General features: G+C 34.8%; 5 protein-coding genes and 1 pseudogene across 7 annotated transcripts; 2 read left to right on the forward strand and 4 right to left on the reverse strand.

Annotated features, from left to right (window-relative positions):
- Positions 1 to 17474: 17474 nt before the first annotated feature.
- Positions 17475 to 21699, forward strand: LOC109003472 (beta-amyrin 11-oxidase-like). Its single transcript, XM_035686030.1, has 8 exons — positions 17475 to 17718; positions 17932 to 18415; positions 18751 to 19026; positions 19766 to 19855; positions 20638 to 20716; positions 20836 to 20942; positions 21179 to 21300; positions 21400 to 21699. The coding sequence occupies exons 1-8, from the start codon at positions 17489 to 17491 to the stop codon at positions 21491 to 21493; spliced, it is 1482 nt and encodes a 493-aa protein (XP_035541923.1). The 5' UTR covers positions 17475 to 17488; the 3' UTR covers positions 21494 to 21699.
- Positions 21700 to 28845: 7146 nt separating this feature from the next.
- LOC109003474 (glutathione transferase GST 23-like) lies at positions 28846 to 30531 on the forward strand. The gene is made up of 2 exons (XM_018981616.2): positions 28846 to 29293; positions 29963 to 30531. Exons 1-2 carry the CDS (start codon positions 28979 to 28981, stop codon positions 30329 to 30331), a joined length of 684 nt encoding a protein of 227 aa, XP_018837161.1. The 5' UTR covers positions 28846 to 28978; the 3' UTR covers positions 30332 to 30531.
- Positions 30532 to 30636: 105 nt separating this feature from the next.
- LOC108997738 (loganic acid O-methyltransferase-like) lies at positions 30637 to 36625 on the reverse strand. Its single transcript, XM_018974117.2, has 3 exons — positions 36533 to 36625; positions 32117 to 32773; positions 30637 to 31648 (listed from the first exon to the last, which is right to left on the reverse strand). Exons 1-3 carry the CDS (start codon positions 36623 to 36625, stop codon positions 31307 to 31309), a joined length of 1092 nt encoding a protein of 363 aa, XP_018829662.1. The 3' UTR covers positions 30637 to 31306.
- Positions 36626 to 39883: 3258 nt separating this feature from the next.
- Positions 39884 to 41765, reverse strand: LOC108997740 (loganic acid O-methyltransferase-like). The gene is made up of 3 exons (XM_018974118.2): positions 41669 to 41765; positions 40441 to 41097; positions 39884 to 40353 (listed from the first exon to the last, which is right to left on the reverse strand). Exons 1-3 carry the CDS (start codon positions 41759 to 41761, stop codon positions 40012 to 40014), a joined length of 1092 nt encoding a protein of 363 aa, XP_018829663.1. The 5' UTR covers positions 41762 to 41765; the 3' UTR covers positions 39884 to 40011.
- Positions 41766 to 42255: 490 nt separating this feature from the next.
- Positions 42256 to 45469, reverse strand: LOC108997741 (annotated as a pseudogene).
- A 1493-nt stretch (positions 45470 to 46962) lies between these two features.
- Positions 46963 to 72228, reverse strand: LOC108997765 (eukaryotic peptide chain release factor GTP-binding subunit ERF3A). 3 transcript variants are annotated; one of them, XM_018974146.2, is made up of 19 exons: positions 72059 to 72228; positions 71569 to 71634; positions 71392 to 71466; positions 63277 to 63324; positions 63041 to 63142; positions 61966 to 62077; positions 57664 to 57709; positions 56931 to 57002; positions 54679 to 54741; positions 54385 to 54539; positions 54226 to 54290; positions 51489 to 51639; positions 50010 to 50115; positions 49760 to 49895; positions 49107 to 49171; positions 48799 to 48963; positions 47888 to 47960; positions 47736 to 47806; positions 46963 to 47384 (listed from the first exon to the last, which is right to left on the reverse strand). In XM_018974146.2, exons 1-18 carry the CDS (start codon positions 72060 to 72062, stop codon positions 47754 to 47756), a joined length of 1557 nt encoding a protein of 518 aa, XP_018829691.1. In that variant the 5' UTR covers positions 72063 to 72228; the 3' UTR covers positions 46963 to 47384; positions 47736 to 47753. The 3 variants fall into 3 exon arrangements, with proteins under 3 accessions (XP_018829691.1, XP_018829692.1, XP_018829690.1); XM_018974147.2 differs by having other exon boundaries at positions 71392 to 71436; positions 72059 to 72193; XM_018974145.2 differs by having other exon boundaries at positions 71392 to 71469; positions 72059 to 72193.
- Positions 72229 to 116326: the final 44098 nt, after the last annotated feature.

Below are 116326 nucleotides of genomic sequence, written 5' to 3' on the forward strand. Positions count from 1 at the left end.
CATCTACATCTCCTTTGACACCTTATGGAGCTGTCTAACTTCTAGTGTTGGTAGTACTAAATGTTTTGAGAATTGAGTGGCTGCCCAGCCACATGTGGGCTAGATAAATATGTGGCTGGGTAGCAACTAAATGCTTGGATTGTTACCAAATCTGTATATATATTATTTTGTTGAGAATATCTTTTATTAAACTAGATTGTGTGTCTTCATTATTTTGTTGGGCTGTGGACTGTGGATTGTGTTGGACTGTGGAATGTGTTTGTATTTATTTGTGGATTGTCTTGCTTAATACAAATATTCATTTTATATATGTTGGACTGTGGACTGTGTTGAGGACACTAATGTTGAACTGTGGACTCAGTTTTGGCTTGTTGCTTGTAAATAAATTTCTGTTATAGTGTCATTCTTAGTATTTTTAGTAGGTTTGAATTTTAGTAGGTTTGCATTTGTATTTTTTATTCCTTTTCATGAATGAGGATAGAGTTTTGTCTCAATTCCTTTTGTCTTTTGATTTCCTTTTGATTACACTTGCAATTTTAGGCACATTGCATAAGAAATAGGTTGTGGAAACAATAATTTTAAGTAAAATATAAATTATTAATTAATATATGAAGTGTATTTGCAAAATATATAAAAAAAAATTGTATAATAATATTAAAATATATAATATTATATTATTATTTTCACTTTAAGATAGCTAGTCCAATGTGGACTCAACTAGTCAAAAGTTAATATTATAGCCAAAAGTTAATATTCTAGTCAAATTTTAGACTTGGCAATGGCTAGGCCATTGCCAATGCTCATATACGACTGACATTTGCTCGAATCCTTTGTTTTGAGTAATATATTTTTGTAAGGTGTGATGATACATGATATGTTGACTGAAAAAATAAAATAATTAATTGCGCCTCATGTGTTAAGATGTAAAATAAATAATAAAAATCTACATCTTCCTGTCAGCTTAAACGTTTGGGAGAAGTGGTGATTTCACATGGTATCATAGCAGAGAGCCTGAGTTCAAATCTTGACTGTACACTCACCCATTGAGGGAGAGTTTTGGCCCACACGTAAGAAGGAGTGTTAAGATATAAAATAAATAATAAAAATCTACCTCTTCCTATTAGTTTAAGCTTTTGAGATAAGTGGTGATTTCCCATCGTGGCACATGTGATCATTGGCATACCTACTACCGAAAAATAGAAATAATTTTTATTTTATAAATTTATTTTCATAAAATTTTTCTTTAAATGTAAAATATAGATTCTTGTGATCATTTATGATCAGTGATCAATGTGTGAACTAGGGGCGTCAAATCGTGTTAACAGATTGTGTTTGTGTTGTGTCAAAACATGTATATTATACTATATGGGTCAACCCTAACCCAACCCGTTAAGTTTACCATGTCAAAATTTCAAACCCTAACACAATCCATTAAATAATCGATCGCGTCATGCCAACTCATTTTGACCCGTTTATGTAAATGCTTTGAACAAACCCGAAATTAATCCGTTTAACCTAATTAAGTTTAGCATTATTTTATATAAATATTACAATCACAATATCTATAAAAAATAAAAAACTAACTACAAGTCCAAAATTACAATCCAAACAATAAAAATATCGAAATTAAAATCTCAATAATTTTATTTTTAGGTATAAGGGTATAATTGTAACTTTAACTTTCTTAACGGTCATAACGAGTTGACATGTTATCAGCCCATTAAGCAATCGTGTCTTAACAGGTCAATCCGTTTTGACTCAAACCCATTAAGGCTAAATCTTAACCCGTTTTTATAGTATCGTGTTCGTATTGGATTAACGGATCGTGTCACATATTGTCACCTCTAATATGAACACACTGTTTATGTTGGGATCATATTGATTATAAAATATTCAAATACCACTTCCGCTGAAACTTGATCATCTACATAATAGATCTGGATTTGCATAGTAACAGCCATGGAATAATATTCTTGACTAACTAGAATTCTCCGTTAATGCAAATTATTGCACGTATTTCGGTTAACGTGCCTAATTTTTCAATATAATCTAGCGTCATCAACCTAAAATGTGGCATTTCTTTATTATCATTAGACGACCCGAATCCCCTAGCTAGTAGCTAGCTAGCATCAAATAATTATAACAACAGTTTTTCAATTTTGTTTCTCTGATTAGCAATAATCAATAAAGATAATATTTATAATATACATGGCAATAATCTTGACTAACTCCTACGACCAACTATTTGAACGTGTCTATCCTCTAACAATCATTGTACCGGTTGAGTCTGATCATTTTACATGACCCGAGACATTTATATCCTCTGGAACAATTTCAAGAAGCACACACTGGACATGAGACATTTATACCTTCTGAGTCGGATCATTTTACATGATCCAAGACATTTATATCCTCTCGTACCATTTCAAGAAGCGCACACTAGACCCAAGACATTTATACATTCTGAGTGTGATCATTTTACATGGCCCGAGATATTTATATCCTTTAGATCGATTTCAATAAGCACACGTGAGAATTGAGACATTCATACCCAGCCCTCTCAGTCCAATAAATTTACATGGACTGAGACATTTATACCACTTGGAACAATTTCAAGAATGACACACTAGATTCGAGACATTTATACCCCCTAGAACCATTTCAGGAAGCGCACACTAGACCGAAGACATTTGTACCATCTAAGTCCAATCAATTATATTTTTCGAGACATTTATACCCTCTGGAACCATTTCAAGAAACACACACTTGACCCGAGACATTTATACCCTCTGAGTTCAATCATTTTACGTCACCCAAGACATTTATACCCTTTGGAACCATTCCAAGGATCACAAACTAGACCTGAGACATTTATACCCTCTAAGTCCGATCATTTTATATGACCCGAGACATTTATACCCTCTAGAACCATTTCAATATCACACGCTGGACTTGAGACATTTTTCCCCTTGGAGTCCGATGGTTTTACGTTGGTCCGAGGCATTTATACCCTTAGGAACCAATTGTGTTGGTATGTTCGTAGTCAGTTATGCCAATTTACCAACATAGGCTCAGTGCAATAATAGGAAATTCTAGCAAACAAGTATAAAACAAATAACAACCCACAATAGTAATTCAACAGATAATTACATGATAACAAACAATGCACAAGGGGAAAATTCTAACAAGCACTCACAAGCTGTAACTCGGCTCAAGGGAGAGAATTTCCAGCACACTTTCACAAGCTGTAAACCAGTGCAAAAGTGAAAAAGTTCCAATTCCCCCTTACAACTGAACAACACTGTGAATGAGGGAAAAATTCCCTTAATGAGACTTGACATCCACAATAGTTAATATGAGAACATTTTAAACAACAACAAAATGAATAAATAGAGAAAATTACCCCAACACTTTAAGCCGCACACAACCACATCATAAACCACACAATTTATCCCAGCACTTCGCACAACAAAAGGCCACATCACAAACAACACAGATTTTTCCTACACTTCACAGTCCCACGGCCACCACACAAATCACAACAAAAAGCAACAAGTCAATCCCAACACTTCACGTGGCCCTTGGCCACTACTCAGATCACATCCACAACGCTACAAGTCACAATTTCACAAATCCAACAATATATATTTCAAGATTTGTCCTAGTGCTACTTAACTCATTACGATGGTTGACGACAGAAAGGGGTTAATTTATAGTCTGGTGAGATGAACTCGGGGTTAAGCTTCACAGTGCTTGGTTGTTCCTCTCGGTGGCTCATTGTTTGCACGTGGGTTAGGGTTGCTCCATTACTGCTATATGTTGCTTCCTTCTTAAATGCGGCTAGTGGCGGTCGGTGTGCTTGTGGTGTGATCGTGGCTGAGAAAAAGGTGAGATAGAGGGGAAAAGAGAGAGAGATGGGGAGGTTCTGTGAGGGCAGTTGTGGAAGAGGAGCACTGAGCAAGAGGGGGTCAAAAGGGGTCAAGTGGAGGCTAGACTTGGCAGGGCTATTCCTATGATGATGTGGAACGACAGAATGACAACGATGGCAAAACCCAAAGGGCAAAATAGAGATCGAGAGAGATCAATGGGAGGTGGGATGAAGAGATGAAAGGGAGGTAGGGGTGTGGACGAAGGGTCTACGGGTGGGTGAGAGAGTCGGTGCAAGGGAGATGAAGGTTAAGAGGTAGTGAGACAGAGAGAGAGAGAGAGAGAGAACTAGGAAAGGGAGAGAGATCTATGGTAGGTACCGACAGACCTAGCGATGGCGACGACAACAAGGACCTAGTGAAGTTGGCCTCTGTTACTCGTCAGCGCAGTAAGTCAAAAAGAGAATAGAGAGAGGAGAGAAGGAGATGAAGAGATGAGGAGAGAGAGAGAGAGAGAGAGAGAGACACACACACACACACACACACACACAGAGACAGAGACAAAGGGGTGTGGGACGGAAGAGGAAGAGAGGATGGCGTAGTGGGAGAGAGAAGGAGAAAGAGAGAGGATAGGAGAGGGAGAAGTGATTGCAGGGTTTGTGAGTTTGGGGTCAGAACGACGCCATTTAAGGGGATGGGTTGGGTTCTTCCTAAGGTTTTTGGCCTAACTGTGGGTTGGGCTTGGGTTTTTAAGACTGGGCTTCACATCCTCCCTTCATTACAAAAGTTTCGTTTTCAAAATTTGGTCCGCATAACTATAACTAATCCCCAAGGACTTAAAAAGTCAATATTGTCTACCTCTATTTCCTTAGAGTTCCCCTCCATTATGACCAAAACCAGTTCTCCCGTTAACACCTCGTGTCTAAAATCCCAAGGAAGGCAATGCTATCCAAAATCTCTAGATTCACAAAGGCATATCCTATAACATCCATGGATCCTGGTAATGCCTCTATTGCACTCACTTGATCACCTGCCATTTCCTTATAAACTCAATCATTAATAACCAAAACATTGCATTGCAACATGATCAACCCACCATAAACTATATAGTCTCAAATTTAAATTCCTATGTGATCTCAAGTCACAACTAATTCCTCAAAGACCATCACGAAAATTAACTCCCATTACTAAGTATCATGCTTCCGATGTGTCACTTTGATAACTTCACCAAAAAGCCTAGAATTAAGACCTCTTAAAAATATCACCCTCAAGTCTAAGCCAACTCAATAACTACTGAGAAAACTCTTACCACACTTGGATAGGATGATAGACTCATCTCCCAAAACCATGAATTACTCGTCTTTCTAGATTGTCTCTTGAATCCTTATTCAAAATCAGTACTCCTTCAATACCAATGGGAATGAAAATTTTGAAAGTAAGAAATATAGGGAAAGATAATAATTGATATTTCACAATTAACCAAAATTAAGCTTAATCAAATAATAAGTCAATTTCACCCATAAAGTTGCCACGTAACAAAATTCGAGTATTCTTTAGAAATTCTCACGCAAGTTATTATGAACCTAAAAATTCAGATTTTCAAAACTTTCATTGTGTTAGTGTGTACACCATTTTCTTTCCAAAATGGATCATCTATACCCCTGGCTCCATTCGCCACACCACTAATAACGATGCTTGACTTCGCAACTTGCACGTCCTTGACCACAACATACTCTAGCCTTTGCCAGGGCTTCAACTCGAGAGCTTTATCGTCTCACTTAAGCTCGTTGTCGCTCAATGAGAACTCAAAGAATGTTACTCATGAGTATTATGCACTCTCAAGTGATCAATGGAGCTATATCGAGATAATGCCCAATGTTGACTTGTGGTTCATGTGATACGCGCATACAATTGAAAAATATACTTAATTAAACCTACTTGCACTACAAGGCATTTGCCTTCTACCGGCATTTTTTCTAGCACCGCATTTGAAATCGACAGAACTATTAAGCAATTACGACGACATTGGTTGTCACCGCACAGAATTAACGGGTCGTTATTGAAAATGGGCGCTAGTGAACAGAACTCAGTTCTATTGCAGGGGATAGTAATTTTTCCAGGCGAATTTGTGTGTTGCAAAAGGATCCCATCTTTGCGTCGGTACTATAACATCGGTAAAAAATTTTATTGAGGCAATTTTAAATAAACCGACGTAAAAGAACATGTAATTCCTTTCGTGCCTCACGTTGTCCCCCTTTGTGATTCATACACTTTCAAACTCACATTGGATTCTCATTGATGTTCCTGTCTCCATTTCCCATTCCCAAAAGGAAAAATGCATCGTCGATAGCATCTTCATGTTCTTCTTTGGGCATCTCCAGCCCTGCCACTCCCTCCCAAGGCCACCACCATCATCTCTCTCGCTGAAACCACGACAAATTTTGAGGTAATTTCCAACCTTTAATTTCGCCTATTAGGGTTTTTGCATTTAGAGTTCCTAATATGTTGAGGATTTATTTTTGCTACCCTACATCTAGAACCTGGAGCCATTTAACGTCAACTATGTGATTCGGGACAGGCTTTTTGTTTGGGGATCTGTATGAACCAGCGTGAGTGTATCCACGGAATCGCACCATCGATTTCCATCACAATCTTCACAACCAGCAATTGGGTTTGTAAATCTTAAAGGTATTGCACTTCTCTTACTTAAACTAGTGAAGCAATCAGTTTGCCATTTTCCGTGCATATAGTTTCGTGATGTATTTTCTACCTGTATTCGTATATTTTGGAATTGAGTTTCAAAGGTCAGAATCGGGCCAAGTAAGGAAAGAAATTAAACCTTAGCCCAGTATACAATTTACGTCAGGCTCATTTCTTGCATGGAAATGATGGATGATCTAATATATCCCCTTTTTGTGTGTTGGCTTACTCTGTCTTCACTCCTTTCATAGAGATTTCGAAACCGCATACAGATTCAAAAGGGCATTTGTTCTCTCTTTACAGTTAGACTATTGTGTTAACTTACATTCGTATTCAACTATATTTTATTTGTTGCACATGACCGAATTCATTTCCAAATTTGTATCTTCATGGTTTTGGGTAAATTATTTCCCAAACGTAACCCCAATCTTATTCCCCACCAAGACTTCCTACTAGGCCATATAGTTGCTCTTGTTATTACATAAAAGAGTTTAAGTTAAGTCATGCTTATATATTATTTCTTCCCAACTGTCAAATCCCATGAATAGGCAACCAGTGGATGCCTATAGGCCTCTAATTATTGTCAACTCTTGTTGTAATTATGTTTTGTACTAGGGAAGGGGAACAAATTTATATGCACTATCATGAAAAGATTACATGGGATTTCTATACACTTTCATTTTAAAGGCCTTTGATCAGGAATGAATTGCTCTTGTTGGCCACCGTATATGCCTCAGTTTAGGTAGGTGAAACAGCAACTTTCAGAATAGTAGCTTTAGCTATTTCTTTATCTTAGCCTCCTACATATTTTGAGAGGACTCAACTGGCTGGAGAGTGTGATCTCTTTTTCTTTTTTCACGTTATTCATCGATTCTCAATATTCAGAAGATTCGATTCCCAATATTCAGAAATCTTCTCTGTTCAGGCTAGTGGCCCTTTTCCAATTCCCAATATATCCATTTACAAAGCTCATACGAATTATTAGAATTACAAAGCACATACTACTTGCAGTACTTCAATTGGAGAAACTAGTTAGACAGTAAGTTCTGCACCTTAAATATTATTTCCCACCAGATTCCATTAATATATTTGGTCCTTGGGAAGGAGAATGAGTCAACTAATTCACTATGCTACTCTGTATTCTTTTTCCCTAAACAAATGCCCTTAAACCATAGTGAAGAGGATAAAAGAAATATTCATACTTCGAATATAGGACTTGCTTATCGATGGGTTCATCATATGCCAAACATTATTATTCAGGGTCCTTGTATCGCAATTGGGAAATTTATGAATGCATTATTGGTAAGTAGTTGAAGGAGTGATTGATATATGCTGAAGGGAGAAGATCATGATGGCTTATATTTTATATATATATATATATATATATATATATATTATGGCTGGCAGAGAGTGAATAATTATGTTAAAGGGTACATGAATCTTAATTAGTTGCAAAACCTCGATTATTAGATATAGCAGCCCATCTTTCTATGATTGGTGCGAGTGTGAATGGATAGAATCAGAGATTTGCCGTTTTAGCAACTAGTTTTCTTGTAAAGCCAGCAAAAAACATAGAGAGATCTGCATCTGAAATGTGTCACATTGGAGATCATCATCAACCTTAAAACTTCATTTCCTTGCTAGCTAGCTAGGAGATTCATATTAATTCTTATTTCCAGGTAGATAATCATGTGTATTATTATATTCTTTCCTACTCCAATAATTATAAGCCTTGTGACTGATCAGGTAGTATTACTACTGCTTTATATACTTTCCAGCACTTTGATTGCCTCGAAAACCGAGAAAGGATAAAGATTATTTCAACTTTTCTAAAAATAATCTATATATCATGACGTTATTTAGTTTGGGATTAAACAATTTCCTAAAATCAAAATTTTAGGAACCACTGCAATGTTCACCTTTATCATTTTCTGATCAATGTGAATTACTAGCTAGTTTGTTAGCACAGGCCTAATCAATTGGCAGTTCGCAGGAAATAGCTAGACACAATTAAGTAATTTTCTTGTAGTGCCTCCAAGTGTCTTTGTGATCCATGCCATCTGAATTTTCTATTGGCCGTATCATATGATCAGCAGGTTCATGACTTCATTTTGGGCATATTCTAGAGTGTGTTCCTCAACTACTTAACATCTTAGATAGAAAGATGACAGTCTCTTGCACCACCAGTAGCCTATTTCAATGGCACTAATTATGCCTACTAAAAACCATCCCATCTTCCAAACAAGCCCTTAAAGTAAGACCCAATGATTTAGTCAATTCTAGTTTCAACGGAAACCGGGGAAAAATTTTCTGAACATAGAATTGTGAGGAACTTTCTTAGATCCTTTCCTGAGTATTTCAAAAATAAAGATGATATATACAGACAAAGAAAAGCATAGACCTTGAGTACTGGTAGTGATCAATTAGCTAGAGTCAAATGACTCTAATGATCATTCCAACTGATTTGATGAGAATGTAAATTTCATGGCCTTTACTTTCTCTATAGTGAATAAATGTGAGGCTAATTATGATGATATGGCTTAAATAAAAAAAATGTGCCACAAGATAATTATTTAAGAATCCAAATATGATTTGCAATTTGCTTGTCATGACAAGCTTTATTATTAATATTCAAGAATGTGAATATTCTGAGTGTAAAACCTTGACATGATCATAAAATTATGTTGATGTTCTTGAGAATAGCACAAGCCCTAGAAAGTGAAATAATGGAGAAGAGTTCACAACTGAGGTTTTTTTTCCCCCTAGTGGATTTGAAGATTTTGATCATATGTAAGTTTAGGGAAATAAACTACCTAGCAATAATAGAGGACTTGGGTGTACTAACTTTGTTAGTCCTACTTGTCACAACATTTTAGCCTCACCCAACAACCATTTGTTTTCAATATCATATTTAATGTACAGTTCAATGGGGACGTGTCTAGACTAATAGTTTTCGGATTGCCCATATAGTAGTGTCATATTTGTCCATATATTGGTATAAATGTGGGATTGATTGTTTTTATCACCACTAATAAAGAGCTTTCATCCCTACCTTAATTGTTTTTGCTGTGTCAAAATCACTATTTACCTCTTTCATGGGTCGTGCTTATAACCCCATTTCATAGACGAGTTTAACCTTTAATGCCCTTGTCATGAAGTTTAACAGTATTTTGGATCTGTTTTGTGACTAGATGGACAGAAGTTGGATGCACCTGATAGATAGAGTTACGTCAAAGGAGTACGCTGAAGGGGTCAAATAGTTCCTCACTGTAGCTCGAGCGCACACAACAGGAACTGACCGCATCCGTTGTCCTTGTCGTTCATGCTATAATAATATCTTCCTCCCTATATCAGAGGTGGAAACACACTTGTACCTAAATGGGATTAACCAAATTACAACCCCTGGATATTACATGGGGAAGACGAGATTCTGGATGTTAGTGATGACAATCAGCCAGCGTCACCTAGTGATGATGATGAATATATTGATGACATGGAGCAGATTTAGATGACATTCGGGATGGCACGTTCATGGGTGAGGTGGACGATGTTGCTGAACCAAGAGGTCACCCACCTATAGGTGAGGCAACCCCTTCCTCCTCATTTGACAAACTATTAGATGATGCATGGCGTCCACTTTACCAGGGGTGTAAACAGTATTCAAAGCTCTCATTCATTGTGAAGTTACTTCACATTAAAGCCATTGGGGGTTGGTAGATTAAGTCATTCGATCTTCTCCTGAAGTTGTTGAGGTCTGCATTTCCGGATGCTCATTTCTCGCATTCTTACGAAGCGGCACGATCACTGGAGTGGTGTTTAGGCTTCAAATACCACAAAATATATGCTTGTCCTAATGATTGCGTGTTATTTTGGAAGGACAATCGAGATATGAATGAGTGTACAAAATGCAATGCCCCTCGGTGGCTGCCAAATACACATAGAAACCGTTTAATCCCTCAGAAGGTGTTACGTCATTTTCCTTTGAAGCCGAGGTTGCAACAACTATATATGTTAGCTAAGATGTCAGCTAATATGAGATGGCATAAAGAGCATAGAAACAGTGATGGTGGTACTATGAGGCATCCAGCCGTTTCACAAGTTTGGACTACTTTCGACAATGATCATAGTTGGTTTGCAAGATATGCTCACAATATCAGGCTTGATTTAGCGAGTGATGGTTTCAATCCTTTCAACAACCTTGCAAAACCATATAGTATCTGGCCCATTATCCTTGTGCCGTATAACTTGCCTCAGTGGTTATGCATGAAAGGCCAATTGTTCATCACGTCTCTCATTATTCCTGGTCCAAAATCACCTAGAAATGAAATTGATGTATACTTGCAGCCCTTGGTAGATGAATTGAATGACCTTTAAGAGAATGGGGTGCATACATATGATGCGTACAATAAGGAAACTTTCAGATTGCATGTGGCTTTAATGTGGACAATAAACGACTTTCCCGCATATGGGAACCTCTCGGGTTGGTCAACTAAAGGGAAATTGGCTTGTCCTTCATGAAATGCTGATACAGATGCTATGTGGTTGACCTTTGGTCATAAGCATTGCTACATGGGACATCGTCGATTTTTACCCTCAAACCAAGTATGGCAGAAGAAAAAATCTTGTTTCAACGGAAAGGATGATCACCGCATGCCGCCAATCCGCTTATCCGGACTGGATATTGTCCGTCAACTCAGTCTTCCTAGGGACGTGGAAAACTTCATTTGATGCAACAAGGTGACCAGTGTGCAAAGCCACATGCATGTTTTACACTAAATGGCGATGAGAGGAAAATGTTTTGTGAGTGGTTGCCGGATGTGAAGTTCCCAGATGGGTTCGCTGAAAATATTTCAAGATGTGTTTCTGTTCGTGATTGCAAAATTTTTGGGATGAAAAGTCATGACTGTCATGTTTTCTTGTTGAGACTACTCCCTATTGCAGTCGGGGGGTGTTTGGGGAACGATGTTGCTTTGCCTTTGATATAGCTTAGTCAGTTCTTCAAAGATATTTGTGCATGAACTCTAAGTGTGGACAGTTTGGCAAAGCTCGAAAGTGATATCGTCCTGATTTTATGCAAGTTGGAGATGATATTTCCCCCTTCATTCTTCAATGTGATGGTCCACCTAGCTCTCCATTTTTCCCGTGAGGCGTTGCTTGCTGGACCAGTTCAATATAGATGAATGTACCCATTTGAACGGTTTCTTGGAAGATTCAAGCGATATGTTAAGAATAAGGCTCGCCCAGAGGGATCAATAGTGAACGCATACATTCATGTCGAATGCTTGACATTTTGCTCAATGTATCTCAACGATATTATGACGAGATCCAATTGACCGGACCGCAACATTGATGGTTTGGAGGATGATAGGATAGATGGATTTAGCATTTTCACACAGAAGGTCTGTCCCCTAGGTGTGGCATCACCTATACAATATTATCCAAGACTATTTACCGAAGCTTGTTGGTATGTGCTTAACAACTGCACCAAGATTGCTGCCTACATAGAGTACAGATCTTTTATATGCTCTCAGTATTTTATGCTATACAACTGGTTCCTGAACTTAACATGCCTTTAAGCTTGTTGCACACCTTTTATGGTTATTGTTGTGCAAGCATTTTAAGACCAAATGATAATACCATATTTCTTGTAGTGAGCACTATCGACTATGTTAGGAAAAGAACCCAATGCTAGCCGACGGAACGCAACGAGTAGCGTTTCCTGCATGGTTCAAGAAACGTGTATGTCACCCCACTTACACTTGTCCTCGTCAATTTGAACTAAGTTTTAAGTAACTAATAGTACTACAGTCCACGCATAATTACATGTTTATTAATGGACTTGGTTGTAATTTTTCAGGTTCAAACTATGCTTGAATATACCCCTACTGAAGTCGCAGATGATCTGTATGCCTTAGCATGCGGCCCTGAAGCGCAGATTAGATTGTATGCAGTGTGCATCGTTAATGGAAAAAGGTTCCACACAAAGCATCGAGAGCAAAGTCGCCGCATTCAAAATTCTGGTGTTTTAGTCACTAGTGATGAGGAAGCAAACAATTTGGACTTCTATGGTGTTCTAAATGATGTTGCACAGTTCTATTATATGGGATGGCGTCGAGTCTACTTGTTCAGCTATGACTGGTTTGACGTTGGCGATCGAATACGAGGTGTCCAAGTAGATTCACATATGACTAGTGTCAATCTTGCTAGGACATGGTACAAAGATGAACCCTTTGTTTTAGCGTGCCAAGCTGAACAATGTTTCTATGTCAAAGATAAAAGGATGAAAGGTAGTTGGTATGTCATACAAAAGTTCAAGAATAGGAATGTATACGACATCCCACAAGTGCATTTAAACGAGGATCATGAGACGTCATCAAGTGACGATGAGGCATATCAAGATGAGGAAGTAGACTGTTTCCCAAGAAATGTTGACGACGCCAGTGATGGTGTGGCAAGTCCACTCCATAGGCCTGATATACAACCATTTGAGTTTGATGCATCAACATTGGTCCAATCATCTGGACAACAACAACTCGTAAGAGATTTTATTGACGACAGAGAGGTTGAGTCAGGTTTAGACAGTGGCATTGGAGAGCATTCTTGTTCTAATATGGAGGAGACGGATTCTGATGATGATATTCTGTCTGACGAGGAGTAGTCATTATAAACCACATAGGCAAGAAGCTTACTTTCCTTTTGATTAAACTGGCACCAGTACAGTTCCAGTCTAATGTAATTTTTTCACATCGTTTACTGCACTAACACATGCCTCTATCTTAGCATATAGGCAGCTACTTTCAACAACTTATTTGAAGTATATCTAAAGACACCTCATGTTAAGCTTGTGGAGTGTGGAGTCACATTTGGTTATGACTACTAGTCAACACTTAGGCCAGTTAGGAGATTGGCAAAGGCAGTTCTTGATATGTATTAACATACACTATTTGTACTCTTAATTTGACTATGATTTTGCTCTTGCTTCTTGCATGTTATGTAAAACTATTTTGGAGCCAATTCCTGCACATTTATTAGATTTATATTAGGACTTTCCTTCGTTTGTGGCAAGTGAATGTCCTTGAAGGCGCTTGATGGTCATGTATCGTTTGGTGGGTATGTGGCACAAATCGGCCGGCATTGCAACCATATCCATTTGGAAGAAAAATATATCCTTTTACACTCTTTAGATATTTAACCTCCAGAAGCTAATATTGAAACCTATTTCTCTTGTTTCTCCTTCTCTCTAACTCTCTCTCTCTCACTTGCACACACACTCATATATAGGTTGTCTTCTATGACTACTAGTATCGTAATTGGTGTATTACCCATGTATATATATATATATATATATATTTGTTGTGTCTAACATATATTATATATATATAGAGTACGCATATATGTAAACTTGGAATAATGTATATATATATGTGTGTGTGTGTGTGTGTGTGTGTGTGTGTGTATACATTTAAATTACCCAATTGGATTCTCACTCAAGAGCATGTCTGGACATAAATAATAATTGTTGTACGCCTTATTTACCATGAGCACAAGTTGGGAAATGTCAGATGCACTTTGTTGATTAATGAGGAATTCATTTGTGAGATGTGCGTGTTATTGATATGGGATGGCACCTCTCACTAAAGCAAATGGGTACTGTCAAACCAAAAGAGATGGACAATAAATATATATGTTAAGAATTGAATGAAATGCAACAAATCAATGGCACCTTACGTAATTAGTCCAATAAAAAATATTATTAAATTTCGGCTCATTTGGCTTTTACATGTTCTGATAAAGGTCTAAAGTAAAGGTTGCATCTAAAAGTACCAATTTGTGATACTGGCTTTCAATTGGTGACTATTACCCCAAACGATTTGAGCAAATTGCTTAATGATGCTTTAGTATTCAATTTTAAGGCATGACAAGGAATGGTGTTGTAGTCATATATATGACTGGGTGAGGGGTACGTAAGTATTTTATGCAGTTCAGTATATTAAAAATAACCTGAACTGGCTAGCCCAACTAGAAATAATGTAAAAAAACATATAGAGCAAATGATAGCTTAGATGGTTCTGAAAATGTACAAGGAAGCACATGGTTATATAGTTTAATGCAACAAGTCAACTTAACTCTCGGTTTCACAAGTGACTTGTCAGATTATTTTGGCCCGAGGATTAGAGACCATAAATGGGCGGGATACTAAATGGCGCCTGGGAGGGAAAAGTTGGGACTTTGGGGTAAATTTATTTCCCTTCCAATGCTTCAGAAAGATTAAAATTGGAAGTATTCACATCAAGATATTTGATGTGACAGCTGGATTGGATGTTATCTGATGGGTTGGTGAAGTCGTGAGGGTTATTTGGTTGCTCATATGGCCATAACTAGCTATCAGAGAGCATTACTGAGGAATTGCTCTTCACAACCAGCGTACTCACATGAAAGATTGCTGATCATTTCCCAGGGTTTGTTATGTTTCTAGAGCTTGGCTTCCTCGCATAAATGAGTTGGAACTATATGTGACCACATGCATAACATTTAAGCTGACATTGTTATAGGATTTTAGTGCAACCAAGGTACTGCTCTCGCTTGGTTGACTGGATTTCCAGTGGAGGAGCATTTTCCAGGTATGAGACTTTTCACAAAACCATAGAAACAAATCACTCCATAAAGGAATCATTATTCATTTCCCTTATGTATGGCTATAATTTCTTTTTTTGTAATAATATAGTTGGAGTGCTTTGTGGTTCAGATGTGTCACTCAGAGTGTTGCATTGTTTTGTGGTTCAAATGTGTCGCCCAAAGTGTTGCGTTAGTCATATGCATGCATCTGTTTAGTATATAAATGCTCATATATATATAAATATAAATATATGCTTTCATATATAAATGTTATTGTTCTTAGACTTTGACAATGAGGAAGTAGACTATGTGAATCAGTATAATAAAAGAGCATACAAATCTTTTGTCATTCTGACTTTGACACAATGCTATGGTGACACTACTGATATTATTAAGCTTATTTAATTAGTCAGTATTTGGTTGTTTTTTTACCTTCCCAAGCCAATACACTGCTTCTTGTTGTACAACCAGCTATGCATTTTTTATTGTGGATAGTTTAAGTGTTTAGTTGGAGCTGGATTGAGGTGTAAAATATGTCGTCCATCTGAAAATATGCACATATTTATATATATATATATATATGCATATATATATATATGCACTAACTGCACATCTCTGTGTTGGAACCCACATATGTAGCTTTTGTTGATTTAATGTACAACAATTTCAATATATGTACATGATAGTGACTGGTGACACATATAGACATTCTGACAAATATGCATACTTTACCTGGTTGATGATCATGTGTCCAGCTTTGTGCTCATTTCCTGAATATTATTTGCGCCACTAGTATGATTAACAGTATAAGATTTCCAGTTGGAATTAACTAAAGATATATGTTTGGTTGTAGGATAACATCAATGGCACCAACTGGACGAGCAAGAGGGTGCAGGTGAGGTGGAGGGTTCAGACGAGTTGTGCCTTGTCAATTCATAGGACGGCCACGCCCTCCAATACTTTCATCATGGACCCCAAATAATGATGGCGATGCCGGTAGTTCTGACGACTCAACGCAGCCTCCAAGTCCAATTAGGCCGCCTAAAATTCCAATTATAAATCCAATTTTGAGCAGGCCTAGGCGTGGAGGCAACAATGAAAATCTAAATGGTATGCAGCCTTGGTTTAGCCCCTACTATGAAATTAATTATGACAAGAAATATTACGCATCCAAGCATAATATTTCTTGTTCAAGCATAACTCATGCCGCTGTGTTTACATGTTCCTAATTATGGGTGCATTTCATGTGGTATCTAGAACCTGTAACAGACGATGTGGCATCACCTGCAACGGAAACCATCAAACCACCAAGACGTGGTCGTGGGCCAGCAAAATGTATTGAGTTTGATAAGCTTCAGAAGCACGGGAAAATACCTTTGAAAATTAATGATGGGCAAACAGCACCTTGCTGTGAAAATGCAGCAATGTTTACAACACGGGTCACATGGATCTTAAAGCATCATGGGGACATGAGTTACCCACGATGGACTGATGTACCCATGGTTGAGAAGGAAGAGCAAATGGACCGTGTCCGGGTAAGTCAAGAATTGGACTTGCACATTAGAAAGAAATAGTTCATGGTATTAGATTATGATGTTGATACTAATAACTTGTCACTTTTAGGCCAACTTCATATTGGACTGGGAATTGGACAATCATCGCAATACGGTGTGGAAACAATTACGAAAGCGATTCAATGCTTTCCATCATGAGCTTCACAAGAAATATTTGTCATATGATAGCCATGAAGAAGCATTGGCTAGTGCACCTGATATGGTTGGGCAGTGTGTTTGAGCGGCAACGTATAAAATGCTAAGAAAACATTATTCCCGACGATTTAGACTCTTTTTGCGGCGAAATTGCACCGCCGATAAAGGCCATATTCTTTGTAGTGTTGATTCTAACTGCGTGGTTGGCCGTAATCAATAAAGATTCTTTAGATCTAAAATAAAGATTCTTGTGATCGCTTATGAACAGTAATCAATGTGTGAACACACTGTTTACCTTGGAATCACGTCGATTATAAAATATTCATACCGTATTTCTCTCAGATATCTAGCTTCATCAATCAACCTAGAATGTGGCATTTCTTTATTATCATTAGACGACCCAAATCCCCTCCACTAGCTAGTAGCTAGCATCAAATAATTATAATAACAGTTTTTCAATTTTGTTTCTCTCACCAATAGTCAATAAAGATAATATTTATAATATAGAATGTCAATCACGAGTAGGATAAAAAGACGGGCCGCCTAGGTAACAAGGGTGGATGCATATGTGCAATAAGGAAGATCAGGAATCCAAAAATGGAGTTTATCATCTGGTCGATTCTTGCAGTTCTTCTAGGTGTTTATGTCTTTGTATTCCAATTTCTGAAGGGATTCAATGAGTGGTATTATGTTGGTAGGCTTGGGAAAACACAATACCCTCTCCCACCTGGAGATATGGGATGGCCTTTCATTGGCTCTCTCCGAGCCTTCCTCAAAGCTTTTAGATCCGGTGACCCTGAATCCTTCATGCACAACCTTTTTTCCAAGTCTCTCTCTCTCTCTCTCTCTCTCTCAAAGCTTAGTTCTAACAAGAGCTAGAACTAATTAGCCAAAGCCAACTCGTAACTTATTGGCATGCGAGCACACTAAAAAATACATCATTAATTTTTTGAACAAAATACAGGCACAAACTAAAAAAGTGATAGTTTGGCTACAAAATTAATATATTTTTTTCCTAATATATTTCGTTTTGATTACAGATATGAAAAGACTGGTATCTATAAGACCTACTTGTTTGGAAGTCCCTGTGTTATTGTTACCATCCCAGAAACATGCCGAAGAGTTCTGACAGATGACGAGACATTCAAACTTGGCTATCCTAAGGCCGTAAGGATCCTTACGGGCCGTACATCATTCCACAATCTTTCAGGGTCTGAGCACAAGCGCCTGCGGCGATTAACCACATCCCCTATCAATGGCCATGAGGAGCTGGCCGGACATATTGACATGATCGAGGGCATTGTGGCAACTGCAATTGAAGAGTGCGCTAGCATGAAGAAGCCAATTGAGCTCTTAACTGAGTGCAGGCGGATTGGTTTTCAGGTCATCACGAATATTTTCATCAGCAGCTATTGCAAAACTATTAATATATCCTCAGTAGAGAGCTTATATAATGACCTAAATATTGGAATGAAGTCTCAGGCTATTAATCTCCCTGGATTTGCATTCCATAGAGGTTTGAAGGTAAGACCATTACTTACATCAAAATCGATTTTTTATGACATGCATGACATCGTATAATATATAGGTGCATACCACGTGTATGCATATTCCCATAACAGATAATTACTTGTTTTAATAAGCAAAGTGATCTCTTTCTCTTTAATTCACCATCTTGCATCATAATGAGCTATTCTATCAAAGAAGGAAGTAATTTGAATATGCGCTACATGCAATAGCTCTATATCCTATATATATATTAGCTAGGAATTGTGTGAAGATCATTATATCCATACGAGCATGCAGATCAAATGTATTTATGAAACAAATGGGAATTCATAATGGTTTTCTCAATTCAGGCACGAAAGAAATTGATCAAGATCTTTCAGTCCATACTAGAACAAAAGAAGGCCGAAATGAAGGCCAACATGAATTCGAATCAAACAGAGGCAAAAAAAGATCTGATGGATTTACTTTTGGGAGTCAGAGATGAAGATGGTAGAGGATTGGAGGAGGAGGATATCATAGATTTAATTATCGTGTTCATGTTAGCTGGTCATGAAAGCTCTGCACATATTTCAATGTGGGCAGTCATCTATCTGTCCCAACACCCTGAGGTCTTTAGAAAAGCCAAAGTGAGTAATCACGTGTTACTATGTACTCTTTGAAATAACTTACATTTTCTTGATATCTGACTGAAGCTTTCATTTGGTTGTTTAATACGGTACACAACAATCCATTTTTTGATAGGTAATATATATATATATATATATAGAGAGAGAGAGAGAGAGAGAGAGAGAGAGATGGAATTACACATGATAAGAAATAATTAAAGTTGTCATACAATACAAGTCTTGCCTTTAAAATCGAGATTATTTTAATGAAGAGGCACAATCACATTGGTGATCAGTTTAAAAATAAGTTGTAACGTAAATATAAAAGAGTTGTAGGTATATCCTTACTCGAAGATAAGGTCATGTCAAGCATAGATTACAACACTATTCTTTAAAGCCAAAAATATGTTGCATGAAAAGCGTCTGTTAATTATATTTTACATGATGTACATGCAAGTCCACATGAGATGTTGATTAACTTAGAAGTGTGACTAGGTAGCTCGCTATAAGAAAAATAAACATTTATAATAAATTATTTACGATGAAAATGATTATTTGTGACGATAAAAAACTCATTTTAGCAGGATATATTTATTTCCGTATCAAATCATTATTAATAATAAATAAGGAATTTTAATTTCTTATAGTGAGTCTAGCTGTAGTTGATGAAGAGATAGCAAATTGCTTGGTGTTTTAGAGGATGGATCAGATCGACCATCTTAATTAATTAAACTGAATTGAGATTAATGCTTTTTTTCAGGAAGAGCAAGTGGAGATCGTGAAGAGAAGACCTTCCACACAGAAAGGCCTGAGCCTTGCGGAAATAAGACAAATGGATTATCTTTCCAAGGTAATATATATGATGGACTTAATTAGTAATTAATTATTATTATTATTATTATTATTAATAGGAGCGTGCGAGATTTTTTTAATGGACAATGTTAGGATCCACACGTACCAAATGTCCATCTCAAATATGCACACCAGTATAAATGGATTTTTTTTTCTTTTTATTTTAAGTATTTTTTAAACATTCTTAGCCATTAAAAAAATATAAATACAAATTCATTAATACTCACTTTTTTAACTATTAAAAAAAATTAAAAAAATATATACAAGTCAACACATTTAGTGTGTATATTTAATAGTCATACTATCATTTTCCTTTTATAATTAGAGCTGAAAAGATGCTTAATTGTTTAATTAAATATCAATTAAATAATTAGATTCAGCCAGCTTTCATTATTAATTGTTTGAGTGTGATTTTAATAAGACGCATGTGATATATATACACATTATTCATATCATATTCAATTACGAAATATGTATTTAATATGGCCATCATGAACATGCACATGCATGCAGTAAGCTAAATAATAATAATAATTCATTATATATTATTATTATTATTATTTCAAACATGCATGAACCTTCTGTCCAACCTATATATATATATATATATATATATAATATATCATCTAACAAGCTAGCTTAAAAAATGAACATCTATGAAGAATTATTTGTAGTGATAATTATAAATTTATTTTAAATAAAAAAAAATAGTCATTTTCCTTAGAAATAATTGACAATAAATAAATTATTTTTAATAGTTTACACTGATTCTTTGCTTAGGTAATTAATGAGACCTTGCGCAGAGCTAGCATCACAGTTTCAATTTTTAGAGAAGCGAAAGTGGATGTTAACCTCAACGGTCAGTTATTCATTATTGATTAATATTTTGAAACTCTACCATATATATGCCTGTATCTCCTCTTCAATATTGTAATTTTCCTAAGGTTTTTTTTTTTTTTTTTTCCTTTTGGTGTGAAGGTTATCTCATTCCTAAAGGATGGAAAGCTTTAGTCTGGAACAGAAGTGTTCATATGGATCCCGAACTCTATGAAAACCCAAAACAGTTTGATCCTTCAAGATGGGATGTAAGTTATATATATATATATATATATATATATATATATATATATAAGTGTGGCATGTGGTGTGTGATTTTCATGTCTTGGCAAAAATTCTACAAAAGTGATTTTACACATTGAAGAATTTCCTTTTTAGATGAATTTTTTAGTTAACTTTTTGTTGAATCAAGACTTGCCACGTAAGCGTGTAATATATGTTTTATGCATATACTAAATTTGTTATTTGCTTGACTTGTGGGCAGAATTATAAACCCAAACTAGGGAGTTTCATTCCATTCGGAGCAGGAGTTAGGGTTTGCCCTGGAAGTGCTCTGGCCAGACTTGAGATCAGCGCTTTCCTTCATTATCTTCTTCTCAACTACACGTGAGTTTTCTTGTTTTCTTTTCTCATTGCAATCTTTAACAATTTAGGAAATTAACGTGCAATTTATGCTTAATTAATTAACCATATATATTGGTGCAGGGTGGAGCTAGTTAATCCAGATTGCCCTGTGACATATGTACCAACGGCAAGGCCTACAGATCTGGGTCTTGCGAGAATCATAAAAGTCACATAATCATTTGCATTTAGCAATGATTATTGAATAAGAGCATATATCTATTTGTGATGTATTTCACCAGTTTCCATTGGATACAATCCCCTAAGTAATGTATTTGTGTATTTGTGAAGCTTATATTTATGTATTGAATAAGAGCATACTGACGCTATATGCAGTATGTTCAGCTTTTGGATGGATCTGGACTACCCATGAAAATGACTATTTACAAGGAGAATGTACTGACGCATGATATTTGAATATCTAGCTAGTATCCAATAAGTTTATTAGCAAATTGATTATAAATAATCACAGGAAAACAGAAAGATTGGAGGGAGCTCATCGTTTTCCACTTGCCGCTCACTTTGTCGTTTCCTCATGTACGTCACGCGTTTCTCACAAAGAGGAATCTTTGATCTAGCCATGCATGATGCATGGCAAAGATCAAAGCTTCTAGCGAGTGAGTAACTAAATAAAACAGATACATCTTGCAAACGACTCTGCCCTCCTTCAAAATCTAAACCAAAATAGCTAGCTATAAAGCTAATCTAACTAAAAAGGATGTTTAGGTCTCTTGGCTATAAGCCCACGACTAGAGAACAGGCTCAGCCCACAAGACTGGGAGACCCACAACCCAAAAGCCCATGGAGCCTATGCACTAACTATGTCATGTGATAATGCTGATTAGTTAGAGTGATTATCTCGTCCCTTATTAAGGAATAATTAGTAGTTATCTACGTCCTCAGTACCTCTATAAATAACACCTAAAAGTAACATATAGTTGTGATTATTACTTATATACTTATCTTGAGATCATATCTCTCTAACTTAGGCGTCGGTGCTCCTCTGGACATCCAATGCCACCCTCTCATCTGTTGTAGGTCATCCCAATAGTTGGTGGTGTGAAACACGTCATTTACACTAACGTATCATATTCTATGTTAATTTTTATTTTTACTTTTGTGAAATCTCTTTATAATTATACCAGTTCTCAAACCAAAAAGGCCATTCTCACTAGGGGTGTAACCAGTCCGGTCCGGTCCAGTTTTGGACAAAATCTAAGACCGAACCGGTATGTACCGATTTTGTATTTTTCAAAACCAATTACGCACCGGTTACCCTCCTAAACCGGTATTTCCGGTTCGGTCCGGTTTTCCGATTTTTTTAGAATGTAAATTTCACAATTTGTCATTAAAAATTTGTTTATAAAAAAAAAAAAACTTTTAGTATTAATTATGAGTATTAATATTAGTTATAATCTTTTAGTAAAAACTTTTAGTATTAATTATAAGTATAACTATAATCTATAGTCTATATTAGACTATTAGTATTATTTATAAGCTTATATATTAGTATTAACATTTAATGTAATAATTTATAAATTATAATATGAAATTATTTCACATATATGTGTGTATATATATATATATATGAAATTATAAATTAACATTTAATGTATAAATTTATAATTATACATTATATATAAAACTTATTTATATTAATATTTAATATATATTTAAAATATTTTGTATAAAACTTATATATAAAAATATTATTTTTTATTTTTTTAATCAACCGGTCCGGTCCGGATCGGTCCGGTCCAAAAAATTCCAAAACCAGAACCGGCCGGTTTTTATATTTTAAAAACCGGTTCTGGACCGGACCGGTTCAAAACCGGTAAAACCGGTCAGGTCTGGACCGATTTTCTAGTTTTTCGGTTTGAGTTTACACCCCTAACTCTCACCAAAGAGCTATAAGGGGGGAGGCCGATTCTTCCTAATATGTCTCCCCTTATCTTTTAAATCCCTCTTTTGATCTCTCTCTCATTTTCTCGTTCCGTCTCTTGTTAATGATTTTAACAATTTTTCTTTTTCATTTTTTATTTTTCTCCGCAATTGAAAAAGTTTAAGGGCGTGTTGTTTGGACAGGCAAAGAATTCCTATAATTTTCAAATTCTCAAAATTTCTCATAGATTCATTCCCAAAAATCACTCCAACATAAAACGCTTTTCAAATTTAAATTTACAACTTTTTCATCTAATTAATATCCAAACACAAAAGCCAATATAATTTTTATAAACTTCAAAACAAAACACAAAACTCGATACAACTTTTAAAAAGTCCAAAACAAAAATAATATTCAAAAAATTTTAAACTTTATAATATTTTTATTCAACTTTTATTCATTTGTGGCGCTCCAGCCCCCGCTTGTGTTTTGGCAGAAGTTGTGACACCGGTATGTTGGCCACTAGGGTCATATACCCATAACGCGTTGCGATACAAAGTGTGTGTGCACATACAATAAAATGGTATACAATTAATTTGCAGTAGAAAAATAAAAAGGGCAATTATAAAAATCTAATAGCACCAGAAAAATTAAAACAGCCCCATTCCAATAATCCATAAGCTCCAAATCTTCAACGAAAGATGAGAAGATTATTACTTTCATCGTGTGATAATAAAAGGCTGAAAATAGACTTAATAACAAATGGGGAAAAATACCACAATCTGCAATCCTCAGGCGGAGCCAAACTTCCATACCAGTAACCATCATCTGCATCAAAATCTACGGAGTGGAACTGTAGGTGATGACATCACAGTGAGATTTCTAAAAATCTCAATAAGTAGAACTAAGTCTACCATTCAAACTATATGCAGGTGAAAAAGAAAAATTATGCATACATTTCATCCAAGCAAAGGAATGATAAGTAATGCAATACAATTTATCAAATTAAACATAAACCAAAAGACCTCGTTGCTAACTCCTGCGACCAACTATCCGAACGTGTCTATCCTCTACCAATCATTGTACCAGCTGAGTCTAATCATTTTACATGACCCGAGACTTTTATTCCCTCTAGAACCATTTCAAGAATCACACACTAGACTCGAGACATTTATACTCTCTGAGTCCAATCATTTTACATGATTCAAGACATTTATATCCTCTCGTACCATTTCAAGAAGCACACACGACATCAGAGACATTTATATCCTTTGGAACCATTTCAAGAATCACACACTGGATCTAAGACATTTATACCCTTTGGAATCATTTCAAGAAGAACACATGAGATCCGAGACATTTATATCCTTTGAAACCATTTCAAGAAGCACACACTAGACCCAAGATATTTGCACCCTCTAAGTCCAATCAATTACATTTTTCGAGACATTTATACCCTCTGGAATCATTTCAAGAAACACACACTTCACCCAAGACATTTATGCCCTCTGGGTTCGATCGTTTTACATGGCCCAAGACATTTATACCCTTTGGAACAATTTCAAGGATCACACGCTAGACCCAAGACATTTATACCCCCTGAGTCCAATTATTTTATATGGTCTGAGACATTTATACCCTCTGGAACAATTTCAATGATCACACACTGGACCTGAGACATTTTTCCCCTTGGAGTCTGATGGTTTTACGTTGGTCCGAGGCATTTATACCCTCAAGAACCAATTGTGCTAGTTTGTTCATAGTCAGTTAAAGGAAATTTACCAACATTGGCTCATAGTGCAATAATAGGAGATTCCAGCAAACAAGTATAAAACAAATAACATGCCCACAATACTTATTCAACAGATAATTACATGATAACGAACAATGCACAAGGGGAAAATTCCATCAAGTATTCACAAGCTGTAACTTAGGTAAGGGAGGGAACTTCCAACACACTTTCACAAGCTGTAAACCAGTGTAAAAGTGGAAAAGTTCCAACTCCGCCTTACGACTGAACAACGATGTGAATGAGGGAAAAATTCCCTTAATGTGACTTGACATCCACAATAGTTAATATGTGAACACTTTAAACAACAGCAAAATGAATTAATAGGCAAAATTACCAAACACTTTAAACTGCACACAGCCATATCATAAACCACACAATTTATCCTAACACTTCGCACAACACAAGGCCACATCACAAACAACATAGATTTTTCCTACATTTCACGATCCCTCGGCCATTACACAGATCACAACAACAAGCAACAAGTCAATCCCAACACTTCACATGGCCATTGGCCACCACACAGATCACAACCACAATGCTACAAGTCACAATTTCACAAATCCAGCAATATATATTTCAAGATTAGTCCTAGTGCTACTTAGCTCATTGCGATGGTTGACAACGGAAAGGGGTTGATTTACATCCTGGTGAGATGAACTTGAGGTTAAGTTTCACAATGCTCTGTTGTTCCTCTCGGTGGCTGATTGTTTGCACATGGGTTGGGGGTTGCTCCACTACTGCTATATGTTGCTTCCTTCTTAACTATGGTTGGTGGCAGTCAGTGTACTTGTGGCTGAGAAAAATGTGAGATAAAGGGGCAAAGAGAAAGATGGGAAGGTTCTGTGAGTACCGTTGTGGCTAAGGAGCTGTGAGCTAGAGGGGGTAAAAAGGGAGGTAGTCGGACAGTGAGGGGAGGCTGGACTTGGCGTGGCTATTCCTAGGATGATGAGATACTGTGGAAAGACAACGGCGGCAGAACCCTAAGTGCAATATAGAGACCGAGAGAGATCTAAGGGAGGTGGAACCAAGAGATGAGAGGGAGGTGGCGATGTGGCGATGTGGACGAAGGGTCTACGGGTGGGTGAGAGTGTCGGTGCAAGGGACATGAAGGTTGAAGGGTAATGAGAGAGAGAGAGAGAGAGAGAGAGAGAGAGAGAGAGAGAGATCTAGGAGATGGAGAGCGAGATTTAGGATCAAGAGGGTTTACCGACGGACCTGGCGATGGCGGCGATGACAAGGACCTAGCAAAGGTGGCTGCTATGAAGCGTCAATGCAGAGAGAGAGAGAGAGAGAGAGAGAGGTGTGGGACGGGAAGAGGAAGAGGGGACGGCATAGAGGGAGAGAGAAGGAGAAAGAAAGAAAGAGAAAAAGAGAGGACTAGAGAGGGAGAAGTGATTGCAGGGTTTGTGAGTTTGGGGCCAGAACGACGCCGTTTTAGGGGACGGGTTGAGCTCTTCTTAAGGTTTTGGGCCGAGCTATGGGCTGGGCTTGGGTTCTTAGAACTGGGCTTCACATCCTCCCTTCTTTACAAAACTTTCGTCCTAAAATATTTGGTATGCATAACTATAACTAATCCCCAAGGACTTAAAGAGTCAATATTGTCTACCTCTATTTCCTTAGAGTCCCCCTCCATTATGACCAAAACTAGTTCTTCCATTAGCACCTCGTGTCTAAAATCCCAAGGAAGGCCATGTTATCCAAAATCTCTGGATTCACAAAGGCATATCCTATAACATCCATTGATCCTGGTGATGTCTCTAATGCACTCACTTGGTCACCTGCCATTTCCTTCTAAACCCAATCATTAATAACCAAAAATTTGCATTGCAACATGATCATCCTACCATAAACTATATGGTCTCAAATTTACATTCCTATGTGATCTCAAGTCACAACTAATTCATCAAAGATCATCACGAAAATTGACTCTCATTACTATGTATCATGCTTCCAATGCGTCACTCTGATAACTTCACCAAAATGCCTAGAGTGAAGACCTCTTAAGAATATCACCCTCAAGTCTAAACCAACTCAATACTTACTGAGAAAACTCTTACCACACTTGGATAGGATGATAGACTTGTCTCCCAAAACCATGAATTACTCGTCTTTCTAGATTGTCTCTTGAATCCTTAGTCAAAATCAATACTCCTTGAAAAACTATATATGTGATCGATGACAATATACTAGCTAGTGCCAATCAACATAAACACATCACACTACATACAACAAATATCCTCATATCAATTGGTATGCCTTTTACACTAAAAGGAGTGTCTAAAAGAGTCTACCTAAGACATCTTTTCCATCATTTTTTTCTTCGAATGATCTTAGAAACTCATACATATTCAATCATAGGAACTTTAAAATATAGATAAATAAGGCTTTGGTTTGAATGTTTAGATCAAATACTTGTCAAATCCGAGTTCAAACGTACATGATCATCTACATTGGTTTTGTTTGAACATTTCGTCCGATGTTAAAAGATAAAAGCTTGTAAGGTCGGTGTTTCTAATAAAGTAAGTTTGTTATAAAAATAATAATAATAAAATTTGAACAGAATATATATACAAACTATGCTTGAGCCGTTAGGCTATGTTCTTTTACATCTCTAATTTTCTTTTTTCTTTTTTATTTTGATACATCTCTCATCTCAGTACGTTTTTTCAAGCAACGAAACGACGTCACTAAAATAATCAATTACAAAGGGAACCCAGTTTGCAATTGCTACCTAATTGTTTTAGGTGACCAGGCTCTATTCTAGCCTTCTTTCTCACTCATTTATTAATTAATTGACTATGCCTTCTTTTTTACCTGAAAATTATAAATTTTGAAAGAATTAATCAAACACAAATTAATTGAAAATGACTATATATGCTTTTTCTTCAACTACCCTACCCTGGCTGCGCCTTCCCCTGGCCCCTCATCCCCATCTACGTTTCAAAGAAAAGCTGCTCAGGAAAAATAAAATAAAATAAAATAAAATATTAAGACAAAATAAAAAATAAAAGATTAAGGAAAATTAAAGTTTTGTCGCAATTTAAAAGATATAATACAGGGCTTTGGGAATTGCAAGACTAGTCAGCATTGTGGTCGATTCTTTAATGCTGCTACACATCATTTGGACAGACATGCATGGACTAATTCACATATGCAGTTATGGTGGCATTTTGTTCCCACTTTTATTGAACATATCATTGATTTGAGGTTTTTAATACCTCTTTGTAATGAAGTTCAAACTTTCTGTCAAAAAATATATATATATATATATAAATTCTATTAAAAATTATTTCAAGAAACTTTAAGGGAATATGTATGGGATCACAAGTTAATGAATTATTTTATTTTTAAGTCGGTATACAAATTGTAATATTTGATTTATAAGATTTAAATTTTAAATCTATCTTCCAAATCAAATCATATCACATAAGTAATATCACATCGTTTAGTTGTGTTTGGGTAGTAGAGTATTCTCAAGTATTTTATGAATAATAATGAAAAAATATAATAAAATATTAAATAGTAATAAAAAGTATGTAAAAAATATAATAAAATAATAAATAATAACGAAATATTATGAGAATACCAATACTAAATACCTTAAAATAAGAGTAATCTAGCTAAGCCAAATCCCTCCCTCGCCCGTCCTCTTCTTTCTCTCTTCCCTTTTCTTATTTTAGTGATCTTCTTCTTTCTTTTATACTTAATAAAAAATATAAAGATAGGGACAATTCCCATATCGTCGATTTCTAATTACTTTCTTTGAACAATACAAAGTCAAAGTTCGTATCCGTGTTTTGAACGAGAATTACCTGTCAAAGGTGTTTGCAGGGGCCCCTCCACCCAGAAGAAAACTCCAATTATATGAAGCCGGCAGCACCTGCACTACACAATATAAAACAACATAATTCGTGTATCTGAATAGAAATTAAGCTTATAGTTTCAATATTCTGTATGTTTTTTGCTAAGTTCTGCCATTAGAATTAATGGGGGATAAGGTGAAGCTGATTGCCACTCCTGAAAGCCTTCCCTGCTGCAGGGTTGAATGGGCTTTGAAGCTTAAAGGAGTGGATTATGAGTACATAGAAGAAGATTTGAGAAACAAGAGTCCCTTGCTACTCGACTCCAACCCAATTCATAAGAAGGTCCCGGTGCTGTTGCACGCCGGCAAGCCGATCGTCGAGTCACTCGTCATCCTCGAATATATTGAGGAGACATGGAAGGACAAGTACCCATTGCTTAGTGAGGATCCACATGAGAGGGCCATGGCTAGGTTTTGGGCTAAATTTGGCGATGAGAAGGTACGTGAAAAGGGTGTCTCAACCAATTAATTATCATTATTGATATTCTATTTTGTTTACCATATTTTAGTTTTTTGGGTCTCGAGTCCTTGATCACAATTAAGGTAAGATTAATAGTCTCACGTTGATTAGATAGGCTTATATAATTGCTTTGGGCTTTATAAACAAGTCTAGATCTCCTTATAAAGTTCCAAACTTGCAAGTGGAATTCAATATATTTTGTTATTATTTTTACATGGGATGGCAGCCAAATTCGATCTTGGGATAGACGAGCTAAGGGGGGCAATTAGATTAATTTGCTTGTTGCAGTAGTCTCATCATCTCAGTTAAAATTATAATAATATCCTTATCAGAATGGTATTTTTTTTTATTTAATGAAGGGTTTGCACATATAATTTTTAAATGAAGACTGCAAATAGAATTTCTCATCAAATAATCTGTGAATAATAATAATAATAAAGTAGTGAATAATTTATAAATAGTAATAAAGTAGTCTCCACTTACCAAACATAACCATGTGTGTAGAAACATGCAAGTGGTGGCCGTTTCTAGAGGTAAACCACGTAGAAATATTAAAGAAAAGTTGAAATTTTTGGCCCAGTATATTACGTGTAAGCAGACAATTAGCTCCTGATCATGACCATTCTCTTTCGCTTTCCTTGAACCCAGTGTGTTGTTGGAGCATTTGGGGCAGCTTGGCTGACTGAAGGAGAGGAAAAGAACAAGGCCATAGAGTCTGCACAAGAATCACTGGCGTTTCTTGAGAAGCAGATTCAGGGGAAGAAGTACTTTGAGGGAGAACAGATAGGATTTCTGGATCTAGCAGTGGGTTGGATTCCTCATTGGCTTAAGGCTCTGGAAGAAGTGGGAGAAATGAAGATACTCGATGCTGGAAGGTTTCCATTACTCCATGAATGGGGTCAGAACTTCTTGGAAATTCCACTGATCAAAGAATCCATTCCTCCCAGAGAAAAGGTTGTCGACTATTTTAATGTTGGTATAAGCTACATGCGTTCCTTAGCAGCCAATACACCATGAAATTCATGTTGATATTGGCCATGGTTTGATGGCAATGTTAGATGGTCATGTTGCAGCTTATTTGTATTGTTCCCAAGTATTAAAAAAGCGAAAAAAAACAGAGATTTGATAGCTTTTTAATTGAAGGTCACTTTGTTGAGTAATGGATATAAGAACCTGTTATGAATTAAACATATGCGAATCTGCGATTACTTGTTTCATTGTGCAAGGACTCGATATACCATTAACCCAAAAGCTTGATCAAGTAGTAATTGTGTTTCTTTTTTTCTGGCAGTATGCTGTCGACCCACTTGCTTGTCGAATAGTGTGTCCAAAAGTTTGTAAGGTTTATCAATTACTTTTAGCCCAGATTCTATCAAATAAGTTAATGATTGTCCTCAAAACCTAGTGGCACCAAATAAGAATGCAACGCACCGTGATATAGTGATAGATCAGATCATGGAGGCGGAGATCTTTTTCTTCCTCACAAATGGTGGTAGAGATCATGGAGGCAGAGACATTTTCAAAACAAGTCATTTTCATCACCATCGACACGGCGGATTTTGCAAGTTTCGGAGGGGGAGTTGAAGATCGAGATCGGACTCCAACTTAATCGAAGTCGAGTCGAAAAAGTTGAATCCGACTCCAACTAAGTACAGAGGCTAGTGTCAAGGGTGATCATGAACATGGCAAATTCACAATGGAGAAGCTCATGTGATTGAAGCGAGTTGGTGAAGATGTCACCGTGGATGACCGTAGAGATTGAAATATTCAACAAATTCAGAGAATGTAAAATTCCCAACAAACAGTACATGCCACGAGATACTTGCTCATCTCTATTGCAACAAACTGGTGTGAATGAAGAATGAATTCAGGGTGAAGATTAGCACTACTCAATAGAGAGAGAGATTCTAATCAGTGCACCAGACATACGTTATACGGTATTATTGGCTTTCAATGTTCATACTGGAGTCCTTTTTCATAAACCTTCAAGTTCTAGTGTTTTGCTTTGCGTTTCAAAAGAGCAAAGAAATTAATGGATCTCCCTGACTTGGTGAGGGGGAACTCTTGTTCAAGTTTCTTTCTAAATGATTCAAATAGCTCGTCTAAGATCACATCCCCAAAATGCTCCTTGATCAGTCCATCCAATGCAGCTCGAAAGTGAGATGCCAATATTTGGCTTTTAGGGAGGTTGCTAGTTTCTGTAACACGAGCCAACATATCAATTCTCTCTACACTAAATTCCCCATTTCGATTCACAGCTACAACCAGCTCTTGAGGAGACATGGAATAAGTTGGTACATTGAAGGAGTCCACTTTTTCCTCACTAATTATCCCCTGAACCAAATAAAATAGCAAATGCAGAGATGTAAGAACAAACCATGTTTTGTGCAATCCAAATGCATAACAACAACCATTCATCTTTATATAATTCAAATTTTTTTTTTTTAAAGAGACGAGGTCACATGTTCAAGAGTGACCCCGGCCCACATTTATTCGAAATATAATTCGATGTTATGCTATTATTATTGTCAACTCAAAATGGTAATAAAAAAATTAGCACTTTCCTTAAACTGAGGAGAAAGGATGTAGTGGGATGATTCCTAATAGATATCTTTAGGTCTCTAGTTGGAATCCGAATAGGTCGGATTGAAAGAGGGTATCCATATAATTCTATCAATCAAGAGGATTATCATTCCTTCCTCTGAGGGGATTAATTAATTAAGATAAGGAAACAGAAGAATTCGATCATAATCAAAAGAGGCATGAATGATAAGAACTAAAGGCAAGCTTTTCATTTCCTACCTTTCTTGCCATGTCCATGAGGCAAGACCCCAAGAGATCATATAGGATATTCACATGAGTTTGAGAATGTAGGGCATCATTAGGGCGGCCACGAACGATAAGGGCAATCAACCCTCCACACACAACCTCTTGAGCCCTTGCATGCAGAAAGCAATCCATATCTTCAGCATATTGAGCTTCATAGGCCTTCACAACTTCATCTTCTGTATTAGAGATGTGGATTCTCCCTTTATTCCAAGCTGGGGAGCTTTTGTCAACGATCAATTTCGGGACTCTTGAAAGCCAATGGATGGCATAAGAGGAATGAACAAAGTGCAGAGAGTCATTGGGAAACAAGCGACAGTAAAAAGACCCTGCCACACCCGCAGCATAATATTGCCTGTCTGGTGGGGCAGATGTGAAGAGTGTATTGAAATCATTGGAGGCGTGATCATTGAAGAAAACTTGAAATTCAAGCAGTTGAGGATCGAATCCTTCACACTGAGGCTTACACTTCACTGCCTCAATTATGTTTTGAACTGCAAAAAATGTATTAGGCCCAACAGAGCAACCTAAGTCTGCAATCCGAAACGTGTTTGATAGAACTATGTTCTTGAGATCAAGTTTGTCTGCAATTTCATCAGTGATTAGCTTTTTCGCAGTATCAATGACTCCTCTCTGAAATATAGAAAATCTTTTCCAATGTTATCATTTGAATAATCTTTTTTCTTGTCAACATCACACTACAAAACTACACAAACCAAATAGCATAACCATTGCTACTAATGGAAATTAGTATTCTATCTTTTTAATGAAACATGTGAGGATATGCCAGCTGATCATCTAAAGTACAACTTGAAGAATTAAACGTGTTGGGAGGAAAGTATATACAAAAGAATCTCCTAGAATTAGGGGTCAGTTATGTCACATATGGCAACCATAGATTGAGGCAAAATATCCTCAACACCCCCCCACCCTCCGCCCTGAGGAAGCTGGGCATCGGATTGGAATGGACCTGAAACTTGGATCGAAAAAATTCAAAAAGAGATCGAGGAACACTTTTTGTGAGGATGTCAATAACCTGTAGGTGAGAGGGCACACTGCGTGTGAAGTTTGCCAGTGACAACAAGTTCCCAAAAAAATGATAGTCTAATTCAACAAGTTGGCCCGCTTGTGAGAAACTAGGTTGGAGCTCAAAAAACTTTCACTTTGTTGTTGCATAAGAGAAGAGGCCGTTGTGGAATGGGAACCTGGAGGTCACGAAGGAGATGCGTAAGCCAAAGAAGTTTGGCTACATTGTGCGCAAGAGTACGATACTCAAATTCACAGCTGGAACGAGATACAATAGGTTGTTTCTTAGTACTCCAAGAAACCAAATTGTTGCCACGATAAATATAGTAGACAGAGGTAGAACGACGAGTGTCGGGACAGCCTGCCCAGTCAGCATCAAAGTAAGCAACAAGAGCACCATGAGTAGTAGATGGGCAAAATGGAATTCCAAATGGAGGGTACCCTTGACATAGTGAAGAATATGCTTAACAGCAAGAAAATAATCTTCAGTTGGAGCATGCAGAAATTGGTTGACAGAATTGATAGTCTGAATAATGTCGGAGCACGTGATGGTCAAGTATTGGAGTGTGCCAACGAGAGACCTGTAAAGAGTGGGATCTAAAAATAGAGGTCCATCAGCAGACAAGTGCTGGGAAACAACCATGGGAGTATGGACAGGTTAGCAATCAAGTAACTGAGCTCGAGTAAGAATATCACGTGCATATTTCAAATATCCCGTGCATATTTCAACTGACTGATAAAAAGACCATCTGCAATTGGTGAAGCTTCAAGGACAAGAAAGTAACTGAGAGGACCCAATCCTTAGTGACGAACTCAGAATTGAGCTTACAAGTAAAGTTGTTAAGAAGAGATACGTTGTTGCTAGTAACAATAATGTCATCAACATAAATAAGCAAATAGATAATGCCAGACTGCTTATGAAAGACAAATAGAGAAGTGTCAGCACGGCTGCAAGAGAAACCAAGCTGAATGAGAAAAGAACTGAAGCGTTGAAACCAGGGACGAGAAGCTTGCTTGAGACCATAGAGATTTTTCTTCAACTGACAAACATGATTAGGGAAGTGAGGATCAACTGAGCATAGGATGATGGTGTGCAGGGGAATGGTGAGTGGAAAAAAAGGGCCAAGACGATCTCAGTCACATGGCGGTGTTTTCATTTAGCGCAACCATTTTGGGTAGGTGTATATGGATAGAAAAGTTGATGGTGAATGTAGGAGGTACGAAGATGAGCTTTGAAGCAATTGCTAGTAAATTCAGCCCTACCATCACTTTGAAAAATATTGATACGAGTAGAATATTGATTTTCCACGAATTTTTGAAATTGAGTGAAAACATCATAAAAGTCAAATTTAAATTTCAAATGATAAAACTAAGTGAACTGTGAATAATCATTAATGAAGAGAACATAATAGGTGAGTCCCAAATTTGATTTGATGGGAGAAGGGCCCCATATGTCGCAATGAATAAGATCTAACACATGAGATAACCTATGTTCGTTACGTGAATAAGGCAAACGATGATTTTTGGAAGTTGACATGTACTACACAATGCTGAAAAGGGCAATAAAAATGTAAGATAAAAATGTCTTTTTTTATTCAAATAAGAAATAACATAATGATTCATATGTCCAAGACGAGTATGCCATAAATCATATGAAGCATGTAGAGATTTATTCTTAAGGATAGAAATAAAAGCGGAGTTGCCACGCTCTAGCACATATAAGCCTCTATCTCTCTTATCAGTTGCCACCACCCTTCCTGTTTGACGATTCTGAATAGTGAGAATGTTATTAGTAAATGTAACGGATAAAGGAAAATCATACGTTAATTTACTAATTGAAAGAAGATTTTTGATGAGGTGATGAACAATCAAGACATCTAATAAATTAATATTTGGGGTAAGAGAGAGGATACCAATATGTGTAATGGGTAGGGAGGCACCATTCCCCACAATTATTGAGTCCTTACACATATATTGACTATACTGGTCCAAAATGGATGGGTCAGTGGACATATGGGCCGAAGCCCCAGTATCCAAAAACCAATCATAGGCCTCAGGTTCACTTAGAGAGCATGAACCAGTGAAGGCCTCAGCAAGATGAGCACTGGACTCACTGTGTGCATACTGCTGGTTGCACCGATTGGCAAAGTGACCATCTATTTGACAGATTTGGCAGCGATGAGGGCGGTGCCCTTGACCAGAGTGGGAGCGGCCTCTGTTTGAAAATGTGCAGCCATGGCCATTGGTTCAGCCATGCGAGTCGCAAGAGAAGTTCCTCTGGTTCGATCGCTCGGGATCGCGATTTGTGGTGGTGAACACTGCAACAAGAGAAGCAGAAGTCTCAATGGACTTCTGAAAAATCTCAAAGCTCTCAGCTTTGGAGACCAAATCAGAAAAATAGGGGAGAGGCGTAAGGGCCATTTGCTAGGTGGAAAAGCTCGAGAAATTGGAGCCGAGGCCGCAGAGGAACCAATGCACCTTATCAATGTCGTCAACAGGCCGACCAATCGCATGGAGTTGGTCACAAAGGGCCTTGAAGACTCGGGCATAGGCAACAACAGAACGGGTGTCATGCTTCATCAACTGGAGATCATCTTTGAGGCAGAGTTCGTGGGCCTTCGAACAGTGGTTGAAGGTGTTCTCCAAGGCAAGCTAGACCTCACGTGCGGTGGAGAGGCCAACAACCTCAGCCATGGCCTCCTCAGTGAGAGAGGAAAGCAGTAGGCTGAGGAGGCGTTGGTCAGCAGCTTTCCAAGCCAAATGTTTTTCGTTTGGCGTGTGAGAGTCAGCAGGTTCAAACTGAGGTGGTGGCACAATGGTTCCATCAACATAGTCCAATAATTCTTTGCTCTCAAGAAGGGGAAGGAGTTGGTTCTTCCATAGGAGATAGTTGTTGGAAGAAAGCTTGATGGTGAACATGTGAATCAAGGTGTTGAAATGGAGAAGGGTGGGGGAGGATTCGATAGCCATCAGGAGGGAGGATGAAGGGATCGAACAAGGGATGCTAATCCAGTTCGGCTCGTGATATCATGAGAGAGTTTGATGAAAACCACCACACTTGTAAAGTGGTGAGTATTTTCCGTTTATATTGAATTACAAATTGCATGAAATAATTATATATCAATTGGAGGACAAATAAATGGAAAGTATATATAAAAGAATCTTCTAAAATTAGGGGTCAGTTATTTTTCATATGGCAAGCCTTAGATTAAGGCAAAGTATCCTCAATAGGTTTATGTGCTTGGTATTGAATATGAATATGAATATTTTCAGAGCAACAATAGTTTCAGTAGTTCTATGTCTACCATGCACGAAGAGGACCATAATCAGATGTCGATCCGTACGTGATCATGTTGAAAAGATTACCTGGTAGTAGGAGTTGTTGGCATAGCTATGAACACCATCTCCACCTTTCATTGGGTATGCTTCAGAAGTTTTGCTTATATGCTCTGCTGCCATAATCTCTCTCTCTCTCTCTCTCTCTCTCTCTCTCTCATTGTAGTGTAGGCATGCATACATGTAGATTCAAAAGACGTTATTTTTTAAGTTATATAAATAATGAGATCAACAACAAAGAAATAAATATATAATGAGGGTGATACATTTATTTAAATCGGCAAATGGGGCCCTTTCATTGAAATGGAAAGGTCCTTTTCATTGCTACCAAGATATACGCGACATAGTGAGACTTTTTGGCAAGAGTGCTGCTAGGGTGCCGGCCACCTATGCAAAATTTATTTTTTTAATTTTTTTTATTTATATTTTTTAAATATTTTTAAAAAAATAAAAAAAAATTAATATACTAATAATCACTTACTTAATAAGTAAGTAAAAAAAATTAAAAAAAAATACATAAACGATCAAAATGAGATGGCAAAATGGAGGGATATAGTAACATTATTGTTTTGGCAAACGATGACTCTCTCTTGAATTTTTTTTTCTTTCTGTTCAAGTAACCGTTGTAAATTTTTTTAGGGAAAATGCTACTTATAAGTCCCGTCAATGTTACAACTCAAAGTTACTGTTCGAGAATTTTAATCTTTTTTTTACTTAGTGCTTAAGGAATTGACTACTAATGAAATTGTATATTTTTTTAATAGTTAAGGATATTAAAAAATATTTAAAAATTAATAATTGAAAAAGAACAACAAATTTGTACTAACAAAAACTGGGCAGCTCGCTAGCACCATCCTTATTTTAGAAAGTGGCCTGGTGAAGTTACTATTTTCAAATAAATTATTGTGGAATTACTCTCTCAAGAGCCTTATGGTTTTTGTAAGAGCATGGTTGTTTCCATTTAGAATGGAGGATTTCGAAATTTCAAATGTAGAAAAAATGTTAGTTTTGAGCCACTAGTGCCCAAGAAATCTTGGGCTTTATTCATTATTTTTTGAAGGTGATTTCACTACAGGTTGTACATGCTGGCATTATCAAAGGATCAAGATGATTGCAGAATTGGCAGTATCCTCTCAAATTTTCACAATTTACTGGCTGGTTCTTGCTGGAGACTTCAACATGTTAAAAGGGAGCTTAATGGTGTAGGATATAAACTTGCTAGAGAAGCTCTGCTTCTTAATTCTAAAGTTATAGATGTGGATCATGTTACTCATGCATTTCTTCTCTTATTATGGTCGAGGGCCAACTTTGTATTTAATATCGTGAAGTCATTTCAGTTTCAAAAAAAAAAATTCATAGGCCGAGGTGGGGTTTGGGAAGGGCCAACCCACTTTTAATTGTTTGTCCAACCACAAGACCCAACCCGCCTATACAACTAAGAATAAGTTAATTTCCAAACAATTATCTGTGATTTAAAAAGTCTTAACCAATCCATTAGATTAAGGTTGCGTTGGGTAGTGAGGTACTCTCAGGTATTCTATAAATATCAATGAAAAATAATGAAAAATTAATGATAGAATAATAAAAAGTATATAAAAAGTAATAATAAAATAATGAATCTCGGTACCCAAACTAGACATAAGTGTCTATTTCAAAAGAGATTCTATTTATAAGTTCACTTTACATAATATTTATATGGCATGATATAATTTATAAGATCAATTTAAAAATTTGAGTTTAACAAATCAAATCTTATAAGATCAAGTGCATGGAAAACATCAATTTTGAACAAAACTATGATACAGTGACTCGACGACTGTTAAGGCCAAAGACTCATATTCAGGAATTTGGAAATGCCTAATAAAGCAAAAGGATTTCATCTTGTCAAGTGTCATCATTCAAATTAATAATGGCACTGCTACTTATGTGTGGTCTGACCCTTGGCTCCCTCAGCTACATCCTTCACTCCCTACACCACAAAGTCAAGGTACACATCAACATCCAAATCTCAGAGTTGCTGAGTTAACACTTGAAAATCCTAGAAGATGGAACACGCTCCTTTTGAACACTCTGTTTTCACCTGCAACAATTGTAGCAATACAAAACATTCACCTTTCTCAATATCAATTCCATAATATCATGGATTTGTCTAAATGGAAACATCACTCTTCAGGTAATTATAGTGTAAAGTCTGATTATGCAGCTTTAGTTCTCAACACAAATACAAGCACACATGATGTCCTATGGAAGAAATTGTGGGTTGTTAAATTGCATGATCAGTTGAAACTTTTCCTATGGAAAGTTTACAATGAAATCTTTCCCACTAAACTATCTCTCAGTCACTGTCTTCCACTAACAAAAGATCAGGTTTTTTGTCCTCTTTGTCGTATGGAAAATGAAAATTTGGATCACATTTTCCTCAATTGTACTTTCTCTAGAATTTTGTGGAGAAATGCTCCATTACCACTTGATATAACTTGTTTCAAGCAAGCTGGAATCAGGAATTGGGTCAATATTATCCTAAAACCATCAGACAAATTAAAGATCCCTACTTCTGAAGCTCATAACTTTCAGCTTTTCTCTACATTAGCTATGGATAACTTATGGTTTATAAGGAATCAGATCACACACTACATTGCAAACCATACAATCCACTACTTCATAACATAAACGCATGATCTATATAGAGAACATGACAAGGCCCGGGAGCTGAAGTGCATAGAATCACATTATAGTTGGAGTCCTCCTGAATCTGAGGATACCTTTGCCATCACCTTTAATGTGGCAGTTAGAAACGATAGAAGCACTTCATTAGCAATATGCAGAAATGGTCAGGGCACATTACAATTTGTTGTAGCACGTTACAATTGGAGTGCTGATCCAAACATCGGGGAAGCAATGGCTGCCTTCATAGGTGTCCAAGAAGCATATACAAGGAAGATTACTAAAGTTGTTCTTCAATGAGACTCTCAAAATACAATCCAGTCTATCAATAATCCTCAAAAGGCCATCAATTGGGAAATAGAGGGAGTAGCTCGAGACACTCGATTTCTGCTTCAAGACTTTCAAGCATGGCAAGCAGAAAAAATACATCGATCTCATAATCGATGCACGCATTCCATTGCCAATGGGCTCATTCCAACCTAGAGTTTGGAAATATCTCACTCATCAAAATACCCACCTATTTGCTGGAATTTCCAAGTGGAAAAGACCCACCGATTGTAACATATTAGCTTTCAGTCTCTGTGCTTTATGTTTCTGTGTTGTAATAATCTGGTTTGCTTTTGTGCTGTAAGAACAATTTTAGTTTTTGGAGTGAATCAACAACTTGCTGAGAAAAAAAAATATAAATTATAACCCAGAAGAAGTAGTGAGCGAAGAAGAAGCTGCAGCAGCAGCAGCAGCAGAAGAAGAAGAAGAAGCGAACGAGGAAGTAGCATCAATAGCACACGAAGAGCAGCAAAATGAAAACCCACCAAAAAAAAAAAAATTAACAATAATAATAGTTCTTAGTCCTTTGCTTTGCGTTGGAGAAGAGCAAAGAAATTAGTGCTTCTCAATGACTTGACAAGGGGTAGTTCCTCTTCAACTTTCATTCTGAATAACTCAAAGAGCTCGTCTAACATAATATTCCCAAAATGCGCCTTGATCAATCCCTCTGACACAGCTCGAATGTTAGCTGCAATTAATTCGCTTATAGGAAGGTCTCTAACATTAGTGACGCCTGGCAATTTCTCCACTCTCTCTAATCTAAATTCTCCATTTCGATTCACAGCAGCTTCAAGCTCTTGAGGAGACATCCAATACATTGGTATATTAAAGGAGTCCACTTTTTCCTCACTAACTATACCCTGAACCAAAAAGAAAGTAAGAGATTTAAATGGCAAGGATCTTTTTATTAGGATAATAAAATCCGGACGAGGTTGATCATTTCCTACCTTTCTGGCCATGTCCAAGAGGCAAGATCCCAGAAGATTAAAAAAGAAAGTAAGTGGAGCTTGAGAATGGGGGGTTCCGTTAGGACGGCCAGCAAAGATAAGGGCAATCAACCCTCCACGTACAACCTCTTGAGCCCTTGCATGCAGAAAGCAATCCATATCTTCAGCATATTGAGCTTCATAGGCCTTCACAACTTCATCTTCTAAATCAGAGATGTGGATTCTCCCTTTATTCCAAGCTGGGGAGCTTTTGTCAACAATCGATCTCGGGACTCTTGAAAGCCAATGGGTGGCAAAAGATGAATGAACAAAGTGCAGAGAGTCGTTGGGAAACAAGCGACAGTAAAAAGAACCTGCCACACCCGCAGCATAATATTGCCTGTCTGGTGGGGCAGATGTGAAGAGTGTATTGAAATCATTGGAGGCGTGATCATTGAAGAAAACTTGAAATTCAAGCAGTTGAGGATCGAATCCTTCGCACTGAGGCTTACACTTCACTGCCTCGATTATGTTTTGTACTGCAAAAAATGTGTTAGGCCCAACAGAGCAACCTAAGTCTGCAATCCGAAACGTGTTTGATAGAACTATGTTCTTGAGATCAAGTTTGTCTGCAATTTCATCAGTTATTAGCTTTTTCGCAGTATCAATGACTCCTCTCTGAAATATAGAGAATCTTGTCCAGTGTTATCATTTGAATAATCTTTGTTCTTGTCAACATCACACTACAAAACTACACAAACCAAATAGCATAACCATTGCTACTAATGGAAATTAGTATTCTATCTTTTTAATGAAACATGTGAGGATATGCCAGCTGATCATCTAAAGTACAACTTGAAGAATTAAACGTGTTGGGAGGAAAGTGATCATCTAGAACATTTCATATTTTATAAACGAAAAAGGTGTAAATCATGAAAAAAAAGTGATTATAATTAAAGGGAAATTGTACCAAGAGAAGATAAAAACAGCTAGCTTGGTGGAGCCAAAGTCATTTTCGAGACCAAGTTTATGCCCCAACAGACCCTCCTCCCCCTCCTTCCCCTTACTCCAACTCCTACTACCAAAACATATCGATTTTTTTTTTAAATTGTGGGTTTCTGTACTTGGTATTGAATATGAATATGAATATTTTCAGAGCAACTATAGTTTCAGGAGTTCTATGTCTACCATAAACGAAGAGGACCATAATCAGATGTCGATCCGTACGTGATCATGTTGAAAAGATTACCTGGTAGTAGGAGTTGTTGGCATAGCTATGAACACCATCTCCACCTTTCATTGGGTATGCTTCCGAAGTTTTGCTTATATGCTCTGCTGCCATAATCTCTCTCTCTCTCTCTCTCTCTCTCTCTCTCATTGACAGCATTGTAGCGTAGGCATTCAGTCATATAAATAATGAGATCAACAACAAAGAAATAAATATATAATGAGGGCGATACATTTATTTGAATCTGTTCTTTCGTTGTGCTGCACGGCATAGTGAGACTTTTTGGCAAACGATGACTCTGTTTGAAGTATCTTTTCTTTCGGTTCAAGTAACCGTTGTAGATTGGCCCAGTGATAAAAACTGGGCGGCCCACTAGCATCATCCTTGGTTTAGAAAGTGGCCTGGTGTAGTTACTATTTTTAAATAAATTATTGTGGAATTACTTTCTCAAGAGCCTTATGGTTTTTCGTAAGAGCATGGTTGTTTGCATCAGAATGGAGGATTTTGAAATTTCAAATGTAGAAAAGATGTTAGTTTTGAGCCATTCAATCATAGGGGTGTCCTATAAATCTTGGGCTGCATTCATTATTTTTTTAAGGTGATTCGCTTCACGTTGTACATGCTGCATTATCAAAGAATCAAGATGATTTCAGAATTTGATGTATCCTCTCAAGTTTTCACAATTTACTGGCAGGTTCTTGATGGAGAATTCAAAAGAGACTATTTATAAGTTCACTTTACACAATTTTTATATGGCATGATATAATATATAAGATCAATTTAAAATTTTGAGTTTAGCAAATCAAATCTTGTCACGTTAATTATTATATAAATTAAAACCAAGAAGAAGTAGTGAGCGAAGAAGAAGAAGCTGCAGCAGCAGCAGCAGAAGAAGAAGAAGAAGAAGCGAACGAGGAAGTAGCATCAATAGCACAAGAAGAGCAGCAAAATGGAAACCCACAAAAAAAATAATAAAATAGTAGTTCTTAGTCCTTTGCTTTGCGTTGCGTTGGAGAAGAGCAAAGAAATCAGTGCTTCTCAATGACTTGACAAGGGGTAGTTCTTCTTCAACTTTCATTCTGTATAACTCAAAGAGCTCGTCTAAGATCATATCTCCAAAATGCGCCTTGATCAATCCCTCTGACAGAGCTCGAATGTTAGTTGCAATTAATTCGCTTTTAGCAAGGTCTCTAACATTAGTGACGCCTGGCGATTTCTCCATTCTCTCTAATCTAAATTCTCCATTTCGATTCACAGCAGCTTCAAGCTCTTGAGAAGACATCCAATACGTTGGAATATTAATGGAGTCCACTTTTTCCTCACTAACTATACCCTGAACCAAAAAAAAAGTAAGAGATTTAAATGGTAAGGATCTTTTTATTAGGATAATAAAATCTGGACGAGGTTGATCATTTCCTACCTTTCTGGCCATGTCCATGAGGCAAGATCCCAAAGATTAAAAATGAAAGTATGTGGAGTTTGAGAATGGGGGGCTCCCTTAGGACGGCCAGCAATCAACCCACCACACACAACCTCTTGAGCCCTGGCATGCAGAAAACACTCCATATCTTCAGCATATTGAGCTTCATAGGCCTTGACAACATCATCTTCTGAATCTAAAATGTAGATTCTTCCTTTATTCCAAGCAGGGGAGGTTTTGTTGACTACCGATTTCAGGACCCTCGAAAGCCAATGGATGGCATAAGAGGAATGAACAAAGTGCTGAGATGAAGTGGGAAACAAGTGAGAATAGAAAGAACCTGCCACACCAGCAGCATAATACTGCCCATCTGGTGGGGGAGATGAGAGGAGAGTATTGAAATCATTTGAAGAAAACTTGAAATTCAAGCAGCTGAGGATCTAGTCCCTGGCATTTACCCTTGCACTGCACTGCCTCAATTATGCTTTGTACTGCAAAAAACGTGTTAGGCCCAAGAGAGCAACCTAAATCTGCAATTCGAAACGTGTTTGACAGAACAATGTTGTTGAAATCAAGCTTTTCTATGATTGCATCAGTGATTAGCTCTTTTGCAGTACCAATGACATCTCACTGAAAATACCAAAAAAATTTCACCATGTTTGATCATTCTAACTACAAAACTACAGAAACCAAATAAGATTATCATTGCTGCTACCATAAATTAGTATTCCATTATTTTAATGAAACATAAGTGACTGCTTGCCAACTGAAAACTCCCACATTAGATTTGGAGAGAGATGGAAAGAAAGCAAATTATAAAACATTCGAATTGACAACATGCGAGTTGCCCACAAACTCACTCCCTTGGACTGAGCTACCTCAATACCCAAAAAGTATCTGAGATGACCGAAGTCCTTAATTTGATTGAAAGTCTTTGTTCAAATGAGTGTTCTATTCAACAGTTCTTTCATTATCACTCCCTGTAACAATACACATCCTGCTACTTGGATACGAAGGAAAGACAGATAAAACATCAAGACTTTACTCGACCTCTTGACCTATTCATAGGACTATATATTTGTCTTTTGTTTGTTACACTACTCTGAATGTACAATTCATTTGTTCTTCTGCCATCATTTCGGTTTCCCGACCGATTGTGGCACTAGTTAAATGGGGTGAATCACCCAGATCTTGAATCAACTAGTAGATCATCTAAAGTACAGCTTGAGGAATTAAACATGTTGGGAGGAAGTGATCTTGCAAATTTTTTTTCTTTTTCAAGTACTTAGACCTTATACTTTCAAGCCAGTATGGCACATATACTTAATTTCACACTACTTGACATGCCAATCTTTGGTGTAAAGGTGGGTCCTCCATGCCGACTTGAAAGTATAATTTTTCTTATAAAATATTAATTTACAAATTGATATTATTTGATATGGTGCATCAAATTGTAAAACTCTTATAAAAAAACATCTTTTTATTGTAATGTAGATGTGATAGTACATCAAACTAATATTATTTGATGTGATGCATCAAATTACTTTGTCAAGTCACCTAAGTTCATAAAGTTTCTATTTATAACTTTCATGGGGATCAGAGTGTGTTGTAATTGAGCTTGATTCGGAAACGACATTCTCTTTGTAAAGTAGGCATTTTAATAACTAATTAGAATTGACATGAAATAGATCATGGAAGGAAGACGTATATGATGAATGAATGATTGAATGAATCCCCTCCCACCCACACGGGGTCTTCTAAGGAAGAAGTTCCCCTTCTTCTATGTGAGGTGGGGTGTACGTAAGAGCGGAACCTAGATAGAACGTGGAGCGCCGGCCCCGGCCGCCTATACAACTTACTAAGCCTCGGCAATTTCTTTTCATCATTAGAGGTGAAGTATACCCAAAGAGAACAAAAACAGCTTTAGTAGTGTGGACCCTATTAGATATTCTTGTGTTGTGGGTTTCTATTTTCTGTGCAGCTATAACAAAATTAGTTGCAGGAAGATGAGGACTACAATCAGATTAAGATTGATGGTTACCTGGTAGGAGTTGTTTGTGTAGCTGTACACACCCTTTCCACCTTTCATTGAGTATTCTTCCCTAGTATTTTTGCCTATATCCTCTGCTGACATCTCTCTCTCTCTCTCTCTCTCTCTCTCTCTCTCTCTCTAATTGTGGTGTAGATATACACATGCATATATGTATATATTAGATCGATAAGAGACATTAATGTTATTAATTAAATCATCTAAATACTGAGAACAACCCAAAAACAAATAATGATGGTGATGATTCATTTCCATTCATTGAAATAATTGGAACCAAGGCATGCGGCATGCCGTACTTATATTAACAATACTTGTTGGGTTTTCACTCACCGTACCTAGTCCTTGTCGCCATATTTAAGTCCCTGCTTCTTTCCTAATATTTAGTTGTTAATTGTTCATTAGAGCACTCGCATTGGCCTTGTAGTGCCTAGTCAAATTTTGGCTAACTTTTACTAAAGTGGTCAGCATTAGAGTAGTCAAAACTCCAATGATCCACTTTTGAGCTACATTAAAGTCAAATAATTCTCCAAGTTTGGGCAACTATTGTTCATCTCTAAAATAATATTTTACTCTAAAAATATTCTCCAAGTTGGCAATATGTTTGTTGGATAATTAGGCTGAGGAAAAAAATAGTTGAAAAATAATAATTTTAAGTAAAATTTAAATTATTAATTAATATATGGAATGTATTTGAAAAATATTAAAAAAATTAAATTATTATTAAAATATCTAATATTATATTATTATTTTGACTTTGTAACAGATAGTCTAATGCAAATTAATATTTTCAATGATTTTAATTTTAACCAAAACTTCAACTTTTAGTCAATTTTTAGACTTAACAATAACTAGACAATTGGCAATGCTTCAGAGCCACCAAATATGGCTTTCCAAATCTTTTCCGTATAAAGTTAGAAAAGGAAATGTAATATTTAATTTCCTGTATTAACTTGTACGTTCTCGGTTGGCTGGGACATCTTCCCTAATAGAAGGGTCTATCCGCGTATAAATAGTGTTGTGTTTGATGGACAAAAATATGGCTGTCCGTGAGGTCTTTTGTAAGACGATTGGTGAGTGACTCTTGCTCTTTTCTTAGGCTTCCTTTGAAGAATGAGATAGAGAAATTTATAAATAATAATGAAATTATTTGAATCAAAATAATTTATTAAATTAAAATATTATTTTTATTTTTGAATTTAATATTTTTTTTAGTTTAAAAAATTATAATTATTAAATAATGTTTATATAAAAAAGTTGAAATTCAAAAGTATGTGTTTAGATCATATATGGAAAGAAAATTATGAAAACTTTTAATATGAGATGAGATTATTTGTGTTTCCAAACGAGGCTTAGTGTCTATTTTGCCTCTTTATATCAACTAGGATAGCTAAAGATGACAAATGCTCAAAATGAAGAAAAATATTGCTCAAAACGAGAATAAATATTTCCAATTATAAAACATTGATTTTTTTTTTAATATAAAAATGCAATTAATGGTCTTATGGCTTTGCTATTATGGTCTCTTCACACGAATTAGTCTTTCATTTCTTATTTCCAAGCCTGTCAGAAGCCTTAAGTTAAAAAAATTAAAAACCGTCTTAAGCCTCTCTCTTTTTCCTCTGTTCCTGGCGGTTTCTGATAAGTGCAGTCCTCGCATGTTTTCTTTCTTCAATTCATTTGCTATTTTTGTCTGCTGTTTTCCCACTAAGCATGATCACATTGATTAGATATCTATATGAACTGAAAAACCCTTTAAATGTTGCGATCACTTTAAAAAAAATGAGTATATATGAGACCCACATGAAGGAAAAAAAAAAAAAAAAAAAGGCACCAATAACACCACAATAATAAAACCACTTGCAAGCAAATTTGTTGATTGAGAGAATGTGTTTCATATATCAACTTAATGCATAGCCCAATAGTCAATTTAGAGGAACCTTCAAGGGAGCCAAAGCTCCAAAAATAAAAAAGAAAAAGAAAGAAAGACCACATTTTAACTAGCACAAATCAGAGAAGACTGACTCAAAAACCATTATTCGTACTCAAATGGAGTTAAGGGATGGCAATGGGTGAATCAGGTCAAATATCACCCATAAAACAACCCAAAACAACAATGCCTCGTAAAGCCCCCCCATCCAGAACACAAGGGCAACATCAGCCACAAAAATTAACTCTTCATAAAACACATGCATTTGATGCTGTTCTAATTAGGACCCCATCATGCTGCCATGTAATGCAACATTTATGTCCCCTCTGTCTCGATTTGCCTGTCAAGTAATAATCAATGTTATCAGATACCAGGAAACAGAAAAGAGACCTTATCCACTATACCAAATAATCAAAAGAACCATGTGAAGCTTTCAGTTCATAAACCAAATCCAGTGATCATCAAATGGATACAAGAGAGTCTACTACGCCATTTGGGATTGTTTTGCAAACAAATTTCGGTGAGAAGAAACGAAGTTCATTCTTAAAAGAGTAATATTTCCATTGCAGCCGCGTTAAAAGTCATGCCCAAATTAACTTTCCGGCTTATTAAAAATGATGAATGAGAATGAGAGAACCACTGATGTAACATGAATGGAGGATGATGCAAGAATCACTAAAAAGTTTCTTACCTTTATGCCAAAAATTGTTTAAGAACTTGACGAAGGAAGCTCCATGACCTTTCCCATTGCAACTGTTTTTCCTGTAGGACAGCAATTCGTGTGACAACATACAAGAATATCATAAACACTCACCAAATACGTGGGCAGTATCAGTTTCTCACCTTCAGTACGAAGGGTGAACCTTCCAAGTTGAGGAAAATCTGAGAACTTCTCTATGCATATTAAATTATTCACCTAAGAACCACAAGCCCACAAGGGATCAATTTTATTTTTTTTTTTGACAAGTAAACTGAAATTTTATTAAAACAAATAAATAGGCGAGGCCCAAGTACACAGAAAGTATACAAAAGAGAGCAGATAGTTACAAGTTGGGAGCTAAAGATCGATGCAAGAAAACAGTTAAAACTAGCCTTGTGAAATAGAATAGCAGAAGCCCATAAAAATAAGGTGTAGAAAAAGAAATCTGATTCCATCCGAAGGGCATTCCCGGTGCTCAAAGCTCCAGTTGTTCCTTCTGAGCCAAATACACCACATGAGAGATAAAGGAGCCATACTCCATAATGCACCACATGAGGACATAAAGGAACCATTCTCCATACATGAGCAATTTGAGGGTTGCCCTTAAGGCCTCTCCAACAAGCCAAAGCTCCACTACCCTCCGTGGCATCACCCATGCAGTGAAGTAAGAATCTCATTCCCCTCACAGTGAAGTAATATATGATCCACTGATTCACTTATTTTGGCAAATATAAGGCAACGAATCCTAAATTAATTGGAAGTGTTTTCAACCATAGTACAAATCAAATCGTAAGTTAATTGGCAGTGACTTTGATCAAGAACGATTAATAAAGATAATTTTAATCATCTGGAAGAAAGGCAAGGTGATGACTACAGAAAATTTTAACAGAGAACCGGCAAATCTATACTTAGAATTGACAGCTAAACTTGTGATCGTCACAAGAGCTTGCAGAAAAAGGTGGCAAACTCTATTTGAGAGATTTTTGCAACATTCATGATACATTTTCAGAAGAAATGCAGCGTAATTTTAATACTAATAAGCAACAAAGCCAACCTGAATGCGGCATACGACGACAGCATTATTTTTCACAAAGAGAACTTTCTTTTTCATAGGTTTCTTCGTCTTTGGATCAATTTGCTTTAACAACTCAACAATCTCGCATTCTTCCACAACAGAATGAATGTGCAAGACAGCCTTATAGCCAGCTGTAAAAATTGCCTAGAAAGCAGCAACATTCACAGTACTTAAGAAATCACATACCTAATTATAAGCAACAATATAAGAGAAAGATAAGATGAACAAAATACCAAACCACTAAACGGAGGAGGGGGAGAGGGAGATAACTGAAGTTAAATGCATACATTGTCTAGCAACTCAAGGATCTGCAACTGGGCAACAAACTCAGTAACAGCAGGTATTGGTTTAGCTGCATGGAGGAAAGCAAATTTAGTACATCAGAAAGCAACAATCACCCCAAAAAAAAAATTAAAAAAAGAATGTTCAAGAGCACAACATTAAAAGTAGACCAGATAATAAAACATGCCAACAGTGGACGGACATGGGATTCGGATTGGGATTTTGGAGAAAGGGGGATGGGAGGAAGAAATAGGAACAAAGTTGGAATTTATAATTTGATAAGGTGTTTACATTTGAAAAGTATTCTAGCCACCGGACTCAATTAATTCTACTCTATTACATGATCTGATCTTATTTATAATGAAAACTACCAACTCGTTCAATAAATAGAAATCTAAAACAGCAAGGTGGTGCATTTTCATGAAACATCCAAATGCTCACTCACATAACAATTATATTTTTCATAACAGCGGGTAGGGGTGGAGGGGAGCACATTAAAATCAACTAAAGTAACTGTTTCAATTTAAAGGATTAGCTAGTGTACCAAAATTACATAAATGCATGGTGAAATTTAAAGTCGATAATACTAAGAAATAATTAGTAATACTCTTTCGAGAACTACAAAGAAAACTGTCTAATATCCAAAAAGGAAAATTACCAATGCTTGACAAAACGAAGCCTGACAATATGCCGTCTTCTTCAATCCCAGACAGTTTAACCCGTAGATTTTCACCTGGGCCTGCTTGTCTAACCTTATCTTCATCACAGTATACTTCAAGAACCTTAACATGAGCCTGGACATTAATAAGAAAAGTTGTCAGTCAACAGTAAGAACTTGGGAAGGTACCATTTTGTTCTATGGGAGACCTGGGGGCAGGGGAGAGAGAGAACAAAAATCATAAGGATACCTTATTTGGCATGACCAGCAATGAATCTCCCTCACGCACACTACCAGATTCTACTTTTCCCATGACAACAGTCCCCATCTCCTTGAACTTGTCTATAATAGGCATCCTAAAAGTTTGACATAGTAATAAACAAGATCACATCAGCAAGATCAAAGCAATCATGAGAGGAGCACAATGTGAATTCTGAATCAAGTTTATTAAGTAACTACACATTCCCATCAGAAACTAAATTAATTGTGATCAACCAAGTGCTTAACACATAAGAGCCTGCTAACAATAAGATTGAAGATTTTTTGGAGAGAAATGATAGATTTTTTGAAAATCATGAATGCTACTCAGAGGAATTTAGGAGTTTTTTTTGGAAGACTTTATTTATGTGAGCCATTGCTTTAGAGTTAAATGGTCTCAGCTTTCATGACGTTCTTGTATCAGTTTCTAGTTCTTAATTTGGTGTACTCATATGTACACCTCCGGTGTACTTGGGCTATGCCTATCTTTATCAATACAATTACTTCTTACTTATCAAGAAAATAATAATAAAGATTGAAATAGTATTGTTTGAATACATTGACCTGCTTGATAGGGTGACACGAATGATAGGATCTTATCAAAAGCACACATGGGCGCAACTCTAGTAAACAGGAAGTCTATAAAAGTATAAGCCGAATGATAGGATCTTATCAAAAGCGCACATGGGCGCAACTCTAGTAAACAGGAAGTCTATAAAAGTATAAGCCCAACAACTGAGAAGAAAAAGAACAAATTCCTCTAAATATATAAAGCTAGATGATGGTTTGGAATGCATACAAAATTGCCTATTGTGGAGGAAATGAATTACCAATCTTAATATTAAAACATAAATTTTCTCCCAGCAGCCAATCATTGTGTTTTTTAATCCCAAAAAAAAAAAGATGAAAATAAATTTTTATAGGTCAAAGTTGGATTGTATAAAGGCAATCAATCCAGCGACTTTATCATTGTCTTTCTTGGAATTGCTAGACATTTGTAACTTAGAATTTAAATTTTTCCCACTTTTATGTACCTCATGAAAGCTCTTTATTACTTCTATTATTTTTAGCATTATCTTTATTGCTTTCTTTGTAATGAAACTTTTCCACTTATAAAAAGAGAATAATAAATTTTGAAATGAAAAGTTTTCTTTTTTAAATTCAACGTGTTGTAAGAGACAATGATGCTCCACTGAATTTATAATCAAGATAATAATAACGCCCAGGCTAGCATGAAATCAATTCACACAATAACGCATCCCATCATCCAACGTAAAACATGCACACTTAATTATGCATCTTGTCAATGAAAAAAGAAATAAATTTTGAAACATGAGCCAGAATTCATATATGTCAACCAGAGAACTGGTTTCCAGAGAGACCACAGGTTGGGTGGGTTGAGAACGTAAGTAGTTAAGCTGTGAGAGAGGGAGATCTGGGGTAAAAAGGAAACATAAAGACTGAATCACACCTAAATGGACCTTTGGGATCTCGTTGAGGAATTTCAGCGGCATCAAGGGCTTCAAAGAAGCAGGGACCATCCCACCATGGACAAATGCTTTTATTCATTCTTGTTTTCAAGTTTGCACCAAGCAGGCCAGAAATTGGCAGGAACTGGACATCTGCAAGCCAGAAAGGTATTAGAGCAGCAGGCAAGTCTTTAAATCCCCATGCAACCACAACACTACATATGTTCAAAATCTGCACAATAACATTTTTGCTGGAGGGACTCAAACTAGATTTATGAAGTGATTTTCTAGCACAATGTTTTTTGTTATAAGTAATAAGAGATTTTATTAATGCAAGTAAATAGGCATAGCCCAAGTATACAGGAAGTATACAAGTAGAAACACCTAAATATAAGCTAGGGACTAGGAGCTAGGAAAGTCTGAAAGAAAATCATTAGATTATACCCATTCAATGCAAGAACTTTCGCCCAAAGACAGTTCCAAAGAAAAACTCTCTAAATTCTCCCAACGAGCATTCTCTATCATCGAAACACCACCCATTCTTTTCCAGCCACAGGCACCACATCAAACATAAAGGAATCATCTTCCAAATAGCAGCAATGCGATGACCACCCATAAATCCTTTCCAAAAAGCCAAGAGATCCACCACCCTCTTGGGCATCACCCAAGCAATACTCAACCTGCTGAAAACCTCATCCCAAAAAGTCTTTGCCACCTCACAATGCAGAAACAAATGATGAACTGATTCCCCATCTTTCTTGCACATATAACACCAGTCTAAGCAAATTATACCATGCTCTCTCAAATTATCCGTTGTCAGAATCTTCCCAAGGGACACCAACCAGCAGAAAAAAGCAACTTTACACAGCACCTTGGATCTCCAAATACACTTCCAAGGGAATTGTTTGACATAATGGCACGTCAGCTTTTCATAATAAGAGCTGACAGAAAAAATGGAATTTCCAGCATGTTGCCACAACTATCTGTCCTGCCTTCCCTGCACAATTTTCATATCATACAACCTACTGAAAAAAACTGTAACAACAGGCACTTCCCAATCATGAACGTCTCTAATAAATCTCACATTCCAATGGGGGATATTATTAGAAAAAATTACAGAATCAGCCACAGTGACTTCTTTGTCTCGTCCATTGTAACGATCAAGACTAGTAAGCCCTTGCCATCCTAAAACGAGAAGGAAAGGCATTCTTAAAAGCCAAGTCCCCACACCAAAGATCATGCCAAAAACGAATCCCATCTTCTCCTCCAACCACAAAACATGATTAAGAAATTCCCCCCAGCCATTCCAAATATATTTCCACAAACCCACACCATACACACTTCTAACTCCCCCGGGCCCTCCTAAATTTAGCATTGATAATATTTTTCCATAACGCATCCCTCCCTAATTGATATCTCCAAAGCCATTTCCCAAGGGCTTTATTAAAAACCTCAATTATGAATCTCCAATCCTCCACAAGCAACAAGTGAACAAACTTTATCCCAAGTTACTAAATGGAACTTCCTATCTTCCCCAAGGCCACCCCCACAAAAAATTATGGAAGATTCTCTCAATTATACAAGCCACCCCAATGGGCAAAGGAAAGAGGGAAAGAAAATACGTTGAAAGATATAAGGGGCACCCAAGTGGAGGCCTAGATATCTCATGGGAAGGGATGAGATCTTACAACCCAAAATGTTTGCCAAATCCTTAGCACAGTTTTAAAATCCTATCATCCATTTCTGGTTACAGCCAAAACATGGCACAATATATTACCAAATTAACATACCCGAGTCAAAAGCTTTGTACATGGACTTGTCTTGCTCAAGATCATCACGCTACTCTTTCAAATATTTTTCACAAGAATTAAACTAAAATTAGATGGCCAGAAGAGAGGTTTGCTTCAAAATTGCACAGTACATTCAAGACCCATTTATGACTAGTGCTATATCAGAAACATTAATTTACTGTTCAGGATCACAAACCAAGAACAATGAAAGCATACCAGTATTTTACAACACCAAGCACCAATTTATTAACAGATAGGTTACATGGGTTGAAGTCAGGTTGGTAAATTCAAGTGCATTGACAAATATGGCTCAAGTCTCATAAAATAACATGTTTCAAGTAAACTCGTTATAGGCTTTGGTTCTGAAGACCCAATACTAGAGTTCAGTCAGGTCAGATTAATTTTTGTAGGAACTGCATTACATAATTTTAAGGAAAACATTATCCAGAAAGCTTAGCTGAGTTGAACACCAAAAAGAAATGCTATATAATTCAGAGGCAAGCATTAGAAACCTCGCTCAGATATCGTATACCACTCATGCACAGGTAATTTCGAATAATTGCCATCATCAATGTGGTAAGTGATATCAATGAACCTTTGCAAATCCAAAAACCATTAAATCCATCGAAGGCATCAAAGCTGAGTATAGCACAGCATCAAAAGGGCGCAAAGTGGAGTCAAGCAGTCATATCTAATAATCATATACAGAAATCAATCTCATGATTACTGAACTCCCATTATTAATCAACACAAATATAATGTCATCAAAAACACATTACAATGTCACTGCTTTCCAATAAAAACTTAAGAGTCCACGGCATTTACATCGGCCAAAAAATCATACAAACGTATATCTATAGGCCAACAGAAAATGCAAGATGATAATAAGATTTGTGAAAACCAAAAACCATTCTTGACATAAAAAAGAAGAAAAACATTCTTCCAATACCTTTCTTGACATTGTATCCTGATAACTTCAAAAATGGTACCATCTTTGACTCAATTTCATCGTACCTGGAAGAAATGCAACATGAAGAAATTACTGGGGAATATACAAGTAGAAAAGCAGAACCGCAAACAGAAAGAGGGAAAGGAAGAGGAAAAGCACCTTTCCTTTGACCAATTGACAGTTGGGTCATCCATTTTATTTACAACAACAAGCAGCTTAGACACACCCAGGGTTTTTGCGAGCTGAACGTGTTCACGGGTCTGTCCACCTCTCTCATATCCAGTTTCAAATTCCCCTTTTCGAGCAGAAATTACCTAATGAAGAGAGAGAGAGAGAGAGAGAGAGTAATTAATATCCATGATGCATGACTCATCAAAGAACAATGCATAAAATAATAGTGTACAAAATCCATGATAGTCAAATATCAAGTACAAAATTTCTAACAAAGCTTACCAACACGCCTACATCAGCTTGAGATGCACCGCTGATCATATTTGGGACATAGCTTTTGTGACCCTGAAAATTCGAAACAAAAAAAATATCAAAAGCATTTCTCCAAGAAGAGAATTTCAAATTTAAACTAAAAAGAGAGAAGACATTATGAAAAGAAATGATATTTGCAATCAGAGTACGAAAGTACCACGCAATCCTTTTGAAGAATGTGAGTAAATATGAACCCACATGAAAAAACTAATTTTTTAATGGTGGACCCCATTCTTTTCCAAAAAGAGTATGCGGCCTTTGCACAACCCATGACTATATCTAGCTAGCATTACTCTCTCGAAAAACTGGAACTAAGGCAGAATAATATATTTAGATCATAATGTTTGAAACCAGATAATCATGATATTTTATGATTCTTCATTCAATTCCTATGATAGATAACAAACATTATAAAGCCAAAATAAAAAGAATTAAAATCCCAATCCAAGGTCTAAATAATGGTCATTCGAACACAGTATCCTCCAGCCCATTCAGCTTATACTCAATCCCACCTTTTTTACAATTAAAGGTACCACTTTTTTTTACAATTAAGATTTTTTGGTATGATTTGTGGTGTGAGTATTAGGACTTGAAGGAAGTCTATTGAGAACTATTCGGAATCTCTTCTAGCAGGGAGGCATCAGTGGCTGAACTTCACCAAGTTACAAATCGCAATTCACAGAGGAGCATTCCAATCATTATATTAGTGCTGGATTAGGAAGTGAAATTGGCCTCTTTGCTACTTAACCCCCTCGTACTCACTCGAGCTTAAGGGAAACCATGAGGATGAGATGGGGGGATCCATTCCAGCAGAAAGCAATTTAGGTTAAATCATATCATCAAATCCTGCACTGCAGTCGAATGTTCTTTTCAATGGAAAAGTATATGACTGAACAAATCCACCTCAAGAATGGTTTTCTTTGTATCGACAGCGACTTTAGAGAAGACCCTAACAATTGATAATTTGAGAAGGAGACACATAATGAAGTTGGATTCATGCTTTATGTGCAAGAACCAAGGAGAAACTATTGACCATTTTTTTCACTGTGAAGTGGCTAGGGCTGTGGGTCTCAATTCACTAGGGGGTTTCATAGGAATTATTCCTCCAATTTGAATTAGCCAGTTGGTAGAAAATTCAGTATTTCACCTCCCTAGCCAGGGTGCCCTAGGTTTCTATCTCCAACTCACTATTCCATAAGATGTGTTTGCTCTAGTTCTCTATTAGTCTCCTCCTTCCGTGGCACCTTTTCAGCCGATAAATCTCTCCCTTTGCTATCGCATCACGACCACATGATTCCTTCAATAGTAGCCTCTTACAAACCCCACGCAAACTCAATTAAGGCCAATTCCAATTAGATTAGATCAACTTTATGGATACTAATTAACTAACTCAGCAGGCCGCATGTATTTTCGTTGTTCTTATCCTATCAAAAATATCTGTTGGTTATCTCCCTATGTAGAATATCTTCTTTACTACTTATAAAAAGAACAAATCTCCTAAATCCACATACTAACCTAGGTCTCACCCTCTTCCTCTTGTCACTGAGTCCAATCAGTTCAACTTATAACATTTAAATCCTCAGCTATGCAATTACTATTAAACTTCTATCATTTAAATCCTCAGCCATGCAATTACTATTAAGCAATTATCACTCGCAGCTAAAGATGCCCCCCATAGTCATAGTCAATTTAGATCTGCTCATCAATCCTAGGTTAATTTTTCCTTCAATGGCACACCTGTAATTAAAACATTATCACAACCAAAAATTTCAATAATAGATAAAATTGAGTAAGGTGGCAAGAAGATAGCTCAACAAGATGTATCCACAAGAATAAAATAGAGATACAATCTAGATAGTATCTCTAAGCTTTAGAAATAAAGATCTTAAATGCAAAACATATTGAAACAATTATACATTACTTTTCATAAAAACTATAGAACTACCAGTTCGAAGTATGTGATGCAAACATCTTATATGAACAAACTGATACCTAACATCCATCCTTCTAGCTGACCAATTGTTTGGCATGGGGAGAGAGCTAACAAAATTAGAGACAGAACAAGAAAGTCTCCAATCAGTTTCTACAATGTGGTCTAACAAATAGTGATGCACTTTCTCTAGCTTGTCAACTCATCCCTCAGTAATGATTATTCTAATGAGTCCATGTAAAGAAGAAAATTAGTGTCTGGAAAGTGAATTGTGGGCATTAGGATCCCTCACCGGTGCATCCAAAATTGTAAATCTTGTCGTCTCTGTTTCAAAATGAGCTCTTCCAACTTCAACAGTAATACCCTGCAATCAGCATCACAAATTTATTAGATTAAAGGGTAAATGCAGGTTATAGGTTATAAGTTCTAACAATTCTGAACAAAAATATTTCTCCCCCCTTTTTTGATAAGTAAAACATTATATTAATGAGAATAAGCATAGCCCCAGTACATAGGGAGTATACAACAGGTAACACCTAGTTAGGAGAAAGAAATAGAAACAAGAAAATCTAGGACATTGAAATCTACAGCTTTAGCCCTTAGGAATAAAGTTTTGATAAAGAACAATTTAATCTCCTCCAATGAGCGCTCCTTATCTTCAAAAGTCTGATCATACTAATATATTGCCTAGAAACCCCAAGGGGTTGGCCCAAGTGGTGAAGGCCTTGGTCTTAGGGTATCACTCCCTTCAAGGTCCAAGGTTCAACACCTCATGAGTGTAAACAATCTTTTGGGGTCACATCCCCTGGTGAAAAGCAAGCGATTTAACCAATTCCGTGTAGGAAAACTTCAGAGAGTGCGGTACACGGGACTGGGGTTTACTTTGTAGGGGGTGGGTCTGAAGGTTCGTAGGGGATGTGGGTCTGAAGGGTCCTGCCTTGGAGAGGTTCCCCAACATAAAAAAAAATATATATATATTGCCTAGAAAGTATGCAAATTCTATTAGCATATTAAGTGAATCATACCTTGGTTCTCTCCTCTTCATTAGTGTCCATAATATATGCCATATACCTAACACAATCATAGTATTAGTGGTCAGAAAAGGAAAATGAATTAATAGATCATTACCATTAACTATGGATCCAGGCTATAATTCATGCAATTTCACCCAAAAGCATCATTTAACATATTGTTGGTGAAAGCACTAGGCACAAGTAAGCGAATGGGCGCAAACGCATGCTTGATTTAAATAAAGTGTACAATTTAATAAATTATGAATAATAATAAAAACTCAATTAAAAACAAAAAAAAATGGTTGAAAAAACAAGAAGTAATCAACTAATTACATAAAATTTAAACAGAATTTTATATAATTTCCTTGTGCTTTAGCAAATACATGCTTACAAGATTTAATAGCCATAATCAAATTAAAGTACAAGGCTGAACCAAAATAGAGCAAAAAGGCCATTACCAAAAAAGCTCAAGAGTTGTCTGTATTGATTTCTATGCTAACATAAGCAATCAAAAATATCAATCCATCTAGAAAGCCAACTTGGACAGTTATATTGGATTCAAAACTCAAAAGCATATGCATCACATATGACATGTCGCGCCACAGTGCGTCAATGATCTTCAATATCAACTAAATACCAAAAAATATCTGTTTACATCATTTTCATAAAAAAAAAATTTTTTTTTTTTACATAATTCTCAGGGTCTTAAACTAATATTTTATATTTTTTTCAAAAAAAATTACAAAAACACACTTTTATGCCCTTTAAGCAAGAGCATGATTTTGTACATGGCTCTTCACTTTTGGTAAGCAAAACGCTTCAGCCATGGTGTTTTCCACTTAAGCATGCTTTTACCAGCACTGTTCAACAATGTCTATAGAGATATTAATGCAACAAGAGAAAAAGGGGCGAAGGAGGTCAAAGATGTGAAGGGGGAAGAGGAGATGACTATAACCAAATAAGCCATAAATTGAAAGTGCATATAAGCAAGAATAAATCTCAGACAAAAATGAAAATTACCCTTATAAGTTATTTGAGTCTTAGTTCTTCATAGAAAATGATTGGCAATAACCTATGTACAGGCTTTTAGGGAACTGGCAAGTTCATAACAAGATTGATCAATAAAAATGTCCTGTGAAAGAACAAACTAGAGAAATTATGAAAGAGGAGCCTAAGAAGTTCACTACATGGTTTGCAGTGCTTACTAAATTGCTTCAAATCACCAAATATGTCCTGTCTTTTCAATTGGACAAATGCCCAAGTTCTACTAATTTAGGACACTATGCCCTATGCACACAACCTTTTTTTTTATAGTTAATAAGAAAATTTTATTACCGTGAATAGGCAAAAGCCCAAGTACACAGGACATATAAAAAGGAAATACCTACATCACACAAAGAAACAAAAAAGAACCTAAAGCAAATCCTGAAAATTATCATCATTCAGTACAAGAGCCATGGCCCACGAACCCAAAGTACAAAAGAAAAAATCCCTAAGGTCTCTCAAAGAGTGTTCTTTGTGTTCAAAGCATCTCTCATTCCTTTCCAACCAAAGACACCGCATCAAGCACAAAGGAATCATCTTCCATATGGCAGCCACACTAATTCTCCCCTCAAAACCATTCCAACAAGTGAGAAGATCAACCACTTCCTTCGGCATCACCCAAACAATACCTGTCCAGCCAAAAATATCATTCCACAGAGACTTTTTCCACCTCACAAAGAATAAAGAGTTGATTTACAGATTCACCATCTTTCTTGCACATGAAGCACCAATCAACCATACACATGCCAAGCTTTCTTAGATTATCCATGGTCAGAATGTTTCCAAGAGATGCCAACCAACCGAAGAACACCACCTTCGTAGGTACCTTCACTCTCCATATGCTTTTCCAAGGAAATTCCAAGCCTCTATGACAATTTAACACTTTATAATATGAACTAACCGAAAACCTGGAATTTCCTGCCTGCACCCACAATAAACTATCTTCCCTTCCCTGTACAACCTTTGAATTATAAAGTCTTTCCAAAAAATCAGAAACTACATTCACTTCCTAATCGTTAACATCTCTAACAAAATCAACATTCCATTGAATCAGCAACCACAACATCTTGATCCCTAGCAATCCTAAACAAAGAAGGAAAACCGATTTTGAGGGCCGAATCCCCACACCAAATATCATGCCAAAACAAAATCCTTTTCCCATCCCCCACCTTAAATTTAATATGTTTAGAAAAATCTCCCCAACCCTTTTAAATGGACTTCCACAAACACACCCCCTACGCTCCTCTAACAGCATTTGAACACCAATCCCCCCACATACACCCGTATTTAGCTTCAAAAACATTTTTCCATAAGGAATCTCTCTCCATGTGATATCTCCATAGTCATTTCCCAAGGAGTGCTTTGTTAAAGAGCCTAAAGTTTCGCACCCCCACAAGAGACCCGTTGACAAACCTTATTCCAACTAACCAAGTGGAACTTTTTTTCCTCTCCTATACCTCCCCACAAAAAGTTCCAAAAACTCCTCTCAATCCTCGCTACCCCCACAGGCAAAGGAAAAAAAGAGAGAAAATAAGTGGGAAGATTAGGCAGTGTGCTTTTAATCAAAGTTATTCTTGCCCCTTTAGACAAATATAGCTTCTTCAATCCAACTAATCTCCTTTCAATCTTCTCAATCACCCCATCCCAAATAGTGACAGATTTATGAGAAGCCCCCAAAGGAAGACCAAGATATCTCATAGGCAACGAAGCTACCTTGCATCCCACAATATTGGCCAGATCTGAAATATTGGAAATGGTACCCACTGGAACAATTTCAGATTTAGATAAGTTGACTCTAAGCCCCGAAACAACTTCAAAACATAACAACAGTGCTCTCATAGCTCAATGATGATCTTGATTAGGCTCACTAAAAATCGCGTATCATCCGCAAAAAGCAGATGGGAGACTTTTACGCATCTCCGAGTCTCATCAACCGCTACAAAAGCTGACAAAAATCTTCCTTCCACCGCTACTTCAATCATTCTACTCAAAGCATCCATAACAGGAGTGGAATATTAGCCTTACTTGGGATGCGCATGATTGGGAGTGACTGGTTTGGTGGAGTTTCTAAACTTGCTGTACAGCACTCCTATTGCGGCCACAATTGAAGATTCACTGAAATGGAGACCCTCTAGGAAAGGGAAGTTCTCAGTACGCTCCTTCTTTAACTCTATTACTATGCAACAAAGGCATAATTTTCCATGGAAGACCATATGGAGGAGTAAAGCACCAACCAAGGCCACATTCTTTGTCTGGACAGCAACTCTAGGGAAGATTATGACCAAGATAATCTTAGAAGACGTGGCCTTATCATCATGGATTGGTGCTGTTTGTGCAGAAATAGTGGTGAAACGGTGGACCATCTACTCTTACATTGTGATTTTACTCTAGATATTTGGAATTACTTCTTCAGCAAAATGGGAATAGCTTGGATGATGTCAGGTAGGGTGATGGAACTATTAGCAAGCTGGAGAGGGATCGCTGGAACACCACAGATCGTGGCCGTGTGGAAGATGACTCCCATATGTATTTTTTGGTGTATTGGGTGTGAAAGAAATGAGAGGCTTTTTGAGGATCATGAGCGCTCCTTGGAGGAGTTTAGGAGTTTTTTCTATAAGACTTAGTTTTTGTGGGCCATTGCTCTAGATTTGAATGGCCTCAGCTTCCATGATTTCCTTGTAACTGTTTCTAGTTCTTAAATAGGTGTATTCACATGTATATTTCCAGTGTACCTAGGCTATGCCTATTTTCTTTATCAATGAAATAATTTATTACTTATAAAAAAAAAAAAAAAAAACATCCATAACAAGAACAAAAAGAAAAGGAGATAGAGGATCCCCTTGTCTCAAACCACGAGAGCTATTAAAGAACCCAACCGGAGAACCAAAATGGCGAATCTTGATGTCAAAACGCAATGTTTAATCCCGAACGCCATTTCTCACCAACACCATATCCACGAACGCCATTTCTCACCAAAACCATATCTCCCAAGTAAATACAAGAGAAAATCCCAACTAACATGGTCATAAGCCTTTCCATGTCTAATTTAACTAAAATTCCAGATTCACCCAATTTGATTCTATCTCCAAACATTCATTAGAAATTAAAACTGAATCAAGAATTTGTCTCCCCCTGACAAATGCATGAACTAACAGAGGGGACTATGCACACAACTAATACATAAATTATAACCAATCTGCATTCCTGAATGTTCTAATATACATCAGCAACTTTATTTTAAAGCAGTTAAGAAATGAAGCAAGGACTCACCAGCTTTCTCTACTTTTCTCCTTTGCTTCTCTTTCATATTTTTGGATTGTGCGATCATCCACCTGACCACTGAGGAAAAGTATCTGGCCTCCAATAGTGGACTTACCAGCATCTACAACCAAGACACAAAACATGATTATAACTATGAAGCATAAAGTAACAATGGATCAACCACGTCCAAATATGCTACAACAAAGGAAATAATGAATAAAAATAATGAAAGAAATTACCTATCAAAAAAAATAATGAAAGAAATATGCATGAAATGTTTTAATGTTTTTGGCCTATGAATGAAATGAACATGGCAATGGTACCGAGATAAAAGATGAAGACAACCATCCTGTATGGTCTGTCGAGTTGCCCACTCCAGTACACTATCGTTTATCAAGTGTTATCCATGCCTTTGTTTATTATGTGTGAAATGTTTTATTAGTGCCTTTCAAAAATGAATGACGTTAATATGTTTATTACTGGATATTTGACTCATTTAACAACCCAGATACTATCAAGGACTAGTCTCAGGAATATAGAGTGGAGTCTTCTTTTTTTTAAAATAAAAAAAAAAATGTGAATTGTGTCTTCATCAAGAAGATGTTTTTAGTAAGTGTTTGTAGCACAACAGGGGCCTATGTTTAGTATGATGTTTTGTAGATTGAAGACTAATTTTAATCTTCAAGTTTCTTTTTAATGAGTTGTAACTACATGGTACATTGTGAAAAGTTTATCTATAAAGGTTGCTTAGGCTTTTGGTTTACAAAATTTTGTATTCTTTGCACTACGATATGAACAATATGTAGCATCATATCCCTAATAGGATGAGGATGTGATAATAACTCCCCTCCCCTCATCTCAAAAATCTTTAGAAAGGAGAAAACTTTAGAAAAAGAAAAAAGCAACAATCATAATCACTCATCTAGACAACTGCACTGCTGATCTGTAGTGCAGATAACTCACTAGTACACATTACCTATAACATCATCAATGGGGCATTCAAAGATAAACATCACAAAAGATAGAATATATCCTGGAAGTCAGCAGTCTATATTAAGAACAGCCATGAAATGGATGAACCTACCAACATGGCCAATGAAGACAACATTCAAATGTCTCTTCTTAGATAATTCCTTCTCCTCTGCTGCTCTATTATTGTCCGAGGCAGAGACTTTCTTGTCTTTCACTGCGATTCCAAGCCAAGAAGTCAACACAAGAAATGATGATTGGAGCCAATATTAAAAAATAATCTAGCTATTAAACAATGAGTTAAAACTATAATTTTGTAAAAAATAAAAAGCTAAGATACTCCTGCAACACCTTTATGTTCAACCTGCACTGCCTCATTATGGACATCTTCCTTTGAATCTGAAACCAACCAAAGCCAGAAAGCTCTTCAGATTATGTTATATTCCAAATTCATATAACATATAATAAAAACCATACAAAAATTGGGCAAAAGTGGCCAATAGACTTTGTCTCAACCACCATCTCCTCCCACCAAAGAAAATGGGGTAATAGACGAGGTCATGAACTCATCGATAAAAAAAACACCATACAGGCAAACCACCATTTTCCAAACCAGCTCCTAATGCGTACATTAATATATTAGCAACTCTATCAGCATATTAAGGTCAACATATCTAAAACATTACTCCATCAACCATACTTGAATGACCCATAAAGTGAGCATGAGAAGGACCAATAGAGCTGACAATCGATCAGATGTGTTCTATACATGGGATACATGGGATGCAAGTAAAATCTGAAAACTTAATTATGCTTCATTGGGAAGGATCTTTATTTTTTTATCAAAGTAAAGAAGAACGGTGAACTGGGAAGGATCAAAAAGGTCAATGTCTACAGGCAAAACCACATTACTGCATTCTTCTTATTTTCATGCACTAAAAAGGCAGGATCTATAATAAAGAAAAACAAGTATTAGAGAACGACACAGTGGAAGAGTTGCTATCCTAAGTATGGGATTCCTTCTCCAATAATTTCAGATTGAAGATGGGAGATGGAAAGAGGATACTCTTTTGGCATGATCTGTGGTGTGGGGATACTGCTCTTAAGCTGGAATTTCCTGCCCTTTTCAGAATTGCAAGGGATCAAAATGCAGCTGTCTGTGATTTGTATTGCAGTAGTAACAATAAGGTTGAAAATAGAATGTTATTTTTAATAGGGATGTTAACGATTGGGAAGTGGATGAAGTTAAGGCTCTGCTGGTTAAACTTTACAGCTCAAAACTGGTCCAAGATAGAGAGGATTGTATGGTGTGGATTCCTGCTGGAAATGCTAAGTTTTCAGTTTCATCTTATTAAAGAATTTTGTCAAGCCATAGTAGTTGTGTATTCCCTTGGAAAAGTATTTGGAAAGTGAAAGTTCCTTCTAAGGTTGCTTTTTTCTGTTGGGTGGCTTCTTTGGGCAAAGTATTGACTACTGAAAACCTTAGAAGGAGAGGTTTGTTTATTGCGGATTGGAGTGTCTTGTGCAAAAGGGATGGAGAATCTGTAAATCACATTTTCCTTCACTGCGAAGTGACAAGATTCTTGTGAAACGAGATTTTGAGTTGGATAGGATTACATTGGGTTATGCCCAGGGAAGTGGTGGATTTATTAGTAGGGTGCAAGGGTGTGAAGGGCTGTAAGAAGGCGATGAGTGTTTGGAAAATGATTTCTCCTTGTCTTATGTGGTGCATTTGGCTCGAAAAAAATGGGAGATGCTTCAAAGATAGAGAATGTTCTTTGGGAGATCTTAGGGTTTTTTTCTTGAGTACTTTGAGTTCTTGGGCTAAAGCTTTTGTAATGGCGGATAATTTTCTGCATCTGTTTTAGCTTATGGTGGTAGTTTTCTTTTTTGTTTTTGGAAGTTGTAGGTATTTCCTTTGTATACGTCCAGCGTACTTGGGCTTATGCCTATTTCTTTGAATAAAATTTATTACTTAAAAAAAATAAAATAAAATCTCTTGCTTGGAAAAGGTCCAAAGGGTCTTATCTATCCGGTTACACCTCCAGGGCTTAACCTAATAGAGTACAAGAGATACAAAAAATTTATATAGTCTTCAACTTCCCAATCATGATCAGCTCAGGGAAAAAAAGGACTATTGTGGAGAGCCAATGGAAAATTCCAATAAATTGGTCATTGTAGCATGTTGCGCACGCGTGATAATAAACCTCCAGAAAAAGCTACCTTGAGTGCCATGTCTCTACATACAGCATGCCATATTTTAATTATAAACCCATCACCTACCTTGAATCCATAGTGTAAGTAGACCTCCATCCCCTTCTAATGTTTTTTCCACAACCCAAGAACTAAACTTGAATCCACCATGGCTTTCCAAAACGCATCCCTTTCATGTTGAAAACACTAAAGGCAGGTTTGGGGCACAAGACAAAACACAAAATTCTCATCTCATCTCATCATTACACATTTTTCAAATCCCCATACAAAATATAATAAACAATTCAACTTTTTCAAATCCCAATACACCTTTTTCAAATCCCAAAACAATAATAATATTAAAACATAATATTTTAAACTTCAAAACAAAACACAAAATTCTCATCTCACTCCCCAAACTTGCCCTAAAGCTACTTCCTAGTGAGGCCCAATTGAGTTGCGAGCACGCCTCAGCCCAATTAACAAGGTGGAATATGAATTCTTCACCTAGCCCGCTCCATAAAAAATCCCCCTACAACATCTCTATCCAATTGGCTACATTGGCAGGGAGGTAAACACACACAAAATGTGTGGGCAAATTGGAGAGAGTACTCTTGATTAAAGTGATTATTCCGACTTCAAACAAATACATCCCTTTCCATCTAGCCAATATGCGCTCAATTTTCTCAATTATGCCATCCAAAAAAGACTTGGCCTTGAATGAGACTCCCAAAGGTAGGCCAAGGTATTTCATACACTTCAATAAGCTAGCCAAGCTATCAACTAGACCAACTTTGATTTGGTCAAATTCACTTTCAATCAACAAACATATTCAAAACAAATTTAAAAAAAGGTCCCAAAGGACTTTAAGGGAGAACTGCTCTTTCTATCTCAGCTACTTTCCCTACTACCGGCACAAGAGGGACTTTTTCTCTAAAGCCCTCTCTCTGATCTCCAAACCCTTTTTTTTCTCTCTAAAGATTTTTCCTGAGGAGGAGTTCTTGATAATCGCCTCATCAAATTTCTCGAAAGCTTCTACAAAATAACACAAGAGATATAAGGTTCTATTGACGATCGCTATCTCTCCCCAAAACCAAAAGCAAAGAACACGTAAACTCCCAATGAACATAATCATGGGTCTTCTCAATATCTAGCATGCAAAGTACCCCTAGTTCACCTAAGCTAAGCCTACCATCCATGCATGCATTAGCAACAAGAACCGAGCCTAGCATTTGCCTATCTCTAACAAGAGCATCGTCGATTATTTTTTACAACCCTAATTAACCAATTAGCAAGAACTTTAGCAATTAGCTTGGATACACCATTCACAAGACTAATGAGGCAGTAGTCCTTAGCATCCAGTGTCCCAAGTTTTTTAAGAGCGAGGGTTATGAAAGTGGCATTAATACATTTCCAGACTTATAATTGGGATGAAAATCATGGAATATTCACAATATCTTCTTTAATCACATCCCAAGAAGTTAAAAGAATGCCAAAAAGTGCCATCTGAGCACGATGCTTTATCACTAATCATAATATTTACCACTTTGAGCACCCCCATTCTCTTCAAATGGCCTCTCAAGCCACATGGCCATATCTTCTTCTATGAAATCAAGTGTTAAGACAACAAGCATGGCCTCTAAACAAACTGCTCAAAATACAAAAGTTCATAACATCGAGCAAGATGATTTCTTTTTCTTTTTTATACGTATCGAGCAAGATGATTTCTAATCTCAATCTAATCAGAGGAGGCTAAGACATCAACCAAAAGCATCTCAGTGTCATTGTTTCTCCTATTCAATTAGCCACTAATGGAAAATCTTTGTATACTTGTCACCCACTTTTAACCCTAATGCCCCTGACTTTTGCCTCGAAAAGACCTTTTCCATTAAAGCGACCCTTCCTAAATCAATGATCCCTTCGTTTTTCTTTAACGTCTATTCCTGGAATAATGCTCCCTCCGTTTACATACCATCCAAACTCTACTACTCCTTGAAGAGAAACTTCTTTCGATGTTTCACATTACCAAAGACTGTCATTCCATAACCTTAGATCATTCTTCAGGGCCTTCAGTTTTCGGGCAACATAAAGCTTGGGAGTTCCTTGAAATTGGATGTCCACCCTCATCAACAAAACCTTCTGCTTTTAGCCACCTATTCTGAAATTTGAAATACCTCCTACCTCCTTGAATATCTCCATACTCGAGAAGAATATCAAAATGATCCAACCAAATTCTGGGAAACCATTTTTCACACACATCAAGTTCACTTCCCAGTTAGATTTTGAGATGTAAATCAGTAACCCTAAATCAGATTTTGAGATCTTTTCCTAAATCTGTAAATTCAATAAAAAAAACCCTAAACAAAACAACTCCCATAACTCCCATTCTATTCACATACCGATTTATGTTAAATGGCGAGGGGTTGTTGACGGCGTGAGAGAAGGGCGGCGTGAGGAAGGGTTGTGTGCGAGAGAGGGTGTAACACCCCGAGTCCAAAAGTGTGATTTATTATTGTTATTGTTATTGTTATTGTTATTGTTATTGTTATTGTTATTAGATATGTCTTGAGGTAGTAAATAGTATGATCATATAAATGTATGCGTATTGTGAATATTATTGTCATATATGAAAATATGATGTGCTTATGATGGTTATCTACGCTACGCTAAGAGACAAGCCAATGTTAGATTCCTTTCATGATCTTGAGGGAATATGAGATTATGCTTGAATGAATAAATTTGTTTGATTAATTGAATGTTACTAAAAATCGTATGAAAGCAATGAGATATTCATGTAGTAATTCAAGTAAGTATGCCATGTAATAGAATAGCCATATTATGCGAGCCATGTTCATGTAGTACTTAGATTATGTATGCCATGAAATGTCATAAAATATTTAGATCATATTATGTTATGCCATGTATAAGAAAGTACCATGTTATGCCATGTACTTATCAAAAAATGTTATGCCATGTATAAGGAAGTGTCATGTTATGCTATGTCATGCTATACCATGTTCAAGAATATGACATACCATGCTATGATATGTACAAGAATATGACATATTATGCCATGTTATGCTATGCCATGTACAAGAATATGCTATGTTAGAAATATTCATGAAAACCTAATAAATTTTCATGCATTAAGGAAGTTAAGAAATATTACGGTGCCACGGACTCAAGCGTGGTTAACCATAAGTTAAGTGAAACACGGACCCAAGCGTGTTTCACTCCATGTTATGCAAGTTAAGTGAAACACGGACCCAAGCGTGCATGTGTTAAGACGGACCAAGCGTGTTTCACATCATGTTATGCAAGTTAAGTGAAACACGGACCCAAGCGTGTTTCACTCCATGTTATGCAAGTTAGGTGAAACACGGACCCAAGCGTGTTTCACTCCATGTTATGCAAGTTAGGTGAAACACGGACCCAAGCGTGTTTCACATCCATGTTATGCAAGTTAAGTGAAACACGGACCCAAGCGTGTTTCACTCCATGTTATGCAAGTTAGGTGAAACACGGACCCAAGCGTGTTTCACTCCATGTTATGCAAGTTAGGTGAAACACGGACCCAAGCGTGTTTCACTCCATGTTATGCAAGTTAGGTGAAACACGGACCCAAGCGTGTTTCACTCCATGATAAGACAAGATAAATAAGATATTATGCATTCACGATTACATGTTTGCCACGATTATGTATGCTTCTGCTTTTGGTCAATGATTAAAACATCTGCTATGTGAGTCTATAATGATATACATATGTAAAATCCTTCAGAAAGTCATGTTACGTGTTTGATTGTAATCTATGAAGTTGTAGGTATGTTTTGAAGAGTCTCATAGAAATGAAATGTATGTTACAAAAATTATATTTTACGGTATGATGTGCTACTTACTGAGTATTCGACTCATTTTGTTTGTTTGTCTTCTTGTTTTCTTCTATGTCTAATTCTTGCAGATGATGTCTATGATGATGCAGAGTTGGATGGCCAGGAATAGATCTAGTACAAAGACTTAGGAATGAATAAGTGATATTCACACAAGAATTAGATTCCTTTTTATGTCATTCATAGGATTAGTTTGTGTTCTTTTATTTTACGTTTAGTTGTTAAAACAATCATGTTCAATCTAGTTTTAACGTTTTGATGAATTTCAATAAATGAGGTATTTCTGGATATGAATCTCTTTACCGGGCACTAAGTTATAAATGCTAATAACATCTCTATCCTACGGGAACAGGGTGTTACAGAGGGGCTGAGAGTGAGAGTGAATGGGAGAGGGTCTGTTGGCTGAGCAAAGATGAGAGACTGAGAGAGGGTCACATGGGGAGAGGGGTAACCCTAACCCCAACTGATTAAAACGGTGCCGTTTACTCCCCTATTGGCTGATTTCTATCCAAACCCCACTAAACGACACCGTTTAATGGGTTTCCAATGGGACTATTTACAAACGGCGTCATTTGGCCTTTTGAATAACCCAATCCAATAACTTTGTGTCAATTCAAATGAATAACTTTGAAGCACAACAATTCAACGGAAACACATCCACCCTTAAATACAACTCCAAACGCCAAACTAGATGATGCATCATCGCACCTATTCATACCAACGCCACCTAGCTCAGCCATTTCAAAATTAATCAACTCCTTGCCCTTGTCCCATTTGGTTCTATCCTCACTTGCCAATCAAGGAACATTCATAGCACTGAGAGTCATCCGATTGAGCAAAATTGAAATCAGGCTACTCAATAGCAAAACAATATTTGTTTTTTTAATTATCGGTAGTATTGCTTGCTTTGTTGCCAATCACCATAGGAATGGTCTCAAGAATCGTGGGCAATAACAGAACAACACTAAGGTGATGTCCATCTTTGCAAACAACAGTCACCATCTTTGCAAACAACAGACCCCTAACCACTAGAAACTACCTCGTTGGACTCCCCAAAATATTCTATTCATTTTTGTCACCAAACATGGGTGTCATTGATTGTCATTGTTCTCCGCTTGACATATTGGCACACTCAGGTCCTGAACTCTCTAGACCTACTTCGAATCCTAACCCGTGGACCAATATTGAATTTCTAGACAACAGGCTCACCTTCTCCCCCAAACACCATTGATCATCGTAGCCCCCAATTCTAACATGTTCACCATGGTTGCTTAAGAATTAAGTATTGGTTCTGGCCCACGGTGCCGCTCAGGTCTTTACTCATGCTCAAAAGCACAACCCCGATCCACAGCTTGGCCAACCATTGGGCATTTGGTTGATGCTTTAGAAAAAGGGGATATGATAAGGGCTCAATTAAAGCCCAAGTTTTTATTAACATACGCACATTTTATTGACAAAACCCATCATCACTTAAGAGGCCTATAATTGGGGCCCAAGTATTTCTCCTATACAACTACTCCACGAGCAGAGCCCTGTAGGTTTATGAAATTCCATCTCCTACACTAGAATCTCGATGATTGTTGGCTCAAGAAATACTATAGAATATTTGAATTCCTCTGCCCAAGATTTTGTCACCTTGTGTACCTTGAATGGCTCTACTCCAAACACACTTGCAGCCCTCAGCACAACACATTCAACCCCTACCCAGATTGTCAAGAGCCGAGCGTGGTCCTTTCCTTTAAAGGCCTTGGCATATGAGCAAAGTCAATCATTGCCTTCCACAATTATTTTTATTAATACTTCATAAATTGAGATAGGTACAGTTGAAGAAAATAAAGGGTATACAAGAAAGCATCTAATGATAGACATGTACCTCAACTCTATGCTGCAGAAAGAAAACTATAGCCTCAATATATATAAAATCAAGCCTTATCAACTCCATAAAATGTAAAAATAAAAAGATAAACAATTTTACTATCATGGAACCCAAACATGAAATTACAAATTACAACTCAATGGAGACATAATAAACACAATTTACATATAAGAAGATAGAAATAAAAACATATAAGACATTCAACACAATTATATTACCCTTGACTCTTTTTTTTTTTTTTGTACGTAAGCATTTGTGATTCAAGTACTCCCATTAAGAGTTATCACAATTTGAAGATACCTATCATATTAAATTTCAACATGTTTGTTGATTTCAATTACTCAACAGCTTTCACCATTTCAATGACCTTTTTAACTCAACTAGGAACAAAATACAGTTGAAGAGAAGCAGACACCATATAAATCAAATATTTAGTAAAAAGACGGTGAAACCTTGAACACAAATATCTGATAACAACGTAGTAAACAATACTTTAATGCCACAACCAACCTTCCTCCATCTTATCCACTTCCTCAGGTTCTTCTGCCTTTGCATCTTCAGAATTTACAACCCCATTAGTATCTTCTGCTAAGTTCCGGTAAAAACATAAACAAAATTATTCAAACAAAAAACAATAATCAACCATCTCTATTATTTTTTTAACAAATAATGTCTTCTCAATAGTACCTGCCAAGTCGAGCTGCAAAGACCGTATCTCCTCCTCGATATCTATCCTTCTTTTCTCATCCACGTCTACCAGAAGAAGTATAAACAAGTCATTTCTATGGATTTGTCAACATTCGAGAAAGAAACTGCAGTAACTCAAGCTCAATTTAACTAACTAAACCTTTTTTAATAACAAAAGAAATAAGATCTTAGTCCCCAAATTGAATTAGTTTTTTTTTTTTCTCTTTAACCAAACGGAGGATAATTGGAATCCTTATGGGAAAGGAAAAAAAAAGTAACAAACAAAAATCGGGAAAATTAGAAGGGAATTTTAAATAAACACTAGGAGAATTCAGATCAGAGCTCAAAATATCACAAAGATCTATCGAAAAATTATTTCAAAAACTGCATGCGTAAATGAAGATTGAGAATTCGGTATTAGATATAGAAATGAAACCAAAAAAACATATAGATTCTACAATAAAAAAGATAGAGACAGTTGGCGACGTACCCATGGTGAAGTAGGAGCACAGATTCTGCAAGGGAACTAGGGTTTTTGTGAAAACGAGGGGAGATAAGAGGCGTAAGCAAATACTGAAAAAGGAGGGGGGTTTGGGAAGCCTGGAAACAACTATTTGCCTACCAAGTTCAATATCTATTGTTATTCGGTAACATGTGATGTCGTTTCACGCTTCCTTTTTTATTATTTCTTTTTATAATATTCGCACAAATATTAATCAATTTTGTTGGATAGATTTCATTAAATACTGTTTGAATTGAGAAGTAATATCAATTTTTTTATATAAAATATAATAAATAATTTAATTTTTTTAAATTTTAAAATAATAATAATATTTTATTCAACTTTTATCTCAATATATCTTATCTTTAAATTCCAATAAAACCTAAATATAATTTAAAAAAATATACATTAAATACAATTTTAATATGTGGGAGTCGTATTATTTTTAAAATATAAAATAAAATCTACTATGAGTAATAGTGAGATGAGAATTTTTTATTTTAAATTAAAGTAAAAAATATTATTTTTTAATATTATTATTATTTTAAAATTTAAAAAAAATGAAATTGAGATTTGAAAAAAATGAATTATTTATTATATTTTGTGTAAGAATTTAAAAAAATTGTAATAATGAAATGAGAATTTTGTATCTTATCTCACTTGCTAAACATATCTAAATGAAGTTAATTTTTTCAAATAAAATTATATTTTCCTATTTTTTTAATAAGAATATGCAGTATTAGTATGTTTTAAGACTCTATAAATTATTTTAAAAATAAATATTTATTATATTTAGTTTGGTGAATATGAGAATAAAGATTAGATGTAAAGAAATTCAGTGATAAAATATCTTAGAACTGGTAGAGAATTCTAACAAGTAATTGATCCTTTTAGGACACATGGGGGGCTCCAATCCAATGCCCGACAAAATCGCTGATTTTCTTTTTATTTAATTATTAATAGGAAGGTCTAGTTGCTCTCTCCCTCTTCCTAGGCATATTGAAAACGACACAGTATTGAGTCGTATATTGATAGTTGATGATTCGAAGTAAATAGGTTTTGGGCCCATTGCAGCAAAACAAAACAAAAAAGTACTGAAGCACTTTGCCTAATATGCACATAGTTTTGGGCCCCCAATATAAGTTGATGTTTCAGACGAGAATTTGAGAATAGAACTCTTTCATTGGGCCTTAATTTCACGTGCTTTTTTTTCTGGTAGGTGGGAATGGAGGGGTTTGTTGGGCCTTCCTCCTTATTTTCATTAGGCTGAGCTGATCAAATGGCGTAAATATATTTTTTACCGTCCATGACTAAGAGCATCTTCAATGAATTAGTAAAAACTAAAAAACATGTTTGATGAATGTAAAAAAAATTTGACTCTTAACTATTTTATTCACATAAATTTTCACATTGAAATAATTATTTTTTCATTATATAACAATAAAATAATATAAGATGAATTTGATTTTAACTATTCACATCAAATCTCCATATTGAATTATCCATTTATTTATTATATAGTAATGAGAAACTAATAATTTTAAAAATATTTAATTTTTTTCATTATTATTTTATTTTATTTTATCATATTTTACTATTCTACCTATTATATATTAATTGATAATCATATTCTAATTAAATTAATATATCACTAACTCAAATTAATATATCAATGCATGAACCCAACCTCCCAACACATGAACCCGTGCACATGAACCCAGCCATTGTGATAGAATATGTGATAGAAATAAATGGAGAGAGAAATAATTAATAAAATATGTATTTAATGTATGTACAGTAACATTCACATTTGAAAATTCTTTTGAAAGTAACTGTAGCCAAATTCTAATTATTTGGAATTTGGCTAATCCATTATGATCACATTTTGTGTTCTAATAGCTAAATACTCAATAGATTTAACTTTTAGCTAATCCTACAATGATGTTCTAATTCATTAGGCTTCATTTTGTTTTTAACTCTTTTTTTTTTTTTTTAGAGAGAGAGCAACAAATTTTCACACTTATAGTTAAAAGATGGTTTTCATCGCAATTGGATTATGATGCTGCAACTAGGGCTATACAGAAACTGATGCAACCGACCGTCACCAACGCTAACAGACCGGTCGCGTCAGGAATCGGCCAGCGTGTGGTGGAAATTTGAAAAAATCAACGTTCAGCAATACGGTCCCAATTTGAAGTTGGACTGAACCACTGAACCGACCGATATAATAAAACTATTTTTTTTTAATATACTCTAATCAAAACGACACCGTTCCACTCGACGTCGTTTTATACCTATAAGTATTACAACAAATAATAGAAACGACACCGTTTGATATTAAACCAAATAGCGTCATTTTATTAAGAACACAAGAAAAAAAATGTCTGAAACGACGCTGTTTCAAGATGTGGTATTCTTCTTCCTCAGCCTTTTCTTCCCGATTCACTCTGCAAATCTCTCTCTCTCTCTCTCTCTCTCTCTCTCTCTCTCTCTCTCTCTCTCTCTCTCTCTCTCTCTCTCTCTCTCTCTCTCATTATTCTCTCAGTAGAATCTTACTGCTCGGGGAACCAATGCCAACCAAGAACCGCCTTGATTGGTTTCCTTCTCCCCATCGACCAGTTACAGTCGGTTGCTCCCTCATTTTTTCAAAGTTGGTCAACGTCGATTTTGCCCAAAAATTGTGCCAACACTATCATTTTTCACCCCTAGTTGCAACCTAAAGCAACAATAGGCATGCACCACACACTACACACATAGGAGGTGCGTGGTCTAAAATCACCTATTGAAATGGAGATCTAGAAAGGGAGTGAAAAGTGGGTAGACAACCACACCAATGAAAGGGCATTTGCAAATATCTTTGGGCGGACTACGGCAAAAAAGTATGATTATGAAAAATGAAATGGAAAGAGATTTGTGGTCATATACGGAAAGGAAAAATGAGAGAAAGGGTTGGCCAAGATGACCAAACATGTCCAGTTTATCATTAATATATAGGCAATGCATGTAGAATTTACATTAAATAGTTTGTAGCATATTCTAATTCTACATGTCAAGTGCACACTTATCTATTTGTTACATACTTGAATGTTGACTATACAAAATAAAGATTTGAGACTCTTACTCCTATTTATCCTTCTGCTTTTATCTTGAGTTGATCATGATCTGTTACTTGAGAATTATCAAGAGGTTTATCCTTTTGAGTTGCTACCTGTGTGACTATACTAACAACCCCCTACAAACTGATGGGGGACGAAGTCACCATAAGCTTGGATTTGAGAAGAATAAACTAAGGAGATGGGAGACCCTTAGTGAAGATATTTGCAACGTTATCTTGACGAGAGATCAATTTCATGAAAATATCATGGTTGAGCATCTTTTCACACACAAAATGGTAGTCAACCTCAATGTGTTTGGTTTGTGCATAGAAGATTGGATTGAAATCTAGGACAAGGCAATAACACTGTCACACCAAAGAGTAAGTGCAAGAGATAATGGTAGGCGAAGCTCCTTGAACAACAGCCTTAACTAGTAAAGTTCAGTAGTTGTGATTTCTAATAAGCGGTATTCAGTCTCGGTGCTAGAGCATGAAACAAACAATTGTTTCTTTGAAGTCCACAAAACAAGATTGGAACCAAGAAAAACTACAAAACCAATGGTTGATCGTCGATCATCTGGGCTGCCAGCCCAGTCTAAGTCACAATAGGCTGAGAGATTCAAAGTGTCTTTGGTATAGAAGAGCCCTTGCTCCTTAGATATCTGTAGATAGCAAAGGACCCTCTTTGTAGCAATCCAGCGAGTGTCAAAAGTTGATTCATATGTTGACATAATTGGTTGACAACAAAGACTATGTCAGGGTGTGTGATTGTACAATATTTGAGGGCTCCTACCACATGATGATAAGTAGTTGAATGAGGCAGAGGCACTCCATCATATTTAGACAATTTTGAGCGAGAGAGATAGGGTAATTTGGATGGTTTCACACCCTCCATATGCACTTGAGATAAGAGATCTACAATGTGATTAGCTTGACACAAGTGAAGTGCTTCATTAGTACAAGCAGCTTCTATGCCAAGAAAAAAAATGCAAGGGACCAAGGTCTTTTAGTGAAAATTCCTACTGTAGTTGTGTAATCAATGAGGTAATCACTTGAGACTAAATTCCAGTTACCAGAATATCATCAACATAGATTAGCAAGAAATTTGGACAACATGATAATAAAAGTAAAATAATGAGGACTCAACCAGAAAGGCTGTAAAGCCAATATCTAAGAGAAATGAGGATAATCTGAAGAACCAAGCTTAAGGAGCTTGTTCTAAACCATAAATACTTTTATGTAACTTGCAAACAAAGTCAGGATGTTCTGTATCAATAAATACTTGAGGTTGTTCCATGAATACCTTTTCCATGAGATTAACATACAGAAAGGTATTGAAAACTTCCAATTGCCTGATTTCCCAGACAAAGTGAACGACTAAGGTCAAAACCACACTAATTGTTGAAGGTTTAATTACAGGAACTAAGGTCTCAATGTAGTCCAAACTTCCTTTGCTGATCAAGTCCTTTTGCCACAATATGTGCTTTGAACCTTTCAATAGATCCATTTGGGTGTTGCTTGATTTTGTAAATCCATTTGTTACAGATGATATTATGCATCCGTGGGCTGGGGCATAAGGACCAAGTACCTGTGAATATTAAAGCCTCATATTCTTTCTACATTGCTTGTCTCCACCTAGAATCTTTAATGGCTTTGTTGAAGCTAGATGTTTCAATTTCTGTGAGGGTGAATGAAAGAGTTGAAATGGATGTTTATGCCTCGTTTGTTTTCACAACTCCTCTCAACTCATCTCATCTCATCTCATCTAATCATTATAATTTTCTCAAATTTTTATACAAAATAAAATAAACAATTTAACTTTTTCAAATCTTAAAACAAAAATAACATTAAAAAAAATATTCTAACAATATTTTATTCAACTTTTAACTTTAATCTCAATTCATCTCATCTCATCTCATCTGCGAAAACAAATGAGGCAACTGCAAGTATAGAGATGATAGTCAGGGTAGGTTTTCGTTTGAAGAGTGCCTGTATGAGACCTTGTTATCATGGGGTGAGAGGGTAGGCTCGAGTAATAGAAGTGAGAGAAGATTGAGAAGATTGAGATGGAGTAGGATCAGATAAAGTGGTGACAGAAGCTACATTAGTCATGGTAAAGAGAGGACAATCTAGTGAAGGTTGGTTGGTGGATTTAGTGTCATGTAAACTAGCAGGAACAAAATATAAATATGGCAAAACAGTAGATAAAAGTTGAGAGCTTACAATGAAGGTGAAAGATGCATCACTAATGACATTGATCTTGGATGCAAAGTGGAAGTGGCAATATCCTTGGTAGGAAAAGATGTCTCAGCAAATATGAAACGACAAGATAAGTAGACTTTATTGGAGATTGGGTCAAGACACTTATAGCCAACATAGTTGTAGCCAAGAAAAATACAAGGATTTATCCAAATTTTAATTTATGTTGGCCAAAGGGACGAAGTACGGGGTAACACTTACAATCAAAGACACAAAGAAAGTGATCAACTGGTGCACGATTATGAAGTTTAACATATAAGGACAGATGATTAAGTGTAGGAATGGGAAGTCTTTTTTTTTTTTTTAATGAAAGTTTGAAATTGTTATTCATAAACAACCACAGTTACATCAAAGATTCTGACCAAATAATTTGAGAAATACATTCTGGGAAAGAATTCCGCCAAATTACTAGATCATCAAGATGTATGGCATTCTTTGCCAAAGTGTGCGCTGCTTCATTAGCCATCTGTCCCTTATGTTGGATAGAACATTTCAGGAGCATTTTCATCATATTCTTCACCTCGAAAATGAGGTTCCCCCATAAATATCTTGACACACCTGATTCTAACAATTCATATACTGCTGTTTGGAAAGCATTAACCTATAATCTGTTTGAAAAAGTAGAATGAGCCAACAATGTTAATCATGTTTCAAGTACATGTCTTAATTTACCTTCAACTAGGCCATTCTATTGAGATGTATGTGGATAGGCCTTGTGATGGATGATGCCATGTTTGAAGAGGAAAGCTTGGAAATAAGAAGACGCATATTCTCCTCCACCATCTAATTTGTATCGATCCAAAATAAATTTGATAGCTTAATTTCTTTAGACCTTAGAAATGTCGTAGAATCCTGAAAATATTTCACAAATTGCGCAATTGATTATGTTTTAGTCCATTAGTGTAGTCGGATCCCGATCCACCATGGTGATGGAGTTGCCTTTCTATTTAACTAAAGCACTTAGGAATATAATTTTACGAAACGAATTGCACCATTAGATTCGTATAAATATTTAGAATTTTTCAGTACAATAATAAGTTCCAGCTTTTTGGATGAATAGTAGATGGAGTTGCCTTTTTTAACTAAGGTACTTAAAAATATAATTTTGTGAAACAAATTGCATCATTACACTCGTAGAAATATTTAAGATTTTATAGCATTATAAAAAAGTTTGATTTTTTTGGATGAATAGTAACCCTTCGAGAGAGCGCCACATGGCAACTGATTCAAAATCGCCAAGTAGGATGTATAAATCTACTTAAGATCACTATAAATACTTTTTATTTGGACACATGGCACAATCCTAGCCATTCACTTGGAAATCCTAGGACACATGCCAAGTGGAGAACGAAGTGTGAAGATGGAGTATGATTCAAACTTATTATCATGTTATCTTACACGAAATACTATCTCATCCAACCAAACACTATTCGTCAACCAAATGAGGGCTTCAACACTAATGAAACCCCAAAAAATTAGAAGCCAGCCAAAACCCCGAATCCTTTAAGGAAACAGAAACCCCAAATTGGTTTCCAAACCCTAAACACACCTGGTTTTGATTAATTTCTTATTTGGTTAAATCACTTTTACATGCAACTAACCACTCCCTTACACCTTGGTAATTACATTTAACAAAGAAAATTTTCATTTGGACTTAACCCTAGCCGAAACCCTAATTAAACCTCATTGAAACTCCAAATTGAGCCATTCAGTTAAGCCCATTTTTGGCCCAACCGAAACCCCATTTTGGCTCACATTTCCTAAGCAAGTTTCATCCTCCTTACAAAGTCATAGCATTGCTATCATGCCACCTCATGATTGGCCCCAAATAGTGGCTTGATGGCAAGTCAAACCACTCACATCAGCCCTCACCCATTCAACCAGAATAACAACAAAAACTTTGACAGCACTTCTGCCATTTTCTTCTCCACTTTCACAAGCCAACCTCCCACCCATGTCAGCCCCTTTATCTATACCCCGCACCCCTTGCCTTTTCCTCCACTCTGAGTCACTTTTTCCTTTGTTTTCCAAGAGCAAAACGGAAAGAGCTAAAGAGGCTTTTCTAGGTAGATTTTGCCTCTTGAGTGTACAATCTGTGTAAGTATTTTCTTGAGGTCTAACATCTTCCATTTTTACTAGCATTGAGTCTAGTTTACCTGGGTGTGTATTGGTGAATTCTTTGTGGAATTTTGATGGATGAAAGTTGGATTTGATGATGGAAAGGTTTTAGTTTTGGCAGTATTGATGCTTGTGTGGAACTTTGATTGTTTTGTGAGATTTTGATGAAATGTTAGGTAGATCTTGATAGGATGAAGTGTTAACATATTTATGTAGAATTTTATGGTATGATCCAAGCATGTTAGGTTTTATAAAAGAGTTTTGCATGATTACAAAGTGTTAGAAAACGATTGGCTCAAAACAGTTTCTATTTTGGTTTAGGTTGTGATTTCGGTTCTAGGAACTTGATCCTATGGCTTTGATTTTCATATTTTTTATTCTTTAGGCTTTGATCTATGTGTTAAGAGTTTAATTTTTAAAAGTTATGGTTTACATATTTGATAGAGTATTGATAAACATGCAAGAGTTTGTTTAAAACTCAATCTAGAGGCACTTGGGTTTGATAATATGTTTTGATGAAATTTTTGCCATGACATGCTAGATTTAATGTTTATATCAAGTTAGAACTTGAATATGAGGTATATGGTTTTATTATTTGAACATTTGTTTCATGAAAATCAAGGATCTCGTGACTTTGTTTCAAGTCCAAAACATGTTATACTCAGTTTCATGATTCCATGCAAACCGATTGTTCCAAGTGGTATTTTGTAATTTGTTGATTTTTCAGGCATGCTATCACTTAAGTTTGAATGATGAATATGTTAAGAGAGTATTTAGAATTTTGGATTCCTTGGAATTGATTTCAAAGTGTTAGGCCAAGAACTTCAAGAGTTGGTTCTATTTTCCCCTATCTTGATGTTTTGGTATTTTCTATGGTGTAGTGAGTTTAAGTTTTCAAGAAATATGTAAATTGGTGTCTTAACATTATTTTTGAACAAAGGATGTGATTTTTTAGAGTTTCTAAATTCGGTTTAAGCATGTTAATATGTTGGATGGTCAAGAAGCAACAAAATCATGGTTTTTGCCTAATGGTGAATCGGCCAAGAGAGAGTTGGCATAGTTGTGATTAGTTTTAATTTTTTTTCAGTCCATATTTAGATTTAAGATGAAATTTAAATAAATAAAAAATGTAAATTTCGATAAGTTTTGGAGTTTGTTTGCAAAATCCTTATTCTATGGGCAAATTGTAATTTCTCAAAAGTAGGGGAATAACTTTTCAAATTTAGTCCTAAGTTAGTAAGTTTTATTTTTATGAGATTTAAGTCAAATAATCTAACTTTAGAAAATGTCTCATTTCATTTCACATCTTTTTACGCTTCGCTTAACGTTACACTACGCTTTCACTTTATGCAACAAATATGTAGTTAACTTTTAACTTACTCTCGATATTTTTACTTATGTGTGGTAGTAAGAACTTTATATTCATGTTTATTATGCTCAGTATTACAGTTGTTTATAATATAAAATGTCATGTCATCTGTTACACATTTATTTGTTCCTTGATTGCCATGTCATCTATTACACGTTCATTTGTTACCTACCACGAACATCACGCCATCATGTCTGTTATAAATTTATCTATTACATGTCATGAATGTCATGTTATCTATCATTGTTACACGATTATCTATTATATGTTTACCTGTTACATGCCTCGAATGCCATGTTATCATGTGTGTTACATGTCTATCTACTACATGCTACGAATGCCAAATCACCATTACTATTACATGTTACTTTGTCATATGCCATGAATGTCATGTCATCATCATTGAGTATGTCATGAAATATTTCTAAGTCAGCATGCATAGGGTACTCGTGGCGAAAGCATTCTGCTTGTCAGAGTATCTCTAACAACAACTTAAATAAAGTACTCTTGGCGAAAGTATTCTGTTTGTTAAGAGTATATCTAATAAAATACTCATGGTGAAAGCATTCTACTTGTCTGAGTATCTCTAATGGAATACTTGGAGGAGGCAATATGCTTTGTTTAAATATTCCTGACCAAACATCAAGGCTCAGGCATTCTATGTTGTCTAAATAAATCAGTAATCGACCATGTATTTGTAACAATGTCTCATGGTCACGCAAGCACGTCATGTTCAAGTCATGTTATGTTCATGTCAAGTTATGTTATTTTCAAGTCAACTCATGCCACATTAGGTTGAAATCATGTCATGCATGTTCAAGTCCATTTCATGAAATATACATGTCATTTATTGTCAAGCATGCCTATTCATGCTATTGGTAGCTCGGAAACTTTACTTGCTGAGATTTTGAAAATCTCACTTGACGGTCCTAACTAAACTTCCCTCGTTAATAGTAGGAGCTGTGCTAAGTCTAATGGAGCACCATGTCCCAGATTGGATGGCGTCGAGTAGATCAAGGACGAACCTCGAAGAATAATGGGGATGATACTTCAATTTTTTAATGTGGTTTTGGCACTAAGAAACGAGCTACGTGAGTGACTTGTCATATAAACTAGATTTCTTTTAGTCTATAACTAAGGAGTTCCAACTCCAGTACAATGTTTATTTACTTTGAAAATTGGTTGGACTAATGATATTACTTTTGAGTGTGCTTATATGAATGAAACATAAGGATATGTTGGGATTAGTATTCTGATACATCGTGTTTTGCTCATAGAAGAAAAAATTATCCGCTGCAAATAATGCATAGTGTTAAATGCATGCTAGGTGCACTGCATTCTTAATTGTCATGAAATGGGGTATGTGATCTTGTGTTACATGTTCCGACGCGTCAAGCTCTGTCAGATCTTAAGTGAAGTTTGGGGGTGTCACATGATTGAAGTTGCTTGATGGTTGAAGAGTATTGATTTTTAACCATAAGGTTAAACTTAACAAATATTCCATAGACTTAAAATTTTTTGTAAAGGGTACAACCATGTCCACCTGGAAAAGTCATCAACGAATATTACATGACATTTGCACCCACTCATTGAAAGTATAACAGAGGTTCAAATGTTTGTATGGATTAATTGAAGAGGGGAAGTAGAGGTGCGAGAAGAAGTAGAAAATGGTAATCTTTTTCCTTTGCTTAATTGAAAATAATCATAAAGAGCATTTTTATTAAGATCATTGCTTGAAACAGGGAGCTTATTTTGGTTAATAACATGAAAGATTACACTAGTTTGGGTAACTACTATTCATTATTTTGTTACTATTTTTTACATACTTTTCATTACTATTCACTATTATTAAATATTCTATCATTACTTTTTCACTACTATTTACAGAATATCTAATATCACCTCACTACCTAAACACAACCTGCATCAATGGAAGAGTGTCCTAATCTAGAGTTTCAAATTTTTGAAAAAGTCTTGATGCCAAGTAAAGCCACCAAGCCACGCCATCGCTTTTCAGCAGTCTTATGAAATCGCAAAGGATAGAGATCATTCTCACTCTTGCCCTTAGGGGTGTAAATTCAAACCGGAAAACCGGACCGAACCAGACCGGTTTTACTGGTTTTGAACTGGTCCGGTCCAGAACTGGTTTTTAAAACGTAAAAACCGGCTGGTTCCGGTCCGGTTCCGGTTCCGGAATTTTTTAGACCGGACCGGACCGGTTGATTAAAAAAAATAAAAAATAATATTTTTATATATAAGTTTTATACAAAATATTTTTTATATATTAAATATTAATATATATAAGTTTTATATATAATGTATAATTATAAATTTTTATGTGAAATTTTATATATAACATATATATTCATATATGAAATAATTTCTTATTATAATTTATAAATTATTACATAAAATGTTAATACTAAATCACTAAAAGTTTATAACTAATACTAATATATAACTTATAACTATACCAATAGTCTAATATTAATACTATTATATAGTCTAATATATTAATAAAAGTATAAAACAGTTTTTTTTAAATCAATTTTTTTTTTATAAACAAATTTTTAATGATAAATTGTGAAATTTACATTTTAAAAAAACCGAAAAACCGGACCGGACCGGACCGGAAACCGGTAAAACTGGAAGTACCGGTTTAGGAGGGTAACCGGTGCGTAATCGGTTTTGAAAAATACAAAACCGGTACATACCGGTTCGATCCTAGATTTTATCCAAAACCGGACCGGACCGGACCGGTTACACCCCTACTTGCCCTCATGAGGATTGCCTTGGTTTGCATTTCCTTCATATAAAAAATAGGTATGTTTTAATTTAAAAAAATAGTTGTTATCAACACAAAATCGTTGAATAAAGAGTCAGTTTGTAGAGATTTTAGGACAAGGGAGGACATTGTTGAGATAAAATGTAGAGGTAGGTGAGTGCAAGAGAGAAGAAACATAGTTTTCAATAGGCAAGTCTGATCCATTGCCGACATCCATAGTCTCATTGGTCTCAAATGGTTGCTGACATGTGCGATTGGCCAAGTCATTGTTGATGTGGACATTTGCCCCACTATCAGCATAGCACTTATCTTCATAGGCAACATTGGTTTGGGACACCATTGTAAGAAGCTGAGGATGAGGGTGTTGTAACAGCCCGCTAGAAATTCAATGGTGGAATTTCTATAGGCTTTAGAAACCTCGTGAAAATTCGAAAGTTTTTACAAATCGACCATTCGTGTAGATTTTCGTCTATCAACATACTCAGTGTTACCACTCACTATGGGGCCAAAAATGAAAGTTTATTTATTTGAGATATGTAGAAGTTTCAGAATGAGATACAGTCTGCATCATTGGACTCAGATAAATATTTAGGATTTTATGACGTAATAAACTCATTTTCAATTTTCGAACAAAACATCTATTTGAAAACGCATTTTGATTATTTCGAGAAAATTCAGAGTTGATTTTTAATAAATGATTTACATTATTAGGTTAGTATGATTATTTAAGGTCTTTCACAAAATTTATTTTTCACCTTTTCGGAGTGAATAGTAACCTCAATACTAGCACCAAGTGCAGTGTTTTCAAAATTATAATGTAGAATGTCCAAATTAGGTTAGAAAAATTTTATTTGGACACTTAGCAAGATCTTAGTCACGCTTAGTGAATACTATTAAAAACTTGACACCAAGAGGAACCATGAGATAGAAATGTAAAATAAATCAATATGTGAGATCATGCCACATAGCAAAACACTATTCTATCCGATCATCCATTTTGTGCCAAACCAAATAGGGTTTCAACTCTAGTGAAATCCTAGATACTTAGAATCCAATTAAATCCCAAAAGTTTGGAGCAAACTGAAACTCTAAATGGTTACCCCAAACCCCAAACTTGATTCCAAACCTTAAATGGATCATATTTTTGGTATTGTATTTAATTACTTGATTAAATCACTTTCACATGCTACTAATCTCTAAAATTCATTTTATGACATCATTATTCAACCCTTTGAACCATGAAAAATTTGTTAGGTCAAGAAAAATTAGATTTGGACTTGATAACATCTCAAACCCTAACCAAACCCTCTTTAAACTCCAAAATTAGGCTCATTCGGTTAAGGCCCATTAGGCCCACGAATTTGGCCCACCTTACCAAAGCTTCTTGAGGAAGTTTCCTCCCACACTTGGCTGACCACCCATTACCCAAGGCAGCCCCAAAGTCATGCAAGATGTGAAGGCCAAATGCCACCTCAACACCACCCTTCACTTAGAAGATTCCTTGGCTAAAAACCACTCAATGTTGCCCACTATTTTTCCCCCTTGTTTTGGCCAAAACCACCATCACTGAAATGTCACTCAAGCCTTCCTTTCACTCTTCAGAATGTGTAAGAGACGTGCAAGCCATTTCCACACTCATTTCATCCCTTTCACTCAATTTCTTGGAAAGAATACTTAGGTTGCGTTTAGATAGTGAGGTGAGCTCAAATATTCTGTTAATGGTAATGAAAAAGTAGTGAAAAATTAATAATAAGATATTGAATATTAGTAAAAAGTAGGTGAAAAGTAACAATAAAATAATGAAAAGTAGCGAAGTATTCTGAGAACACTCCAATAACCAAACGAAGCCTAGTTTTCTCTCGAGCAGTTTTCTGAGCCTTCTTGTTGAAGTCCTTATACGTATTTTCTCAAGATAATTACTTCATGAAAGTTTTTTCTATTTGAGCCTAGTTTCTGTGGATATATTTTTTGTTTAATTTCATAGTCAAAAGTTGTTTTAACTATGGAAAAGTCACTATGGGTAATAAACTGGATAATATGTTATATTTTGGAGTTTTTGACCAAGCTAATGGACAGATGTTGATCCGAAATTTTTATGGAGTGTAGTTACCATGTTTATATGAATGTTTGTTAAAGATTCATTGCATGTTATAAGCTATAGATGAAAGATTTTCATAAATCTAGAAAATTAGAAACTGGAATAAGTAAAACAGTTTCTATTTTATGAAAGCTTGGATCCTTTTAGTTTAATCTTACTTCAAAGACTTTGATATTTTTATTTGTTGATCCTAAGCATTTGATCTACATGTTAGGATGTTGCTTTGAAGACTCTAGGTATTTATTTGGGAAAATGTGATTTTTATGTAAGAGAATACTTGGTTAGGTTAAAAGTTTGAGGATTTCGGCTAGATCCATATTTTGGTTTGTTTTTAGCCATGTGATTTTAAGTTTAATGCTTAAATCTACTTCAAGACATATTTGTAAGTCATATGATGTTGTTGGTTTGAATTGTGTATGAAGGTATGTTTCGGATCAAGTGGTTTGATCAAAACCAAAGTTGAGAAAATTCTGTTTTGATGAAGTGTTGAAGTCGAGTGCTTCAAGTTGGATTTTTGTGACTTTTGGTGATTTGTACTTGATGATTCAAAACATGTTAGTTCTTAAGAGTGTGTTATGGACATGTTAGAAGAAGATTTTGAATTTTTTGAGATCTTGGAGATGTTTTAAAAATAGTCAAAACCTTGAGATTCAAGAGTTTGTATTTTAGTTAAAAAATTTGGATCTTTTTACTAAAAAGTTTTGTATATATGTGAAGTGGATTTATGTTGGTTGTATTAAGCATACTTCTAAGTATAGAATGTGATTATCTATGTTGCAATATTTTGGTTTAAACATAAGTTTTAAACAAAATTACAACAAAAATCAAAGAGAAATGACCAAATGGAGTTTCGGCCATAGTATGTTTCTCATGGTTATGATTTATTTTAAATATTTATAATTAGATATTTGACTTTAGGACAAATTTTGCATAAGAAATGTAAATTTTGGTGATCTTTGAAGTTAAGATGTGATTCCTTAAGTTATGAGTAAAATTGTCATTTTTTCACATGTAGATGGTAAAATAATAATTTTACTCTAAGAGAGTATTTTCATATTTCTAAGTTATTAGTGATGAAGTTCTAACGTTTAGAAATCCTTACTTACAGTTTTTCGTATTTCGTGATTTTTTCCATAAACACAACAATCATTGTAAGTTAGTTTCTAACTTACTATCAGATTAATGTGTATGTATGTAGGGGTGTCAAATCGAGTTAACGGATCGTGTTCGTGTTGTGTCAAGATATGTATATTATACTATATGGGTCAATTCAAATACAAAAATTAAACTTATCGTGACAAAATCTCAAACCCTAACTGGTTTTGACCCGTTCGTGAATACTACAAAATAGGTTAACACGACATTATCCGACCCGTTTCAACCTGTTTATGTGGATGAGTTGAACAGACCGAAAATTAACCCATTTGACCTCATTAAGTTTAGTATAATTTTATATAAATGTTTAAATCGCAATATTTATAAAAAATATAAAACTAACTACAAGTTTAAATTACAATTCAAACAATAAAAATATCATAATTAAAAATCCCAACAATTTTACTTTTAGGTATAAGAGTATAATTGTAACTTTAACTTTCTTAACGGGTCATAACGGGTTATAACGGATCAAAATAGCTGACTCATTATCAACCTGTTAAGCAATCGTGTTTTAACGAGTCAACCCGTTATGACTAAATTCAAACTTGTTATTATCGTATCGTATTCGTATTGGGTTAATGTGTTGTGTCACATATTGCCGCCCTTATAAGTATGTTGGTAAGAGAACCACTATTTATATACTTATGTTATCCTATATGTCATGCTACATCATGTATGTCTATTATGTCTATTTCATGTTGTCATATCATTCATTTCTTGTACATGTCACATTACGTTACGTCAAATCCTCTGTCATTTCGCTTCATCTCACGTCATGTCTCGAGTACAAAGTATGTCTCAGGTCATCTGTCCTTATAGACTATTTGATCTTACAGATCATCTGAGATATTCCTAATATCAAAACAGAGTGTTAAGAAATCGATGTGGGACATGGTACGTTTATACTTGTAACATTCCATCACGTACACTTGGAAATTTGATGCCCAAAATAGCTTGCTCTATTAATATTAATGGCAATCATTTTCTACTTTTGTAACTTGGTCTAATTTGTAATTCTTAACACTAATTACTACAAAATTTTTAAACCAATCTATAAGTACGTACATGCGTAAGATAAAATAAATAAATAAATTTTGAATTCTTTAAAGGATCCAAATATCTTCTAAGTTGGTTGTATTCTAGAAAATATTGACCTCCCAATAAATAGTTTCTATTTTTAAAAATTACTTTACTTATCATATACCTTTTTTTTAAAAAAAAAATAAACCTCATTGTATTCATATTCAACTTGTATCAGATACATTATACATTTTGTCTATAACCAACTGATTAGTAATCAAATCTGGACCCTCTTCTACCCAAAACATGTCATCATCACAATACAAAGCCATTTTAGCCAATTGATGAGCTACCTCATTACCCTCTCGATGAGTAAAACCACCTGCCACCTATTATAGTTACTCAGTTTCTGCTGTAGGTCTTCCACCACTTGACCAAATCTGTAAGCATTATTATCCTCCTTCATAACAACATCGATAACTCCCTTTACACCCCCTTCAAACATAACATCCCCTAGCCCCAATTCTTCACACAATACCATTACTTCCCATAGGTGCATTCTACAATGAAAGCAATGCTTCTATATCCCCAATTGGCACACTTTACAGCAATAACCTCTCAATTGCAATCCCTTATAACAACCCCAATACCCATACTTTGAGAGGACGCATTTAGAGCTGCATCAAATTGACCTTAAGTTTCAACCCCCTGGCTTTTACCACCCCTTACCTCCACCATTTCCTGCACTAATAGTTTCCTTTTCTACCTCTCCTCATATCTTCCCTTGAGCCAACTTAAACTCCTCATACCCTACCAATGATATATGTACAACATTGACAAGATCTAAGAATTTCTTATCAAATACAACTTTATTTCTTCTATGCCACCAAATCTTTCTCATAATCATGCCCATTTTCTCAATATTTTCAGTTGTAAGTTTGTTGTACATTTCAACCCAAAGCTGAAAAAAAACTCTTCACCCCTACCCTCCATTTTTGTACAGGACTCCCCACCTCTGCCTAAACATCAAAAGCTATTGGACACCACCAAAGAGCATGCATCACAGACTCCTCTTCTATCAAACATATAGGACACTTTACTTCTTTTACCATCCTCCTCTGACATAAGTTCAACTTCGAAGTGAGAATGTTGTTGGCTAACTTCCAAAGAAAATGTTTGACAGCCCTCGGAACGCCCAGCCTCCATATCTGCTTCCATATTACTTCCTCTCTCCCATCCCCAAAAATCTCCCCACCCCCTTGCCTCCTAGCCTTTTGCTCCATATGATAAGCACTCATAACCGAGTACTTACCATTTTTTGTAGGTTCCTAGATCAATCTATTTTCTGCTCCCATTGGACTGATAGGTAAAGACAAGATCAAGTCAGCTTCATTCTTTTACAGACTCATTAATCAACTCACACACTCGAGCATCTTCATGTAGCACTTTCACTTGAGTCTATACACACCCTGTCACAGGTGTAGGTAGCCATTTTTGTCCCCAGATTTTGATAGCTTCCCCATTTCCCACCCTCCACATCATTCCTCTCCTTATCACCCCCAAAGCTGACCACACACTCCAAATAAAGGAGGGGGACTTACCCAATGAAGTTTCAAGCAATTTGAAATTTCTGAAATATTTCTCTTTAAAAATCCTAGCAACAAGAGAGTTAAGATCTTTCAACATTCTCCACCCTTGCTTAGCTAGCATAGCCATATTGAAATCTTCAAGCAACCTAAAACCCAACCTTCCACTTGTTTTACTCAGTCCCATTCTACTCCACTTCCAATAATGGATTCCATTTTTTTTACGTTGAGACCAACAGAATTTTGCAAAGAGCTGTTCAATTTCAACACACAATCTTTATGCAACTTGAATACACTCATTGTATATGTGGGAATGGCTTGTAGAACAGTCTTAATCAGCACTTCCTTCCTAGCTTTAGAGAGAAAGCCATTTTTTCAGTTTTGGATCTTGTTCCATACCCTCTCCTTAAGACCCCTCAGAGCATTGTATTTAGATCTACCTACAATGGTAGGAAACCCCAAATATTTTTCATATCTATCATAGATAAAGGACCCAGAATCCTTAAAGATTTCCCCCTTCACTCTCTTTAGTGTTTGTACTAAAGAAAATGGAGGTCCTATGCTTGTTTAGCTTCTACCCCAAGGCCTTCTCATAGCAGTCAAGGATAGAATAAATGCTTCTCCATTCATCATTAGTTGCCCTTCCAAAGATCACACAATCGTCTGCAAAAAAGCAAATGATTGACCTCAACCCTCCCCTCACAACTGCAACTCTCTTTATTGCACCTTCCCTTCGAGCTTTCAAAAATAGTTGGCTTAATCCCTCTGCACAAATCAGAAACAAATAGGAGGATAGGGGGTCTCCCTGCCTCAGCCCCCTAGAAGGTATAATTCTCTTCCCTGGCTTGCCATTCACCACCACTAAGTAGCTAACTGTTTGAACACATACCATTAGCTGCCTAGTTAGCTTTTCCCCAAACCCCAACCTGATCAACATGGCTTTCAGAAAAGGTCATTCAACTCTATCATATGCCTTTGACATATCAATTTTTATAATCATACTACCTGTTTTTCCTTTTGGCTTCGATTGCATCGAATGGAGCAACTCAAAGGCTACCATAATGTTATCAGTAATAAACCTATTTGAGATAAAGACACTTTGATTCTGAGAAATAGCAACATTCAGTACCTTTGTGACTCTATTAGCAAGGACCTTTGAGATTAGTTTATACAAGACATTGCATAAGCTAATTGGCCTGAACTCCATCACTATCTTAGGCTCTTTCACCTTTGGAACCAATGATATGAGGGTGTGATTTAAGTCTTCAACCATAGACCCCCCATTGAGGAACTCCAAAACAACATCACAAACATCCCTGCCTAAGATTCCTCAATGTTTCTGATAAAACCCAGCCCCAAAGCCATCACGCCCTGGGGATTTCCAATGAGACATCTGTTTTAGAGCCCTCTCCACCTCATCTAGTCTAAAGGTCCCTTCAAGACCCTTCCTCATCTCACAAGTGATCTTAGGCTCTATATCAGCAATACACAGTTCAATATCAATTGCAATGGGGTTATTTCAGGTATAGACTTCAGAGAAATATTCTCCAAAAGCCCCCTCAACTTTTGGCTGCTTCCTTAGTATACACCCTTGTGAATTGGTAACCTTAAAAATCAAATTCTTTCTTTTTCTTTGACTTGCACAGGCATGAGAAAATTTTGTATTACGATCCCCTTGTTGCAACCAGTAAGCCTTAGCACTTTGCTTCCACCATATGTTCTCCTGCTCCAACAACTTATCTATCTCCCCACTAACCCTCTTTATTTCAGTAATATGCTCAAGCCCTTCCTCTTCTTTTAGTTCTTTGAGATTGCTAGAAAGAGTCTTAATATCTGCCCTTCTCCTTAATTTCTTCCCTTTGGACCACAATCTAAGAGCTTGCTACAAGAATCAAGACTTTTCTGAACATTGGACAGACTCCCTTTCTCCCCATTATTTCTCTTCCACACCCCTTTCACTATTGCCCCACACTCCCCATCATTATCCCAACTCATTTCATAATGAAATATTTGCTTTCTTCTCTCATTAGTAGCCCTTTCCCTTGAGCTAGTAAGCAGTATAGGTAAATGGTCAGAGCACCAAACTACCATTGTCTCCACTCCAACCCCATTAAAAACCCTTCTCTAGACTTGGTTTGCAGCTGCTCGATCCAACCTCTCCTTAACAAAAGAACCATCTTCATGGCCATTACTCCATGTGTATTTAATGCCCCTCCACCCAAGATCACTTAATCCCCCATTTGTTAAAGCATTTCTAATGTCCTCCATCTGTCCCTCCTTCCTCATTTCTCCCCTTGAGACACTATTTTATTAAAGTCTCCTATTACACACCAGCCTACCCTAGATGGAGGCTTAATGGCTTGTAATAGCTCCCAAGAACCCTTCCTCTTAGCAAATTCTGGATTCCCATAAAAACCAGTCAAGAGCCACTTAGAACTCCCCCCTCTGTTCTTCACCCATAAGTTGATATGCCACTGAGAATAGTTCCACAGCTCAACCCTATCCACATCCTTCCACAACATCACCAAACCTCCACTCAAACCTATCAGTTCCACCACCAAACATCCCTCAAAACCCAACTTCTTTTGCACAACCTCTATTTTCTTTGATCTCAATTTTGTCTCCATAATGAAGACAAAGTTTGGCACCTTTTCCTTTGCAAGTTTGCAAATGACTTGAACTGTCCGAGAGTTGCCAATCCCTCGGCAGTTCCAACTCAGGACCCTTATTGATCCTGGCAGGGCTGCCTCGCAGCACCTACCAATAAAAGTGAACTGTCACCCCCCAATTTCGCTCCTCAACTTCTTTGTAATCTCACCCCCTTCTCCATTCTCTTCCTCCTCTCTCCTAACCAACCTTTTCTCTCTCTCTAAAATCACTTGCGCCCTTCTGTTTTGCCAACCCTCTTACTCTCCTTTTCCAGGTCTTCCTTTGCTCTTGCATTTTATCTCCCACATCCCCCTCCCCCCCATTTCCCACAGTTTGTACTATCAGTGGCTCCTCCCTCTCCATCTTACTGCTTATGGCCTCCTTCACAAACTCATCTGCCATCACACCTCTCACCTTTTTTTCCTTTCCTTCATCCCCTTCCCTACTTTTCAGTTTTTTCCTTTGGCCCCTCTCCATCCTCCAACACCTTAACAACCACTAAACCAATCTCACTAACCCTCATCCCCAACCCCTTTATTCTTCCTCTCCTCACCCCCATTTGTTTCTGCCTCACTTTCCTCAACCCCTTTTGACACTCTCCAGCCCCCAGTAGTAGCAAAAGATTCACTCTCCGCTCCCCTGCTAGCCTCTCCATTATTGTCTTTCTTCCCCCCAAACCTCTCCTCCCCAACTCCCCTGAACCCTCTCTTTTTAGGTCCCACCTCAACTCTAAGCCACGAGCCAAATTACTCTTGTATACCCTTCCCACTCCCTGTCCCTCTCCTCCATTCTCGCACCCCTTCTCCCCATGGATCAACCGTCCACAATGGAAGCACAACCTAGGCAGTGTCTCATATTTGAGACTTGCCCACACCTTGATCCATCTACCTCGAACCACAGCCTTCATCAGTGGAATTTCCACCTTAACTCTTAAGAACTTTCCTCACCCTATCTCGTCCACTAGAACATCCACCTCAATCAGTTTCCCTAATAACTCACCAATCAACCTCCCTTTCTCCTTTGTCATACAGACCATAGCTAAGTTATGTATCTGAATCCAAAACTTCTCACAATTGAAGCTCCATTCATTTGGTTGTGCATAGGCATCAAACACTTGGAGTGCAAACAAATGGTACCATGGTTGGCCATCCATCACCTGTAATTTATCAGCCAGAGATCAGAAAGTAATAACAAACTTTTTATCACCTACCTCTCTGAACTCAGTTGGCTTGTTGATTCGCCATATTTTGTCCATTGTAGCCGAGATAATCTCCTTGCCTATCGACCTCTCCATACAAATCTTCCCAATGATACTACGTTCACCTTACTCCCAAACTTCCTCCTCCAATAACCTCATCTTCTCCCACTATGCTTCCAGTCTCTTCATCCCGCCATTGGAATTCTCTTCCATGGCCGCCTAAAGCACTTGTTCCCACACAGTTAGCTGTAACTGCTTTTCACCACCTCTATTTTCTCTCTAGAAAATAGAGAGGAGACTACAACTCAAATATAGTCATGATCATTACTTATCATATACCTTGAATGCCTAGTTAAGCTTACAAAGAGATATAGACAAAATCCAATACAAATTAGTTTATTTTAAAAGATCCTAAACTAATCTATTCTCCTACTCACTCGTGAAAAATAATACAATTCTTAACGAGTGAAATTAAATTAACTACCAAGTCAAGTACCTAACATTGGCTTGTTTGAAATGGCTTTGGGGATGGGAGTAGCATAAGGATTTGGGGGCAGAAATGGCTTCAAACACCCTCATCTTACTGTGTGCAATCTCCTTGCTCGATACTAGATGAGGAAGCAAAAGTCAGTGATTTGATCTCTGAGGGAAAATGGAATAAGCAGCTGATAGAAAGAATTTTCAATCAAGAAGAAGTGGAACAGATTTGTAGCATCCCTATCAGTAAACTAAATTCTGAAGATAAAATGATTTGGGCAGGTACCAAGAAGGGACAATTTTCTGTTAGCAGTGCATACCAGATGGAAATGAATAAGAAAGAAGCAATGAAGGGTGAAAGTTCAAAGGGCAGAGAAGGGGATACTCGATGGCAGGAAATATGGGGATTGAATATTCCAGGGAAGGTCAAATTTTTTATGTGGAGAGCTATGAAGGAGTTACTAGCAACTAGAGTTAACCTGTCTTTGAGGAAAATAACAGATAGTTCAAATTGCCCAATATGCAAAAATGATGATGAATCAGTGATGCATGCAATATGGTATTGTCCAGCAGTAGCAGATGTTTGGTCCGAATCAAACATTGTCATACAGAAGTGGAGCTCGTATGAAACTGACTTATTAAAATTATGGGACAGTTTGGTGGAGAAGGTAAGCAAAGATGTGTTAGAGGAGACTGACATGGTTATGAGAAACATCTGGTTAAGAAGAAATGAGTTCATCTTTGAGGGAGTTTTCAAAAGTCCAAGCCAAGTCATTAAAGCAACCAGAGATGAATTGAGAGTTTTCCAACTGGTTCAACAGAATGCAAGACAGTCTCCAGTTCCAAGAGTAGAAAGAGGGGATGTTTTGTGGAGCAGACCAAGAGAGTTATTTGTTAAAGCAAATTGGGATGCAGCAGTGTCGAAAAAAGATAGAAAGGTGGGGCTCGGGGTGGTTATTAGAGATGAGGAGGGGGAGATTTTGGTTGCTGCAAGAGAACAGAAAAATTACTTGACAGATTCTGCAACAACTGAATGTCTTGCACTATGGAAAGTTATGGAAGTGTGTAGAGAGCTCAATTTCAACAGAGTTTTATTCGAGGGTGATGCCCAAGTTATAGTGAATGCTGTCAATAAAGGGGATGAGGATTATTCCTCTTATGGGAGTGTAATTGAAGATGCAAAAAAAGCTGTTAAAAGCTACAGAGAACTGGAGTGTTAATTTTGTTTATAGGAAAGCAAATGAGGCAGCTCATGCGTTAGCTCATGAAGCTTTAATTTTACATACAGATATAGTTTGAATTGAAGAGATTCCTAATTATATTAGGAGTATCATTTGTAAGGATAAATCATGTAATGAGGTTATAGTTCAATGAATGAATACATAGGTATAATTTCAAAAAAATATATATATATATTGGCTTGTTTGAAAGTGTGCTAGTCGCACCACCTATCAATGATTGAGCTTTGTTTGTTGAATTAGATTATCGTCTTGTGGTTGGTGGCTTAGAAAAAAGTATGAATTTTGGAATGGGAAGATCGGATTTTTTGGGAATTGAAATATTCTAATATATTCTCAGATTACTTCATTATTATTCACAAATAATTTGTTATTATTACAAACAGTTTGCTACTTATATTTACAAATTATTTCACTACTATTTAGAGATGATTTGAAATACTCTTAATATCCAAACGAAGCCATAGACTGCATTTGGTAAATGAAGTAGACTTCTACTTCTCTCTACAAATAGTTTACTACTATTCACAAACTATTCACTATTTTTTCAATATTATTTACTACCATTCAAAGATCATATGATATAATTTCAATATCCAAATATATGCACAATCATTCTTTATTGAATCTATCAATTGAAGGAAGAATATGAGGATAAGAACATACAATCCTTTTGGAATATAAATTTAGATGATAAGATTCTAAACTTTTAAAGGTCCATGTTCTAAACAATGTAGAAAAAATCTATTTATAAGTATTTTTTTTTTATGCATATGCTGCTAATATAGAAGACGTCCATATTAGTTATGTTAAAAAGTTCTTGGTATTTTTTTTTTTTTAAATTGTAATAGATATGATAATAAATAGTATGTTAACACATCAATTTGTGCAGTGAAATTAAAATATATAAATATAATAAAAAAATAGATTTGTTATACCAAACTTAGCAAAAAATGTTTAGATATGCCTTCCTTACGAAAGAAAATAGGTTTGTTTAAATTTAGAGATGAGTTAAGATAAATTGAGATATTTTTAAATAAGTTAAATAAAATAAAATATTATTTTTTAATATTATTATTATTTTAAAATTTAAAAAAAAATTAAATTATTTATTATATTTTATATAAAAATTATAAAAATAAAATGAAATAAATTAAAATGAAATGGAATATTTTTTAAGAGCGGTGCTACTCCCATCGCTGGGAGCTCCCACTGGGACTCCCGCTAGTGCATTTGAGATTTATTTTTTTTTTATATTTTTTTACATATATTTTTTTAACACATTTAAATATATTTAAAAAAATCAAAAAATCATAATATTATTAAAAAATATTTACTTAATCATTAAATAAAAAATTATAATAAAAAAAATAAAAAATTCATAACAATAAAAATTAACTGTAGAAATTAACTGTAAGGGTAATATTTTCCATTTTTCAATCAAAACGGGCTCAATGTCTCTTGTTTTTTTTTGTGGCGCGAGTCTTTGTCGTTGGAATAGTCAGAGCACAATGATGGCGCCATAAAAATAATGGAGAAATGATTCAAGAACGGACAAAGGTAAAAAGCAGAACCTAAAACCTTTATTCCTGTAATTGCATAAATAATAATAAGATTTGGATAGTAAAGTCTTGTCAATTCATTTCTCTCATTTTATTAATATTTAAATTTTATAAATATAAATATTTTTTAATTTTAATTTTATATTATTTTTATTTAATTATTTTTCTCACATTTTTTAAAATCTCATCAAATATATTAATTTAAATTATTTTATTATTATTTATAAATTATTTTATTATTATTTATAAATCATCTATCTTACTTCACTATCCAATAAATACCTAAATAAATAGAAATAAAAACAAAAACCAACTAAGAACTCAAAAATCAATTACAACTGAAGAATATACCAAAATCTTTAAAAAAAATGAAATAATATTAGAAAAATACAGAAAACATAAAAAAATAAAAATAAAAATAAAAACGAAAACATAAGAGACTTTAAAAAAAGTTAACATTATAAAATCAACTAAGAACCACTTAATTGGAAAAAAATACTTTAAAATAAAATTGATAAATAATAAATTAATTTAAAAATAATGAAATGGTATAACTTTAAATAAACTGAATTGTTAGTGGACTGTTCTGAGCTAGTCACTTGAGCGGGACAAATTTTTAATTAAGTTTACTTAAAATTTATATTTTTTCAATTTTTTTCTTAATTTTAGACTTTATTGTTTTATCATTTTTTTTTTACTTTTAAAAAACTTTAATGGCATATTGATTGAGTGCATTTATTTTTTAAACACTAAATTTATTTTTTAATACACGATTATATATAATGATTGGTCCCAATGCAAATAAATCAATCATACAAATATTTTTTTTATCACTTAAAATAGGTTTAAGATCGTTTGGATAATAATTTAAGTTAAAATAAAATGAGATAAAATGATTTTAGATAAATTTAGTAAAATATTATTATTATTTTAAATTTAAAAAATTAAATTATTTATTATATTTTATATAAAAGTTTAAAAAAATTATAATAATAAAATCAGATAAATTGAAATCATTTTTCAATTCAAACAAATTTAAATATAAAAAATGTTTAATTTACATAGCAAAATTATAAAAAGATGACTAAAATATTATTTATCAAAAAATTAAAAAAAAAAAACAAATCATTCGAATATTATTACCAACCACATGGCGTAAGCTATTACTGTCTGGAAGCGACAAAGGAGGCCAAGGACGAAATAATTCCAATGCACTCATAACCGTACTGAATCGAGATCTAGGCCTAGATTTTGCCATTTGGGACTCCACTCCTCTGCCTAAGCCCCCACCGTAGTAATAGTTAAAGGACGTTGCTACGTCCACATGAGAATTTCGGTATTCTCTACCGAACACTCAAACATTTTTTTTGTTAATTTTTTCTTTCATCATTTTTTAAACTTCTTTTTTCTTTTCTAAAAACTAAAGGAGCATATTATACATTTCATCTTTATAATTTTTTTAAATTTTTACATAAAATAAAATAAATAATTAAATTTTTTTAAAATTTTAAAATAATAATAATTTTAAAAAATAATATTTTAACAATATTTTATTCAAATTTCATCTTAATTTACTATCAAAACAACACTATACTCTCTATTTCTCTTATATTTGGTTAAAATTATGAATAACATAAGAAGATAGCAAGCAATAAATAATTCGAGTAGTCTCATTTGTTTTCGCATATGAGATGAGATGAGTTAAAATTAAAATTAAATATTGTTAGAATATATTTTTTAATATTATTTTTACTTTAAGATTTGAAAATGTTAAATTATTTATTTTATTTTATATAAAAATTTAAAAAAATTAAAATAATTAGATCAATAAAATTAGTTGACGGGAATTATGAAAACAAAATATGCCTTGTGGAGCAGTACATGTGGATGGTAGGTCACCAAGAGATCATCTTTTTATAAATCATCTTCGTGCTATATATGTTTTGGGAGCTATTTTGCTTAGGGAACAAAAAGAGAGTGAGGAGAAAAGCCAATTATTATATGCATAATTCCTAAAGACTAATAAATTTGTGTAACAACAGTAAAATATATGTAATTTAATTTATTAAATTAGCCTTAGATGTTATATGGATATGAAGTCTACAATGTTACGTTTAAATGTTATTAAATGAATCGGGGAAATTAGGTGGACGGATGGAAAATATAATATCTTTCATAAGATTTATTTAATTATTATTTAAATTTAAATAAGAAGGAATAGTATTATCATCCTATCATAGTTACTAAATAACTAAAATTAGTATCATAACTCGCTAAAATCTTAAAGGTATTGATTAATTATTTGTGAACAACTTCAACAATGATCAATAATTTAACTCCCTCACTAACACTTTGATATATATATATATATATATTAAAAAAGTTGAATGAAATATTTTTGTTAAATCCTTATGTTTTAGGGTTGGTTTGGATACTAAAATATTTTCACATATATGTAAATAATAGTAAAATAATAATACATAATTTATGAATAATAATAAAATAATTTAAAAATATCTAATAACAATTGTGTTCACATACTCTTTAACCTTCTCATATAGCTTTCCTATAGAGCATTCTCATTGACTTCCTTATAAATTTTCTTATAATTTGGCTATAAAATACATTTCCTAAAATTTTCTTTTAAATTTTACTCATCTTTCAAAAACTTCATACATCTCACTCTATATTATTTTTCTATTCAATTAAAATATTTTTTTTTCTATTCTTGCTTTATTATTTTTTTTCTCCTTTATTTGTACATATTTAACTACTCATTTTTTTTTTCTATTTTCGTTAATGATAGGAAGAAAACTTTTTAACTTTTTTTTTTCACATTTTCGTAATTATTTCATTATTTTTGTATCCATATTTTCAATTTTTCATCTATAACGATTTTTTTAAATTACTCATCTCTCTAAATAATAATATTTTTACAATCAGTGCTTTGTAATAATAATATTTAGAAAAAAAATCATATTTTTACGAATGGTCAACTTAAAAAAAAAAAAGCTTGATCATCTCAATTGTGACATTTTTTTCAAATTTCAACTATAATAAATATGAATATAAAAGAAAGTATAGATAATTGAAATAAAAATTTATTTTATCTGTTCACATCTTAAAACTTTTTCTTAAAATAGGAAACCGAATGAAGAAATACTTTTGTCAAAAAGTTAAACTTATTCTCTAAAATTTAGATTAGAAGGTTTAGAAAAGGAGATGAGAGTACTTAACAATACTATATAACCTTGTTATAGAAGTTTCCTACTAACAATTGTGTTTACATACTCTTTTCTACTATCTCTTACAATCAGTGTTTTAAATTTCGTACTGTACCGGTCGGTACGGTCGAAATTTTTCGTTTCGGCCGTCCGGTCGATACAGGTATTATATCTGTTCTGTACCGGTTAAAATATCGGTCGTACCGGTCATTTCGGACTAAATTTCGGCCTGTACTGGCCTATATTTCGGCCGATACCGGCCAATATTTCGACCTGTATTTTTTTTTTTTCGTTTTTTCAAACTACAAACTTATTTTTTAATCCCTAATTTAGACTAGAGTATTTATAATTTATATATATATAATTTATTTATATATAGACTATTATTTTGAAATATAATTTTTATATATATTTTTATATATAATTTATTTATATATCAACTATCCCGAAACGTTATTCCGAAACACTATCCCGAAACGGTACCGGTACCGAAATATTTCGTTCCAGTGTCTTGACCGATACGACATCCGGTACGGTATTCAAAATATTGCTTCCAACATCTCTCACAGCAACATGCAGCTTCACCGAGCTCATCATCCCACCTAGGCATGTTTCAATATTTATTTTATTTTATTTTAGGCCCTGATTAATACAATAAATGTTTTATTTCATCTCATTTTATTATTATAATTTTTTTAAAATTTTATATAAAATTTAATAAATAATTTAACATTTTCAAATCTTAAAATAATAATAATATTAAAAAATAATATTTTAATAATATTTAATAAACTGTAAACTTTCATCTCAACTCACTAATCAAACTGCATCTTAGTTTTTTATTTCTTATTTTTCAAGTTTCATATTTATTTATTTATTATTTTTTCTAAAAGATTGTATTCAAATATTTTTTTACAAGTGGTGCGTCGCATTAAATCCTTTAAAAAATTTTAAATTTAATAAATAAATGAGTTTTGTTATTTATCATTTTTATATATCATATTTTATGCACACATTATATTTATTTTTATTATTATTATTAATTTTATTCTTTTTAAATTAATTGAGTTATCATAATCATTATCTATATACTATATATTTAATTAAAAAAATTAAAAAAAAATCATGCATAAATGTGAAGATAATAAATAAAATTTTTTTAAAACCTTCGTAAGCAAAGAAATCTGGAAAGTAATATAAGCACAAATGAGTGTGAACAAATGTACGGGAGCAAAACTTCTGGGGATTAAGGCACACACAGCACATCTTAGCAAGGAAGGGCGCACGATAAGGGAAAAGAAAATGGAGCAGGAATAACGTGCACACAGTGCTGAGAGGGCCCTACCTGCCTGACCTGACCTGTCTTGTCACGTCACATCAAACCAAACAGCCCTTCTTCTTTGTTGTCTAAATCTAATCAATTACAACCGACCACTCATTCAATCTATTGACTTTTCTACTCGGTTAACCGACACGTGTCAGTACATAGTCCAAATTTCAGTTTAGTTTAGTTCGAGCCCTTATGGTTTATTTCTCATTAAATCTCGTTTCCATCGTTGAATTTCACCAGCAATAGAAGAGATGGTCGGACTTGCTCGGACCTAGTACTACGTTGGATTCGTTGCGTTGAGGCTAGTTTGTTTTGATTAGATGAGAAAAATTGAATTGAATTGAAATTAAAATTAAAAATTAAATAAAATATTATTAAAATATATTTATTAATATTATTTTTATTTTAAAATTTAAAAAAGTTAAATTATTTATTTTATTTTATATTAAAAGTTGAAAAAATTATAATAATTAGATGAGATGAGATGAGATGAGATGAGATATTTTTTAAAAATAAATGAGTTAAATTTAACTATTATGTAATTTATTTATTTATTTTAAACTAGTTATTTAAAATTTAAAATTTATATTAGATTAGTCATTTTATTCTCTTTTATAGTAAAATATTATTATTTCTTAATCTATTTTTAATATATCTTTTTATTTTTATTTTAATAATCTCCAACTCTCTCAAAAAATTTTCAACAATTATTTTTATTTTTATTTTGATAATTTATAAAATTAATATTTCTAATTGAGCAACAAATCGTAGTATTACTTTCATAATCCAACAATTTATAAACAAATTTATAATTTCTACTTAGTTCTCGTTTATTTTTAGAAATAAGATGAGGTGAAATGAGATTAAAGTTAAAAAATTAAATAAAATATTGTTAAAATATATTTTTTAATATTATTTTTATTTTGAGATTTGAAAAAGTTGAATTGTTTATTTTATTTTATATTAAAAATTAAAAAAATTATAATGATTAAATGAGATAAGATGAGATGAAATGAAATATTTTCTCAAAATATACGAGGCCTTAGCACCGCATTGCATAAATGCAATTTCCCATCAATCAAACTTCAATGAATGCTGAAATGTAAATGGAAAGACAGTAGAAAAGCAGACATGCTTGCTGAAATGTAAGAACGTGTAGAAAATAATAGAAAATACTTATTACTTTACTACAGTCATAACTTGTTGGATAGATTTACTGTAGTTAATATTGTGGATGATTTTAATTTGATTAATTTAATGTAGACCAAATTTGAGTTACATTAATTAAATTATAATTTTTATTGGCATTTAACTAAACTAATATGTTTAAAAAAAAAAAACTAAACTAATACCAGTGTTCTAAGAATTATTTTTTAAAATTTTTTTGAAATTAAGATGATATTTTTTGGAATAAAATATATATGAAACTTGTATTCTATAGAATAATATAGAACACAATTTATGAGTTTTTATGGTGTTTGTAAAAAAAAATATTTTGAGAGACAAATTTTTGTGGGAGTTTTTTTTGTATTTTTGTTCAAAAATAATATTTTAATAACAAACAGATTTTACAAAAATAAACATATACATTTATACATATTGATGTGATATATCAGATTGTAAATTTATTTATTTTTATTAAAAAGTAAATCTAATATATTACAAAAAAATTATGTTATTTTATGGATTTATTTTCATGAATATTTTTATGCTGTAGTATTTTTTTTGTTAAAATTGTTTTGAATTATTTTAAATTAGGAAAGTTAGTTCAAATGGTTATAATATGAATTTTTTAAAGACATAAAATAAATAATTTTGTATAAAACATGGAAAAAAAGTGATTGGGACACGGGAGACTTGCATAGGTATATAACCATGCAATCAACTATAAATGAACACTAATTTTGTGATTATTCATTCGTTGGTCAATAAAATCTAAATTTAGATAAATAATTCAGAATTTCTTAGGAAAAAAACTGAGAATGCTGTAACATCACATGAAGAACCATATAAAACTAAAGAAGTTTTTGCATTCGTGAGTTTGGTTGCCAAACTCATTCCAATTCATCTCAACTCATCATTACAATTTTTTCAAATTTCAATACAAAATATAATAAACAATTCAACTTTTTCAAATCTTAAAATAATAATAATATTAAAAAATAATATTCTAACAATATTTTATCATCTCAACTCAACTAAACTCAACTCACTTCAACATCCAAACACAACCTCAACCCTTTTTGTTGGAAACATCACACATGCAGTTCCTGTTATTGGCAGTGGCTTTTCCATCTTTATCCTCGTCTTTATCTTTAAATTTAAAAAATATCTTTAAATTCATTTATATTAATTTATACATCTCTAAATTTTTACATAATTATAAATAATACTTTTTCAAATTTAAAGAAGTACTATTAATTCTTCAAATACTATTTTACTATTTTTTCTCTTTTCTATCCATTAAAATCAACTTTATAAAATTTGTATTAAAATAATTTTAATACATAAAATTTGTATTAAGTTGATAATATAAAATAGATGTTAATTGTAAAATATATATATAAAAAAATAATAATATTTTATTATTATTTAATTCAAAAATACATAATCTAATATAAAATTATTTTTTCATATATAAAAATACATAAACAACTGCCAATGCTCGAGTTGTATTCTGTTTTCTGTCTTAATATCTCATACTTTTGGACAGAGGTGAAAATGCCATGGCCGTTGCTTTCCGCGTTCAATGCCCTAGGACAGAGTTAAAAAATGCTGTATTTCTCAGTGTACGTGAAGACTGTAGCCATTCAAGGCAACGATATATAGCTCAGTATTATCGGGGTCAGACGAGGCACGTGATGATCATATACATCAGCGAATCTTACAAGCAATTGCCGGTTCCCGAGACTTTTCGTGAAAGGTAAAAGAAAACAGCCCCTGCCGACCCCCCACTATTATTTGTCATACCTAAATCACTATAAAAATACCCTCGGAACAACCTCATCTTTATGCCAAAGGTCCCTTGGTGGCTTCGAGAGTCATAAGTGGGTGGTGGTAGACCGGTCGTTGTGGCTGTGTAGCTTTCAATACCCTAAAAAGCTAACGTTTTGATGGGTATGTTTAGATAGGGTTTCCGAGGTCATTAGGGTTTTCAATGTCTTAACTGTGGGGTAGTGGCCCAAGAAAAGTTTAGAGTGCCAAAGCACTTGTATTTGGAATTGGATGGGTCTTTGCTGATCTTGGTTTTAGTAGCTAGGTAGTTTTTTTATTTTTCGATTTTTTCTCTTTGGATCGGGAAAGATTTTGTGACTAAATGGGTGCAGATTTCTGGGGTTTTACCAGCAAGTAGATCAATGGATCTGTATTAATTACTAGGTTTTGAGTCCAGTTTAAGATGAACAGCTAGCTCAGCTGAGGTCTTAATTTCTAGGGTTTTCTTTCGCCCCCTCCTTTGCATGGTTGGTAAAAACCTGGGTAAAAGGAGTACTACTGGGTGAAAAACATCTTTTTCCTTTTGTTGTTTTGAAGTGGGGTTAGGGTTTTGGATTGATGTTACTGATGATGAGATTCAGAGCTGATGTAGGGTTTAAGGAGTAGAGCTCCTTGAAGTCCAATGGAGGGTCTTGCTGGGTGGATTGAGCTGCTGAGTTATGGATCCCACAGCCCTATCCATACATGTTGAGGTTATTAATTTGGATAGGCTTGCGGCTTGCATATCTCAGGAGCTGCGTTACCTTAAGTCAGATCCTTGTTTGGATTGAAGGGAGCTCTATACCTCTACTCTTTTAGCTCCCGAATTTAAATTAATTAATTATATATTATTTCTATTTAATTTGTTACTGATTATTAACCTATTTTTTCGTAGATTTATTTCATGTTGATTTCAGTTCCATTTCAGCTTTCAATTGGGATGTTCTTTCCGTAATTTTTCTTTACAGTTTGTGGTTCTCAAAGGCAATATTCTTTCCATATTCTTTGTTGCAGTTTCATTTGAAGAGTGCTTTCAGTAGTCCATGGTTTCTTCTTCTTTTCCCGCTTGCAGATATATCTTTGTGCATGCCGAGATCCTTTCATTTCTAGGCCTTGCTATCGATCATCAGGAGTTCATGTAGTTGATTTATTATTTGTTTATTTCTAGGCTTTATCATCAATATTATTAGCAGATATCTGAAGAGGTCTGATGCTGTTTATCAGTACGTATGTGCAATGTTTTTTAAGATGGTGAGAGAGGCTTCGGATGCCATGGCTTCTCGTATAATTGAGTAATGATTCAGAACACTGTAAAATGAGGAAATTTTTGTAAAATAATGTAATTTTTATATGATATTTTACAATAATATCCTTAAAAGTATTTTAGATTATCATTTTTCTAATTTATTAGTCATACATTTTCGTGCCTCCTCATCAGCAGTTAGTATGGAGTTAGTTTCTGTACCGATTTGGAATTATTTGATACTTCTAGGCCCGGTTTGGTTAACTAATACAGATAAAATATTTTATTTGAAGTTGTACAGTATATTAATTTTGGCTATCTAAATATAATATTTTATTTCTTAAATTTTAAAAATATTTATTTAAATAAACAGTAAAAAATAGTATAAAATTATGAAAACTGATGTGAACAGTATATAAATAGTGAAAATTGGTGTAAACAGTATATGAACAGTATATAATTCAGGCATTTTATAAAATAGTGACACTCACTTTTTATCAAACAAAAAATTTTCACAATTTCCTAACACTCCACACTCTACATTATTTTCAATTTTTATTATTTTTTTTTATTAAATATTTATTATATAAATAATAAATAAAAAATTTGAAATAATTTAAAAACAATAAACTCAAAAAAAAATTTTAAAAAAATATTAAAAATTTAAAAAATTTAAAAAAGTGTGGAGTGTGGTGGAGGTTGTGTAGCAATGCTCTTTATCAAAACTATAAGATGTGAGAGAGTTTTTAATTTTTAAGAATTGGAAAATGTGTGAATTTTATTATTTTATAGATTATTTGAATTGTGCACTGTATATAAATTGTTTATGTCAGCTTTGGCACTATTTATTTATTGTTTATGTCAGTTTTTATTGTTCCATTTTGTTTATTTATTGTTTATTTAAGTACAAACAAAATCTCCTATTATTAAACTCATATTTGATAAAATCAAGTTGATCTATTATTATATATTGAACATTATTACTAAAGAAAAATGAGAAACTCATCCTTTCTAAACCAAGAAGCTCCTTCATGCTGATACTTTATAATGATGCTATTATGATTACATCAATGTTTGATTCAAGTTCAGGCTATTTCACAAACCACAAATGACACGGTTTCTAAATTTTAATAAAAAAGTTTTGAGATTGGTGTCCCAATCAAATTTGATAAAAAATTTAAAACTGGTTTCAGAGTATTCAAAAACTAAGAACGAATCTCTAGCAAACATCTCTTTGAGTGGAGTTGTTGAAGTGGTGTGGTCTATATCCACCACTATCTATCTTAGTGCAGTCGAAAGTAATCTATTAGTGTGTCACTGAAAAGATCATTAAAGCATAAACACTTAAAACAGAATTATGAATTTTAATGCTTAAATGGTATCTCTAGCCATTGAAATTCTTCATGTTAGGTGGTTGTTCTCTCTTATGTTTGGTGCTTCCAAATTCTTCCTCTCTCTGTAGATGGTGTATATTGAAGGGGGTTGATATGAGTGAGTTTTAATGATCATTTCAGTGACAATAATGAGTTACTTTCGATTGTATTGAGATTGATAGAGGTGGGGAGTGTACCAAACTATTTAAAAAACTTAACTTAAAGGGAAGTTTGGTGGAGATACGTTCAATATTCTCCTACTTGATTTACACTTTTAATCTTAAATCTCATTTTAAATCGAAAATCTGTATCAAGTAATAAATATATGAACCATGGCGATAAATTCTCTAATGATAAGTATTACCTTTTATGTATTACTATGCATGTGATCCTTATATTTGATGTGTTAATGATTTCTTAATGAATAAATCATATGCTTATTCTTGGTCTAACACAAATGAATTTTTTTTAAAATTAAATTAAGGTGCACATAAATATGAGAAAAAAATCACAATAATTAAGAATTTCATAACATTGTCCATACAATAAAAAATTACATAATATAACTAAGTCTCATATTTATGTGCTCAATGACCAATTTCTTTTATTTAATACGTTTCTTTATGACTAAATATTTAATATCGATGTGTTTACTTCGACTCTCATTTTTATTGTTCTTAGTCATAAAAACAGTAGTTGAATTATCGCAATACATTCTCAATGACTTAGAGATAAAATCTAAATTCTAAGTTCAGAAATAAAACTCTTAAGCCATACATTATGTGAAATGTCCTCAAAACAGAAGACGAACTCGGCGTCCCTAGTGGAAGTGGTAGTCATTCCAGAGTAGAAGTGACAGTCAAAGTTTGCTTGACACTCCTCCATGATATAGCTCCACTGGCCATCATAAAAATGTATGTTGCTATTGATTTGCGTAAATCAACACAGCCAGCAAAATCAAAATCTAAGTAGTCAATCACTTCCAGATTGTCTATATATAAACATGTAGTTTTTGACTCCTTGAAGGTACCTCATTACTTTCTTTGTAGATCTCCAGTGGTCTAAACCTGGATTACTCTGATATTGTCTCAACATTCCAAAAACAAATGCAATGTCAGATCTTGTGTAAAACTGAGCATATATAAGGCTTCCGACAATAGAAGCATATAGAATGATCTTCATTTGTTTCCTTTCAAAGTCGTTCTTAGGGCATTGGTTCAAATTAAACTTATCACTATTCACTATGGGAGCTACATTTGTTGAACAATTATTCATCTGAAATCTTAAAACTTTATTAATATAGGTTTCTTGAGACAGACCCAAGATGATTCGAAATCTATCTCTATGGATCTTAATGCCAATGACATAAGATGTCTCACCCATGTCCTTTATGTTGAAATTTTTAGAGAGAGATTGTTTCACCTCACGTAGCAAACATTTATCATTGGTTGCTAGCAAAATATACCCACATATAAAACAAGAAAATAGATTTTATTCTTACTGATATTCTGGTATATACATTGATCCATAATATTTTCTACAAAACCGAATGAAGAAATTACATTATAGAATTTCTTTAATGCGAAATAAACACTTAAAACAGAATCATGAACTTTAATGCCTAAGGAAACATTACCTACAACCATTGATGTTCCACGTTGGGTTGCCGTACTCTCTGATGTTTGGTGCTTCCAAACTCTTCCTCACTCTCTGTAAATGGTGTATACTGAAGGGGGTTGAGACGATTGAGTTTGGGGACCAAAGCCTTCAGTTTATGTAGCCACCAAAAACTTTCATCAAGCTTTCGGTGGGTGGTTATGCTTTAATGATCATTTCAGTGATACTAATGGGTTACTTTCGATTGCACTAAGATGGATAGTGGTGGGTATGGACCACACCATTTCAATGACTCCACTCAAAGTGAAGTTTGGTGAAGATACGTTCAACATTCTCTCACTTGGTCCACACTTTTAATCTTAAGTCTCATCTTAAACCGAAAATCTGTATTAAGTAATAAATACATGAATAATAGCGATAAGGCCTCTAATGACGAGTATTACCTTTCATTTATTACTATGTATTTATTCCTTATACTTTACGTGTCAACAATTTCTTAATGAATAAACCTTATATTTATTCTTAGTCCAACATAGATGAATTTTCTCAAAATTAAATTAAGGTGCACATAAATATGAGAAAAACATCACAATAATTAAGAATTTTATAACATTGTCCATACAATGAAAAATTACATAATGAAACTAAGTCTCATATTCATCACATGATCCTTGAATTTTAACGGTGACATGCCTTTAGTCAAAGGACCACCAAGTATTAATTTAGTGCCTACGTGCTCAATGATCACTTTCTTTTCTTTAACACGTTCTCTTTTGGCTAAATATTTAATGTCGATGTGTTTACTTCGACTCTCACTTTTGTTGTTCTTAACCATAAAAACAGAAGCTGAATTATCGCAATACATTCTCAATGGTATAGAGATAGAATTTATAATTCTTAGCTCATAAATTAAACTCTTAAGCCATACACAATGTGAAATGGCCTCAAAACAAGAGACAAACTCGACTTTCAAACTAGAAGTGGCAGTTAAAGTCTGCTTGGGACTCTTCCATGATACAGCTCCACTGACAATCATAAAAATATATCCTGATATTGATTTGTGTGAATCAACACAACCAGCAAAGTCAAAATCTGAGTAGTCAATCACTTCCAGAATGTCCGTCTGTCTATACATAAGCATGTAGTCTTTGGTTCCTTGAAGGTACCTCATTATTTTCTTTGGCAACACTCCAGTGGTATAAACCTGGATCACTCTGATATCGTCTCAACATTCCCACAGCAAATGCAATGCCAGGCCTTGTGCAGACCTGAACATACATAAGCCTTCCGACAACAGAAGCATATGGAATGTTCTTCATTTGTTCCATTTCAAAGTCGTTCTTCGGGCATTGGTTCAAATTGAACCTATCACCCTTCACTATGGGAGCAACACGTTGTGAATAATTCTTCATCCAAAATCTCTTTAAAAATTTATTAATATAGGTTTTCTGAAACAAACCCAAGATGCTTTGAAATCTGTCTCTATGAATCTTAATACTAATAACATAAAATGTTTCACCCATATCATTCATGTCGAAATGTTTAGAGAGGAATTATTTTACCCCACCCAGCAAACTCTTATCATTGGTTGATAGCAAAATATCATTCCCATATAAAACAAGAAAATAAATTTTACTCCCATTGACCTTCTGATATATACATTGATCCATAATATTTTCTAGAAAACCGAATGAAGAAATTACATTATGAAATTTCAAATACCATATACGGAATTCATGAAGTATAAGAAATTACATTATGGAATTTCTTTAATGCGTAATAAACACTTAAAATAGAATCATGAACTTTAATGCCCAAGGAAACAATACCTCCAGCCATTGATGTTTCTCATGTTGGGTTGCCATTCTCTCTGATGTTTGTTGCTTCCAAACTCTTCCTCACTCTCTGTAGATGGTGTATGCTGAAGGAGTTGAGATGAGTGAGTTTAGGGACCAAAGCCTTCAATTTATATAGCCATCGAAAGCTTGCATCAAGCTTCGGTGGTTATGCTTTAATGATCATTTCAATGATACTAATGAGTTACTTTCGACTGCACTAAGATGAATGGTGGTGGGTGTGGACCACACCACTTCAACGACTCCACTCAAAGTGAAGTTTGGTGAAGATACGTTCAACATTCTCCCACTTGGTCCACCCTTTTAATCTTAAGTCTCATCTTAAACTGAAAATCTGTATTAAGTAATAAATACATGAATCATAGCGATAAGTCCTCTAATGACGAGTATTACCTTCCATGTATTACTATGTATTTATTACTTATACTTTATGTGTCAACGATTTCTTAATGAATAAACCCTATGTTTATTCTTTGTCCAACATAAATGAATTTTCTCAAAATTAAATTAAGGTGTACATAAATATGAGAAAAACATTACAATAATTAAGAATTTCATAACATTGTCCATACAATGAAAAATTACATAATGGAACCAAGTCTCATATTCACCACATGATCATTGAATTTCAACGGTGACATGCCTTTAGTCAAATGATCAGCAATCATTAATTCATTACTTACGTGCTTAATGATCATTTTCTTTTCTTTAACACGTTCCCTTATGGCTAAATACTTAATGTCGATGTGTTTACTTTGACTCTCACTTTTGTTGTTCTTAGCCATAAAAACCGCAGCTGAATTATCGCAATACATTCTCAATAGCATAGAGATAGAATCTATAATTCTAAGTTCAGAAATGAAACTTTTAAGCCATACATCATGTGAAGTGACCTCAAAACCAGAGACGAACTTGGCTTCCATAGTGGAAGTGGCAGTCAAGGTCTGCTTGGCACTCCTCCATGATACAGCTCCACTGGCCATTATAAAAATGTATCTTGATGTGAATTTGCGTGAATCAACACAACCAGCAAAGTCAAAATCTGAGTTCTAACCAAGGCTGTTCTTAAAACGCCATTTGAATTATGAAAAGGTTGGAAACTGAGTTCACGACATATGCACATTTGGGGATGCCCGTCTGAAGTGAGAATTTATAATCTACAAGAGAAGAAGCTAGACCCAAGGACCATTATCAAGTATTTCATTGGATATGCCGAAATGTCTAAATATTACAGATTTTATTGTCCATCTCACAACATTAGGATTGTGAAATTAGGAAATGCAAAGTTTCTTAAAAATGACTTGATCAGTGAGAGCGATCAGACCAGGAACATAGTTCTGATAAAGATCATTCAAAATCTCAACCTTCCACCTCAAGTTATAGGTTGGTTGTTGTTCACAGCATCCCTCAAATACAAACTGGAGTTGAACAACCAATCGTTGAAGTTCCAGAAGCTGCTAACAATATTCCAGTAGATCAAGTAGTTTAAGACTTGCCAAGAACTTTTGAACAACGAGTTGAATCACATACTTCTTAGGAAAATGATGGTACAACATTAAGAAGATCTATTAGAATTAAGAGATTACCAATTTTTGATGATTATGCTATGTATCTGCAAGAATATGACTACAATATTCGAGCCGAAAATGATTCCAATTCATTTTCACAAGCCATCAATTACAAAGAATCAAAATTATGGTACCATGTCATGAAGAAAGAGATGAATTCCATGAACAATAATTGTGTCTAGAATCTTGTTGAGTTGCCTAATGGTATAAAAGTCATTGAAAGTAAATGGATCTTTAAGACAAAGAAATACTTATTGGGCAACATTGAGAGATACAAAGCAAAACTCATTGCTAAGAGATTTACTCAGAAAGAAGGAATCGATTATACGGAGATTTTTTCTCCTGTATTTAAGAAAGATTCATTGCGCATTGTTTTGGCATTAGTAACCCATTTTGACTTAGAGTTGCAACAATGGAGATCTAGAGGAAAAGGTTTACATGAAACCACTTGAAGGATTCCCCTCTAGTGATGGTGAGCAATTTGTTTGCAAGCTTAAAAAATTCATATACGATTTAAAACAAGTATCACTACAATGGTATTTGAAATTCCATAATATAATTTTTTTATTCAGTTTTGCAGAAAACATTATGAATCAATGTATATATCAGAAGGTCAATGAGAGTAAAACTTGTTTCTTGTTTTATATGTGGATGATATTTTGCTAACAACCAATGATAAATGTTTGTTGCATGAGGTGAAACAATTCATCTCTAAAAATTTCGACATTAGGGAAATGGGTGAGACATCTTATGTCATTGGCATTAAGATCTATAGAGACATATTTCGAGGTATCTTGGATCTGTCTCAGGAAACCTATATTAATAAAGTTTTAGAGAGATTTTGGATGAAAGATTACTCACCAAGTATAGTTCTTATTGTGAAGGATGATAGGTTCAATTTGAACCAATGCCCGAAGAGCGACATTGAAAGGAAACAAATGAAGAACATTCTATATGCTTATGTTGCCGGAAGCCTAATGTATGCTTAGGTATGCACAAGACTTGACATTATATTTGTTGTGGAAATGTTGGGACGATATCAGAGTAATCCATGATTAGAACACTGGGGAGCTGCAATGAAAGTAATGAGGTAGCTTCAAGGAACCAAAAATTACATACTTATGTATAGACGGACGGACAATCTGGAAGTGATTTTCTGTCCATCTATACAGTCAGAGATAGGTTACATACTTTCAAGTAGTTCAAGAGTTGCCAAGAACTTTTGAACAAAAAGTTGAATCACATATTTCTCAGGAAGATGATGGTGCAACATTATGAAGATCTATTAGAACAAAGAGATCAACAACTCCTAATGATTATGTTGTGTATCTGCAAGAATCTAACCACAACATTGGAGCCGAAAATGATCCCGAGTCCTTTTCACAAACCATGAGTTACAAATAATCAGAATTATGGTACAATGTCATGAAGGAAGAGATGAATTCCATAAAGAGTAACGGAATCTGGGATCTTGTTGAGTTGCCTAATGGTGCAAAATCATTGGATGTACATGGGTCTTTAAAACAAAGAAAGACTCATTAGGCAACATTGAGAGATACAAGGCAAGACTCGTTGCTAAGGGATTTACTCAGAAAGAAGGAATTGATTACACGGAGACTTTTTCTCATGTATCTAAGAAAGATTCCTTGCGTATTATTTTGGCATTAGTAGCCCATTTTGATTTAGAGTTGCAACAAATGGATGTGAAAATAGCGTTTCTCAATGGAGATCTAGAGGAAAAAGTTTACATGAAACTAGTTGAAGGATTTTCCTCTAGTGATGGTGAATAATTGGTCTGCAAACTTAAGAAATCCATATACAGTTTGAAATAAGTATTACACCAATGGTATTTGAAATTCCATAATGTAATTTTTTCATTCGGTTTTGTAGAACACATTATGGATCAATGTATATACAAGAAGGTTAGTAAAGAGTATCATTTCTGGTGTAATAGCATGAGCTTGAATCAAGCATCGATGAAATCAATAGTAGTAAACAGTATCAGTATGCAGGAGCTTCTTTGTTGTAGAATGATGGATTTCTCATTTTTCTTCCGTAATAATGTTGAATATATAAGTAATATGATAGATCAATTTGGTTTTGTCAGTTCTATCAAATATGAGTTAAATAATCAGATATTTTGTTTGTACTAGGAAAACATAATAATATTGAAGATTTTTAGCAGGAATCCAGTGAAAATCTGGAGGAAAATAGTTTGAAATAGTTTTGAAAGAGTCTGTATACATGGACCTATTTGGTTCAAAGTATATTAGAGTTTGAGCATAAATCTTCTTAATATACATAGTTTTTGAAGCAGGGTAATACAGAGTAGAGAAAATAGGCTTAGTATAAGGATCATAGAAAGTATTATGAGCATATAAAAATGCAGCAGATTTAACAATATTAATACTACCAAGAGTGGTAAACCTATTAGCAATATCTAGGAGAGTAGCAGACTCATTTTTAATAAGCTTAGTTAGTACCAGAAAATTGGGGAGTGGCAATCAAAGTGAACAGGACCACTAAACAGAGATGATTGAATCATACCAATTATGTTAATCTCAAATTTTTTGAATCCAGCATCTCTCAAACAAAGAAGTACCGAAGCATTAAAAAATAATATTTTAAACTTTCATTTAAAATAAAAAATTTTCATCTCACTATCCAAGCGTACTAGTTTACCCCTTGATATTATTAACGAGAAATTCTACTTTGTTGAAGAGTTTGATTATCCTGATTTCAACAAATGGAGTATTCCTAAGATTGATGTCAAGGCTATTTACAAAATTAGTTGGATTTAGTATGCTTTTAAGACTGAGTTTAATGTTAAAATGGTTGAACAGACTTGTACTCTTTTCAAAACTCATGAAAAATGTTGTTTGTTGAATCAAAAATCCATTCATGATTTTCTTATTAAAGGTTATAAATTTCTGCATATTAGTTATATTCAAGTTGTTCTTAGGCCTCTTACTCATAAATGTATAAATGCTTTTGTGCTTTTATATATGAGAGATGCCATATTCAAAAAAAATTTGAAACTAATATACTTGGTATGATTCAATATCTTCGTTTAATGACCCGGTTCATGTTGATTGATTTCCTGTTCTAACCCTTACTTTGGATGATCCTAATATTTTTAAGGCTTTAACTTTGAATATTTTGACATCTGGTTATGATATGGGTGAAGATAGTAAACCCTTGCTATTGTTTATCATATTTACTATAGAGTGTGAAAATTAATTTAATCCTACAGTTGTTTTAAAACATTCAAGTGATAGACTTTTGCTAATCCAAAGTTTTACCCCCTCGTGCTAAGATCAAAAAATGATTTGTTCGAAAAATATTACTCTTCTTAATGAATGGTTATTGGAACATGAATCTTAGCTTGCTAAATTTGTTTATGATGAGATTTATCTTAATTATATTTAACAATATCTTGACGATACTGTCAAGGTAAGTTTTGATAATAAGGTTAATAGACATTTATTAATCAATGAAATTCTTTCATTGGATCTACTGCTTCAGAAAATCTAGTAAGGAGAGATTAAGATCTCAATGATTTTCTAGAAAGTATAATTAAGCCTAATTTAAAGCTAAAGGGAATTGCAAGTAATGCTTCCCAAGTTAGTACTGCTTATTATACTACTAAAAATATAAATTTATCTAAAAAAGGTAAAATTGTTAAAAAAGAAGAACAGACCTCTTCCATGTCTCTTACTGCTTTTGATTTTGTCGCTCCTATTATTCATAATTAGTTATCTGTGATAAAAAGAGTTATCGAAAATGATTTGATTTCTTTATATAATGAGTATAGTTCTATTAAAAACAAAGAAAAGAGAAAATGCTATCATGCTACTTTTGATAACAATGAAAAAGTATGTCTTAAATGAAAATTAAAAGAAAAAATGCATGATATGCAAAAGCATATACTATTTTTTGATTTTGTTGAAAACTATTATATTTCAAATAATGTTTCTCAAAATAGTTTAAATATAGTCAAAAAATTAAATTTTGTTACTGAAAACAAATCTATCATTCGGTCAAGCCATCCAACTCTTTTGACAACAATTATTAACCATCAAGGATATGAGGTTAAAGCTTCTCATTTTAAAATTCTTGCTGTTGATTTCAATGTTTCTACTTCTAATGAAACAAAGAAGATTATTGAATAAAATAATTTTGTCAATAATTCTTTACATGTTATTGGTCAGCAATTGGAACGTATTGAAGAAAAATTTGAAAAACCTATTTCTTCTGTTAAGATTGAAAAACCTTTGGTCAACTTACTTGAAACAAGGCAAGCTTTAAGTCTCAAGACTAACCAAGCCAAAACAATTGAAATAATTGAACAAATGCTTTCTTATTCACAAAAAGTAAAAACTGAGAATACCAAACTTCTATTAGTAACATTGCTTGTGTTATTAATACTAAAGATAAGAATGTAATCTCTAATAAAGACTC

The sequence above is a fragment of the Juglans regia genome, chromosome 15 (genome assembly GCF_001411555.2).
Source record: "Juglans regia cultivar Chandler chromosome 15, Walnut 2.0, whole genome shotgun sequence".
Lineage (NCBI taxonomy): Eukaryota > Viridiplantae > Streptophyta > Magnoliopsida > Fagales > Juglandaceae > Juglans > Juglans regia.

Bases quoted from the DNA above. Each gene is read 5' to 3' on its own strand.
- LOC109003472 (XM_035686030.1), top strand. From the start codon at position 17,489: ATGGAGTTTATCATCTGGTCGATTCTTGCAGTTCTTCTAGGTGTTTAT. The intron at 17,719-17,931 runs GTCTCTCTCTCT...TTTTGATTACAG, and splicing joins ATGCACAACCTTTTTTCCAA to ATATGAAAAGACTGGTATCT. The intron at 20,717-20,835 runs GTCAGTTATTCA...TTTGGTGTGAAG, and splicing joins AGTGGATGTTAACCTCAACG to GTTATCTCATTCCTAAAGGA.
- LOC109003474 (XM_018981616.2), top strand. From the start codon at position 28,979: ATGGGGGATAAGGTGAAGCTGATTGCCACTCCTGAAAGCCTTCCCTGC. The intron at 29,294-29,962 runs GTACGTGAAAAG...CCTTGAACCCAG, and splicing joins CTAAATTTGGCGATGAGAAG to TGTGTTGTTGGAGCATTTGG.
- LOC108997738 (XM_018974117.2), bottom strand. From the start codon at position 36,625: ATGGCAGCAGAGCATATAAGCAAAACTTCTGAAGCATACCCAATGAAA. The intron at 32,774-36,532 runs GTAATCTTTTCA...TCTATATTTCAG, and splicing joins CCAACAACTCCTACTACCAG to AGAGGAGTCATTGATACTGC. The intron at 31,649-32,116 runs GTAGGAAATGAA...TATTTGGTTCAG, and splicing joins TCATGGACATGGCAAGAAAG to GGGATAATTAGTGAGGAAAA.
- LOC108997740 (XM_018974118.2), bottom strand. From the start codon at position 41,761: ATGGCAGCAGAGCATATAAGCAAAACTTCGGAAGCATACCCAATGAAA. The intron at 41,098-41,668 runs GTAATCTTTTCA...TCTATATTTCAG, and splicing joins CCAACAACTCCTACTACCAG to AGAGGAGTCATTGATACTGC. The intron at 40,354-40,440 runs GTAGGAAATGAT...TTTTTGGTTCAG, and splicing joins TCTTGGACATGGCCAGAAAG to GGTATAGTTAGTGAGGAAAA.
- LOC108997765 (XM_018974145.2), bottom strand. The intron at 71,470-71,568 runs GTACTATTGAGA...ACCGGAACTTAG, and splicing joins TTTGCAGCTCGACTTGGCAG to CAGAAGATACTAATGGGGTT. The intron at 63,325-71,391 runs GTTGGTTGTGGC...GGTTGGTTTCAG, and splicing joins AGTGGATAAGATGGAGGAAG to ATTCAAAGGAAGATGTCCAT.